The 120,648-nt window shown below is 40.7% G+C and overlaps 6 protein-coding genes across 9 annotated transcripts; 2 read left to right on the top strand and 4 right to left on the bottom strand.

Annotated features, from left to right (window-relative positions):
* The first annotated feature begins 4,373 nt into the window (after nt 1–4,373).
* tnnt1 (troponin T type 1 (skeletal, slow)) lies at nt 4,374–18,766 on the top strand. Of its 3 annotated transcripts, none has more exons than XM_049561162.1 (11): nt 4,377–4,390; nt 8,548–8,568; nt 8,904–8,925; nt 9,053–9,113; nt 11,233–11,349; nt 11,677–11,754; nt 12,966–13,079; nt 13,191–13,300; nt 14,267–14,357; nt 18,372–18,412; nt 18,533–18,766. In XM_049561162.1, exons 5-11 carry the CDS (start codon nt 11,251–11,253, stop codon nt 18,576–18,578), a joined length of 579 nt encoding a protein of 192 aa, XP_049417119.1. In that variant the 5' UTR covers nt 4,377–4,390; nt 8,548–8,568; nt 8,904–8,925; nt 9,053–9,113; nt 11,233–11,250; the 3' UTR covers nt 18,579–18,766. The 3 variants fall into 3 exon arrangements, with proteins under 3 accessions (XP_049417118.1, XP_049417119.1, XP_049417120.1); XM_049561163.1 differs by lacking the exon at nt 8,548–8,568 and adding an exon at nt 6,607–6,627; XM_049561161.1 differs by lacking the exon at nt 8,548–8,568 and having other exon boundaries at nt 4,374–4,390.
* An 802-nt stretch (nt 18,767–19,568) lies between these two features.
* Nucleotides 19,569–37,877, bottom strand: syt5a (synaptotagmin Va). Its single transcript, XM_049561121.1, has 9 exons — nt 37,779–37,877; nt 29,276–29,439; nt 26,785–26,966; nt 25,949–26,035; nt 25,640–25,807; nt 25,341–25,508; nt 25,113–25,230; nt 23,079–23,212; nt 19,569–22,986 (listed from the first exon to the last, which is right to left on the bottom strand). Exons 2-9 carry the CDS (start codon nt 29,430–29,432, stop codon nt 22,777–22,779), a joined length of 1,224 nt encoding a protein of 407 aa, XP_049417078.1. The 5' UTR covers nt 29,433–29,439; nt 37,779–37,877; the 3' UTR covers nt 19,569–22,776.
* Nucleotides 37,878–46,207: 8,330 nt separating this feature from the next.
* LOC125879326 (ferritin, middle subunit) lies at nt 46,208–49,044 on the bottom strand. The gene is made up of 4 exons (XM_049561164.1): nt 48,727–49,044; nt 47,252–47,398; nt 46,759–46,884; nt 46,208–46,654 (listed from the first exon to the last, which is right to left on the bottom strand). Exons 1-4 carry the CDS (start codon nt 48,826–48,828, stop codon nt 46,499–46,501), a joined length of 531 nt encoding a protein of 176 aa, XP_049417121.1. The 5' UTR covers nt 48,829–49,044; the 3' UTR covers nt 46,208–46,498.
* A 5,046-nt stretch (nt 49,045–54,090) lies between these two features.
* Nucleotides 54,091–81,883, bottom strand: aldh16a1 (aldehyde dehydrogenase 16 family, member A1). The gene is made up of 17 exons (XM_049561051.1): nt 81,589–81,883; nt 77,609–77,708; nt 76,715–76,841; nt 76,484–76,641; nt 74,603–74,680; nt 74,302–74,489; nt 74,028–74,186; nt 73,774–73,932; nt 73,276–73,432; nt 71,559–71,634; nt 71,126–71,231; nt 70,839–70,972; nt 69,673–69,843; nt 60,610–60,814; nt 60,334–60,519; nt 57,482–57,607; nt 54,091–57,369 (listed from the first exon to the last, which is right to left on the bottom strand). The coding sequence occupies exons 1-17, from the start codon at nt 81,676–81,678 to the stop codon at nt 57,202–57,204; spliced, it is 2,388 nt and encodes a 795-aa protein (XP_049417008.1). The 5' UTR covers nt 81,679–81,883; the 3' UTR covers nt 54,091–57,201.
* LOC125879291 (citron Rho-interacting kinase-like) lies at nt 66,205–69,655 on the bottom strand. Its single transcript, XM_049561086.1, has 2 exons — nt 68,001–69,655; nt 66,205–67,913 (listed from the first exon to the last, which is right to left on the bottom strand). Exon 2 carries the CDS (start codon nt 67,863–67,865, stop codon nt 66,318–66,320), a length of 1,548 nt encoding a protein of 515 aa, XP_049417043.1. The 5' UTR covers nt 67,866–67,913; nt 68,001–69,655; the 3' UTR covers nt 66,205–66,317.
* A 1,181-nt stretch (nt 81,884–83,064) lies between the features above and the next one.
* On the top strand, nt 83,065–116,425 carry LOC125879286 (histone acetyltransferase KAT7-like). Of its 2 annotated transcripts, none has more exons than XM_049561061.1 (15): nt 83,065–83,268; nt 86,033–86,177; nt 92,927–93,151; nt 96,703–96,984; nt 97,067–97,149; nt 97,598–97,684; nt 99,754–99,852; nt 99,959–100,048; nt 101,931–102,122; nt 102,526–102,615; nt 103,654–103,794; nt 104,026–104,119; nt 104,402–104,548; nt 108,312–108,418; nt 108,593–116,425. In XM_049561061.1, the coding sequence occupies exons 1-15, from the start codon at nt 83,254–83,256 to the stop codon at nt 108,689–108,691; spliced, it is 1,896 nt and encodes a 631-aa protein (XP_049417018.1). In that variant the 5' UTR covers nt 83,065–83,253; the 3' UTR covers nt 108,692–116,425. The 2 variants fall into 2 exon arrangements, with proteins under 2 accessions (XP_049417018.1, XP_049417017.1); XM_049561060.1 differs by having other exon boundaries at nt 99,959–100,069.
* Nucleotides 116,426–120,648: the final 4,223 nt, after the last annotated feature.

Here is a 120,648-nt window from a genome sequence, read left to right as displayed (position 1 = left end):
CGTGATTAATCACAGGAGAATAGAGGCTGTGGTCACCTGTGATTTAGAGATGATGACTCACTCACGTACTTATGAACAGCCGGGCCTCCAAGCCTGCGTTTACCAACACCTGATATGGCTTTAAATCAGCACATTCTCACTCTGACCTCGTTACATATCAACATTTGGCTGTGGACTTCCATATACGACATGCAAGGTACCCTGGGTGTGTTGGTCGCTGACGTTCTTGGACACCGTGTCAAATTCTCTTCTTTCAAGATACACTTCCATTTTCACAGGAAATTTAGGGTTTACATACAGTCTCTTTCAAAATAAACGCACTATGACGGCACAACACTGTGAATTGACATGGTTAGGTTTAGGAAAAAAGAACAGGGTTTGGCTGTAGATTCTTACGGGAAGGGAACACTGGCCTCCTGGGTCAAAGTTGTTGGACCCATCCACCACCCCTCCTACCCGCCTCACTTGAACTTCTGCGGCCTTAACTTTTGTTGTTGTCCAGCAGCCTTTCTCCATGACGTAAACAAGTGGCAACTGGCCGTGTACCACGCTGACGTGAAAGGACAGCTTTTTCATCAGGGTCTGACGCCGTAAGTCAATGCCTAAGCCAACACTTTTAGACGACTTCAGAGTGATACCGGGTTGTTAAATATGTTTAATCCAGGCAGTCAGTATCTTTTCTTTATATAATAATTACCGGCCAGGTGTAAACTTCATCGGATCATGCGGTTGCCTCTGTGTGTATAGGTGTGTGAGAGTTTTCTATCTGTCCACAGCTAATCTTGCAAACTACTGGACCAATAAGCCTAATATTTTGTGTAGACATTTATAACTATGCTCAGGGACACCGGTTTTAAAATCACTGCATTGACTCCCCCGTGTGTTTTAAATGTCTTAACGGTCTTGGGCCATCTTATTTAGCTGACCTGCTTTTATCATATCAACCCTCGCGGATCCCGAGGTCCTCCGGCACCGGCCTTTTAATCGTTCCAAAAGTCAGAACAAAAACCCACGGGGAGGCTGCATTCAGCCATTATGGCCCTCACTTATGGAACAGCCTGCCGCAGAACATCAGGTCTGCACAGACTGTTGATGTTTTTAAAAGGAGGCTCAAGACTCACCTCTTTATTCTTCTATTATATGTTATTTTAATCTCTAATGCTTTTAAATTATTTATTTTTAAATCTTTATACATTTTATTATTATATTTCTAAATCTTCATTTTAAATTTAAATTTAATTAATTCATTTATTTATTATTATTAATTTTTTAATCTTGCATTAATGCATTTTATCATTATTTTATCTCATACTTGTTTTATCTTATCATATTGGCTTTTAGTCTTATAGTTTTTAGTTTTTAGCTCCAGTGTTTCCTCATGGGGGGCCTCCGCACTGAGAGGTGTGTCCGGTCTGCCCGCGGGGACATCATCCTGGGGATCCCTTAGGTCTGGAGGACTGGGAGGCTCTGCACCATGTGTGGAGTCTACCCTGGTCTATCTGGGTCGGGGTGGTCTCTGCGGCGGCGCTCCCTGTGGCCGTCGGCTATGGCGCCTCTCAGTGTGGATGAGCTCCCCATACAGAAGGTAGTTTTTCCTCACCTGGTTCCTCAGTGCCCAGCCATGTTACTATACTGACTATATTGACTGAGTGCGTGTGTGTGTGTGTGTGTGTGTGTGTGTGTGTTTATATGCGGGGGTGGGAGGGGCGGGTTTTCAAAATGTATGTAGTGTTTTTGTTGTATGTTTATATTTTGTGAAGCACTTTATGCTACATTTTTAATGTATGAAAAGTGCTATATAAATAAAGTTTTATTTGATTTAATTTGTGGTTTAAGGGACTAACAATCATTGAAAAACCTGTTTTATTGACTGTTTTATTCCGTCACTGACTGCTGACACCTTACTCCTCTCCTCTCCTCTCCAAGTTTTCTGGAAATCGGCTAAAACAACAAATCTTAGCGTCAGTTTAAGGCCAAGTTTTGGCCTTTGTCGTGGCTCAAACACTGACATCTATCAAAAAGTTCAGTCTCATTTTGAACAGGGCTCTAGCTAACGTTAGCTACATAAATGTGAGCTTAAAGCCGCAGCCGTGGGTTAGCAGAATGCTAAAGTATTAGCAACGTTTTCTGGTCGATATTGACGTATGTTTTATAAAGTTTATTGTCAGACACTTTTTTTTGGATCAGTTAATCTTTCTTTGTTTAGGTTGCTTTGCAGTGAATGCAGTTGCTGCCAATGCAGGATCAATAGAATTAGGAACTCCCAATAGGAGCACTCTCTCTCTGAAATGACCTGTGATTGGTCGTGATTTTTTAAAGCCTGAAAACAGAGACAAGAGGAGGTGCAGAAGTCTAGTCTTCTCCCAGAACACTTTAATCATAATATGCTCAAATTTTTATGGGAGTTTTGCACAATGCTGCCAAAATTAAACTGCCTGCCTCAGCTTTAAATGACTAATCGGTTCATCACTTCTTCAAACTGTGATCATGCCTGACGATTTTTCAACCACGTACGCAATTTGCCCAGTTAATCTAAAAACTTAATTATTACAGTATTTTATTATTTTGTTATTGATTTTTTTCTCCTCCTGACAGGGTTCTTGTACATGTTCATATTCTGCTGAATGTTCTTGATCTCACTGTCATGTGAGTGAAGCATCATCTCTCACTGCGGAGATAAAATTGGTTTGGTGTTGAAAAGATTATACAAAAGATGTTAAGAGCAAGAAATTGAAAAGGTCGCGACTGTGATTAAGTGTTCATCTTTCCTTGTTGACCTTCCAGCAGCCATCCTTTCATGTCAGCATGCTGCACAGCTGGTCACCGTTGTTTAATGGCATCCGGCAGCATCACGGGGGAAACATGGTGGGACAACAATATGAGTTAAGGTGGCGGAAGTCTGTGTAGGGTAGGTGGGAGGGGTGGTGGTTGGGTCCAAAAACCATGGACTTTCACCTGGGAGGCCAGTGTTTACTTCCTGTGAGATTGTAAAGTCAAACCCTGTTCTTTGGGTTTTTCCTAAACGTAACCACGTGTGTTTGTTGTTGAAGTGAAAAAAACATCAATTTGAGGCGTTATAGCGACATAGTGCGTTTATATTTCCTGACAAAACAGAAGTGTATTTTGAAAACAGACAATGTATGTAACAGGCTGAAGTTAACACGGCATCCCAGAACATCAACAACCAACACACCCAGGGTACCTTGGACGTCCTATGTGGACGTGGAAAGTCCATGACCAAACACTGATATGTGACGAGGTCGGAGTGAGGATGAGTTGCTCAAAGATCACAGCAATTGTTCCCTCTCTTCTTCATATCTGTGTTAGTTTCACTCGTTACGATTGTTACCAGTCCATTAAATGCCTGTTATCAATTGGTATCACCACCATGATAATGCTTTAGACGAGGCAACATTGCATTCCATGTCGGGTTAGTTAATTTAGTCTGTTGAGAGTTCCACCTGCGTGCTACCAATTGGGCACTTGAAAGAAAATGGCGGCAGGTAAAGACAAAGTTTATCAGCTGAAGTGCAAGCAAGCATTTTATTTATCCTGGAAACAGGAGTTTTATGTGGTTGCATTAACCTCCTGAGACCTGAACTTTTGTTTGCTGTGCATTTTTAATTTTTCCTAGCTATTTGGAATCAGTAGGACTCAATAAATATAAAAAACCCAGCACTGTCAATGATAATTAAGTCCCAAATGTCCTCACACTAGACAATAATAACTCTCAGTGTCTTCCAGTTTTCTAATTAACAGCGTCTGAACTTGTCATTGTTGCTAAAATTGGGCAAATTTGTTGCCATATCAAACTACAGACATTAGTTTCAACCATAAAATGTGATCAGGTTTTGGATCTTGTCCGCTTTTATGTCAGGATTGACTTAGCAGAGATGGCTGCCATCCTGTGTTTAGATGGATTATGTATTGTGCTCTTACTACCACTATATGGCACAAAAAAGTGTCCACGAACGAGGACAACAGGTCTAAGTTAAGAAGAATGAAGTATAAGGTCAAGTAAACCCAAAATGTGATGTCCTCATATGTGGACACAGGGTCTCAGGAGGTTAAAGGATGTGGGGGAAACTCCAACTATGTATTTTACAAGTTGCCGCAAGTTTTGAGAGCGAGGCAAACAAAATGGGGTCAATTTTTAAAGGTACGTCAAGTTTCTGAAAAATGTTGCTAGAGTGCCATGATGAGAGCCAACAGCATCTCGCTGAAGAACAGCAGCTAAAGAACGCTGCCGACAACCCCATTTTTGATTACCAGTAATATTAATTTAAGGTAAGGCTGTACTAACTCTGACCTGTCACCTTCCTCTTTATCCTGCTTTCCCATTGGCTGACGCTGTGCTGGTTGGTGGTATCAGAGCACCATGAGTACCAAGGTAAGGCGACAGTCACATCATTCACACGTTTACATACCTTTTATGACCAGCCCTAAAACCCAGTGCAGGTGAAAGATGTATCTTATTCTAGATAAAGAAAAGAACCTGAGGCATATTTTATTTTAAATCACACCTGGACCACTATGGGACAATCTCAATATACCTTTTACCTTCACAGTATTTTAATACCAAATGTAAGTGATGAATTAAATTGCCTTTACTTGTTAACTACTGTTTCACACTAATGATAAAACCATGAGGGTAGTTTCATTACCTCAGTGTTGTAAACATTTCACTGCTTTTCTCTGATGTTGCAGCCAGTGTTTTAAAGGTATAAACATCTGATATGTGATATTTCTATAGTCCTTTCTGCTTTAGAAGAAGTGTCTCATTCTATTTTGAATTATTTTCAAAGGATTTAAATCTGCAATTAACTTTTTTTAAATACTAACAGTGAATCAAATGATCTTATGTAATGTAAAACATTTCTTGTGGTGATGAACCCACAGAGAGTTAGGCTGTCAACCAACTGCAATTCTCCTCAATAACACTGGGTGTTTTAGCTTCTTTTAGCTCACTGTTTTGATTTTGATAAACTCTACTTTCATGTTAGGAACAGACAAAGTTAGCATCAAAGTTAGCAACAGACAAATTAGCAACAACAAAGTTAGTGACAGACAAATGTAGCAACAAAGTTAGCATCACACAAATGATCAACTTACAAAGTTAGCGACAAAGTTAGCAATGCACTAAGTTAACATCAAACAAAGTTAGTGACAAATGTAGCGACAAAGTTAGCTAGAGACAAATTAGCAACTTACAAAGTTAGCAACAGACAAACTAGCATCAAACAAAGTTAGTGACAGACAGATGTAGCGACAAAGTTAGCTAGACAAATTAGCAACTTACAAAGATAGTGACAGACAAAGTCAGTATCAAACACATCGACAGACAAAGTTTGCGACAAAGTTAAAACCAGAGCACACGCAAGGGTAAAATATATCTACAAATAATTGACTTGCAGTGGCTTTCTATACATTCAGGACCATTAAGTTCTTGGTTTTGAAGGAGAGAAGGTGTGCCAGATGGCTAGATTGTGAGTCTTTGGCCGTAACATTGAGGTTCAACCAATGAGATAAACTTTACCTCTGAGAAATGTTTCTATCAGTAAAACTCATTCTGCATGTACAAAATTATCCAGACGTGCATTGTGAATACGTGCATATGATTATGAGTGCTCGCAGAATGTTCCACAAAACTACGTTTCCCACAGCCAATGGTGTGGCTCTCATTGCATGATGGGAAATTAAGTTTAAAAGCAATAATTAAACATTTTGTGAAATATGCTTCTTAGAGAGAGTTATACAGAAAGATTGATCCCACTCTCATGACTGGGTGCTTTCACACCTGCCCTGTTTGATTTGGTTCAGTCGAACTCAGGTTCGTTTGCCCCTTTTGATTCAGACCAAAGGAGACGACTCTAGGTCTGAAAGCAGCCTACATTGTAAATATGAAGCCACAGCTAGTAGCTGGTTAGCGTAGCACAAATGCTGTAAACAGAGGAACACAGCTTGCTAGCTACCAGCACCTAAATTAATGAGCTTTAGCTGCTGATAGACAGAAGTTTTCACCTTTGGACAGAGCCAGGCCAGCTGTTTCCAGTCTTTGTGCTAAGCTAAGCTAACCAGCTGCTGGCGATTGCCTCATATTAGGCCTGACTGTAGGAGTGGCTTCAATCTTCTGATCTAACTCTCAGCAAGAAGACGAATCAGCATATTTTCCAAAATGTCTAACTATTTCTTTAAGCTTGCTGCCTGAGCAGTATCTGATATTAACTTGGGACTTCTTTTGATCATTCCCCCTCTTCCCTTCTTTTCTCCACATGTTTTTTTCTCTATCTTTGATTTGTCACTTTGTTTTTGATTTTTTATTTTTTCATTTTTGCCTTTCGATCATGTGGCGTGTAATTCCCTCCTTCCTTCCTTTGGTTCTTTACATCTTCATGTCTTCTTGATGTATTTCATTCTCATCTCAACTCTCTTTGCTACCTTCCTCCTTTCCCTCTTTTCGTTCCTACATTTTCACTTGTTTTTTCCTGTTTTGCATTCCTCATGTACTTCTTCGCCCATCATTATTGACTCTTACGTTGCTCCATGTGTTATTTTTGTCACCCTCCTTCCATCTTTCATCCCGTCTTCATGTGGCTGGTCCATCAGATCAAGACGCCCAGGAGGAAGGTGAGAAATAGTAGATGTGTGGTTCCCTAAAGGTTCCCAAAAAGGCCCCTCAGTCCTGATTTTTTCCCTCTTCTCAGCACTACGATGGCAAACAACGATGTTCATGTTTTACCTCAAATAATGAGCTAACATATTAAAATGATCAAAGTTGGGGACAGAAAAGGGAGCAGCAAACTGGTGAAGAGTGGTGCATTAAATATGAATAAGAAACAAACATATTTCTCAGGAATGGCCAAAATAAATCTAAAACAGGGGTCAATACTGGACTTACATCCATGACATGACCAGAAACACATCTCCAATAAATACTAATGTTGCTCTGTGTCTGCTTGCTGATATTTGGCGACACTTGTTCATGATCTCTAAATGTAAGATATAAATATTATAGTCAACTGTTGTGCAGCTTTGTTTTAAGATCATGTTTCAACTTTAAACGTTCAGTACAATTTTGACCCATTTCCACAGCTGCAACCGCGGTCAGTATTCTGACGTGTGATTATGCATATGCTCAGACGTGAGTTTTAGTTCTTATAATACTTTCCAGAAGATTTAATCCTCAGTGATTAAAGTTGTATCATGTTTTAGAGCACACGCAAGGGTAAAATATATCTACAAATAATTGACTTGCAGTGGTTTTCTATGCATTCAGGACCATTAAGTTTGCCGTCTTGAAGGAGAGAAGGTGTGCCAGATGGCTAGATTGTGATTCTTTGGCCGTAACATTGTGATTCAACCAAAATTTATATAAATAAATAAAAATAAAAATATAAATATATATATATGTAATTAATATATATTAATATATTAATTTATAAATAAATATATAAATTTCACCTCAAAGAAATGTTTCAATCTGTAATTCTCCAATCTGCATGTACAAAAGTATTCATACGTGCATTATGAATACGTGCAAATGATTGAGTGCTTGCAGAATGTTCCATAAAACTATGTTTCCCACAGCCAATGGTGTGGCTCTCGTTGCATGATGGGAAATGAAGTTTCAAAGCAATAGTTAAACATCTTGTGAAATATGCTTCTCAGAGAGAGCTACACCTGAAGATTGATACCACTCTCATGACTTAGTGTGCTTTCACACCTGCCCTGTTTAGTTCGGTTTAATCGAACTCAAGTTGGTTCGCCCCCTCAGGGCGGTTCGTTTGGGCAGGTGTGAATGCAGCAGTTGCACTTGGGTAGCAACCAAACAACCGGACTGAGACCTTCTTGAAGAGGTTCGTTTGCGGTGAGATAATATGCCAAAGTCAATCTGAACCTCCTGTACTGCCTTAATATGCACATTCAGCACATCCAATGCATCAAAACATTGTTTTCTAGTTGGAGCCGCGTTTGCCTCGTTTTCAAACTGTATGCTTTGACTAAAATGAACAATGACAGCAATATAGTCCACGATGAGCAGCGCTAAAATCAACCTGCGTAGTTGTCCCTCCATTGTGACATTAGAAAGTGTCACATTTATCTTGCAAGTGTACTCTTCTTCAACGTTTGCTTTACTTCCTGGATTTTTCCCACATGGAAATTCTGACCAATCAAGAGCAGCTTTCTCACACAAGGCATTTGATCTGGTCCTCTTGTAAATGCTGCCGTGAGAACACCAACCAACTCTAGGCAATTATACAACTTTGGAACAACATGAGTCCCTGATTCAGACCAAAGGAGACCACTCTAGGGCTGACAGCAGACTAAATTATAAATACAAAGCCATGGCTAGCAGCTGGTTAACGTTCCTTCCATACTCCCATCCTTTCTTCCTTGCTCCCTCTCCTCCTCTTTACTTTTTTCTATTCCCTTGCATTCCTCATGTACTTCTTCGCCCATCATTATTGACTCTTACGTTGCTCCATGTGTTATTTTTGTCACCCTCCTTCCATCTTTCATTCTGTCTTCATGTGGCTGGTCCATCAGATCAAGACGCCCAGGAGGAAGGTGAGAAATAGTAGATGTGTGGTTCCCTGAAGGTTCCCAAAAAGGCCCTGCAGTCCTGATTTTTTCCCTCATCTCAGCACCCCGTTGGCAAATGAAGACGTTTATGTTTTACCTCAAATAATGAGCTAACATATTAAAATGATCGACAGCCACTGGACTCGACTTTTAACAGCAAAGCTTACACGTCCTCAGTCCCACGCTTGCTGTGCTTTCAGTCACATTAATAGCTTCATTAATGACCTGAAGATTTGTCCTTTCACGTGTTTGGGGGAAACATTTTTACCAATATGATCATTTATATATTTTTTACTTGTCTTTCTCTTTTTCATCATTAGAGGAGGAGCGCCCCAAACCCAAGTATGTTCTTCCTTTTTTATCATGTTTGCATCCAGTAGTTATTTTTGTCTGTGTAAAAAATACTTTTCTTAATGTTATTTTTGATATTTCTAAATATTCTCTCAAAATTCTTCCTTTTGTTCTTCAGACCTCTGGTGCCTCAGCTGGCCCCTCCAAAGATTCCTGAGGGTGAGAGGGTGGATTTTGATGTGAGTCAGATCCGTTTAATTTTTTAACTTTTTATTTACTTTGCAGCTGCATCATAAATATAATCAAAACCACGACTGATAATGTTGTAGCTTGATAAAATACAGCTCAGTTATAAACCGAACAAAGTATTAATTCGAGATATCTATTTTGTTAGTTTGCCTGGTTCCGCTCATATCAGAGCGATTGAACACAAAGTGTTTTACACAGAGTAGTTTCTTCCTGCTCCATGGTCAGATCTGGTGTTCCACAGGGAACACTACTTGGACCACTTTTGTTTTGTGTCTGCCATTTGGTCACATATTCAAAAAAAATAGGACTGTCATATTCTGGTTGGTCCATTTGTTGGTCAATATGCTTTTAACTGACCAAATTCTCATTGGCCAATCAGTCACTGTGTTAATGTAATAAGGCCATGTGTATGCCAAAGCCTTTCTTTTCCCAGCTTGAGAGGGCAGCTGTTGATGTTCAGCGCCTCTATGATGGTTGTTCTTTGTGGTATTTGTCCTGTCCCTTCTACACTGTGATTGGACTGCTAATGGCAGAGACAAGTTTTATTTCATGTTACTAAGTCCCCCAAAAGACACTGCAGTTCAAGGCTGGATTACATATACCGATCTGACATAACATGAAAACACTGACAGGTGAAGCGAATTACATCGACCATTTCATTACAATGCAATGTTTTGCTGGGAAACCTTTGGTCCTGGCATTCATGTGGAGCCCCTTTAGGCACTCCACCCACCTAAACATTGTCATAGACCAAGTACCCCTACTGATTGCAACGGTAGCTCTTCAGCAAGGCAGTGCATCATACCAAACCGCAAAAACTGCTCAGGAATGGTCCAAGGAACACGACAAGGAGCTCAACGCATCAGTCTAGCTTTCAAATTCCCCAGATCCCAATCTGATCACGCATTTGTGGGACAAACCGGTGCCCCGGAGGTCCTTTGTCCGGGCCTCGACAGGTCAAAGCCAAGTCCGATCTACGGTGGGGCCTCTGACCTGTCGAGGCAAGGAGACAGGACCTCTGTGGGTGTCCTGTGTTGTCTGGCACCAAGGCATGGTCAAAGGATTCTTTGAGTCCTGTGGGTTGGGAGGTAAGGTACCAGCATGCCCAATGGACATTTGATCGGATTGGGATCTGGGGGAATTGGAGGCCAGGTTGACGCCTTGAGCTCTCAGTCATGTCCCTCAGGCCATTACATTTGTGTACAGTCATTTCTGGTACATTGAGAGCAAGTCTACTGGAGTCAAATTCCTCGTATGTATACACGTACTTGGCGAATAAAGCTGATACTGATTCTGATTCCTGAGCAGTTTTTATGGGGTGGCATGGTTCATTGTGCTGCCTGGGGGGGGGGGGCACACTGCGATCAGGGAGTGCAGTTGCCATGAGGGGTTGTATTGGTCTTATTGGTGTTCGGGTGGTGCGTGTCAAGTGGCATCCACATGAATGCCAGGACCAGGAGCATTACAGAGATATAAAACGTTAGTAATCTTATGTTGAATATGACATCGTCAACCCAAGAGTTACCTTTTATAGTGTCCAGCATGTCAGATTTTTGTCATCAGTCCTGACTCGGTGTATTTCCAGATAATATTACAGTAGACATCACATTTAATTTACACCTGAGGCCTTTTGCTTGCATGAACACAGGGTTAACTTGCTCTGGGCAAGTGTTAATGTCGAGTTCTGTGACAGGAAAAATATGCCACCAGGTAGAATTCACTCAGTGTGCTGGGGCTCTAAGAAATCTAGAGATAATGTGCAGATTTTTTTTACACCATCCATGAATCAGTTGGTTGAGGAGATGGTACAATTTCAGTTGACCAATCTTTTTTGGTTGGTTGCAGCCCTATTAAAATACCACATGGATTATCATTGCTATGCTGACGACGCACAAATCTATCTTCCTGTAACGCCCACTCCCCTCTAACGCAGAAGAAGCAGGTCTTTGCACAAATAGCATTGCTAATAATTTCTATCCAAGAACTTAAATTAATTACAGGAACTGGGAGGCAATTAATTCTGTAAACACACATGAATCCAAAGGGTGTATCAGTAGTGAAATAATCAGACCCATTTGAGCCATAAATTCCCATTTTTTTCCCAACCAGGACATCCACAGGAAGCGTATGGAGAAGGACTTACTGGAGCTGCATACTCTGATTGACGTCCATTTTGAGCAGAGAAAGAAGGACGAGGAGGAGCTCATCGGCCTCAAGGAACGAATCGTAAGTTCTCTCTGATACTTTCTGGTGAATGTGGAAATATGAATGGAACATTAAAGACATGATCAAGTGGAAACAGAAACTGAACAGCGACAGGAGAACATGGTTTTACTGCCGTGTCAAAAGTCCGATTGTTTCTTCACAGCAGTGGCAGAAAGTTTACGTTGTTCCTAAATAATTAAATGTATTTGTCAGTTATCTTTGAAAGAGATAAGAAATGAGGTGATACAAAATTCCCTCTGTAATGTGGTCTATTTTTTTAATCCAAATGTTGCTACATGTTTAATATATTGGATAATTTCATGGTTTCTTTGCTTTGGTGTCCTTCAGGAGCGCCGTCGGTCAGAGAGAGCAGAGATCCAGAGGGTTCGAGCAGAGAAGGAGAAGGACAGGCAGAACAGGATTGCGGTAACACACACACGCATTTATTACTCTGTCCACACTGTGATATACACTCACTGAGCCACTTTATTAGGTACACCTTGCTGGTACCAGGTTGGATCCCCTTTTTAATTCTTGGTGTCACAGACTCAACAAGGTGCTGAAACATTCCTCAGAGATGTTGGTCCATATTGACATGATGACATCACACAGTTGATCCATGATGAGAATCTCCCGTTCCAGCACATCCCAAAGGTGCTCTACTGGACTGAGATCTGGTGACTGTGGAGGCCATTGGAGTACAGTGAACTCATTGTCATGTTTGAGATGATGTGAGCTTTGTGACATGGTGCGTTATCCTGCTGGAAGTAGCCATCAGAAGATGGGTACACTGTGGTCATAAAGGGATGGACACGCTCAGCAACAATACTCAGGTAGGCTGTGGTGTTTAAACCATGCTCAGTTGGTACTAAGAAAATCTCCCCCACACCATTACACCACCAGTAGCAGCAGCAGCCTGAAGCGTTGATACAAGGCAGGATGGATCCATGCTTCCATCTGAATGTGGTTTTTCCAATCTTCTATTGTCCAGTTTTGGTGAGAAAACCCGTGTGAATTGTAGCCTCAGTTTCCTGTTGTTAGCTGACAGGAGTGGCACCTGGTGTGGTCTTCTGCTGCTGTAGCCCATCTGCTTCAAGGTTGGACAAGGTGTTGTTGCTTCAGAGATGCTCTTCTGCACACCTTGGTTGGAACCAGTGCTTATTTGACTTCCTGTTGCCTTTCTATCATCTTGAACCAGTCTGGCCATTCTCCTCTGACCTCTGGCATCAACAAGGCATTTTGGCTCACTGGATATTTTCTCTGTTTGGGACCATCCTCTGTAAACCCTAGAGATGGTTGTGCTGAAAATCCCAGTAAATACTCAGACCAGCCCGTCTGGCACCAACAACCATGCCACGTTCAAAGTCACTTCAATCACCTTTCTTCATCATTCTGATGCTCCGTTTGAACTTCAGCAGCTCGTCTTCATGACTAAATGTTAATGAGCTGCTGACACCTGATTGGCTGATTAGCTATTGCGTTAACGAGCAGTTGAACAGGTGTACCTAATAAAGTGGCTGGTGAGTGTGTAAGTAAAAGGCATAACAATCTGCTCAGTACAACACAGCGTAAAATCTCCCCTTCAGTTCAGCATGTAACATTGCTCCTTCATCACCTCATTCTTCTTCATCTGGCAGGAGGAGCGTCACAGGAAAGAGGAGGAGGAAGCCAAGAGGAAGGCTGATGACGACCTCAAGAAGAAGAAAGTGCTGTCTGGCATGGGAGCGAACTTTGGAGGCTTCCTGGCGAAGGTCAGACAGCTGCTGTTACTCTCAGCAGAGATCATAATGATGATGATAATGATGATGATGATGATGATGATGATGATTATACAGAGGATGACTGTGTGTGTTGTGTCCCAGGCTGAGTCGAGGAAAGGCAAGCGTATGACAGGCAGAGAGATCAAGAAGAAGACGCTGATGGACAGACGGCAACCACTAGGCATCGACAACATGAGGGAGGACGCCCTCAAGTGAGTCTCGTCTACCTGTTCTTCAGAAAGCTTCGCCACAGGCATAGAAACACAGAGTAGCTGTCATGAGCGTACCTTCTGAGATTTCAGCCCGCTGTTCCTTGGCTCAGTGGGTTCACCCTGAACGACAGTCAGGAGCATCTGCTCTCTGAAGTTAACCTGGCGTTTATACACAACTGTGCAAACAACAGAATAATTAATTCACATATCTCACATCATAAACTGAGTATGAACAACCTGGAACATGATTTAACTAATTCATTTATAGATTTAACTAATTAGGCTTAGTGTGGCGTCAGAGGCAAAGTCCGTCCCCCTCCATACCAGGCTATACTGTATTTGTGTACCATAGAGGATCAGCAACGCAACAAAAGTAGGCTACTGGTCGAGATACAAGTGTCATAGAGAGGAGAGAGTGAAACACCATAACCTCCTGTTATTAACTCTGGGGTCGGGGTTGTGTGGGGAGCTCTCCGCGGTGCTGAACGGCTCCCGGCGGGCGTATTTCTGCCTTGATGGTGCACCGCGACCGGCTCTGGGTCAGCTGGGAAAGGCTTGAGGCGGAGCAGGCTCACGGCTTATGTGTTTGTCACTTTCTTTTTCATTTTAACCCACACCATGATCTTTTCCTGACCCTAACCAAGTGGTTTTTGTGCCTAAACCTAACCAGACCTTAACCACAGGGCATCATGATGATTTCGGAACAATGGGTTTAATATGGTCGGACCAATGGGCAGTTCCCATTTTGCTGGACAAGATTGGTACAACGAACCTGCATAAACTGCAACTACTCTGACTCCCAAAATCATCTTGTTTTTAAAAGATCTTTAAATCATTTCAAACAACACCCAGTAGCCAATCATATTACCCGATTATAAACTAAACAACCTGACTTAGTAGCAGTTGCAGCTAAATTAACAAATAAAAGCTAAAATGATTTCAAGCTTTTGTCTTTGTGTTTCCAAGGCAACGAGCACAGGAGATGTGGAACGTGATCTACCAGCTGGAGTCTGAGAAGTTTGATTACATGGAGCACATGAAGCACCAGAAATATGAGGTACGGTTTGTTTTGCTATGGAAGCTAACGTTAGCTAATGTGCTAAAACGTTAGCGTTCCAGAGAAATCCAATATCCCTCTTAATCCCTCCCCAGTTTCTGATGAGGTGGCAGGGCCGGACTGGGACAAAAATTCAGGCCGGGAGTCATGCATCCACCCAGGCCACCCAATCCACACATTACATGCTCACACACGTGAACGTGCACACGGACACACATATGGGCTAAGTAATCACCAAAGCTCATTATTCCAGACTGACAGTCACACAACAACTCCATTAAACACAACTGTAACAGCAACAATACTCACAGTCCTCCAGTCCAGTGCTTTCCTCTTCCCTACCCTCACCAGATGTGCCCCTCAATAAACCAGGACTATATGAATGGGTATTATGCTGAACTAAACAACATGACTGTATTATTTTGTCAGCAAATCATTTTGATGTCATCACATATTCAATGCTACAGTAAAACAAGTAAAAATATAAGTCAGCAGCAACTTCAACTTATCTGATCTTATTTCAGCAACATTAGATAGATACTGAAAACTTCTGAACTTAGACAGGTAAGAGTCTGTCCTTAAGAGGGGTCCCCAGACTGTTTCATTTTTGACCCAGGAAGACCTACCAAATATTTTGTGCAGTGTGCAAAGGTGTGCAAAGGTGTGCAAAGGTGAAATAAGTAAAATGTTTCTGTGTATTGGTCAGTAGTCATCAATATAGTATTCCCTTTTTCAGTCTTCAAAGATACTGCAGTGATCAAATGAAAGACAAAGGCAGGTCAAAATCTTAGTGAGATTTTCATTTAAACAATAAAACAATCACACAGTTCTGTTTCAATTTGTGTTTCAAAGTTACAGCTGTAACCTACATGCACATTATAATATAGAAAATAAAGTGCTGTGACTTTTATTTAAAATCAAATAAACATAGCTTTAGCTAAACATAGCCTTAAAATAGTATCATGTATGCATCTTTTTCTCCATAAAAAGTGTTTAGTGTGGCGCCTGGACCTCTGCTGTTACCCACTCATGGGTTGGGACCCAAAACATCACTGCCTTAGAAGGTCAGCAGGTTGTGCATTTCAGCCATGTAACCCTACATGCAAATGAAAATACAGAAAATAGTGTTGTGACTGTTGTGACTTTGTGAAATAGAATATTATATTATATTATATATATATATATTATATATATTATATTATGAATGTGTTCAAATAAGAATGTAATCGTTTAACTATTAAAATCGTTTTGCGTTTAACTACCTAGAATAAGCCTTGGCTTTAATTCATACATTCATACACCTGGCCGCTTGCTTCCCACTTTTACACAATGAACCTTAAACCAAACATAGCCTTAAAGATAGCCAGACACACACATACACACACACACACACACACACACACCATGGTTACTGTTGCCATGGTCACACACACCGTAGTTACTGTTGCCATGGTCACACACCGTAGTTACTGTTGCCATGGTCACACACACCATAGTTACTGTTGCCATGGTCACACACACCGTAGTTACTGTTGCCATGGTCACACACCATAGTTACTGTTGCCATGGTCACACACACCATAGTTACTGCTGCCATGGTCACACACCGTAGTTACTGCTGCCATGGTCACACACACACCATGGTTACTGCTGCCATGGTCACACACACCATAGTTACTGCTGCCATGGTCACACACACCATAGTTACTGCTGCCATGGTCACACACACACCATGGTTACTGTTGCCATGGTCACACACACCATAGTTACTGTTGCCATGGTCACACACACCGTAGTTACTGTTGCCATGGTCAGACACCGTAGTTACTGTTGCCATGGTCACACACCATAGTTACTGTTGCCATGGTCACACACCATAGTTACTGTTGCCATGGTCACACACACTGTAGTTACTGTTGCCATGGTCATACACCGTAGTTACTGTTGCCATGGTCACACACACCGTAGTTACTGTTGCCATGGTCACACACCGTAGTTACTGTTGCCATGGTCACACACACCGTAGTTACTGTTGCCATGGTCATACACACCATAGTTACTGTTGCCATGGTCACACACACCGAAGTTACTGTTGACATTTTCACACACCGTAGTCACTGTTGCCATGGTCACACACACCGTAGTTACTGTTGCCATGGTCACACACACCGTAGTTACTGTTGCCATGGTCACACACCGTAGTTACTGTTGCCATGGTCACACACCATGGTTACTGTTGCCATGGTCACACACACCGTAGTTACTGTTGCCATGGTCACACACCGTAGTTACTGTTGCCATGGTCACACACACCGTAGTTACTGTTGCCATGGTCACACACCGTAGTTACTGTTGCCATGGTCACACACACCGTAGTTACTGTTGCCATGGTCATACACACCATAGTTACTGTTGCCATGGTCACACACACCGAAGTTACTGTTGACATTTTCACACACCGTAGTCACTGTTGCCATGGTCACACACTGTAGTTACTGTTGCCATGGTCACACACACCATAGTTACTGCTGCGATGGTCACACACCGTAGTTACTGCTGCCATGGTCACACACACCGTAGTTACTGTTGCCATGGTCACACACACACCATGGTTACTGTTGCCATGGTCACACACACCATAGTTACTGTTGCCATGGTCACACACCGTAGTTACTGTTGCCATGGTCACACACCATAGTTACTGTTGCCATGGTCACACACCGTAGTTACTGTTGCCATGGTCACACACACCGTAGTTACTGTTGCCATGGTCATACACACCATAGTTACTGTTGCCATGGTCACACACCGTAGTTACTGTTGCCATGGTCACACACACCGTAGTTACTGTTGCCATGGTCATACACACCATAGTTACTGTTGCCATGGTCATACACACCATAGTTACTGTTGCCATGGTCACACACACCGAAGTTACTGTTGACATTTTCACACACCGTAGTCACTGTTGCCATGGTCACACACTGTAGTTACTGTTGCCATGGTCACACACCGTAGTTACTGTTGCCATGGTCACACACCGTAGTTACTGTTGCCATGGTCATACACCGTAGTTACTGTTGCCATGGTCACACACCATAGTTACTGTTGCCATGGTCACACACACCGTAGTTACTGTTGCCATGGTCATACACACCATAGTTACTGTTGCCATGGTCACACACCGTAGTTACTGTTGCCATGGTCACACACACCATAGTTACTGTTGCCATGGTCACACACACCGTAGTTACTGTTGCCATGGTCACACACCATAGTTACTGTTGCCATGGTCACACACACCATGGTTACTGTTGCTATGGTCACATACCATAGTTACTGTTGGTCCATGGTCTCTCTCACACACACAGACACACACACACACACACACACAGACACAGACACACACCAGACACACACACACACGGGGGGGGGGGGGGCTCTGAACATATCTGTAAGTTTATGACATTTGGCTGCCTCCTCCTCAATGGCGCTGAGCTGAGCTGCAGAGCTCCTACTGCACAGTCTGCACACACAGGCACATGTACACACCCTCTGCTCTCTGCTCCACCTGACTCTCCACAACCAAGCTGCTCTCACTTTACAGGCGCACTGATTTGGGGGCGGGCGGAAAGCGAAACAAACCAATCACGTCTTGAATCTAAAAAACCTTTTTGACCAATCGTTGTGACAAATGCTGACAAGCACCTATCATTTCTGCCAGCCGGCACGGCCACCTGCGCTGCACAGCGCACCTTAAAAAAAAAAAAAAAAAAAAAAAAAAAAGACAGGCAGGCCAGAGCAGACCACTTGTGGGCCAGGCCACTGGGGAACTTCCCGGGCCTGTGAGGTAGACATGATAACCCTTAATACACATAATGTTATTCATCCCTACAGCAGGAAATACTTTTTCCCTAACCTGATATGAAGTGTGCGCTGCACATGAAATCCAGATCTTTCTCATCACGAGTTTTAATTTTGTATCTCTGAGTTTTGTTTGTTTCCCTCCTGCAGATCATCGTGCTGCTGAACAGAATCCAACACGCTCAGAAATTGTGAGTCTTTATTTTTATACTAAATGTGATCGACTATGAATCTGCTGTTCATCTGTTTCTCCAGTCCTTGTTACATCCTTCCTTACTTCCCTCCTCTTTCCTCCTCTCTCCTTCCTACAGTAAAAAGATCCATGGCAAAGGGAAGGTGGGCGGTCGCTGGAAATAAAGGAGAGAAAACCTCCAAAAAACACGATGATGATAAGAAGTGGAGGCAGTATATGAACAGAGGAATCACATATTTCCTCTCCATGGTTTCTTAGTGCCAGAGCCGCTCTGTTGGCGTTTCCTGTGTGTGTGACAGATATTGACTCTTTCTTGATAAGATGTATTGATAATAAAATGACATGCACTCAGTTTGGAGTTGTCACTGTTACATTGTTATTGGATTATTTTGAAGTTGTGAACTTACAACCTTAAAAGCAAGGTCAACTAAATATTTTTTTTGTCTTAAAGTTGTCCCTAACGCAGTTGTCAGTCATGTCAGTCACTGCCTGTGAGCTGCAATCAAACTGTCAGACAGCGCTGATTCTGCTTTGATATGAATGTCGGGTTCACACTACATGATATCAGCCCAATTATAGTCCAATGTGCCGTCGTATAACGTCAGCTTGGTTAACGACAGCGAGTGTTGTCCATGATTCGAGCCAACACTGTATTCTCGTGTGGTGTTAGACATTGTCTTGACATTGAATTTTGGTCACCTGATGTCACAACCTACATTCAACCAAATATCAGTGTCTGGGTGTGCTCACATTTATTTCTCAGATAACTTAAGATCCAGACGTTAGGAGGTTTTTACCAGGAGCCAAATTATCCACAGACGTCTCTTCCTCTCCAAACAAACAGACCAGCTGATTGAAACTGGTAAAAACACTGAATGTTTCATATTAAAAATCTGTTTTTCCAACACCGCCTGTCATGGAGGGGCCGCTTATTGTGGTGGCCAAAATGCAAAAACGTGAAAATGCAAATGTCTCTATTTTGAGCCAGTGTTTGGTTTGTCCGTTCTGGGCTACTGTAGAAACATGGCGGTGTTAGTAGACGAGGACCTGCTCCTTCTGTAAATATAAACAGCTCATTCTAACGTAACAAAAACACAACCGTTCTTCAGGTGATTATACACTGAAGAAAACATACTTATTATATTATATTCCATTTCTGCTAATATGTCCCTCTGAATCCTTCACACTGGAGCTCTAATGTAACGTCCACATCAGATAGAAAAATGGGCAAACGTGTGAAATAATGACAAATTAGACCTCATTTTTAAACATAATTTATTGTGCTTTCAGTGTCGTTGGTGAACACGGTGTGTTTTCTGTTTCTTCTTCTCTCCAATCTGTGGTAATTATGTTTCCTGTCCGACCCCTCTAATTCCTGCCTCACATGTTTGGCTCACTGCGTGAGACAAGGACTAAAGAGGACACACTGTTAATCTGGTCTTTCACTCACTGCATCAAATCAGCACACACACACTGACACACACTGACACACACACACACACAAACACACAAACACACACTGACCTCGGTGAAATCAGATGTATCAGTGAGCGTTACGCTCCCTTTGGACAGTGAGGACCTCAGTTTGTCCACAAAAAGCCTCCATGTTAATTACTGGATTAGTGGGACAAACAGTAACAGTGATCAGAGGCTGAAGGATTAGTTACTCTCCGAAAATTACAGTCAGTGGTTCAGTTCCTCTGACGACTCGTGTCACAGCACCACTGATTGTATTAAAACCCCGCCTGGAGCAGCAGGAATATTGTATGGTTTAGAGTTTTCAGTTGAAAATGGTGCATCCAACTGGTTCTACTGGTGTGTGTGTGTACGTGTGTGTGACTTTGTGCTTGTGTGCAAAGAAGGGATATCATGTTCGCACATGAGGGTATTATAGCGTGTGTGTGTTCACATGTAAATCCATCCATCCGTCGAACCATCTGTCATCGTTTGGAAACGCTTTATTCATTCAGCTATTATTTACAATCACTTTGTGTGTATTGAAAGTGAAACCTCAAACAGTTTTACATTATCTTATGATATAACACACACACACACACACACACACACACACACACACACACACACACACACACACACACACACCACAGTCCAGTCACCAGAGTGAAATGTTGGCACTCTACATTTCTGCAAACCACAGATACGTTGCATTTGTCTGTTTCATATGTGTCACATGAATGTTTCTGAAGTGACGTAGTTCAGATTACATGTGTGTGAGCTGAGTGTCTCATCAGGAGGTGGAGGAGCTGGTGGATGCAGACATGTCCAGGTGTGTTTTGTGCCTAAACCTAACCACATGTTAACCACAGTGTTGCCACAACATAAAATTCTAGAATCTAGAATTACCGCCCCGTGGTTGTCTGACTCTGATTAGTATCTGAGCAAATGTCTCCCCTTCTGTTCCTGAGATATGACATTAAAACATGATGATGTCACAGTCAAGCTGACCTTTGACCTTTTGACCTTCATTATTTTATCCTGTTAGACATTTGTGTCAAGTTTGGTCACAATTAGTGAATGAGTTCTTGAGTTATGGCCAAAAGCATGTTTCGTGAGGTCACAGTAAGTTTGACGTTTGACCACCAAATTCTTAGCAGTTCATTGCTGAGTCCAAGTGGGCGTTTGTGCCAAATTTGAAGAAATTTCCTGAAGGTGTTCTTGAGATATCACATTCACGAGAATGCAACAGACAAGATCACAGTGACCTTTAGTTACCAAAATGTACTTTGTTCGTTGTTGAGTCCAAGTAGACGTTTGTGCCAAATTTGAAGAAAATCCCTGAAGGTGTTCTTGAGATATCACGTTCATGAGAATGGGACAGATGGACGGACGGACATATTGCCTCCAGCTATGGCATATACAACATAAAGACACATAAAGCTCAACATATCTGCTCCACATGAAGCACACAAATGTGACGTATCGGTGGTTTGGTCACATGGTGACTGGGCTGAACATCAGTGTTCACACTCACCAGACAAACAGCATCAACACTCACTCAAACACAAGCACAGAAGGAGCCACAGAGACACAGAGCGAAACATGAAACTAAATCATTTCACAGGAAAATCAAGTTTAAATTGTTTGGAAGAAAAAGAGAGAGATCAGGTTTGACAAGAGGAAACATAAAGAAAAAACATACAGACAAAGACACACTGCAGCTCTGCAGCAGCAGGTTCAAGTTACTCCAACACGAAGAATAGATTTTATACTTTTCATACAACAGTATCAAAATTACTGTGAAAACACGACAGTTGATCTGTGCTGGAGAAAAAGATCCTTTTAACCTCGAGACAGTCAGGACACTGATTACATGAGAGGGAGATGACCACCTTGTCTGCAAGATAAAGGTGGTCAATGAAATACATATTAAAGGAGCACTCTGCCATTTTTCACACAAAGTTAAGTTTACTCCTCAGGAGGAGATCGACTGACTCAGCCCATGAAAACAGTTAATAATGTCTCCTGTGAATGTAGAGGAGGTTTTTACGCCCCCCTCTTTTTAAAAAAAAATCTGTAAGTGTTGCATTTACACAAAGTTGTAAAACTTTATGTAACTGCAACACTGATTCGCTGGAGTACCTCTTTAATGTATTTAAAGGTGATTTATTTGTTTAGAAAGTCAAATGAATTTAAAGCTGGAGTGCGGAACTTTTGTATATCGATAAACGTCCATTACATCAAAGACCTGGCCGCAGGAGTACGCACAATGCTCACTGAAGGATAAATACAATAAATAAACAGTAGACTGATTACAAAGGAAGGTTACTGTAAGGTGGTGATGGGGTGGTTGCTTGGCAACAAAAAAGACGCAGCAAGTGGTTTTTAATAGTGGCATCAAAACAAAAAGGCAGGCAGTGGAGTGCGCCTTGCAACCTGCAGAACACTAACTGTGTGATCAGGGCCTAATTATTATTGCCAGTGTTAGCTTTTGAATTGCCGGAAAGACGTAGACGCACGGCAGGAAATGCTAAGAGGCATCCAAGAAAAGTTTCAGGAGTGGATGATCCAGATAACAAATTAAACTTTTAAGGAAGGATTGAACGCAACAAAGCTGTGAAGTGAGCGATCCTGCAGGGATAGATGATAAACACACAGCGACAATATTTGTGTAATAACCCTCACTGCCAGAGGGGGGAGACAAAAGTTCCACACTGCAGTTTTAAACAACAGAAAAGCACACATGCAGTAATATAAATAGACCCCCAAATGAAATACAGAAATTATGTAGATAAATATAAATAAAAGTTAGAGGTCATTTCATTAAACCAACAGCTGTTTGGCTTCAGATGAACGATACCCCTTCTATGCAGATGATGGTGTGCTGTGTATGTGTGAGTGTGTTTAGCGGATGGGGGCCTTCAGAGCAGCGTCCACCTCCTCCTCTGGCAGCAGCGTGTGCCACTGGGCCACCGGACGCCTGGGATTGGCCAACATGTCTGACCAGTGGCGCAGCCCGACGCCTGAGGCGCCGTAGCCAATCCAGCACTTGCCGATGGGGTCGTTGCTGCCCAGCTTGTCGTAGTCGTACACAGTGATCAGCACCTGGACTTTCTGTAGAGACAGCGGAGGAGGAGAAGCTACCGTTAGACCAGATTCTCCTGTGTGTTTATATTTCAGTCAGGCTGATAGGTGGAGGAACAAACCTGGATCTGAGAGAAGGGGATCTCGAAGCTGAAGCTCTCATTGAAGTATGGATTCAGAGTGTTCTGTTTGACCGACGTCTTCTTCTTCTTCAGTCGCTTCCCGTTGTGCTGCAGCACCACCTTTACAAAGGGATCTGAAAGAGAGAGGTCGTGTTTGATATTCTCATTGTGCGTCATTTTAAAGGACAGAGTCATAAAATTCTGTCATAATCTGGTATTACTTGCCATTTTAAATTTAGCTCCACCTGGCAGATAAACATTACAAGTATTACATGCATGTTCTTCATCCTTAACCACATTACTCCTCTTTTTTTTCTATCTGTTGGGCTCCAGGTCTTCGGTAACATTAGTAATCAACAGGAAATTTTCAACGCTTCAGTTGTGGAGCTGCTGCTGCTGAACATGACTTCTCAATTTTTTACTATCTAAAATGGATCAAATCTTATTTCAGTGAAGCTTTACATTGAAATAAATGGTGGTTGCCACTGCTGCATTGTCTGTGTTTGACCAAATAACATACATTTTCTTCACTCTCGTACAATTGTAGTTCTTAGAATACCTATTCTAGGAACTTTTTTAGGTCCTATTTCAGAGTAGATACTCCCTTATATTGGCCTTCTAAGAACTATGACAGTTCCTAGTTGTTAAAGTGAGGACACAATGAAAATGAGCGTTCTTAGACTCAATACCAAAACACCCCTTGGTCCTACCACTTAGTTCTTACCCCTCTGTTTTGTGCGGGAATGTCTTAGGGTAGATTTTTCCCAGTTGTTGTTGGAATAGAAAGGAAAGTGTCAGGGCTACATGGCCCTCCAAACAGAGGTTTTTCGGAGGCACACTCCAAACCGAGTGTTATAAGAGATCACTGGAAAGATGACGGCAAAAAAATAAAGCAATAAAAGAAACCCACAATGGATTTAAAAATTAGGATATAATGCTGGCGAGGACGGCCATCATGGTGAAATGGGTCAGGGACAACCCTCTCTCTGTTTCTTCATGGAAATCTGAGGTCTCTGAGGTTGTGACTCTGGAAAAACAGGACATTATATTTGTGGAAGGACTTATCTTTTGTCTGCAGAAGTGGAAGGAACTGTTGCTGTCTCTTGGTCTTAAATGTAATCTGGACTTACATGGATAAACAGTGGATAAATGTCTGAATTGGGGACACACACAATAATTACTTTAATTCATCTTATTGTGCCTCCTATTTTGCAAATGCAATTTGTTATTTTCTTTGGGCCAGTCTTGTAATGCTATGTAGCGTAATGATTTGTAAGCTTGATTCTTGGGAAAAAATGTATTTTTTAAAAAAAAATACAATAACCCTTCTTTTTTCTTAGTTTCATGTTGTTTTAATGTATTATGCTCCCATTTTTTTTATAACAAGCGTAACAAAAGAAATTGCTAGTATGCTGTTGTCTCAGTAGCTCACTAACTAGCTAGCTAACGTTAAATTATTGCTTATTTGTCCCTGACAGTTCTGCATTTAACATATTTCCATGCCACCTGTTTGAGCGCATATGAGGCCTAAAATTTAACCAAAACCAGCAGAGACGTTGCTGCACTTGTTGCCGCAGACTGGCAGGGTGGGAGCACTGGTTGCTAACATTAGCCTACTTAGCGGTGCTAGTGGCCTGTTAATGAAGCAGCGTTCTTTTTTATTTGATTACTTGTTTGATTTATTGATAATGTAAAACTTAAGAACAACAAACAAATGTTCTGACAACTGTGTAGGCCACCCAAGAGAAATCACCACTGTGGAATTCACAATGTCCGGCAACAATTGCCGCGTCTGTCTACGTAAACATTACCATCGACAACTACTGATGACCTATCAGGATCTTGAAGGATTAGTAAATGAACTGAATGAAATAACCTAGATGATTAGTTTAATGCTGACTACCTGCAGCACACAGCGCATACGGTCCGTCTGAAATCAGTTGCAGAGATTAAATTTTTCAACGCACTTTCTGATCTGAACTTTCTGAATGGCAACAAGGCGTTGGGTCTTTGAGCATGTATTTGTGTGTTTACCTGACAGTCCTCCGACGTCCATCTTCTTCAGGTTCTTAGCCTCCATGATGTTAACCGTTAGCTTACCAGCCGTGGGGACGTAACGAAGGGAAATGCAGATGTCACCGAGCTTCTCTTGCTGTCAGGGACATAACGTGTACAGGGGTGAGTCGTCCTTCTGCACAGTTCTGTCTTTGCTTGCCTTAAATTCAATATATGCTTCAGTCGACGTCCAAAGAAGTCTCTTACCTCCTCTTTCTCTCCTCCAACCAGATCCCTCCACTCATGTAACGGCTGTCCGAGGTCTACGCTGTTCATGGGAATCTTGATCTCGCCGATGACGTCATGTTTGCCAAATCGATCAAAGTCAAACACCTGCAGCACCAGAGTCTGACCGCCCAGCTCATTGTAGGGGATCTGGAGAGGGATGGGATTAAAAAAAGGTTAACTCAAACATGCTTTAGATGCTTTGATGTTTATGAAGGACAGTTCCTAATAATATGATCAAACAATCTGATGTTCAACATGGTCTCCAGTATCGATCACACCTTAAAGGTGAAGGTCTCATTGAAGACAGGACAGAGGTTCTTGCGCTGGACTTTGGTCTCAAACTTCTTCTTCTTGTCCGGCAGCATGTAGACTTTGACGTAAGGATCTGAGGTCCCTCCCATGTCCATGGCTGCCAGGTCCTGAGCCTGAAGGATGCCGACTATCAGCTAGAAGAAGAAGGAAGGAAAGAAGTCAGAAAAAGAAGCTAGCTTTTCAGAATAAAAGCATCATGTTTGCTGAGTCCGTCTGTCGTTGGTTGGATCCTGGTGTGTGTGTGTGTGTGTGTGTGTGTGTGTGTGTGTGTGTACCTGGTTATCAGTAAAGTTGTAGTCCAGTGTGAACTCCAGTTTTCCAAAGTTCTCCTTCTCCTCTTCTTCCTTCCCTTCTTCTCCCTCCTGGAAAACACACGGCATGGTTAGCCGTTAACAGACAGCTCACACACTTTGTGGAGCCTGCAGCACATCACAGGATCTTGAACACAGAGCACTGTGATTCCTGCTCTGAGGCACATATGTTTAGTTTCAGGAGTGAAAGTGACACGACACAGAGTCAAGGTTTTAAATATTTTGCAGAGGCCTCTCTTTGTCTCTTTGCAGCTGTTGATCTTGAGCCTCCTTCTAGTCGGCACGTTTAAATATCAGTGACATTTTGCAGGTGAAAGCCAGGTGGGCCCCCTGACACTTTGGGCCCCGGGGCCTGTGCCTTGCAGAGTGACGCTGCCACGACAAGCACATGTTCCCAAGTTTTTCAGGGTGCGACGGCTGCACCCCAAGCAAACCCCCAAGAGTTTAGAAACCTTAAAGGGTCTTTATAGAACCATTTATTCTAAGAGCGTGCGTCCTCAGTTACATATTTCGTATTCTTTTCTTGCCGAGAGTTAGATTAGAGAATGGATACAGTCATATCTGTATATCTTATCTGACTCTCTGCAAGCATAGTCTCCAAACTGTAGACCTCGTACTCACCATGATTTTCTTCAGTTTACACTATTAAACTTTAATTAAATTATTCACATCTTCAGCTGTTAATTTTAGATTATCTGATTAAGTGAAACTATACAAACTCTGCTTCCTGAGGTAAATCTGTGTAGTTGTAAATATTCAGCCACACTGGGAGCAGAACTATTGTGTGTCCTGATCCTCACCTTCTTTTCATCTCCTTCCTCTCCTTCCTTCTCCTTCTTCCTGCGTCCTCGTCCTGCCTTTCTCTCACGGGTCTTCTTCGGCTTCTTGCCTTTGTTGAAGCACTTCTTGTAGATGCAGAATCCCATGCAGGCCACGAGGGCGAGGACCACGACCACGATGGCTCCCACTGCCCACATGGGCACTGGAGAGAGGAGGCAGAGGAAGGAGAGAGGAAGGTTGGTGCTGATGGGAAACAGCAGTGACACTGCCGGGTGACGGGTTAAATTCTTACTTCTGTGTCCACCCGTTGGCAGTGTCACTGTGTCAGAGTACATATATATATATATATATATATATATTTTTTTTTTTTTTTTTTTTAAACTGGTGAAGTTGTCTCCATAATACTTTCACAATTCTACACTCCTGTGTTGAACCTTTCTTGCAGGAGGCATTAAACCTCAACCGTCAGTACAGAGCTGTTTTTGTTTTCCGCAGCAGGCTTTACACGTGTTTTTCTTTCAAACAGTGAATGAATGAATGAACAAATGTTATTAAACAAGAGATGAACTTACGCTTGAGTTTATGATCTTGGAGAGCAGAGCAGAGTGGTCACATGAAGAAATGAGAGAGAGGACAGAATGAAGACATGAAAAACATGAGATGACAGGATGGTGAGACGATGCTATGTGGGTAATAGACTGATGTGTGTGTCAGTGGGTCTAAAAATAATACAGCCTATTAAGTCTAATTGAGCATTCATTAATATGTTTTACCACAAGGTGGCGACTCTGCAGGGCACTATTAATAATTATCTGGTACTTAAATTTTGCAGAGCTGGCAGTGAGAGCAAACAAATCTGTCCACGCACTACTACATTCTCTATTTTATTCAATTTAGTTTTTTGGATTTGGCATCCATAGCTAACCAGCCACTGCTATCCAGGTTCAGCAACATTTGGATTCATAGAAGGAATTTCCATAGACTTCTTTTCTCAAAGGCTCAAGGAGCCACTGGACAGGGGCTAAAGAGCCACATGTGGCTCTGGAGCCACAGGTTGCCAACCCCTGCTCTATTCAATCAGTACAGTCTCGAGGTGGACACCCAAGGTTAGTGTCACAAATTCAGAATCTGACAAAATGTCTGCCCTTCTGTTCCAGTTAGTTTTTTAAACATTTCAATTTGTACAGTGTCGTGGGCCTGAAGAAATTCTGACATTCTCCAATTATAACAATGTGAAACCTACAAAAACCCTGAGAAACATCCACCTGCAGAGCCACAAAGCCGCCATTTTAGACGTGCGCATGGGCACGGGTATATTTTAGATCATTGTTGTAAAAATTATGCAATTGTATTCGCATTTGTTTGTTCTGCAAAATTTCAACGAGGAGGTGTCAGGCAGTAGATTTATTATGCACATTTTAATTGCTGAAATGTTAAAATATATTTATACTAGTCCGTACCCATTGAGTACAGCATACCATACCATGACTTAGTCATACCAAACATTAGAAACAACACCAACATTGGTCCACAGGGGGAGCCACAGTGATCGGTCACATTTTAGCCATTTTGAAGCATTTTTCTGTTGTTATAGCGCCACCCAGTTGCCAATTAGAGTTAAATTTCTCCAGTCACCTTGAGGCGTCCTGTTCTACATATCTACCAAGTTTAGTAAAAATCCATATGGCGGTTAGGCCTAGATAAGAAATGAGCTCTCTAGCGCCCCCATTTTGTTTGATGGGCTCAATAATGGAGGGGTCCCCTCAGATTATGTGTGGTCATATGCCTACAAAGTTGCGTGGTGATGGGTGAAACCCTTGAGATGTTCTACACCTTTATGTGATGAGCCACGCCCTCCGCAATATTCATTGCCTTATAGAAGCTCAGTTTTAGGAAGTTTTCCAACTTTTGCCAAGAGGGAACTTTAGATATTGGTCCCTAGATTATGTTCACCCAGTTTCATGCAGATCGCTCAAACTTCCTAGGAAGAGATCCATTTGAAGTGTTTTTCAAAAAATTCAAAATGGCGGAAAATCTATATAAGCGGAAGATATGAGTTCTTGAGGCAAATGTGTTCCTCATGAGGAGAGGCATCTCTGTGCAAAGTTTCATGTCTCTACGACATACGGGGCATGAGATATGCCCATTCAAAGTTTGACATTTCAATGGGTTGCTATAGCGCCCCCCTTTGGCCAATTGATGTAATATTGCTTCATTGGCATCCTCCCATGACCCTCTACCACTGTGCCAAATTTCACATGGATTGACCAAGTCAGTGAGGAGAAAAACATGGAACACACACACACACACACACACACACACACACACACACACACACACAGAGTTTTCATCATTATATAGTCAGATATATTCATATGTTTTCAGGGTCCAACCTGTTTTAGTCTTTGAGAACACATGAAGTCAAACTTAACGTGGTGTGCACGTGCATCAACAGATATGGGTTTAAGTATTTTGTGTACATTTTGTTTGTGTACTTGTGTGTGTTCTCACTCGGCAGGTGTGTGAGCTCATTGAAGAACTTGTTCTTCATGCTGGAGAACTGGTGGTTGGAGTGGTGCGACGGTGGTGGTGGAGGTTCCCTCTCCCTCTCCCCCTCCTCCTCCGCCGCCCTGCGGAGCCGTCCCCCGGCCACGCTGACCAATCGCATCGCTGCTCTGCGAAATCAAAGGAGAGCAGACGACAAACAAAATCAATTTAAAGACATTTAAACCACCTTAAAACACTGAGGCTCCAGAGCAGCGACACATTTCCTCTCCTCAGATGTGTCCTTCGTTCAAACTTGATGCTGTTTGACCTTTCACCTGGTTTTAATCTCTTTAATCCTCTCACTCGCTTCGACCTCTCGTCATTCATTCACTCTTCAGTCTCAAACACCTCACAGAGACACAACTGTCTCCATCAGTTACAAATGAGTTTGTTTCATTAAGGTTTTACTGAAGGAGAAGTAGAATCATGAGGTGAAAAAATACTAAGATCCTTTAGTTAAACCACAGAGTAAAAATACTCCATCAAATACGACTCTTTCATTTGAACAAATTTAACATTCATGCAGCATCTAAATCTCATCACTTGCTGACACAGTGGCGCTAATTTGTAAATGCAACACAACTTCACAGGCTGGCTTATAAGCAAACTCTCTATCCAACAATCACTCACTAGTCGGATCGCTTTTCAGCTAACGTTAACAGCCAGAGGAGCAGCGTTGGCAGATGGGAAATGTTGAAGTTTCGTACCAGAGGATAAAAAATATTCATATTTTGAGGAAAATGATCGAACAGGAGTGCACATGTGCACATCTATTTTTTTTTACCCCAAAAATTGAGATGAAATGTAATTTTTTTTTTCACGACAGTAGTTTCTCTAACACGACATATGACTACAAATCATAAAGAAATTATAATATTTCTTTTTTAAAAGATATTTCCTGGGGCTTATTGCCTTTATTTGTTGGAATCGAACCCGCGGCCACTGTGGTGAGGAGACAGCTTTTGTTCGTGAGGTGCCAGCTCTACCAGATGAGCCAGTGGGCGCCACCGTTAATGATATTTCTGTTCTAAATAAACACAAAAATGGCATTTTCAGCCTTTCTTCCTCTCCTTCATCCTTTCTCCACTTGTCCTCCTCTTCCTATGTTCACCCCTGCTTCCCTTGTTGCCTCCTTCCTCCTCTCTTCCCTTTCCTTCCTCCTCTCTTCCCATCTGCAGCTCATTGCTTGCACATAATAATCTGGCTGACTTAATGACATTAAGGCTGGTGAGTGCACACACATATAGACATGCATGTACCCTCATCACTGGCCCTCGCAGACCACGTCCACAGGGGACATTTTGACTGCTCATAGCAGGAGAGGCACACAGGAGAGGAACAACACCAGGACCCTTAAAACTGAAGCAGCTAAATGGAATAACGTTCAGATAGAGAGCTGAGTATACCTGCAGCCAAATCCCTGCCTGTGGCCCCGGGCAGGAGAGGTAAAATAAAACAATATATGTCAGTGTCTGCTCATCATGACAGTCTTGTTAAAGAGTTCAGGCTGTCAGTGGCTGCACTCACACTGACATCCAAACACACATACAGATGCCCCGCCCACAGTAGACGTCCCTCTGTCGCTGCACAGCCATGTAACAAGATTAATTGCCAAAGGTAATCCAAAAATCCCTCGGCTTAAACAAATTAAGGACAGTTTGCCTCTCTGCGTCTCCACCCCTTCCTCCGCCCATCGTCTCTCTGTCACTCCTCCCTTGTGTCTGTTATCCATCCTCCCTGCTGACAGCTGGAGTTCAGACACACACATACAGACGTACGTACACATCATATTTCTATAACGAGATGTGATTCAGGGGCCAGCTGTGTTACATTAACCCTTTAATCTCCCCAGACTGCAGAACAGAGCATTAGATAGATAGATAGATAGATAGATAGATAGATAGATAGATAGATAGATAGATAGATAGATAGGCAGACAGACAGACAGACAGACAGACAGACGGGTGTCCTAATGGATGGATGGATGGATGGATGGATGGATGGGTGGGTAGGTAGGTAGATGGATGGATGGATGGATGATGGATGGATGGATTGATGGGTGGGTGGGTGGATGGATGGATGGATGATGGATGGATGGATGGATGGATGGATGGATGGATGGATGGGTGGGTAGGTAGGAGGATGGATGGATGGATGGATGGATGGATGGATGGATGGATGGATGGATGGGTAGGTGGTTGGGTGGGTGGGTGGATGGATGGATGGATGATGGATGGGTGGGTAGGTAGGTAGGTAGATGGATGGATGGATGGATGGATGGATGGATGGATGGATGGATGGGTGGGTAGGTAGGAGGATGGATGGATGGATGGATGGATGGATGGATGGATGGGTAGGTGGTTGGGTGGGTGGGTGGATGGATGGATGGATGATGGATGGGTGGGTAGGTAGGTAGGTAGATGGATGGATGGATGGATGGATGGATGGATGATGGATGGGTGGATGGATGGGTGGGTGGGTGGGTGGATGATGGATGGATGGATGGATGGATGGATGGATGGATGGGTGGGTGGGTGGGTGGATGGATGAATGGATGGATGGATGGATGGATGATGGGTGGATGGATGGGTGGGTGGATGGGTGGATGATGGATGGGTGGATGGGTGGATGGATGGATGATGGATGGGTGGATGGGTGGGTGGATGAAACATGGGGGTGGGCAGGAGTTGTGGTGCATGGGTCCAACAACCACAGACTTTCACCCTGGAGGTCGATGTTCTATCCAAGACGATGTATAGTTTCATATCAGTATAATATCAGTACAGTTCCCTCCCCTGATGGTTGCAGTGATCAGTCAGTGATTGTTTCTCATTATGTAGCTTCTTTTTCTTTATGCCGCATTGTTGGGAAAATCTGACTGATATGTTCGCATTAGGAGTCAAATATTGTTTACTCAAATCAGTGATTACCCACTGTTGTCCACCCAAATCTGTCTGAGTGCAAAAGCCCCTGTATCTTCCTTACTTGGATACTAAAACTCAATTTAAAACCCATCATGAGATTTATCAGGTTTCTGAAGCAGCAGCAAAATAAAATACAATTTATGAATAGAAAGAAAAGCTGATGGGACCTCAATCATATCCGAGGTAAATGAAAGTGACAGAATATTTGATGATATCAGTCTAAGCCTAAAAGCACCCACTGAATTCTGCCAGGACTGTTTGTTGCATAATGACATTTGAGTTGAGAACACCCCGAAATCAGGATGATGACCACAGTCGTTATCTGGGTCACTGCAGATTTAGGCTGGACCGCTGCCAGAGTCTGACGTCAGTGAGTCAGAAACCTGGACAGGTTGATGTAGGAACACTGTCTCTGTCTGGATATTTCAGGAGCTGAAGTCATGATGCTGATAGGAGAAAACTTACAACAAATACATAACCTCACCTCCTGGTTCATTGTGCAGGAAACTAGAGGTAAGACCACTGAAATGCAGTGAGGCCGCCCGGGGTAAATACACTGCTCCACAGATAGAAACTAAATTAGAAGAATTTTTAGATTCTAAAAAGCAAAACAGCTGACGACAAAAAGATCTATAGACGTCTCATCAACAGAGACATGGTTAGTCAAAATATGACAACAGCTTTTTAACACACTGCAGGAAAGAACAATGTCTGACACACTGAACAAAACTCACTTCATGAACAATCAAACGTCCGTCACTGTGCAACTAAAACCACCAACGCTGGTGATGTAATGGCACAAAGAGCTCTGTATGAAAATCACACGCTACAAACAGATCTGTGAGGGAGTCAGAGGACAAAAGGAACACGTGACAGTCTTTTATTTTATCTTCCAACCTTGAAGGCTTCAGGGGTTCAAATATAAGACGTGAGGCTACACAAGGCGGGACGGTCACACCGTTATTCTGCCTCGTGTTCTTTAAGGTACCAGAGTTGTCTCGCCTTTAAGCCGGTAATGGAGGTACAAACAGCGCCAAATAAACACATCCTCACTCCGACATCGTCACATATCTTTCCACGTCCACATATGGCGTCCAAGGTACCCTGGGTGTGTTGGTTGTTGACGTTCTGGGACGCCGTGTCAACTTCAGCCTGTTACATGCATTGTCTGTTTTCAAAATACACTTCTGTTTTCACAGGAAATGTACAGTTTGATACAGTCTCTTTCAAAATAAAAGTACAAACTACAATCGACGTGGTTGGGTTTAGGAAAAAAGAACAGGGTTTGGCATCACAATCTTACAGGAAGTGAACATCGGCCTCACGGGTGAAAGTTGGTGGTTGTTGGACCCGTCCACCACCCCTCCCACCCAACCTACTCAGATTTCTGCCACCTTAACTTTCCTTGTTGTCTCACCGCATTTCCCCCTGACGCAGTCGGGTGCCATTAAACAATAGTGGCACCTGGCCACGTATCATGCTACAATGGAGTATTAGGGCCACATTGAAGAAAAAAAATTGCAGATTTCAAGAATAAAGTCGTAACATTACAAATTTTTTCTCGTAATGTTACGAGAATAAAGTCGTAACTGAGAAAAAATCATAATATTACGAGAATAAAGTCATAGTTTTTCAGGAAATAACCAACAACAAACAGAATGGGTTAGAGGAGGAACCTGCTTGTGGCAGCTGCTCTTTGTCTCAGGTGTGTTGCCTCGACACACACATTTATATTACGAGTTTGTTTGTGTAATATTACGACTTTTTCTCAGAACGACTTTATTCTCGTAATATTACGACTTTATTCTCGAAATATTATGACTTTTTCTCTGGGCAACTTTATTCTAGTAATTTGTGACTTTTTCTTAGGACGACTTTATTCTTGTAATATTACGACTTTATTCTCGTAATATTACGACCATATCTCGTAATATTATGACTTTTTCGTAGGACAACTTTATTCTTGTAATATTACGGCTTTATTGTCGAAATCTCCGATTTTTTTTTTTCAATATGGCCCTAATACTCCATCAAATCATGCTGACATGATAGGATGTTTTTTTTGTCGGTGGCTGACACCTAAAGTCACTGACCAAGTGCCAGATTTCAATGACTTCGGAGTGAGACCGGGTTGTTTCAACAAATGTGACACAAAGTTTTTTCATAAACTTTACCAACTGTGGCTTTAATGCTATAAATAAAAACTGATTTTAAAAAGTTATTAAAATTTGACTATTTTAAATTCCCAGATTTTTTTCTTAAGGTTTAGAGCTCAGAGATCATTCAATCAACAAAAGGTGTTTTTTAAAAAAAAAGCTAAATACCAAAAATTAACTAGTGTCAGTTTGTCAGATGTGCTGCTTTATATGGAAAACTCTGCGTGTCTTTGACTGAGAGTTGTACAAAAAGACTTGTCATTGCCATTTTCACCTTTTCATGTCATTTCACGAACCAAACTATTAATAATGAATCAATAGAAATAATCAACAGATTAATCAATAATAAAAACATAACAGCTGCAGCCCTAATTTGACAGTTTTTATACTAATGCATGCTGCAGTTTGATTTACTGTGATCAGATGTTGAAATATGTTTCTGAAATACACTGAGTTGAGTCTTAACCAGATCTTATATTGCTGTGTCTTTTAAAGGCTCTGTGCTGATCTGATCTGTGTTCAGACAGATTTGACAGCCGGTGGAAGGATTTTGTCTAAAAGCTCACAGCTCACAGCTGAACCTGAGGCTCCATTAGGCCCCTGACACTCTGCACCACTACTGCTGGTGTTTGCATGCACAGGTTTGTCACTTTGGCATCACTGACAACTTGAAAACAAAAATACTTTTACTGTGATATTGCTGACTTTGCTGTAGTGTTGTGAGACACATTTCTACATTAGAAAGGTTGAAAAGGGCAAAAATTGAAATAATAAGCTTTTATTTTGTTGTTGTTTAATTTCCAGCTGAAAAGGCATCTTTCTCTTTCTCTTTTTAAATCTATTCTAATACTTTGGTTTAAATCATCTGCTCTTTTCTTTTCTAATTTGTAAAGCACTCTGAGCTGCACTTAGTCAGCGGATTTAAGTTCATTTTTTTCACTTCTGTGAACCCGGTCTCACTCTGAAGTTGTCCAAAACCTGCGCTTGGTCAGTGACTTGTGGTGTTAGACACTGACGAAAAAAGTCGTTCTTTGACTTCAGCATGATACATGGTGGCCAGCAGCGTCAGGGAAATATGCAACGCGACAAGAATGAAAGTTAAGGCGGGTGGGAGGGATGGACAACCACCACCTTTCACCTGGGAAGCCAGTGTTTGCTTCTCATGAGATTGTAAAGCCAAACCCTGTTCTTTTTCCCAAACGTAACCACATGTGTGTTTGTTGTTAAAGGAAAAAGAAAAACATCAGATCGTGGTGTTGTACCAACGTAGTGCTTTTATTTTGAAAGAGACTGTATGTAAACTGTACATTTCCTGTGAAAACAGAAGTGTATTTTGGAAACAGACAATGCATGTAACAGGCTGAAGTTGACACGGCGTCCCAGAACGTCAACAACCAACACACCCAGGGTACCTTGGACGTCATATGTGGACGTGGAAAGTCCATGACCAAACGTGGACATGTGACGAGGTCACAGTGAGGATGTGAAGAGTGACATCACTCTCATGTTTGTACCGTAGCTGGAACCAGCAGCTGGTTAGCTTAGCTTAGCTTGAAGACTGAGAACAGGGGGAAACAGCTTGCCTGGCCTTTGTTGAAAGTAAACAAAATCCAGCTACAAACACATGAAAGGCCACTAATAATACGTTATACCTAATACAAAAACGTGACTGTAAAAACATCAGTTTGCTATTTTACAGTAGAGTATATCCCCGACTATACACAGAGTCACTGTGATGTTGCGCTAACATCAATCACTTCACTTCACTCCCCTTTTCTGTTGTCACTTTCAGCCGTAACTGTAACTTTCAAAGACACATAGTTAAACACCAGTGGTCCCACCCATCTGACGTTTCTGCTGAAGTTATTTTACCTACTGTTTTGCTTTTTTATCATCTTTGATAAACCAAATTTACCAGCGCAGAAGCTAAACAATGTCCTGCTGTGAATGGTGGTCGCAGCAAAACATATTTTAGCCACCTCAAAAATCACTATCAGTTTGAGTGTTTGTTATATTTAGGAAATTTTCTCCGCTTAACCTCACACACTAACTGATGGAGGCAACGGTTGACCAGCAACTTCAGTGTTCTGAGAAGTAAATTACAGTTCTTGTTAGTGGAGTCTGGTGGCTTTAATATAACAGCTTCAACTCCCTGTTGAAAAAGTGGTTAAAATATTCTAAATATAACATGCACTTAAAATGATACTGATTTTTTTAGGCACCTAAATGCGAGCCAACTGAGGCAGCATTAGCCCAGCGCCATTTCATTTAGTGTATATAACGTGAGGGTTTTCTCCACGGAAGTTCTTGTAAACAAACATTGTTATTGGATTTATTTTTTGGCTCAAGTGACGAGGAAGACTCTAGCTGTGCCCGGCCAGGAATACTTGTAAACAGAGCCAGGCTAGCTATCTCCTACAGTTTAAAGTCCATTCCCCAAAATGTCAAACTTTTCCTTCAAGCTTCCTTGTTCCTTTACAGAGGTTGGAAATGGACTGATTTAAAAGGATAATGTGATTTTATTTGCATGCACTGAAACCTTGGTAGAAAGGAGCATTTGTTCATTTTGAACCATTTATTCAGTGTTTCTACAAACATGCCTGTGATGCAGAATTCGACCTGCGGTGATGTGTGTCAGGGCACGCTGCTTGGATAGTGTTCTTCATAAAGTTAGGATGATTGCAGTTAAGATATAAACCTTTTACTGTTCACTGTAGATCTGCAGCTTTGTGCTGAGAGCCTCGGGCGCCAAGAAACTCCATCTGCATCACAGACTGCAAATAATCATCCAGTGTGGACTGAAGCTGCAGGATTTAAAGGTTATAACACCAGATACAACCTCAGAAACTTCACACAGGCTGAAGAGGGAAGCGTCAGTATTGTGTAGATGTATTGCGGGTGAGTGCACGTGAACACAGACTCTGCAAATAGACGTGCATTAGCCTCCAATAATCCACTTAAACTAATCTTTGCCAGGTTTGGAAAACATCTTCCACTGTGAGTAAAATCAAATGTTTTCACCGTGAGATTCAGCAAAAGACAAAGAATGACAAAAACATATGACGTCAAAGTTATCGTATAAAATCCAGTGAATGAACATTAACCCTTTGCTCCCTGTGAGTGGATTCTTTGCAGATTTACCGCACGACTGAAATACATGGAAACAGATAAAGTCAGGGAAACAAATTGCAGATAAAATTAGTTATTAAAGAAAACATTTGTTTCTCCAGCCAGTTAAAAGCAATAGTTTGTTTCCATTCATTATAAATTAAGTAATTTAGGTTTTTTTGCCTGTTTGTCTGGATTAAAACATTTTAAACACATTTGAACAAACTAATAACTGCAAAATAAACAATAATACAAAGTATAAAACAGAGTATAACCCACCTTGTATGGTGTCGGTCCTTTTTGGGTCTTTGGCTCTTGTTTTTATTTATTTTCCTGCATCCAAATGTCCCTCAGATAAATCCTCTGCCGACTGATGAGGAGCGCTGCACACAGCTCCCCTCTCTCTGTCTCCCCCTCCCCCCTCTGTGTTAATCTCACAATATCCCTCACTGCCAACTACTTACTGTCCACCTCCACTGCTGAAACACAGTCACTCTTTAGCAGACACGTCATCAGGTAAAACTGGCTTTACATCTTGTTACTTCACACTCACCTGACATTTTTTTACTTCAGATTTGTAAACTCACTAAAATGTGAAGGTGTCTGTGTTTGACAGTGTACAACCAGCGCTCTCCCCCTCCCTCATCTGCTGACACAGTGAAGACACACTGTGTTGTTGTTTGTTAAAAACACACATAGGGATGAACTCACACTGCTGAGTGGTTCAAACTGTTTCATTTATATTCCAGAAAATAAACTGAATTTAAAAAAAAAAAAAAAAAAGCACAAGTTGAAATCTTCTGTGATTGAAGCTCATGGAAACTGAAAGTCTTTCAAAGGAATTGTAGTCTTTTAGTTAAGTTACACTGAAATCCTGGACAGCAAGCAACCAATCAGAGGTGTCAGTCAGAGGCGACCTGCAGCCCGACACTTTGGGTACGAGTTTAGAAAAGGTCATGACCTTTGAAGAAAAGTCATCGGCAGCACAGCCTGAGGGGATACAACTATATGATACACACACACACACACACACACACACACACACACACACACACACACACACACTAACTAACCGTTTTAGAAACCAAAGAGCCAAACCTTTTGTGGCCGACTATACTGTGACATTTTGATTTTTTTAAATGACATATTGAACAATTATGTTAACATTTATGATACAATACTATCACTTTTTAAAATATTTTTTTATGAAATACTATACTTTTTCACTTACTATAGTATGGCCTTTTCACTGACTTTTTTGTGATACCAAACAATGCTGTTTTCCTTTTTACATATTATACTGAGACTTTTTAATGATTTTTTATGGCATACTTTGAAATTTATATTGATTTTTTTTTTACATAAAATACTAATACTGTTTCCTGATTTTTTTTGAAACATACAATACTATAACATTTTTATGAGTTTTTTTTATGTACTATATGATTGCTTTTTAATGATTTAATTTTTTTTACATCAGAAAAAAATATGACTCTTTTTCTGACATTTAAAAAAACAAACTGTACCATGATATTTTAATTATTTAGATAAAAAAAAAAATACTATAATATGACTTTTTCAAACAATATTTCTTGGCATAATATATCATTACTTGTTTTGAAAATACTATACTGTGACTTTGATATGATGTTAAAGTTTTTTGACCAGCGCCACTACATTTTTGTTTTTGTTTTTTTACTATACTTTGACCTTTTTACCTTACTTTCACTTTTTTGTTTTTTACAATTAATACCAGGACTTCTCTTCTTCTTCTCTTCTATATATACTATTCTATGACTTTCTGAAAGAAAATGAATATGGCATACTTCCTTTAAGACTCTTAATGTGTAACATGTCCTATTGCTGCACATCACTAACTCCTCCTCTCCAGAGCTTGTGTGCCTCCTTCTCTCACAGGTTCTCTCAGATGGCGGTTACGCCTGGATGATGGGTTGTGTCTGTGTTGCTGCTCTGGTCCTGCTTCAACTTTTTCCTGCTCCACTGTGAGGGTCCAAGGACGAATGCTGTCCTGTGAGGCAAACTGTGATTTGTGATGTTGGATTATACAAATAAAATTGAATTGAACTGAAACTGTCTTTGTCATACTATGCTGTCATGGATATAATTGAATATAAAAGCATGTGAATGTCATCATATATAATTAAAAGTGATTGTATGAATGTATGATTCATTCATGGTAATGTTTAGGTATGTCCAGAGGCCTCAGTGCCCGTCACTGTCTGCAGGGAGGCATGTGAAGAGGCTCCAGGGTGTCTGAAGGTGAAGGTACTAAGAGATGAGGACTTTGTAGATGTTCAGACTCGAATCATTAAACAGATCTGTATGATGTGTAAAATACACTCTATGAGGCTGAATCATTGTTCTGTTACTTTAAATGTTTGGTGCGGCTGTATGCGTACATGTTGAACCAAGATCTTCTCTGACATCAGATTTGTACTGTATTAACGATACACCCAAGTAATATGGACTGTGACTCTTCCTGCTTATTTTGTTATTCATCAATCAATCAATCAATCAATTTTATTTATAAAGCCCAATATCACAAATCACAATTTGCCTCACAGGGCTTTACAGCATACGACATCCCTCTGTCCTTATGACCCTCACAGCTGATCAGGAAAAACTCCCCAAAAAACCCTTTAACGGGGAAAAAACAGTAGAAACCTCAGGAAGAGCAACTGAGGAGGGATCCCTCTTCCAGGACGGACAGACGTGCAATAGATGTCGTACAGAACAGATCAACATGATAAATTAACAGTAATCCACATGACACAGAGAGAGAGAGAGAGAGAGAGAGAGAGAGAGAGAGAGAGAGAGAGAGAGAGAGAGAGAGTGAGGTAATGGATTATACAACAACATTATTGAAAGTAATAATATTATAGTTATAGTTCTGGCTACTGTGGTACAATATGTTGAAAGTATGTATTAATACCTGGCAGTATACATGTGTGACAATAGTCATATGTGTATAATAACAGAAGAAGTATGACTAATGACTAATGATGGCAGCAGCAGCAGCAGGAGGCATCTGGCAGGACCACGGCAGCAGCACAACCACACACGTCACGCTGTCCAGGCACCGCTGTGATATGAGTTAATCTGAGAGACAGTGGAGCACAAAGGCTCCGGAGAAGAAGCCGAGTTAGTGACATCCAGAATGGCCGAGTTAGCAAGATGCAGTAATAGAATACGAGAGAGAGAGAGAGAAGGAGAGAAGGGAAGGTTGACTGAGAAGATGTTTCCAGATCACTACACTGTGACTGTTTCATGACATCCTATGACATACTATACTATGACATTTTCATGACATTTTGGACATCATACTATACTATGACATTTTGATGACATTTTGGACATCATACTATACTATGACATTTTGATGACATTTTGGACATCATACTATACTATGACATTTTGGACATCATACTATACTATGACATTTTGATGACATTTTGGACATCATACTATACTATGACATTTTCATGACATTTTGGACATCATACTATACTATGACATTTTGATGACATTTTGGACATCATACTATACTATGACATTTTGGACATCATACTATACTATGACATTTTGATGACATTTTGGACATCATACTATACTATGACATTTTGATGACATTTTGGACGACATATTATACTATGACATTTTGGACATCATACTATACTATGACATTTTGATGACATTTTGGACATCATACTATACTATGACATTTTCATGACATTTTGGACATCATACTATACTATGACATTTTCATGACATTTTGGACGACATATTATACTATGACATTTTGGACATCATACTATACTATGACATTTTGATGACATTTTGGACATCATACTATACTATGACATTTTGATGACATTTTGGACGACATATTATACTATGACATTTTGGACATCATACTATACTATGACATTTTGATGACATTTTGGACATCATACTATACTATGACATTTTCATGACATTTTGGACATCATACTATACTATGACATTTTGATGACATTTTGGACGACATATTATACGATGACATTTTGGACATCATACTATACTATGACATTTTGATGACATTTTGGACATCATACTATACTATGACATCATGTGTCTCTTAGACCCCATCCCAACTAGGTTACTTAAGGAGGTCTTACCTATAGTTAACACTCATATATTAGACATGATCAATATATCCTTATTAACAGGCTATGTACCACAGTCTTTTAAGGTAGCTGTAATTAAACCTCTACTAAAAAAGCCCACCCTGGATCCAGAGGTGTTAGCCAACTATAGACCAATATCTAATCTTCCCTTTATGTCAAAGATCCTTGAGAAAGTAGTCGCAGACCAGCTGTGTGATTTTCTCCAGGATAATAATTTATTTGAGGAATTTCAGTCAGGATTTAGAGTGCATCATAGCACTGAGACAGCACTAGTTAAAATTACAAATGACCTTCTGATTGCTTCAGACAAAGGACTCGTCTCTGTACTTGTTTTATTAGATCTTAGTGCGGCGTTTGACACAATTGACCATCAAATTCTGCTGCAGAGACTGGATCACTTAATTGGCTTAAAAGGTTCAGCACTAAGCTGGTTTAAATCTTATTTATCTGATCGTTTTCAATTTGTTGACGTTAGAATGAACCATCCTTACGCATACTAAAGTTTGTTTTGGAGTTCCGCAAGGTTCTGTGCTCGGACCAATCCTGTTTACTCTATATATGCTTCCGTTAGGTAACATCATTAGAAATCACTCTATAAATTTCCATTGTTATGCGGATGATACACAGTTGTATTTATCAATGAAGCCAGAAGAAAGCAATCAATTAACTAAACTCCATAATTGCCTTAAAGACATAAAAACTTGGATGAGCACCAATTTCCTGATGTTAAATTCAGACAAAACTGAAGTTATTGTTCTTGGCCCCAAACAACTCAGAGACTCTTTATCTGATGACATAGTTTCTCTAGATGGCATTGCTCTGGCCCCTGCCACTACCGTAAGAAACCTCGGAGTAACATTTGATCAAGATTTGTCTTTTAATTCTCATTTAAAACAAACCTCACGGACTGCATTTTTTCATCTGCGTAATATTGCGAAAATTAGGCCTATCCTGACCCGAAAAGATGCAGAAAAATTGGTCCACGCTTTTGTTACCTCAAGGCTGGATTATTGTAACTCTCTATTATCAGGTAGCTCTAGTAAGTCCTTAAAAACTCTCCAGCTAATTCAGAATGCAGCAGCACGTGTACTAACAGGAACTAAGAAACGCGATCATATCTCTCCTGTTTTAGCTTCTCTGCACTGGCTCCCTGTAAAATCCAGAATTGAATTTAAAATCCTACTGTTAACTTATAAAGCTCTAAATGGTCAAGCTCCATCATATCTTAGAGAGCTCATAGTGCCATATTATCCCACCAGAACACTGCGCTCTGAGAACGCAGGGTTACTCGTGGTCCCTAAAGTCTCCAAAAGTAGATCAGGAGCCAGAGCCTTCAGCTATCAGGCTCCTCTCCTGTGGAATCATCTTCCTGTTACGGTCCGGGAGGCAGACACCGTCTCCACATTTAAGACTAGACTTAAGACTTTCCTCTTTGATAAAGCTTATAGTTAGGGCTGGCTCAGGCTTGTCCTGTACCAGCCCTTAGTTAGGCTGACTTAGGCCTAGTCTGCCGGAGGACCCCCCTATAATACACCGGGCCCCTTCTCTCCTTCTCTCTCTCTCTCTCTCTCTCTCTCGTATCCTATTACTGCATCTTGCTAACTCGGCCATTCTGGATGTCACTAACTCGGCTTCTTCTCCGGAGCCTTTGTGCTCCACTGTCTCTCAGATTAACTCATATCACAGCGGTGCCTGGACAGCGTGACGTGTGTGGTTGTGCTGCTGCCGTGGTCCTGCCAGATGCCTCCTGCTGCTGCTGCCATCATTAGTCATTAGTCATACTTCTTCTGTTATTATACACATATGACTATTGTCACACATGTATACTGCCAGGTATTAATACATACTTTCAACATATTGTACCGCAGTAGCCAGAACTATAACTATAATATTATTACTTCCATTAATGTTGTTGTAAGATACTGTCATTACCTGCATATCTCTCTCTCTCTCTCTCTCTCTCTCTGTCTCATTGTGTCATATGGATTACTGTTAATTTATCATGTTGATCTGTTCTGTACGACATCTATTGCACGTCTGTCCGTCCTGGAAGAGGGATCCCTCCTCAGTTGCTCTTCCTGAGGTTTCTACCGTTTTTTTTCCCCGTTAAAGGGTTTTTTTTGGGGAGTTTTTCCTGATCAGCTGTGAGGGTCTTAAGGACAGAGGGATGTCGTATGCTGTAAAGCCCTGTGAGGCATGTGATTTGTGATATTGGGCTTTATAAATAAAATTGATTGATTGATTGATTGATTGATTGACATTTTGATGACATTTTGGACGACATATTATACTATGACATTTTGGACATCATACTATACTATGACATTTTCATGACATTTTGGACATCATACTATACTATGACATTTTGATGACATTTTGGACATCATACTATACTATGACATTTTGATGACATTTTGGACGACATATTATACTATGACATTTTGATGACATTTTGGACGACATATTATACTATGACATTTTGGACATCATACTATACTATGACATTTTGATGACATTTTGGACATCATACTATACTATGACATTTTCATGACATTTTGGACATCATACTATACTATGACATTTTGGACGACATATTATACTATGACATTTTGGACATCATACTATACTATGACATTTTGATGACATTTTGGACATCATACTATACTATGACATTTTGGACATCATACTATACTATGACATTTTGATGACATTTTGGACATCATACTATACTATGACATTTTGATGACATTTTGGACGACATATTATACTATGACATTTTGATGACATTTTGGACGACATATTATACTATGACATTTTGGACATCATACTATACTATGACATTTTGATGACATTTTGGACATCATACTATACTATGACATTTTGATGACATTTTGGACATCATACTATACTATGACATTTTCATGACATTTTGGACATCATACTATACTATGACATTTTGGACGACATATTATACTATGACATTTTGGACATCATACTATACTATGACATTTTGATGACATTTTGGACATCATACTATACTATGACATTTTGGACATCATACTATACTATGACATTTTGATGACATTTTGGACATCATACTATACTATGACATTTTGATGACATTTTGGACGACATATTATACTATGACATTTTGATGACATTTTGGACGACATATTATACTATGACATTTTGGACATCATACTATACTATGACATTTTGATGACATTTTGGACATCATACTATACTATGACATTTTCATGACATTTTGGACATCATACTATACTATGACATTTTGATGACATTTTGGACGACATATTATACTATGACATTTTGGACATCATACTATACTATGACATTTTGATGACATTTTGGACATCATACTATACTATGACATTTTCATGACATTTTGGACATCATACTATACTATGACATTTTGATGACATTTTGGACGACATATTATACTATGACATTTTCGACATCATACTATGAGATGATAAAAAAAATGATCACTTTTAAATGATGTTTTCAGTGATTCAGTATCCTATTACCTTTATTTTTTGTTGACATGCTTTAACATCTTTCTTTTATTTACCCACTATGCTTTGACTTTCTCATGAGAATACTTTGACATACAATACTGATGTTTTTCCGTCAGTTTTTTACAGCACTGTATTTTATGAATTGTCATTTTGTTCTGACATAGTTTAGTTTGTTGTTTTAAAAATATTTTTACAAATTATATTCTGACCTTTTTCCAAATTAAATTTTGTACTTTGACTTTTGACATACTATAGTATTCCTTTTTTCTTTCAACATTTAATTCTATGACATGTTTTGACTTTTCTGATTGTCACTCTTTCCACTTTCACCCAGAAATGCCTTTCTGTCAGAAAGCCCTCTGGAAAACGTCTCAGTAGCTACTTCAGGTGGCAGTGATTGAGTGCAGTTCCGAGGATCTCCAGAAGATGGCCACAGTGCATCCCAATGCAATACGCTCTGCACCACTGAACATGTTTGCATATAAATATATATACACAGAATGTTGACTACCATTAATGATAATAGTTCAATCATTCTATTTATTGTTATCTTTATGCTCTAAAATCAGATGGTGAGTATTCTGTACAGATTGAGAAGTCTTTTTAGGCAACTGTGTGCTTTGTGATGTCAGGGTATATACATAAAGTTGACTTGAATTTCATGTCTCCATAGTCTGGTAGTGACAGTACATTTACTGTGTTCTGCTATAGTGTTCTTACCTCAAGTGTTAACATTTTTATGCTACTTTAGACTTTAACTCCACATTCATTTATGATTTTCCCTTCTCATTAACTTAAAGATTTAGATTAATGATATAAAATATAATCAGTAAGTTAATTATGAGGTATTACACAAGACTTTGACCTGTGAGCACAAATGTACAAGCTAACCAGCTCTGACTGGATTCACTGTGTCAATATTACCCACATCTTTTGGGTCGATATGAACAGGTCATGTGACAGACGCAGACAGACACCAGAGTCCAGCTCAAAATGTTTATTCAGATTAAGAACAGATCAGAAACATTTAGTCACAATTACAAATGTCACACCAATGGAGGCTTACCAGTTATGAGTGTAAAGCCATAACCTGATAGATACCCATCTCTCTACATGACATTTAAACAGCGACACCACCAGAACATCCAAGAACTTATCAACGTTACAGGTGAAGCAGATTAGATATAAAATCACACTCAGTGAATTCGCAGCTGGAGCAGAAAGGTGACGTTTAGATTAAAGCCACTGCGTTGTTAACAATTTCATGTGGCGTTTAGCTGCTGCCCCCCAGGGTGTGCTTGTCGAACAGGTACTCCGCCATCTTGTTGTTGTGGGCGTCCATGCGGGACAGGTTGGTGATGTAATCGCCCAGCTTCTTGATGGCCTCCACCTGCTCATTCAGGTAGTGGGTCTCCAGGAAGTCACACAGCTGAGGACAGGAGGAGAGAACGGTTACCATTAATGAATCCAGCATCAGAGGAGTGTGTCGCTAACCCAGGACACCTTCAGTATCAACAGACTCTTCATACTTACATGAGGGTCGACATGATCAGAAGCCAGCTTGTGGAGATCCAGCAGAGCCTGGTTGACGTTCTTCTCCAGCTGCAGGGCGCACTGCATGGCCTCCAGCCCGCTCCCCCACTCATCACGGTCCGGTTTCTACGCAAGAAAAAACACAACACAACATTCAATTATAGCGGACTGAAGGGTCATTACATTAAGCCTCGTGAACACAGAGCACAATGATCTGAGTCAACAGTGTCTGCACCTGCATCACTGCACCCTCAACAAGCTCAGAGGATTAACTCTGGCATTTCACACTTTATTACTGAGCAAATTATTTAATTCAGGCCCGATTTAGACACGCATGATGCTGAGACGACTGATCATCATACAGAGTGGATCCTAAACTGCACAGTTGGCAACAAGTGTTGCAACACAGCATGTTAATCCTAAAATATCTGTACGTGCACAGACAGGGTGTGGCGAGACACACAACAGGACCAGTTCTTTAGCCTGCACTGACCTTGACGTCCTGGAGGAAGATGCGTCCTCCTCTCTTGTTCTGGAAGGACAGCAGCTTCTCGGCGTGCTCCCTCTCCTCGTCGCTGTTCTCCTTGAAGAAGTGGGAGAAGCCTTTCAGGGCCACATCGTCACGGGAGAAGTAGTAGGCCTGAGAGGGACGAGAGGGGAAGAGGACAGAGGTTAAAAACAGTGATTATGAGACCTGTCATTATTTGACAAACAGTAGTTATGCAGCCAGGTGTTGGTCAGGCAGGTGAGTCACGACTCTGGGAAGTCTGGTCAGTTTAGACGCAGAGCAGCACTCAGTTTGAGGAGCGTGAGTGTAAAAAAAAAAACAAAAAAAAACAAGCAATAAAAGAGCACTGTAAGCATGACACAGCACTTTCTGATCATCGAGGTGGGCTGGGCTATAACACTCCTTTTATGGCCGACTGCCAATCAGTTACAAACAACTGACAAACATACCACGACTGGAAATGCACATCCTCTTTCAGTTAAATATTAGATTTTTAAAAAGTAAAACAAAGTTAAAAAAAACAACTAATTGTGCCCCGCTGTTGTGCAATAATGGTTATGATATGGTATTTTTGGCAAAATTTTAAATGTAGAATAAAGTGATTTTGGTGGATCACAGTTTTAAGCTCAGATGTGGTGATGTTTTTTTCCTGAGAAGTGTTCGTCATGATGTGTCCAAAAACATCGGAAATTTAAATATCTAATAATTATTCCCATTTTGCAATTTCTGGCTTTGATAAGTGAAGGCTTTTGAATGTCTTCTTTACAACTTTCATTAAAAAAGTAATGCTATAGTATGTCAAAATATTTTTTAAAAAAAATCATAGTATACTATGTAAAAACAATAAAAATGTCAGTGTTGTATATCAACAAAATCCATAAAAAAGTAATATAGTACATTAAAAAAAACAAAGTGTAGTACATAAAACAATTTTAAAAAGAAAGTGACAGTATAGTAGCTCAAAAAACAAAACAAAAAAAACGTTTGTCATAGTAAATTATGCTCAAAAAACCCCCAAAGAAATAATAGTATAGTATGTCACAAAAAAAATCATTGAGTCATAGTGAGTAAAAAATAATAAAACAAAATACAGCCATTTAAATGTCTATGCCCCTCCCCTAAGACAAGATAATATACACAAGTCCCTTCCTACTAGTGCTTAAAAAATCTAACAAACCTCCCCCTTTATGCATTTATTATTATTATTATTATTATTATTATTATTATTATTATTATTATTATAATAATAATAATAATAATAATAATAACCATATACAGAGAAAATAAAATCACTTTAAAGTTATATTTCTTCCATTTTCTTCCATTCTTCCATTTTACATTTAGTCTGTCAGTGAGCCAGTGTGGGCGGAGAGTAAACAACCATGACACTGCACAGCAGACACGTTTCATTAGCACATATTAATACGAGCTATTTAAAAATAAAAACATATATTAATTACCATGGAGGTGTAGGTGTAGGAGGCGAACAGCTCCATGTTCACCATCCGGTTGACGGCGGCCTCGCAGTCGCGGTGGTAGTTCTGACGCACCTGGGACTCCATTTTGGCTGGCGTTTGTTTTTCTTAACAAAAACGGTACAAAAATAGAGCTTTAGTCGACTTGGTCAGTAGTGTTCAAGCAGCGAAGGTTCTTCGTGTCCGGAAAGTATCTTAGTTTAGAGATAAAAAGCGGGACGAAAGAAGAAGCTCCGTTCAAACACTGTTGAAGCAAGAACTCCTCACTGTTTTCTCCCCGATCTGAAATGGCTGCCTGCCGCTTCCTGTATTTATACCAAACCGGCCAGCAGCCCTCGTGACAGACGTTACGTAGTTCTATTTCAGCCAATCAGAGAGCTCGGACAGCACATGACTGCGCAAAGGGGAAATATGACCCAAAGAATGAGTCTGCACTTTTATTCCTTATTCATGAAAATCTAGATTAAAGTTCAGATGATTTATTGTGACCTGCTGCATGACGAAGCAGTTTTTACAATATCAAAATCCAATAAACTGCCTTATTTTTCATTTTAAATTCAAACAGAATAAGTTTAAGCACATTTACACAAACAGGATGAAAAAATAGTATCTATAATGCCCTTACTGTTAATGCATTAACTAGGCAACAGTACACCGAATTAAAAGTGTTTATCTCAAAACTGTCCATTTTTTTCTTTTGGGCACACTATACCATTGATTTTTTAAATCATTTTCTTGCACATATAATAACATGACATGTTTATAAATGGTTTTGACAGACTGCACAATGACTTTTTAGTGTTTTTTTCCACATACTATGCTATGGCTTTTTAAGTTTTCTTTTCTTTTCTTTTTTTTTTTTTTTTTAGAAATACTATATTGTTATTTTTTTGTGATTTTTTTTTTGACATACCCTATATTTTTTATTAATTTTTTGACATTCTATTCTTAAACTTTTAATGATTTTTTTTTAAATACTAGCCTATGCTATGATTTTTATTTTTTTGATACATTATACAATGAATTTGTTTTTAACATACTGTAGTATTATTTTATGAGTTATTATAAATATGTATAATATATAAATATTACATTTTATAATTTTTTTTAAATACTACACCAACTTTTTTCTTATTTTTTATGACATAATATTTTTTTGAATTTCTATGAATTATTTGAGATACTATACTATGACTTATTTATTTATTTATTTACTTTTTTAAAAAAAAAAAAAAAAACACTATACTATGACTTTTTAAAATTACTTTAGGACATACTACACTGACTTTTTATAATTTTTTGACACACTTTCCTATAACCTTTTATGACACACTATAAGATTACATTTTATGGAACTTTCAAAAAATACTATGTCTATTTTATTATGTTTCATGACATACTATACTTTGACTTTTTATGATTTATTTGGGCACTGCCGTAATACTTGTTTTCATAAACTGTTTTGACATACTCCATGATTTATTTATTTATTTTTTGGGGGATTCAAATGTTTTTATGACATACTATGGTGTTTCTTTTTTAAAGATATTTTTTGTGGCTATTGCCTTTATTCGACAGGACAGCTGTAGCATGAAAGGGGGGAGAGGGAGAAGGGGGATGACATGAAGCAGGGGGCCATGGGCAGGAAGTGGGCCCGTGGCTGCCACGGCAGGGACTCAGCCCCTGCACATGGGACCTGCTCTACCAGGTGAGCCAGTGGGGCCCCACTATTTTTTTAATGGAGTTTCATGGAGTCTGTTACACTGCAAAATAACTTCCATTGATCTCTTCCTTTACAGTTTAATTTGTTTCTCTGCAGTTTTAGGGTCTGTTGGAGTTACAGTGCTCTCAGAGCTCTGGTCTGGTCTATTTACCCCTAAAGCTGACCTTGCATATCGGCCTGAACTCCCTGTACAACCTACAGAACATGGTTAGTGTAGTTGTAGTCACACAGCTGCTGTAAAATGAGCTCGTTTTACCTCAAATGCACCACGACGCCTAAAAACTGCTGATAGTGTCTTTAACCAAGGTGGTTCTTACTGCATTACTCCACACCACAGCAGCGTTACGAAACAACACTGAGTCTGAAAAGCCTGTGAAGTCTTATCAGAGCTGAAACAAAACAGGAGCCAAGAAACTGTGATCAAAGTGGCTTTTTAATCATTAAACAGTGCTGAGAGAAACTGCTGTCCTGCTGCAATTCGACTTTTATCATGAAACAAAAAGGGTCTATAAAAGTAAAACTGATGGTGAGAAGCAATTAACGAGCAGCCAAACTGAACCCATCTGGATCTAAAATGAACTCAGACTGAGATTTGTGTTGAGGTTCGTCCTGACGTAACCTTGATCATTATGCTTCAGTGTCCCTGCCCTGCCTTTGACCTTAATGTGAAGTACAAGACAGTATCATTTCTGCTTTTATGAGGTCATAATAAAGTGATAGAGCGCTGAGAGTCGGTAGTTTTCCCCTCACATGGTGCCAGGGATGAGTGGACTTTAACAGACCTCTCAGTCTGGGTGGATGCTACGCTTATCTCAAGGACACTGCCTCTATTTACATGACTCCATGTTTTCATCACACCACCTCCTGATACTTTATTGTCCAGTGATTACATTTAATCCAACCTGAACTGTTTTAACTCTGCTGCTGGAGGGAACCTGTGATGTGACATTTTTCTCCACCAGAATAAAGGTATAGTAGTCATGTGTCAGCTGAAACTACAGTCCTGTAATAATAATGATATTCTGCTGGTTAACGAGAGCTGACGTGTGAACACTGAGCTGCTAAACTTCATCATCTCACAGAGCAGTTGTGTCCTCTAGCTTTAGTGTCTCATGAAGCACACAATAACTGATGGCTCCATAATGAGGAAGAGAAATATCTCACACTTAGGCAGGATATTTTAAATAATATTTTCATGGTAGGCTATATACTACGACTTTTTATGATGTGCTATACTATGATTTTTTAAGATTTTTTGGACATACTATACCATGATGTTTTTTGTATTCATTTTATGTTTTATATTTTTTCATATTAATTTTTTTGTCACAAAATACTTTTTTTTATGAATTTCTTTTAAAATTTGTAACATATTACTTTTTTAATGAAATTTTGCTGACACATTACACTTTTTTTTACTTGCTATCATATGACTGCATTAATTAATTTTTTGTATGACATACTTTCGTAAAACTTTATATGTATATATATTTTTTGACGTACTCACTGTTGTTTTTTTACAACTTTTTTATGAACTGTAGTAAGATTTTTTTCATGGATTTCTTTTAAATGTTATGCTATACTAATACTTTTTAACAAAATTTTGCTTCTTTGACTTTACTTTTTAATCAATTTTAAATGTAATGTCAAGTTTAAATGTAATTGTGCTATGAAATATAACACTATGACTTGTTATTTTTCATATTTTATGACTTCCATGACTTTTTTTTAAATTAAAACATTATGACATTATGATTTTTTTGAGACACTACACTGACTTTGATTTTTTTATACACTATTCTGATTTCTTAACCTTTTTTTTAATACTGACTTTATTTATGATTTTTTTTTTTAAAAATACTATACTAAGACTTGTTATCAGTCAAATTCGAAGGCATATTACACAGAACTTTTAATATTTTTAAATATACTATACTGATTTCTTTAATCAATTTTTTATGACGTACCATAAAATTTTATGATTTTTTTTACACAATGACTGACTTTTTTATTTTTCTTAATTTCTTAATATACAAAAAACTTTTATGTCACAAAATACTGACTTTTTCCTTAATCTCTTTTATATCTTATAATATACTAATACTTCTTTAAATGTCATTTTGTTACGACATATAACATTTCATAGACTATTGTGAGGGATATTCTCCTCTCTGAAGAAGTGACAGACTCGGTGTGAGGAATCAAGTCTCTTTAATCCATGCAGCATGGAGAGAGGCCCCAAGTGTTTTCTGACAACCCTCAGAATGTACAGACTTTTATACAAAGCAAAGCTCTGACCCCAGGTTGCATCCACCAGCTGCACTTGTAAATGAGAGTGCTGCCCCTAATAGAAGGTTTAGCAAAACAGGAAACTTCCCCCTAAGAAATAATAATAATGATAATAATAATATAATAATACTGAATTTATCATTTTTTAAAAAACTGTCATACTATACTAAGACTTATCATCAGTACAATTTAAAGTCATATTACACTGAATTTTTAATGATTTTTTTTAATATACTATACTATGATTTCTTTAATCATTTTTTTTTTTGACATACTAGAACATTTTTGATTTTTTTTTTTTTTTTACATATCCTATACTATGACTTTTTATTTTCCTGACATACTATACCATGACTTAATGAATCTATTTATAGATTGACTTTTTAAATTAATTTTTGTCACAAAATGCCATGACTTTTTCCTAAATTTCTTTTGTTATACTATACTTTTCATAAATGTAATTTTGTTGACATATAATGCTGACTTTCAAAATGTTTTTCATATAATATACTGTCTTTTAAAATTAAAACATTTTTATGACACTTGATTTTTTGACTGATTGTTTTAAAAAATGTTTTACTATACTAAGATTTGTTATCAGTAAAATTTAAAGGCATATTACACTGAATGTTTTAATGATTTTTGACATACTACACTATAACATTATGATTTTAATGACATAGTATAGTGGGATTTATCTGCTGCCAGATCTACTGTCAGTGCACACTTTGTCCTAGAGTCTGAGAGAAGCACCTCTAAGCTGCTGTATATTTACTGTATTGGCCATAAACCAGGGAACAATAAACTGAATCTATAAAACTTGTCATTACAGCACGACGTCTGTGCGTCTGAACCCAGTTTACAGCCCACATGTTCAGCCTTGACTCAGCGTCTCTCATTGTCTCTCTGTGTTATGGACCATGATTAGGCAGTCCTGTAAAACCATGCTAACAGGTTCAGCTGAGGATTGTGCCAAGTCATTGTTGTGACTCAGCATTCCACAGTTTCAGGGGGCCGAGTCTCGTGACCAAGCAAACTCGAGAGGAGAAGTTAACCTCAGTGCTCTGCTGGCTGGAACCAGTTTGAGAAATAAAAAGGAAGATGAAACTTTAAATAAGGAACCAGCGACTGGACGAGATTCACTGAGATCTGTACGTTTGGGCCAAAGTGTGTCCGGTCCCATAACGGTCTCTGTGCTGGACGGACACTGGACTCAACAGCAGAGTCATGTGTTCATATTTTACATGTTAGTGACGTGTTTCCTGGACAGACATCAGTCAGCTGACCAACAGGCCGACGCTGCTCTCCATAAAAACAAAGACAACAGAGTGTATAAATTCATTTAATTATATTCTTTTAATTATGGCTTTAGTTTTTCTCCACACACACACAGACTGGAAAAACTTTTATTAACAATGTGAACTTGGACATGGAAACAAACGACATTTCATTGGGAATGTTTGCACCAACTGAACCTGTGTGGCGAACAGGCACAGTGTTACTGTACAGTAATAAAGATACACAGCACAGTGTATTTGTGTGTTCAGACTGCGATGACACAACGTTGAACATGTTTGCTCTGTCATCAACAGAACTTGAAGGCAGATCAGGCTTGAAGCTGTAGACTGAAACAGGATGGGTTGTAGAAAACTTTCACTACAACTGAGACATTTGATTCAAACTATTTACAGAGGCTCTGAGAGACGAGCGAGACAAAGAAACTACGGTGATCATTTTCTAAGTCTGATCTAAATTGTTTTCTCTGCTGTGTTTCTGACTGAAGAACAGGTGAAAATAAAGGTTTTAGAAGGACATTTTTAAAAGTTCCTTAATTCTTTATTCCATCTGTTAAACAGTTGGTTTTGTCCTCGTCATTTTTCTACTTTTTTTTTAATTTGTGAAAAGAGGTGAAAAATGTGAATTTGTTTTTGTAAGGATCAAAAAAACAAATAAAAATAAATATATATATTTAAAAAAATTCCCCACCAGTTGACCAGTAAAAACAAAGGAACTCTGAAAGATTATCTTGGCAAAACATTTTTTCTCCACCTGGCAAAAATTCTTCACAGATGAAAAAAACTGATGGGAAAAAAAAAAAAACTAAATTTTTTTTTTTTACAGAATTTCTAAAAAAAAAAAAATGATCCTGTGAAAAACTTTGTGTTCCCTGCACCTGGTTTTACAAATGGAAAAAAAAGAATTATGAAATTTCAGGCAAAACTATTTTTTCCACCTGTTTCACAGAAAAAAGAAGAAATTAAGGAATTTAGACAAATAATTCTGTCAAAGCTTTTTTCTCCACCAGTTTTACAGATGAAAAAAGAAGGAACTTCAAAAGATCATAAAAAGATTTTTTTTTCCTACTTAAGGAATTCAGAAAAATGATCCTGGAAAAACATTTTCTCCCCCATCAGACAATTATTTTACACCTGATTGAGAGATGAAAAAAAAAATTAAGGAATTTAGAAAAATTACCCCGACAATACGAATACTAGATATGGGATTTTTGCAATATGGAATTTATAAAAATGTTTCTGGAAAACCTGTTTCTCCCCTCCAGGCATTTTTTTTGCACAGGTTTCAAAAAAAAAAAAAAGAACAAGGAAATGACAAGATTTAGGGAAATGATCCTGGCACCTGGCAATTTTTTCCCCAACCAAAAAAAAAAAGGGAATTTTGACAAAAAGGATCCCGGAAAACCTTTTTCCCCACAAGGTTTCACAAAAAAGGAAAAAAGTTTTTGACCAACTGGATCTGGACGAGTCATTTGAATTTGATGAGCGCCCGTATTTATTTGAACACGGAGTACACGGACGCAGAGCTCATTGAAACTGAAGAGCGGACGAGGAGAGAGAGGGAGCAGCAACAGGCAGAGGAACATGTCTGAATCCAGCTAAAGGTAAACACAGACGTTCATTTCTCCTTTCCGTTATGTTGTCAGATAATTATACTAACAATCCGAGCCTATCTGTGTGAAAAAAATGCACTTTTAGTGGACGTATTTTGACGTTGTTTGACACTGTCTGAGTGCCCTATTATTTAATATAGCGCGCGCTCACGGGCTGCAGGCAGGTCAGCCCTAGCTTCATACTGGAGACATGTCACATATTGAACATCCTATCACTCATTTAGACAAAAGGAGATCGGAAAATAGGACCCAGGTTGAAAAAACATTAGTTCCCCTTTAAGGAATTTAGAAAAATGATCCTGGCAAAGTTTTTTTTAATCTGGCAAATAATATTTTTCCACCTGATTCAAAGATTGTCTTTATCATTTTATCCAGCCAAAACCTTTTCTCACCTGTTTTTAAGTCATTAAAACAGAAAATTATTTTGTTCACTAGAATTTTTTTCTCCACTCGCCCTCAGGGCTTCCGTATATATTCTACCATGTGTCTCACATACTTGCTGTCACTTCCAAATATCTGGTCCAAGTCTGCCTGTATAAAACAAACACTGACCTCGGAGTCGAGGTACTTGAACTAAACGAAGCAGACGTTGGTGACTGACAGAGAGAAGATGCAGAGCAGCAGAAGACAGAGGTAGAAAGTCATCAGGTGTTCATGAAGAGTCTGTGCTGTAGCATCGACCCAACAGCAGACAGCACATCACAAGTGTTGTTGAGATGCACTGTCTGAACAGTGACTGAAGATATTTGGCAAAGCAGTTCGTAATGTGTCTCCTGCCTCGACCTCAATCTTAAATCTGTTAATATATTTAATCTCGTTATCTCATTTGGCTCACTGACTCATAACCTGCTACATAAACCCCAGTTGTTTGACTCGAAGCCGTCATGTCCTGCTGCCCCTGAACGCACCTTTGTTCATGATCTGATTCTAAACATATTTCACTTTCACTTTATTTCAAAGCTGCATGTTCCTCGTCGGGGCCGATGAAACCCTTAAAAAGCTTTTGGACTATAACTGAAATATGTCCGGCTGTATCTCACACCATCATATCAACATGTCCTCGTCTATAACATCGCAGTTAACTTCACTCTCTTCGATTTTTCTACGTTGGCTGATTGGCGCCACATTTCTTAAGACTATAAACTTACAGTAGATCCAAAAAGACTTGATATTAAATCGTGAAACCAAAAGGAGCGTTCCTTATTGATCATTCACGTAAGTGGGGAAATGCATTCAATTCTGGGGGCGGCAGGCTGGAGACAGGACAGTGGTGTGAAGTGCCATGGGGCGCCACGTCTAGGCACGCCTGGTGTGAGGTTGTACGTAGAAAACAGGAGGTGTGTTTTTTGACACTTGTCACTCACCGCAGGTGTGTCTTGGCCTTGAGTGAGGCATGTGGGGTTTAGCTAACAGTCAGTTACTGGGGGGCGTCTTATGATTTCATGGTCACGCTTCATTCTTAATCCTTCCTGTTAAACACAGATCCTTCAGGTCACAGTTCTACTCTACAGCTGATACCTGACCCTCCATCTTTGTCTGCTTATGCAGTGGGAATCCAGACACTCTTCCACTGGACGGCGTTCCTCCACATCTCCTCCAGGAGTGAGGGACGACACTGAGTCCAGTCCGTCCCTCCAGCTTCCTTCTGACAGGTCAGACGGAGGGTCTTCAGAGGGCTGCTGCAGGTGTGCTGGAGGTACTGACAGCCCTGCGGCAGAGTGTCAGAGAGCACGAGTGAAGACGATGATGATGATGATATATGGGTGTGATGTGGGTGTTTTAGGTGAACACTGGTGTATGTGTCGGTGTTGAGGCCTCACCTCAGCACTGCCCCAGTACCAGATGGCCCTGATGACGCTGTGATTGGCCAGAGCGGCTGTCAGCTGGTCTCTACTTCCTGTGATGACATTTACCAATCCTGCTGGCAGGTCTGAAGACTGAAGCACCTGAGGAGGAAAATCACTGTTTACAGACACATGTACGTCACCTGATGTCAGACAGAACCGTCAACTCGTTACACTCCGTGACCATTTTCAATTTGCGTCCACTTTAACTAATTTCCATGGCGGAGGAAGAATCGATTTTCCCCAACGAATCACCAGAGAACGACATATCTGCCTGAATCTGATCTCATTTTAACTCCACGCTGATGCAAAGCCATGTGAACACACGTGTCTTATTGGTCGACATCAGTTGTCTTGTGCTGCGTTCAGACGCCTTTCACAAGTATTTAAACCTTTGAACTCTCCCTGAGCAAACTGGTGCCATTTCATTCTTTTTCTTTTTATATTACTGCAAGACAAAACTAAACACACACATAACAACAAAAACAGTAAATATCAAAGTGAATACAGGTCAGTAAATTAACTGTTGTCAGGGGACAAGGTTGTGTTGGTGGTCATGTGTGTGTGTGCGTGCTACACTCTAAAGGTCTGACAGGTGAAAGGATGCGGAAGAGGGGAAAACAAGAAAAGATAAATTACAAAAAAGAAAATAAATAACCAAATAAAGAAAAAAAAATCAAATAATAATAATAAAAAAATAAAGGTGAGGAAGTATATGAAATCTAATCCTTACCTTGTTACCATCAATACCAATAATTAAAATAAATAATAATAAAGTCAGGGTCCCCGTCTGCTGACAGCGAGGCAGCACCAAGGCATCATTAGAAAACTGAACATGCAGGATCAACCAGGTTATTGTTGCATCTTATGGTTATTGATATTAAGTTTGGGCTCAGATTTTATATTGTTATCACTACGTTTTTCATATTGTTTTGTCTACAAATTATTTCTGTTTAATATAATAATTATTAATATTATTGCAGGTGGGTTGTGTTTTTTTATTTTGACACTAATTGGTGTGATTTCTTTCAAAAATATGAAAAAAGTCAGTGAGCAACTTGATACGAAACGTCCCACAATTTTAAAAATAAAATAATAGATGTAGAAGATTATTTTTTAAAAAGCTAGGAAAACAAGTGGCAACCTCCGGGGATGACGAGTGAAGCCAATGCGGAAGTGCCAAAAACTGCAGTTCGTTGAATGGCCACTTGAGGCAGGCTCCAAGAGCGAGTCAATCCCCATAGACCTCCATGTTAAAATGCTCAACTTTACAGCAGAAATAAACATGTTTACAGCCTGGTACAAAAAACAGTTTTAGTCTCTTGAGCTAATTTCCCCTCTCATGACAACTGTATGGGGGGTGAATTTTTTTATAACTCATCCGTTTAAATTTTATTAAGACTTTGAGTGACAGATGGCGCCATCACGGGTGGCTAACTAGCCGCTGGCTGTCTGCTAGGCGTCATCTCAGCTAATTCACAAGTCACTGAACCTGACCTCTCAGCCGTGTTTGTGCCTTTTGGATATTTTGTTTCGTGAGGGAGCTGGCACCAAGCGGGAGCAGCCAACACCACAGGGCTAGCCAAAGTAGCGTAGCTTGTTAGCCTAGTGGCTTGTTAGCCTTAGCTAACTTAGAAGCTTTGAGCGAGGTGGGTGTGTTTAAGCAACCAGGCTTCATTTGGCTTGCCTCTTTGCCCATTTTTGATTGGCCGGGAGTTGGGCGGAGTCAGGCACTGCCAAGATGGCGACGGCTAGAGCCGCCTACTTTGAGCTTCAAACCCGCTCCTCAGAAACTAATGGCTGACGTCACGATGACTATGTCCGTATTTTTATACAGTCTATGTAGGAAAAACTATATTTATAATAATAATAATAATAATAATAAATAATATGTTAAAGAATTATTATAATTGTATGCTCTCTTTCCAGGTCATTTCCTTGTTTGTTTGTTTTTTTACACTCTTTTTTCAAGTTTGCTCCTTCAGTACGACACGTACAAGAGATACTCTGCTAACAACTGACTGGAAAGATCCCGTTGCATAAAACTGCAGAGCCATCATTAATTGTAACGGGCTGGAGGAGCACAGCTTTGGAAAGCTGAGTGATCCAACCCCAGTCAGTCACAATCACAGATTCACTTCTGGTAAAATAAAAAGTGCAAAATGAGGCACTCATCATTAAGAGTGTCCATCAGATTCTCCCAGTCGTGAACAGTCTTCTCAGGATGCCTTAATTTGACATTTATCTCCAGAAACTCAACCATGTTGCAGTGAAGATGGAGTCAGAGGTACTTTATGTTTTTGTCTTTACTTTGGTTACTAAGGTTCTTTAAGCGATCCCTTAAGTATGAGACCACGATAAGGAGAAAAACTTAAATCCTTCAATAAACATTTCAAGGAAACCTTAACTCTCAGAAATCTGTATCTTGACTGGAAACATATCGACATATCGTACGTAGTCGTTACATCGCCCAGCCCTACGACCGACTGGTGGTGCGTCCTGTGACCCAGCCTCTGTTTTAGGGTCTCATATGCCCACACAGATCTCTGTTTATCTGCGCCTGACAAACAATGTGCAAGTATCCTACTTTTACAAAATTTACAAAAAACAAACAAACAAACAAACAAACAAAAAACAGTAGATTGATTACATAGAGGGTTTAGGCTGAGGAGGTGATGGTGTGGTTGCCTGGCAACAACAACAAGGCACAGCAAGTGTTTTCCTTTTTTTTTTTTTAACTGGTGGCATTTAATTAAAGAAAAACAAAAGGCAGAGCGCCTCTCGTTTTGAAACCTGCAAACGCTCCCTGTGACCAGGCGAACATTTACCTGAATGAAAGCCAAGGCTGGAAGTGGATACTTCTGACTGGGGACCATGACGACGGCGTTGCCATTGGCGATGGCTGCCCCAAGAAGTGTCACCATAGAGAGGAGGGGATTCCTGTCAGGGAGGACGACCCCCACGACTCCCAGGGCTTCAGGGAGGGAGAGAGCAGAGCCGGACTGTGGCAGAGGCTGAAGAGGAGGAGGGACACGACGAGATGTTGACGCAGTGCAGAGATCAAAAGTTTTCAAATAAACTTTTTATATTAAAAAAAGGCTCACTGGAGTTCCTCCTTGGACTTTGTCACAGTAAGCCGCCCAATCACTGAGCCTGTTGATGCTGAGCTCCACCTCCTGATCAGCCTCGTCCATTGAGAGACCAGTCTGAGTGTTGATTGATGCGGCTATGTCCCGCCTCTTTGCCTCCAGGCCCTTAGCCAGAGAGTGGAGCGACTGAGCGCGTGCAGACGGTGTCTTTTTCATCCAGCTAGAGGAAGGAAAGATATCAAAGAGACACGTCAGTTTTTTTCAATGTGGACTCTGTTTTCTCATGTTTTAGTGTCTAAGTGACGAATGGGAACAACAAGTTTTGAAACTGGTTCAATATTGAGAGAGAGCGCTGCAGCCAGCAGCAGTGAAACATGCTGCAATGTAACTACTGGGACAATTATGCAACGTCAATTTGTGTCCACTACAGCAGGATTTGGACTTGTGTGGCAGCTCTATGGAAACCCTATGCACGTGGCCTACGCTGTTTATAGCAGCATTTATACTTGTGTGGTGGTGTGTCTGTGTCGCTCTGCAGTTACACCTCCAAAACACTAGTCAGTGGTGGGTTTCTGTGAAGTGCTGTAAAGTTTAGTTGATTCAAAACACACATTAAACACACATTAAACATGGCTTAACAGAGACAGTTTCAAACAAAAATCAGCTTCACTATAACTCGCAGCATTCACAGACAAACACTTGTCTTTATCTGGACACATTTTCCCCACAAATACAACATGCTAACGTTTTTCATTCGCATTAATTGATTTAACTGAAGAAATTACGACCCATACAGATAAAAGGAGGTTTGCCATTGGAATCTTCATCCACTTAAAAAAGGCTTTTGACACAATGGATCATGGTGTTTTGTTAAAGAAGATGGAGATATATGGCATTAGGGGAACTGTACTGATCTGGCTGAGAAGCTATCTAGAAAATAGGCGACAGTTTGTCCAAATTAGGGTTGGGATACGGATCTGGTTCTTTTTTGGAACCGGGTCCAAAGTTCCGGTTCCGGAACCGGTTCCATCACATCTGGAGTAACGGTTCCTAGATTGTAAAAAAAAAAAAAAAAAACCAACAACATCACGTGCATTTCCATTAGAGTGCGGCACGGACCGCATATTTCTGTCCAAACCCGACCGAGCCCGACATTATTTAATGACCAAAGTACTGAGTTTGTGTCACACAGTTGTTATGGTTACAGGGTATTTAACAGGCCGGGCGTGTGCCGTGGGTGCTCAGCGGCGAGGGAGACCTCCATGTTTGAGATGGGAGCGGGCGGCGGGAGGTCCGAGGTTTCCAGAGAGGGGAGCGGTAGAAACAAACAGCCAATGTGTGTGTGTGTTCTGTTCAGGTGTTGTCACGTAAATAACAGTGCCCAAGCATGAATGCATATAAGTATTTTTTTATTACATTGCTGTGGTTAATTTGAGGTAATAGTGTTATTGTAGAAATCAGAGAATCACTTTTTGTTGTTATATATTCTCAGGGAGATGATACAAGCTCTAAATCTGAAATACACACTACACACAAATGTGTATTTTCATCTAATTGTACTGTGCAACAGTTAGAATAAAGTTTTTGTATTTGTATGATTGCATTTGTGTTTATTATATACTTGTTTAAGTATAGCAAGTATAATGAATATAACGTAGGAATCGGTAATAGGAATTGGTAAGGAATCTGAATCGTTAAAATTCTAACAAGTCCCAACCCTAGTCCAAATTGACAATTTTAATTCCACTGGAAGAGACATCAAGTGCGGTGTACCTCAAGGGTCAATATTAGGGCCAATTCTCTTCATTATGTACATGAATGATATTTGTATAGTTTGTACTTCTTGCTGATGATACTAACTTTATCTGTTCTGGTGAGGATTTGCAGCAGCTTTTAGAAAATATCACACATGAAATGAACATATTAAAGAATTGTTTTGATATAAACAAATTGTCACTAAATTTGGACAAAACAAAACTTCTGTTATTTGGAAGACGTAAAACTGACATTCAAATAATAATAGATAATGTAATTATTGGAAGAGTGGACCATACTACATTTCTAGGTGTGACAATTGATGAAAGAATCTGCTGGAAACCCCATTTAAGTTATGTAGGTTCCAAGATGGCAAAGAGTGTGGGTGTTATGAGGAGAACTAGGTGCTTACTGAACCAACAATCCTTGCTTATTTTATATTATTCTCTTGTATTACCATATTTGAGTTACTGTGTGGAAGTCTGGGGTAATACTAACCTGCTCCCTCTGTACATACTACAACAAAGAGCCATAAGATCAGTTCACAGTGTGAGGTACAACGATCACACTAATCCATTGTTTTTGAAGTCATCCACACTGAAATGATCAGACCTGGTAAAATTCAAAACTACACAAATAATCTTCTTCTGGGCATAATTCAAAATTTGTTTCATGAGAGGGAGGGTAATAAAAAGTATCATCTAAGAGGAAAACTCAAATTACAACAACAAAGTGTCAGAACCACTCTAAAAGTATGTGTATTTCTGTTTGCAGGGTAATTCTATGGAATGGTTTAGATGAAGAGGTTAAACTCAGTAAAAATGTTCATTAATTCAAAAGGAAGTTTAGAAAAGGAGTGTTTGAAATGTATAGCAGGGAGGAGGAGGAGGAGGAGGAAGAGGAGGAGGAGGAGGAGGAGGAGGAGGAGGAGGAGGAAAATGACGTAAACTGATGAGATGATTGTGGGGAAGAGGGGATTCAGAGAGTGACTAAGTGTGTTTTCGTTGTATTGGCTCTATTTGTGCTGTCTGGGGGTCGGACTAGATAAGCTTTGCTTCTTCCATCCCTTTTAAAACTGTGTTGTTGTTTGTGGTTGTTACATTGTTTGTTATCAGTGGTGTCCTGTGGATTTGTTGTGTTGTATGTGTTGTATTATTTTGTTTGGTTTGAAATGAATGAATAAACTAAACTAAACTTTAGCACAAGCCTATGGCATTTTACATTGTATAAATTAGCCTAGCAGCTAGCAGAGATTTCCTCTGCTCATATGAAGCCAGGATAAATCACACACAAGACTTAAAATGCTATTTTTGTGGAGACTTTATTGTCTTCACAATTTATTGTTTCTTATCTGTGAAATTAAAGTAAATCAAAGCTTTGTTTCCACTGAGGGAAATGGTTTCAGCTCACAGAGACAGACAGGTCTGCCTGTAGTATAGTATAAACACTCACAATAGCGTAGTCTATGTGTGTAGTCTGCAGCATGGAGCTGACACACAAGTATAAATCCTGCTTAAGCCTGTGGGCTGTCTGCTCCCAGATCACAAACTAAATCAACATTGTGGCTCATTTGGAAACTTGTTTTCATATTACAAACACAGTTCACTGAAATATGTTTCTAAAAAAAATTTGATGTTAAAAATAAGCTGTGCAGTTGCTGAATCTCTCATTTAAAAGTTTTTTGAGAGTTCCCAGAGGTGACGAGTTGCGCTGGACACCCTTGATTTGATAACGTAGCCTAGAATGTAATGCAGATGCCTCGTCTCTCAAAACGCAACACTGCGCTACAAGAACGGGAGTGATGGTTAAAAACTGAAACAGTATGCGTTTCCTGAAGGACAACCACACTGAGCATGTGCTGAACCTTTAATGGTGCGTATGTACCGACAGGTGTAATCAAACTCTGTTGATATACTGTTTGTGTGTCACTCAGCAAATTTGTCAAGTTGAACTTTAACTGGTAATAAACCAGTTCAATAAACACAAAGAGCCCACTGGGTTGTGAAATAGCTGCTGCTTATCTGGATTGTACAGGTGTGTGTCCTTTGTCAAAGTCTGAATAAATCACATTTCACCTATAAAAGTTTGATTCGACCATAAATTACAGATTTAAAGATCTATGTAGCATCAAGAGTAGGTTTTACATTTGACTAGTCAAAGTGTTTCTGCCTGAGTCATCGTCTTGTTTTCCTCATGGGAAAAAGGTCATTGACGGAAAACTATTGGCCTTGATACGGTGCTTGTTGAGGTTGCGAAACAACCACAGACGCAACCTGCCACCATGTTACTGAAAGCTGGCACAGAAAAGGAAGTAGCGCCCGACCTTGTGTTTTCCAGGTGGTTAAAGACGCAGCATGTGTACGGCCCCTTATAGTTAGATAAAGGTCCATTTTTAAAGTCATCATTTTTTCTTATAAATACAGTAATAATAAACTCTATTGATATTGATATTATAAATAAAGTAATAATAAACTCTATTGATATTGATATTATAAATAAAGTAATAATAAATTCTATTGATATTGATATTATAAATAAAGTAATAATAAACTCTATTGATATTGATATTATAAATAAAGTAATAATAAATTCTATTGATATTGATATTATAAATAAAGTAATAATAAATTTTATTGATATTGATATTATAAATAAAGTAATAATAAATTTTATTGATATTGATATTATAAATACAGTAATAATAAACTATTGATATTGATATTATAAATATAGTAAAAATAAACCCTATTGATATTATAAATATAGTAATAATAAACTCTATTGATATTGCACCTTTCCAAACACAGTTCCAAAGTGCTGCACAATAAAACACAGGGGGAATGAAATGAAAATGAATTCTCTGAAACACTGATCAGTTTCATTGATCAGTTTCAGAGGTGTTTAAACCATAACTTCAACAGATACCAGTTCTTACACTTTTTACCTTCCATAATGTCATAACATTGTATTTATGCAGTTTGTTTTCATTCAAAGACACAGAAACATTGAACTCCAATTTGATGTCATTTTATTAGGACTAATGATGGTATAGTCTAATATGATTGACATTGGCGGGAAAAACCTGAGTACCAGGAGAAAACCCATGAGTAGATAATAACAATCTACAGAAGCTGTCAGTGCTATATCGTAGGCAAATGGATTTGCCTGTGTCCCTTTGCCTACGATATAGCACTTATGAGTACCATTACCTGGAGGACACAGACATCTCTGGGAGGCAATTGTTGCCCAGCTCAGGCTGAGCTGGGCAACAATTGCCTCCTCCTCTACCTCCTTCTTCTCGTCTGCTCTAGTTTGTTCTAACCTCTAGAGCATTTTTTTTTCCCAATGTGATGAACATTGGCGGGAAAAACCTGAGTACCAGGAAAAAACCCGAGGAGATGTAATCATCTCTGTCAGTGCTATATCGTAGGCAAATGGATTTGCCTGTGTCCCTTTGCCTACGATATAGCACTTATGAGTACCATTACCTTGATGACTGGGACACAGACATCTCTGGGAGGCAATTGTTGCCCAGCTCAGGCTGAGCTGGGCAACAATTGCCTCCTCCTCTACCTCCTCCTTGTTGTCTACTCTAGTTTGTTCTTCTTTCTAGAGCATTTTTTTTTCCCAATGTGATGAACATTGGCGGGAAAAACCTGAGTACCAGGAAAAAACCCGAGGAGATGTAATCATCTCTGTCAGTGCTATATCGTAGGCAAATGGATTTGCCTGTGTCCCTTTGCCTACGATATAGCACTTATGAGTACCATTACCTTGATGACACAGACATCTCTGGGAGGCAATTTTTGCCCAGCTCAGGCTGAGCTGGGCAACAATTGCCTCCTCCTCTACCTCCTTCTTCTCGTCTGCTCTTATTAGAGCATTTTTTTTTAAAAATGTGATTGACACTGACGGGCGAACCTGAGCACCAGGAGAAAACCCCACATAAATGGAAGAAGCTATGGGAGCTACTGATGCCCAGCCTGAGCTGAACAATCAGCAGCCTCCATTTCTTCCTCCATCTTCTCAGCTCCTCTTGCTTTTGCTGCCTTCTGCTGCATTTTGTTCTTCATCTTCTGCAGCTGGGTCTCTCTGTCGTCTGAAGACCTCCTTGGAAACAGCAAGAAGCGTTTCCTCTTCTTATTGACATACAAGCAGAGGTCTTCCAGTTCCACCTTCTCATCCATCAGCTGTTTGACTTGTGCCTGATGTTTCTCAGCAAGCTCCTCCCAGGCTCTCTGGCTCTGGAGGAGTTCATCATCTTTACGGGTGAGCTCCTCTGTTTTCTCCGAGAGCTTTTCGATGAGACCGTTGTTGTCCTCGGTGAGACGCAGGATCTCAGCGTCTTTCTGTTGGATCTCTGCCTCGACCTTGACTCTAACTTGAGTCTGCTGTGACTCCCAGCTCTGTTGACTTTCTTCAGCCTCTTTGTAGAAGTTGTCCTTGACAGTCTGGAGTGTCTCCTCCCAGGCTCTCTGGCTCTGGAGGAGTTCATCATCTTTACGGGTGAGCTCCTCTGTTTTCTCCGAGAGCTGTTCGATGAGACCGTTGTTGTCCTTGGTGAGACGCAGGATCTCAGCGTCTTTCTGTTGGATCTCTGCCTCGACCTTGACTCTAACTTGAGTCTGCTGTGACTCCCAGCTCTGTTGACTTTCTTCAGCCTCTTTGTAGAAGTTGTCCTTGACAGTCTGGAGTGTCTCCTCCCAGGCTCTCTGGCTCTGGAGGAGTTCAGCAGCTCTGGAGGTCAGCTCTTGTGCTGTCTCTGCAAGTTTGTTAGCGAGACAGCTGTTGTCCTCGGTGAGACGCAGGATCTCAAGGTCTCTCTGATGGATTTGCTCTTCCATCAGAGAGGCCTTGATGGTGAATTCATTCACCTGCGTTTCACATCTTCTGGTGTTTTCCTCCATTTTCTCAGTCAGAGCCTCATATTTAGCCTGCCAGGCTTCCTCGCTCTGCTGGAGAGCAGCATCTTTGCTGGTCATCGCTGTGTGTGCGTCTGCCAGCGTCAGAAGGAGACTCTGTTTCTCCTCACGGATTTTCTGGAGTTCAGCGCCCATCTGATGGATCTGTTTTTCCATCTGGGCTTCCTTCTGCTGATACTCACTCCGTACCTGGCTCTCGACCTCCTGCCTCAAAACCTGCTTGATATGGTTTGATGCAGTTTGTCTTTCAGCCTCATACTTTGCGACCATCTCCTCAAACTGCTGCTTGCTGTTCTTCTCTTGGCGTTGGAGAGACAACGTGAGGTCGTAGTTCTGTGTTTCCAGCTCACAGACTCTCTCAGCGCTTTTTTTGAACTCAGAGCTGAACCCCCTGTCTCTGGCCTCGAGCAGCTCCTCCAGACGCTTGATCTGGTCCTTCTTCTTCTTGATGATGTGGCATAACTTCTGGTTTTCCTCATCAACAAGGTCTCCCCAAGAGGCATTGTTGTGCTGATGGTGGTGATGTTGTGGAGGTCTACGACGGCCCGCAGCATCACCAGCTGGTCTCTGTCTGTTGTTTGTTCTTCTGTCCATCGTTATGTGTATTGATGGCCAACAGACTGCTTGACTCAGAAATACTCACTGTGTGTGTAAAATCGTCTGTGTAATAGACTCAGTACGCGACACGAGTGTGTGACTGAAATTATGTGATATCCTGGGGCTACTTACCAATTTCAATTCCTTTGATCTTTTGATGTGTTCCGTGCGCCGAAGTGTCACAAAGGAGTTGGAACCCTGATGGCCCCGCCCCCCCATGGAATTTAAAAGTGGGCGGGGCTATTCCAGGGAGGGCCCGCCCCCCATCCACTCCACATAGAATTTAAAAGTGGGCGGGGCTATTCCAGAGAGGGTTCCCACAGGTCCTGACAGTTCTTTCAAGTTTTTTTAATTTGAGTGGAAAGAAATTAAGGTCTTGAAAGGTTTATAAAAATAAACACAAACAGACATTTGGTTATTGAAAGTGCTTGAATTCATATATTTGTGCAAAAATGCAAATTGTAGTTGTTTTAATGCTGTCAGCCATCACTGTGACACATTGATAATCGTTGTCTGTGAGCTCCTGTAAAGCTGCTAGTCCTCATTATAAAAGTTCCCAGATGTTGTTTTTGAGGCTAAACGCCAACAAAATGGACTGAAGCTGAATATTTTGTTCAATAAAAGCATGATATCCATCTTGTTTTAATAACTTTTGAATTTTGGACTTAACAATAATTTGGAGTTAAATGTTTTTGGAAACAATCCTACACAGCCTCGACTGGAATCCAATTACAATGTATTACAACCCTGACTCCAAAAAAATAAAAAACAAAAACAAATAAATAAAAACAAAATGCAATAATTCCACAATCGTCCTTGACCAAGGTTCAGTTAAATATGGTAAAATGAAATATATTTAATGTTTAAATTTCGACTCTGATGTGTTGAATGCTCATATACTCCATTATTATTATTATTATCATTTAGTTATGTTTTTGTGCTCATTTTAAACAGCGTCACGACTTCTTTGGAATCAGGATTGTACTGATAATATTAGTGTGACGTGATGTTGAACTGCAACTGTGCAGAAATACTGGGTTGAAACAGCATGAATAGGTTTGGGAAAAAAAATACAAAAAAGCTGTGCAGGATCTGAATGCTGATTCAGAATTCAAATGTCAACAGTATAAATGAAGCTTTGAAGCTTCTAACTGTTCCTCACAGCCCTGAAATGTTGCTGATCTGTTGCTTTTCTATTACTTAATTATTACTTAGTTTATTATGTGCGGCACGGTGGTGCAGTGTTTAACACTGTCGCCTCAAAGCAAGTGAGTCCCTGGTTCAAACCTCGGGGTGGGGGAGCCCTTCAGTGTGCAGAGTGTTGCATGTTCTCCCTGTGTCAGCGTGGGTTTCCTCCAGGTGCTCCAACTTCCTCCCACAGTCCAAAGACATGCAGGTTAATTGGTGACTCTAAATTGTCCGTAGGTGTGAATGTGAGCGTGAATGGTTGTCTGTCTCTATGTGTCAGCCCTGTGATAGTCTGGCGACCTGTCCAGGGTGAACCCTGCCTCTCACCCAGTGTCAGCTGGGATAGGCTCCAGCACCTGTGACCCCTAACAGGATAAGTGGTTACAGAGAATGAATCAATGATGATTTTATCATTATCCTTTGTTGCAACTGTTTTTAAAAAAGGCACAGACAGTCAAGGCTACCAAACACACATCCAAACACAGACAGAATTGCAAAAGTGTGTCTCCTATCAGCTCAGTCCATGTCTGACCTGGACACGTGTCCAAAACACACAGGCACCTGTCTGTGTTCTTTGGCCCAGTTTGCATTTGTTTGTGTGTGTCAAAGCTCTCACCCAGGCTGGACTTTGGCAGCAGCCTCCACAGCATTGCGGACGTCCTTCCGACCTCCATCTGGACAGTAGGCTAACACGCTGCCGCCCCCTGGTGACTGCACCGCCACACTGCAGCCAGACACTGATTTACATGCTTTACCAGCAACAAACTGCAGGTAGGACTTCGGAGCACTGAGGGGGGAGGACGGAGGGAGAGGTATGTGGCAGACGTGCAAAATCCCATTTATCCTGCACAGCATGCTGTTATTTAAGTACTTACAGTTCATACACAATGTGCTTATAACTTTTTTTTCTTTGACCTTCATTTGGCCAGGAGTAAAAGACTCACTGAGACCTTTTTTAATGAGGTCAAGACAAGCAGCAGCACAAATAATACAGCTGCAGACAAAAGACAAACATTAAACAATTTAAAATGAGAAAAACTCACAGACATATAGATTAATTTGGAGCGGATCATGTGAAGGTCATATATTCTAATCCTCACTTCCTGTGGGCTACAGCAACACTAAACCCCTGAGCTTGCCTGAGAAGGACTAAATGCACAAAGCTGCTATTTTGAAATATCCCATGGAGAGAGACTCTCACTGCAGCCTGTTCTATTTTGTTGTGAAAATGTGGGCGTGCAGCCTCGTTCTGTGGACGATAAACCAGGTGCAGACTTCCATCTGTGTCACCGCTGATGAGGAAATACAGCGAGTGCTGGACGGAGCAGTGAGTGACAACAACCCCGCCCACATTTAAGAGGACTGTCTGAACAGACCGAGGGTCTAGGTACCATGTCTGAAGGCTTACTGCTGGTTCCAAAGGGACTGGACTGAAAGGGTTTGGTGGAGACGTGGCGTTAGTCTACGAGTGGAGGAGGCAGACCATCCAACTTGAATTTACAGACAGCGATGGTGATTAAAGATTTGTCATAAATCTCAGTGCTCTATGGGTAACAGTATCCAGGGTGTGTAGACGTAAGATCACCACAGTCCAGCACAGACATAAAGGTGGCAGCAACAAGTCTCCTTTTGGTCTCAAAGGAAGAGCAACACTTGTTTCAAAAATAAAAATTCAATTCAAACTTCAGTTTTTTTCTGATGTGAGGCTTTAAAGACAATCATAAATCAAATTCCAAGATACTTGTAAGACTTCATCTCAGAAAAAAGTATTAAAAAACCCACCTGGCAGCGTCACAGTCTTCAGGAATGATTGCTGGAGACGCTGCTGTTCCAAACTTTGAGTAGTCCATAGAGATGGGCGAGGAGCGAGGAAGAGGAGGAGAGGACGAGGACGGACGTAGGAACTGGTACAGACCCTGTAAGAGAGCAGAGAGGACATCAACATTCAGGACAAGACTGATATGTTTGTGTCTGGTGTGTACAGACCGCCAAAATAAAAGTGGTAAAGGGCCGAGTCCAAACTGGGACTGAAACCTCAAATTAAGGGTGTGATAATCTGTGAAACCCACCTCTTGTCCTCCGTCAGTGCAGGTGCCGCTGTCTTTGTGACCAGAGACAGGCAGACAGGGGTCGGACACAGAGTGGGAATTCACCCACACAGAGCCAACTGACAGACTGAGGACAGAAGAAGAAGAGGGAAACATGAGTTGGAGTAAAAGATCCTTCAGAGCAGACGTTTTCCAAAAGCACAGGTGTAAATAATAACATGAACAATGGCTCCATTACATAGTCGTCCCTGTAAACCATGTCACTGACTGTGTTTACACCAACAAAATGTTCAGTTACACAAAAAAAGACAATATTCCTACTCAATGTGTCATAGTGAATATCTAAACTAAATATGCTGTATAAATGATCAGCATCTAAATCAGACATGGATTTTGAATAATAGCAGATAAAAGATCAAATAGAAGATAAAAAGAAGTGTGTGAGTGTGTGAACCTCTTGGCTGTCTCCAGAGCCAGTGTGAGGTCTTCAGTCCAGATGGAGGCTGCCTGACCATGAGGGCTGTGGTTTCCTGTGAAGAACACACACTGTTAAGCAGGATTTATACTTCTGCAAAGAATCGACAGTGTCCCCCACGCCGTAGCTTGATGTGTACTTATCCAGAAATGTAACTCCACGTTGCAGCGACGCAGACCTCCTGTCTGTCTCTGTAAGCTGAAACCATTTCCCTCAGTGGAAACAAAGCTTTGATTTACTTTAATTTCACAGATAAGAAACAGTAAATTGTGAAGACAATAAAGCCTCCACTAAAATAGCATTTTAAGTCTTGTGTGTGATTTATCCTGGCTTCATATGAGCAGAGGAAATTTCTGCTAGCTGCTAGGCTAATTTATACAATGTAAAATGCCATAGGCTTGTGCTAATAATGTTAGCATGTTGTATTTGTTTGGAAAACGTGTCTAGTATAAGACAGTTGTTTTGTCAGTGAACCTTGTGAGCTGTAATGGAGCTGAATTTTGTAACGTTACGTTTGTTAAATGTTGCTGTTGTCCCTGGCTTAATATGAGCAGAGGAAAAGTTTGCTAGCTGCTAGGCTAATTTATACAATGTAAAATGCCATAGGCTTGTGCTAATAATGTTAGCATGTTGTATTTGTTTGGAAAACATGTTTAGTATAAGACAGTTGTTTTGTCAGTGAACCTTGTGAGCTGTAATGGAGCTGAATTTTGTAACGTTACCTTTGTTAAATGTTGCTGTTGTCCCTGGCTTCATATGAGGAGAGGAAAAGTCAGCTAGCTGCTAGGCTAATTTATACAATGTAAAATGCCATAGGCTTGTGCTAATAATGTTAGCATGTTGTATTTGTGGGGAAAATGTGTCCAGATAAAGACAAGTGTTTGTCTGTGAATGCTGCGAGTTATAGTGAAGCTGATTTGTGTTTGAAACTGTCTCTATTAAGCCATGTTTAATGTGTGTTTAATGTGTGTTTAATGTGTGCTTAATGTTTGTTTTGAATCAACTAAACTTTACAGCACTTCACGGAAACCCTGCTGCCGACTAGTGTTTTGAAGGTGTAACTGCAGAGTGACACAGACACCACTGCACAAGTATAAATGCCCACAATGATGTAGGCTCTGCATCGAGCTGGCACACAACTATAAATCCACCATTACTGTGGTACTTGTGGAAACTGAGTGTTAGTGTGACTTTGGTGTTTTAAAAAGGGCCGTTTGGATTCAACTAAGTCACACAATAACACAAACTAACGGACTGATCAAGGCAGTGACAGACCAGCAGCTCCTGTGTTCAGCAAGTTAAAATGACTGTTTTTCTCCATGGAGTTTGACTCTTGGTTCAGTTCCCTGTCAGGGTGGGCTGTTTGGGAAGTACTGAGGATACAACTGGATAAATGAGACTTAGATTACACCGCACAAGATGTGTGGGTTTTGAATGGATGTTTTGATGTAGTTTAGCTGCTGTTAAATGTGGACCCCTATGACTTCACTACATCAAGAGTTTTTTCCCTTTTTCACCTCGAAGGCTTTCAAGATCTAGAATTACCACCCCGCGGTAATACCGTTATCTTCATGAATACAACATAAGATGGGGTCAGTAGTCAATTTACAAACTGTCATTTGGGGGTTGAAGTATTCCTTTAACTGTCAAAAACTTTTCACTCATTCATCTCCATCACTTTCAGAGGCTATCTTACCGAGCGTCACTGCCTCTGTGTTGCTTCTGAAGGTCATGAGCGGCAGCAGCGGTCCAGGAGGAGGGCTGACCACGAATGGAGAGGAGGGGGCTGCCCTGCAGAGCACTGTGGGAGGGTACTGAGCACCTGAGGGGGGGGCAGCGCAGGACTGAACTAACTGGGGACCAGAGAGAGAAAAATAACTGGTTTTTATTTACCAAGTTAGAAACTTAAACACCTGTTCCTTACCGCTCCCTCAGTTTCCTACACCTTGGTGTCGGCATACATTCAAATAATATAAGTCCAGTTAGTTTGCATCACCTCAGTTCTGCTCTACTCTCAGTCAGAGTCCTGCACCTGATGGGTAACGCCCAAAAAAGCTGTGCGACAGGCAAAACCACGTATATGCATAAATTCACGGGTTTCTCACAAATGGACCTGTGCAGGGCTCTGCTCTCAGTAACTCGTCTGGTGCGTCGCTGCAGCTCAACACAGCTGATGTTTGCGTGTCTGACTCACCATCGCCCCCTGATGCTGAGCGTCCTGTACTGCAACGTCCACCAGGAGCCTGGCCCCATCACTGTGCAGGGACACACACTTCATCCCGGCCATACGGAGCCTGAGACGAGCCACGACACTGTCCAGCACGCTCTCCTGCACACACAGCACCCAGTGGACCTGAGGGGGGAGAGGAGGAGATGATTGGTAAAGAATCGCGGTGGTCGTGGACACACTCTGTCCTTCTATAGACGAAACTCATTGATGTTAATCACCTCTCGTTTCCTCTTGAACACCGCCTCCATCACTCCGTCCACTGCGCTGTCAATGTCAGCTGACTCAAAGATGATGAAGGGACAGCTAGCGCCGATGTAGGGCGAGATAGAAACGGGAACGCCCATCCCTGCTGTGGCCGTACACAGCGTCACCCCGTCCTGAAACAGACGTGAGGAGGCCGTGCTGTAATGATTCAGGAGTTCTAGGAACATTTAAAACAGCTTTGAAAGCTTCAGATGTGACGTTACTCTCTTCTGGTTTTCTCACACACACCTGCTTGTTGCCGCTGTAGGTGACGTAGCTGATGCTGGAGTTCTGGGCCACTTTGGCGCCCAACGACAGGTCACTTCCTGTTAAAACATTAAGAGCTCCGGCAGGAAGTCCTGCTCCTGTAAAAAGCTGTGCCAACAGGAGCGCTGGAGGGGCGCTGCTCCGACCAGGGACAACAATGACAGAGTTCCCTAAAAGAAGGCACGACTCAGTTATAATTCACAACAAAAACTGACAAAAAAACTAACAAAAAATAATGAGCTGCAGTGATCAGCTAATTAGTAGTTAATTAATTAATAGTTACCCATGGCCAGTGCTGGCAGGACTTTGAGCATGAGGGAGTAGAGAGAGCAGTCATCAGAGACGACCACGGCCACCACACCTGGAAAACAGGAAAAACAAACAAATGAACAAAAACTATTGAAAATTAACGATGTGTACGTGTAGGACCTGCTCCTGGATCAACATCGCAATCAACCAATCACAGCCCTCTGACATCATCAGTGTGCTGTTCCTGTGCTTCTTTCAAAATTCCTTTGTGCTTCTTCAGAGCTAAGCTAGTTTCCCAAAATTAAGTTCATACAACTGAATAAAATCTTCAGTAACACCTAACAAAATCCTTACATGCTACTGCAGGGTTAGCTAGTTAGCTTGCTAACTCTGTATGCTACGCTAATGAGTAAACTTGCCAATAGACTAGAATATCAGTGAGGTAGCTTGCTATTTAGGCACGCTATGCTAACAAGTAAACTCGCCAATAGGTTAGAATAGTGTTTACAACTATTAAGGATAATATAATTTTTCAGTCGGAAAAACCTGCAATCATCACAATTTAACAGCCTATCCAGTTAGAAAGCTAACTCACTAATATTCTGGTTGACTGGCAAGTTTACTCATTAGCATGGCCTACCTAGTACACAAGCTAACTCGCTAACATTCTAGTCTACTGACAAGTCTGCTCGTTAGCATGGCCTACCTAGTTAGCAAGCTAGCTCGCTAACATTCTAGTCTATTGGCAAGTTTACTCGTTGGCATGGCCTGCAATGTTAGCAAACTAACTCTCTAACATTCTATTTTATTGGCAAGTAAAGCCTACCTGGTTAGCAAGCTAACACGCTCATATTCTAGTCTATTGACAAGGTGCCCAATTAGCACCTTAACAACTTAACAAACTAACTTGCCAAAATTCTTGTCTACTGGCCAGTTTACTCGTTAGCATGGCCTAACTACTTAGCATGCTAACTCCTTAATATCTAGTCTACTGGCAACTTAACTTGCTAGCATGACTTACCTACTTAGCAAGCTAACTCGCTAGTATTATAGTCTATTGGCAAGTTTACTTGTTAGCATATCCTACCTACTTAGCAAGATAACTTGCTAATATGCTAGTCTATTGACAGTTTTGCTCATTAGCAGTTACCTAGCTAGCGAGATAACTTGCTAATATTCAAGTCCATTCGCAAGTTTACTCATTAGCATAGCTACCTAGTTACCAAGCTAAATCGCTAATATTCTAGTCTATTGGCAAGGTTACGTGTTAGCATGGCCTATCTACTTAGCATACTAAATCGTCAATATTCTAGTCTATTGGCAAGGTTACTTGTTAGCATGACCTACCTACTTAGCATGCTAGCTCCCTAATATTCTAGTCTGCTGGCAAGTTTACTCGTTAGCATAGCTACCTAGTTACCAAGCTAAATCGCTAATATTCTAGTCTATTGGCAAGGTTAATTGCTAGCACAGCCTACCTACTTAACAAACAACCACTAATATTCTACACTATTGGCAAGTTTACTTGTTAGCATAGCCTACCTATTTAGCAAGCTAACTTGCTTATAGTCTATTCTATTGGCAAGTAAAGCCTACCTAGTTACCAAGCTAAATCGCTAATATTCTAGTCTCTTGGCAAGTTCTCTTGTTAGCATGGCCTACCTACTTAGCAAGCTAACTGGCTTCTATTCTATTGGCAAGTAAAGCCTACCTAGTTAGCAAGCTAACTCGCTAACATCCTAGTCTATTGGCAGGTTTACTTGTTAGCATAGCCTGTATCTAGCCACTGAATATTGTGCCACTTGCTGATGTCTTCGAAGGGCTGCAGGCTGGACTCAAACTCAGTTACCATTTGTCAGATTTTTGATCTTTGGTGGTTAACGTTGCTCGACAAGCTACACACAGTTAACCTCACCCAGTGGTGTCCAGTCAGTGATGAGCGTGTCTCTGAGCTGAGCCCAGCCGCTGTAGTACTGCAGCAGTCTGACGAGGGCGGAGGGCGAGCAGGCGGCGTCACACAGCTCACACAGCTCCGACACACACTGACCATGCTGCCCGAGGACACTCACCAACCTGTTGATGGAGGACAGGATGTTAGGGCAGTGGACAAGACAGTCAGTGCTGAGCTTCCTGAGGTTTATCGTACCTGAGCAGCACTTTGGCTCTCTGGTAGCAGCTCAGGCTGCTCCACGCCTTGTAGCTATTAACAGCAGAGGAGGCGCACTGGGAAACGTCTTCCTCCACAGCGCACGCTGTGCTGCACACGTTAACACCTGGAGACCAGAGGAGGAAAAACATGCATGTGGTCAGTTTATACAGAAGCCCTGAGAGGCAGGTGGAAAAATTCTGGTGATCAATTTCTTAAGTCTGATCTCAATTTTTTCCTGTGTTTGGACAGGATCATTTTTCTAGATTCCTTAATTTTTCTTAATCTTTAAAAAAAAAACATGGAAATTTTTTTGTAGGGCCAGTTTTTCTAGGTCCCTTAATTTTTTTTAACATGTGAAACAGCTGGGAAAAAAGGTGTGTCAGGACATTTTTTCTAGATTCTTTAACTTTTGGAAAATCTGTAAACAGGTGGGAAAAAAATTGTCAGGACAATTTTTTTCAGGTTCCTTAATTTTTCTTTTTATTTGTAAAACAAGTTGGAAAAACATTTTGTCAAGATTATTTTTCGAGGGTCATTAATTTGTTTTTGAAGTTGTGAAACAAGTGGAGAAAAAAAATTATAGGGACAATTTTTTAGTTTCTTTTTTTTATCTGTAAAACAGGTGGGAAAATAAAGTTTTGTGAAGATTATTTTTCTAGGTTTCTTAATGTATTTTTTTTAAAATCCGTGAAACAGGTGGAATTTTTTTTTCTGTCAGGACATTTTTTCTAGTTTCCTTAACTTTTTAAAATCTGTAAAACAGGTGGAAAAAAGTTTTGTTAAGATCGTGTTTCTAGGTTCCTTTTTTATTTTTTTTAAAATCTGTAAAATGCAGAGAAAAACGTTTTGTCTGGATTATTTTTCTAGGTTTCTAGGTCGAGCTGTTTTTACCTTTAGAATCAGTCAGGGAGCAACTCTGTCTGTCAGCTGGACGGACAAACTTCCCATCAATGAACAGACCCAGAGAACGGGAATGATGCTGTAGCCAGGCCTGGAGGAGGACAGAGTGACAGTCAGTGTTCACTTATCAATCAGATCTCGACTCCTGATTAAATAAAAATATATATGAACATACTCTGATGTCTGCAGTGCAACCTCTCTCATCTGAGTGTAGATGCATGTTGGATGAGCTTAGGTGCTCTGGCTCTTACACACTCATACTCATGTTATGAAAGAAACATCTTTCTTCCAAAAATAAACTTTTCATGTGTGAGAGAACGGGAATATTTCCTCACAGCTGCAGAAAAGCAAAAATCTGCCCAGCTGACTTTAGAAGAACTGTATTAATGTAATAATAATAACAATAATACATTAGTTATATGACGCTTTTCTGGTGTGTTTGAGGGATTTCTTGAATGTTGAGAGTGGAGCAGGATTTATAATTGTGCAGCAGCTCTATGCAGAGCCTACGCTGTTGTGAGCATTTATACTTGTGTCACTCTGCAGTTACACCTCCAAAACACTAGGGGGCGGTGGAGGTTTCTGTGAAGTGCTGTAAAGTTTAGTTGATTCAAAACACACATTAAACACTCATTAAACATGGTTTAATAGAGACAGTTTCAAACACAAATCAGCTTCACTATAACTCGCAGCATTCACAGACAAACACTTGTCTTTATCTGGACACATTTTCCTCACAAATACAACATGCTAACGTTATTAGCACAAGCCTATGGCATTTTACATTGTATAAATTAGCCTAGCAGCTAGCAGACTTTTCCTCTGCTCACATGAACATTACATTGAACATTGAATATTATACAAAAGGTAACGTTACAAAATTCAGCTCCATTACAGCTCACAAGGTTCACTGACAAAACAACTGTCTTATACTAAACACGTTTTCCAAACAAATACAACATGCTAACGTTATTAGCACAAGCCTATGGCATTTTACATTGTATAAATTAGCCTAGCAGCTAGCAGAGATTTCCTCTGCTCATATGAAGCCAGGATAAATCACACACAAGACTTAAAATGCTATTTTTGTGGAGGCTTTATTGTCTTCACTATTTATTGTTTCTTATCTGTCAGGAGGAAGAGAGCAGCCGAGCAAGCTTTCAAATTCTACTCCACATTATAGTGTGCTAATATCATAATAAATAATGAACACTTCCTGTCATAATGCCTCTAACTGGGGCCCGTCTGACACTGACGTACCTGAGAGACACCCAAACCTATGCTCACGTTTTATTGGTCAGGATGATGCCACCTCAGCTGGACAGTGACTGATAAAAGACGAGAGCGTGTCAACTATTTACAGACAGAGGACCAAAGTACAGAGGCGAATCTCTCTGTGAACCACTGAGCTCATTTCCAGTTAGCTGCACAGATCAAACTACAGCTGGTGTCACGTTATAATAATTCCCCACAGATACATTCTTCTTTGATGACCTGAATTCAGTGTGTTGTTATAAAGACAAACAGCAGAGACGAGATCAGACATGTCACCAACAAATCATCTGACCAGCTCCTGCATTTAACACCTGCTCTCACAGTGGAGGGATGGAACTGAGTACAATTACTCAAGTACTGTACTTAAGTACAAATTAGAGCTACTTTGCTTGAGTATTTTCTTTTCATTACACTTTCTGCTTCGACTCAACTACACGTCAGTAAGGCTGCAACTAACAGTTATTTTCACTGTTGAATAATCTGTCAATTTTCTAGGTTAATTGATAAGTTGATTGGTCAGAAAATGTCAGAAAATTATTTTAGAAAATATCCATCAGTGTTTCCCAAAGCCCGAGATGACGTCCTCAAACATCATGTTTGTCCTCAACCCAGAAATATTCAGTTTACTGTCACACAGGAGGAAAGAAACCAGAAAATAATCACGTTTAAGACTCTGGATTTAGAATTTTGAGTTTTCTTTTTCTTAAAAAATTCCTCAAACCGATAAATCAATTATGATATTAGTTGGTGAGTAATTTAGTAGTTGACAGCTCATCAATAAATTGTTGCCGCTCTACATTTCTAAGGGAAATATTTCACCTTTTTGCTTCACCACATTTATCTGACAGCTTTAGTTACTTTACAAATTAAGATTTTCACACTCAAAACACACAGAAAGCTTCTCATATATATATATATATATATATACACATATATATATATGTATTTGTCCTCTTTAGCTGGTTTCACCTGAGCTGTCTTTGTTTTCTAGATGTGTCTGTGTGTGGGAATTGTGTTGGAATTCAATAAAAAAGTTTTGTTATAAATTAAGCGACTACACAGTTTATACAACTGAAATGATTGGTAGATAAATCGATTATTTTTAAGTAATTAAAGACATTTATTAAGAAATGAAAGATTTTTTTTGTAAAAATTTTTTAAGGAAAGATGACAAACATGGCTCCAGCAAGGGCTGGCTCAATTTTCAGATTTTCACTACACGGTTAGCGTGGCCAAAAAAAAAAAAAAAAAATCACGATGACAGATGTCACAAAATGCATTGGAAAAAAATTAATTAAAAAACGATCAGTGAAATTCATATTTTAACTTCATTTATGGCGCATTTTGTCTCTTTTTGGGGGCAAAGATAACTATAACTGTACAAAACTGTAGCCAACAAATATTATATTATATTATATATATATATATATATATATTATCATATGTGTCTTATTGAAATACTATCAGTATTTCACAGTAACAGACAATAAAGATACAGTGTGACACCCCTGGTTGAATCTTTGTGAGGATCTGCTGCTCTTTCTTTCAATTGTTTAAATCTATTTAAAATAATTTTGAGTTTGTTTCAGTTTTCTTTGAGACTTTTCTGCACTGAGTATTTTTTTCTTTTAATACTTTTGGTGCATTTTCCTAATCATACTTACACACTTTTACTTGCAGGGCTTTTACTTGTAAGAATATTTTGGCTACACTATAATGTGATTTTTAATGACTTTTTTGACCAATTATACAATGACTTTTTATAAATTTCGACATTCTAAACTTTGATTTTTTTTACATTCAATACCATTACGTTTTACATTCTTCATACTGTAGTATTACTTTTTGTGAATTGTTTTGACATATTATAGTATTACATTTTATCATTTTTTTGGACAATGTATACTATGACTTTTTTGGATTCATTTTTTATGACTTTAAAATGATTTTTTGACCAAATTTACAATGACTTTTTATGAATTATGACATTCTATACATTGATTTTTTTTAAATGACTTTTTTGACATACAATACTATTATTTTTTAAAAAAATATTTCATACTGCAGTATTACTTTTTTATGAATTGTTTTGACATACCTATGTTTTTTAAAATATACTGTAAGTATTATATATATATATATATTTTTGTTTACATATTATATGATGCCTTTTTCTAATTATTTTTTTTATGGTATAATATAATAATAAGACTTTATGATTATTTTTTCCAACTATAGAATGACTTTTTAAGATTTTTTTTTGACATGTTACACTATAACTTTATTAAGATGTTTCCCCCCCACCCCTCGTATTTGTTCAGCACTTTCACTTCAGTAAAGAATCTGAACACTTCCTCCATCACTGTGTTGACACCAGAGAGTCAAGATGTCAGGTTAGACTGTGGGGGACGGAGGACACTCAGCTGATGACACTTCAGTCAAAATGGAGACATGTGTCCAAACATCTGACATTTCATAACTAAGTGCTGTACAGTCTAAAGTCACGTGTTTGTCCTGTGAGTTACAGTCAACTGACAGTTAATGAACTTCACATGGGTGACATACTTGAGCAGGAACATGCTAACCTCAGTGAGCAGTGAAACATGCTAACATCTGTCAGGACGCAGTTTAACATCAGTTTCACTCCAACGACAGACGTTCAGTCTCCTGCTGTGACTCAAGCTTGATAAGTTTACCTGTGCAGTGGCGCTGCTGGAAGCTGCTGCAGGTCCGGACTCCATGCTTTGAAAAATGTCGTGCACAGTCTTGATGGTGCTGCCAGCCATAATAGTTACAAGTCACACCGGAAGTGTTGTGTCTTCGTTTCTGGGTTGCGTTAATGAAGAATATTTACTTTGTTAACTTTGTAAAGGTGGTACTTGAAATTAAGGAAGATAAAAGGACGACTGATGTCCCACTCCACGTCAAACACAGCGTGCTAGCTTCCCTCCCACTAACTCGAGACCTGCGCTGTGGCGGCGGACGTGCAGATCTGACATACACGGAGCGAGAGGCTTCACCCATGCGTACTTCCGGTGTTGTGTCTCGGGGTTCATTTAATGAACTGTATTTAGGCAAACAACGTGATGTTTACGGTTTTTACAACTAACAACAGCCATTTTAGATATAAATTTAATTCCGTCGAAACAACTATTGGATTTTAGCACGTGGTTCCGAATTAAATTGTAATAATTCGTATTTATAATATATGTGGCTCCGCGCAGAGCTAGAGGCTTCACCCCTACGTACTTCCGGTATTGTGTCCTTTATGTACGGGTCGAATTATTAGACAGGATTTAAACACAACGTCATGTTTACGGGTTTTGTAAGCGACCCATAGCCTTATTATAATTTTGGATATATTTTTAATTTCGTTAAAACACTTATTGGGTTTAAGCAAGTGGTTCTTCGCGGAGCGAGATGTCTCACTCTTGCTTACTTCCGGTATTGTGTCCGGGTTCACAGGGTTCATTTATAAGACTGGATTTAAACAAGTAACGTAATGTTTACGGATTTTATAAGATAACGACAGCAGTTTTAGATGTGTTTTAAATTTTGTTAAAACACTAATGGGCTTTTAACATGTTTCCACGCGGAGCGAGAGGATTTACTCCGGTATCTTCCGGTGTTGTGTCAGGTTTCGTAGGGTTCCTTTATTTACACACATTTACTGGATTTTTGCTTTGTTTTGATTTTTGTAAGATATCGGACGCTAGCAATTTTAAATATGTATTAAATTTAGCTAAAACACGAGTTGGGTTTAGGTAGGTGGTTCCGCGGGAGCGAGAGTCTTCACTACTACTTACTTCCGGTATTGTGTCAGTGACCGCGGGTTCATATTAAAAAACATGGCTCATTAATTAGACTGGATTTAAGCAAACAACGCAATGCTTGCGGTTTGTGTACGCTACCAACAGCGACTTTAAATGCCTATTTTTATTTTGTTCATCGGGTTCTAGCAGGTGGCACCAGTCTGTGCTACTTGCAACATGTTTTAACTAACATAGTTATCACCCTGAACAGCTTATTGAATAACATCTTAGAGACTAACGAGTATTTATTTTTTTTAGGAGGGTAAGACATTTTACAGTCCGCATGAGCGCACTGAAATGTGTTCAGTATGTTGACTCAAGGTTCCGCCACCACTGTAGATTCCACACGGAGCCATTTTGCGAACGGACCTCGAGTTTGCGCTGTACTCTCAAGGAAGTGCGGAAAAATTGGTGCGCCTTTTCAGCTGAGTTGGCTCATATCAAAAGCTGGCGATCTGTTGTTCTTATCAATAATAAACCTGGAGATACATTGTCTGTGAAGCAGGAAGTAATAATCTGACAGAGGCGACGTACGGCGCAGGTTTGAAGATGCCTCGGAGAAAGGTAAGACACTCAGCCGTTGGAGCGGACACACAACAACATAACGTCATAGCTAATGTTAGCCCGAAATCTAACTGTGTGGGGAAACCCTCCGGCCACCTGTGAGCTGACATGAGATCCTACAAGACCCCGTTAATAAGTTGTAGCTTTTAATTGAATATGGATGTTTGTAGAGTCACTCATCTGAGCTCGTGTTTCGTGTTGATGCTAAAGGCTATGCTAGCTAATGTTTATGCTGAGTTGCAGGAACGTGTTGTTGTTGTTGTTGTTTATTAGTTGTCGCTTCTTCGGAACACAGTGAGAAAAGCTTTGAAAATTTGGGCTGTGTAAATTCGGTCACATGTCCAGCAGCTGGCGGCGCGCACAGAGACGCTGACCTCCGGTAATGTCGGTAACTAACGTTAGCCGTAACTGTTGAAAGGGAACAGGCTGTTCTTTGAGTGCGAGGATGGAGCGAGGCGTCCGCACCAAAACAACGCTGTGATTGGACAGAATCTGGGCAGCGGTTACGTTCATTGGTCTGACTCTCTCAAACCCCGCCTCCTCTTTAATCTAATTGGTCGTATGTTAATGAGGTGCTTGGCTTCTTGTTGTGAAGTTGTCAGAAACACTAACGTTCAATGAGCTGTGATGTCCGCGCTGTAGCGTAGAGGAGTTTCTGGTATTGTTTACCGCTGCCTTTAATACCTTTGAAATCTATTTTTTATTGATTAAAAAAAGTAGTTTATTTTTATTAATATTAACAGAGTTGTGCTATTAAACAATAGTACTATTAAAATGTATTGAATTCATTTTTATTAGTATTAAAAGGCAGTAGTAAACTTTATTGAAAGTATTATTAAAAAGTGTAGTTCGTATTTATTCATATTGAAAGACAATAATAGTACTATTAAACTGCAATACTACTGGAAATGTATTGAAAAGTATTATAAAAATGTAGTTCATTTTTTATTAATATTAAAAGACAGAATTACTCTTAAAAGTTATTGAAAAGTATTTTTAAAATATAGTTAATTTCTATTCAAATAAAAGACAGTTATACTTTTACTCTCAAAAATTATTTAAATAAATATTAAATTAGTAGTTTATTTTTAAAAACATTGAAGAGCAGAAGTACTCTTGAAAAGTATTTTAAAAAATGTTGATAATTTTTGTTTTTATGAAAAGACAGTTGTGCTCAGAAATATATTTGACAATATTATTAAAATGTTGTTCTTTTTTTTACATTAAAAGACAATGGTAATATTAAACAATAGTACTATTAAAATGTATTGAAAATTACTAAATGTAATTCATTTTTATTAATATTAAAAGAGTAGAACTCTTAAACTTTATTGAAAGTATTATTAAAAAGGGTAGTTCGTATATATTCATATTTACGACAATAGTACTTTTAAACTGAAATACTATTGGAAATGTATTGAACAGTATTATAAAAATGTTTATTTTTCATATATTAAAGGACAGAGGTAGTCTTATAATTTATTGAGAGGTATTATAAAAAAAGTTGTTTATTTTTACTAATATTAAAAATCCAGTGGTACTATTATAATTGACTGAAAAGTACTAAAAAAATCATTCATTTTTAATAATATTAAAGGCAAGTAGCATAATGGTGATGTCATGTCTTCACGTCATTTTGCACATTAATAGGTCATAAAGCACTATATGTTGTACATTGGTATATGAATATTGTATTGTAATTATTTTTCTCTTTTTTTGTATTTACTGTACCTTTTTTAATTTATATTTGTCGTATAGTGAAGGCTAATTTTGATTAATGGTGTAGTTCTCCTGATTTCTATTTCTTGGGTAAACCTGTGTAAATTATATGTGACATATGGAGAAATTACAAATAAATATGATTGTGGCCTAAATATTAAGTGCAGTGACTACACTACAGAGAAATATAGGTCAGGTCATAGTTTATTATAGCCTAAAGTCACAAAGCATGCCTTAAAGGGCTGTACAGATCATTTCAGTTCCGTTTAAATTTTATATTAATTTTTATATTATTTTATATATAAAGTCCAATATTTCCCTCAGTGGGCTGTACAACATATGACTTCTTTCTTTATTTAATTCTTAATCAGCAGCCCTATAATATCACATCTGAGCTGTTGTCTCAGAGGGTGGAGGGGCCTCACAGCGTTTTATTTGCTCAATGCAAATGACATGTTGGCTCCTGCTAGGGTCCTCCTGCCCAACCCCCACCCGCCGGGTCTCTGCGGGGTGAGTCCCGGTGCGCCTCCGTTATCAGCATCGCCCCGTTCACTGCGTGTGCAGACAGATACAGACACAGGCAGGGACACTGAGAGAACAGACAGTGATGGGACCTGTTCTTATTTCATTTGTCTTAACTGAGCAGTTGGGGTCACCATGGTAACAGTCTTAAGACAGTTAATTGGCTTCATATTGGGACCTCACGCGGAGGCTGCACTCGGGTGTTGTCGTATGGTGCTCGGTACCAGATGCAGTCGGTGTTATTCGGGGTGAACCGGAGGTGATGTGATGAGGCTTATTTAGAGTATTTATTAAGACGTGCATCGCGTTAGGAGGCAGGAGGCAGGAGGGGAGCAGAGCCGGAGGAGATGTGGAGGAGGTGATGCTCCTCCCCCAGCATGGGATCTTTGTTGAATTATCCACTGGTAAAAAAACAAACAAAAATCTCTAATGATCAGTTTAATAATAATATTTCTCTGTTTCCTGTGATAATAATGTCGTGACAGTCCAGGTTTAATGACGCAGATTTCCGGTAACTTTTCAGAGGACCGCCGGCAGCAGCTCGGACGGGACGGAGGACTCGGACTTTTCCGCCGACCTCGAGCACACCGAAGCTGCAGAGAGCGTGCACAGGCGCAGCAGCACGCGCCTGACCCGCGCGTCACTGCGACTCAGCCGCAGCTCACAAGGTAAATAAACATTACGAGTTTATGAAACATAATCCATTATAGGAGGAATTGATTCACACAGATGAATTATGTCACCTGGAGAAGAACAAAATAAAGTTTGGGATGAGAAGATTAAGAAACACCAGGAGGGACACTTAGAGCACAGACAGAAACACACAGGAAATACAGTGTGTGTTTAACATAGGTGTCCTACATGCAACATTTCACTTCTCTCATAACAGCTCTTACAGTTTGGTATGTCATACATTTATAGTATTGAAGGACTGTATTGACTAATAATAATAACTATTACCTTTATTTACATAAAATAAACATATAAAATGACATTTAAAACAGTTTAAAACATGAATTAACTGATTCATAAAATCATAGTTGTGAAACTATAAATAATAAAATCAAGTAAGATCTTAACACAGTTGCAGCAGCATGAAGCGTAAATAGAACGAGTTTCAGACCTGTGTGAGGAAAGTCAGAGCGAGTTAAAGGAGCTATATGTAAGAAATCTAAAGCAAACAGTCGTAAAATCCTCCTAATATGTCACAGAGACTAAGGAGTAATGTTCATATAACATACTGATCTCACCGACAACAATAGTACGGCCAGAATATTCGCATTTAAAAAACATTTTTACGGTCCGCAAATCATGTTTATGTTTTGAATTTGTGTTTTGGCCTGTTGCGCCACCCACCGCCGTCTACCAGTCACACAGTCAGTAGAGTCTCAGCATCAGGTACAGTTACGACTGAGCTACAGCAGCACGGAAAGCAGCATTAGCAGTGTCCCAGTACATAGCATTAGCAGTCTCCTCAGCTGTATCCCAGCAGCAGCGTTAGCAGCAGAGAAGCCAGACTTGCTCAAACGGTCCGCTGGAAAACCGAAGATCAAGGACGCAGTGACGCGGCCCTGCCACGGCAGCCGCCCGTGGGCAAACAAATCAGTCTCCAGCGTGCTGCTGTCCAGCAACCTCGAATCTGTAGGGGAGAGGGGGCGACTCGCGGCAGTATTTTGAATTTGAGTGCAGTAACCGCTTTGGCCACATTCTTACATACAGCGCCTTTAAAGTCTAAAGTGAACAGATACATTTTCAGCTTCTTTTAAAAACATTTAGCGAGCAGTTTCTCTCACATTGAGAGTGGGTTGTACCTGACATAAATTCACATGTGGGTGAAGATTTGTCACACAGCTGTAGAAGACACACAGCTACAAAGTGTTCGCCCTCCATGGACATAATTATACGCATCCATCCATACACATATTACACACATACATGTACACATATATACGCATGAATCCACAAATAATTAAATCTCAAAATAATAAACAAGCTCTCTAAACAGGGTCATCTAAAGCCCTTTTAAACAGGAGTTGTGCAAATTTGCAGGAAAGCCCAGTCAGTCTTCTTTCAGCATTGGCAGTATAAAAGCAAAATCGGGGAGTGCAGCAAAATGCCGCCTACCTACTTTTGTTTATACAGAATGTGCCTTTTTCGGGGCAATGGGGGGCGTGAGCAAGTAACAAAACGTGTAGCTCAGCGTGTGACTTAAACAGTGACGTGGGAGGGAAGCCTCGGCTGGTCAGTCCTTCGGCGATTCTGTCAGGTTTGTGTTTCCCTCTTGCTACTAGCTGCTCGCTAATTCCTGCTATCAGCTGTTTCCTGTTTATCCACCGCCAGTGGCTCGCACGTGCGGCGTCATCAACAGCTCCTCCCACAAGTCATCAACAGCCCCTCCCACAAGTCATCAACAGCTCCTCCCACAAGTCATCAACAGCCCCTCTCGTTGCAGAAGGCCGCCTCAGTCTGTTTAAACCAAAAAGGTTCCACCAATATGTCTACCCTACGAGGAGGAAAATTGGGCACCTCAGATCAATTCACCAATCTGGCTCTGTGTGTCTAAACACTCGCAGCTTGCCGGCAAAACGGCCCAACATTCAGCGAAAATCTGGCAGTGTAAAAGGGGCTTTAAACTGATGTCCATCTCCTTTTGAAAACAGGGAGTTTTAGTTGTAGCTGAGCTGTCGTGTGTTCCATCATGTAAACCTGTTTGACTTTTTGCAGTTATTGAATAGTAATGGGAGGGTTGAGCTTCATCCAATTAGTAGATATTGTTTTTCTTGCAGTCATCACTAACATATGCAGGATACAACACTTGCTTGTGGTAAACCAGTGATCAGGCAGTGCATCCAGTAAAAGTAACAACAGGTCCAAGGGAATGTCCAGATCCTGGATTCTCTCCATTTCTCCTTTAAGGTTTTTCCAGAATGTCTGTATTTTTAGGCAGTCCCAAAATATGTGAGTATGGTCAGCGACCAGACACCAACAGATTTGTCCACGCACTATTAAATTCTCTGTTTTCCCCTGAGACTTTTTCCCCTTCTGGATTTGGAGTCCACAGCTAAGAAGGAGACATACTTCATTAAACCTCAAGGGGAAATCCAATTCTTTACACTCTGTTGTCATACACACACATGACCCATATATGCATCAAATGTAGAGATGTCAGAGTGAGGGCACTGTCCGTGGAGCAGTGCCTGAGCAGTTGGGGGTTCGGTGCCTTGCTCAAGCGCACCTTGACAGAGCCCAGCAGGCAAGCTGGCACCTGTACAGCACCATACTAGAACTAGCAACCCTCTGGTTCCCAACCCCAGTCCCTATGGACTGAGCTACTGCCGCCCCCATCGCTCAGCCAGAAGACTCAAGACGGCTGTAGCCATTGGTAGTGATGATTTCAGCAGGGGTGGGAATCACCAGAGGCCCCATGATACGATATTATCACGTTACATAAGTCACGATACGACATTATTGTGATTTTAAATGTGTTGAGATAAAATATTTTGTGATTTATTGCAATTTATTGCCTTTTTTCAGTGACAAATTATGTCCCAGACCACAGACATATGACGCACATCTTAGTTGAGGAAAAAAAAATCAGTAACTTTTTCATTTCCATATAATTTTTATAATAATTTTCTGTCACAGCCACAGGGAGTCGCTGGAGAGGAGCTACAGAGCTGCATGTTGTTTGGAGCTGCAGGTTGCCCACCTCTTCTTTAAGGGATCACTTATCTTAAGAATAACCTTAGTGTAATTACATCAGTGTATTTCAGAACTTTAGGAGGACCCTCCCCAGTGTCTGTGACCTCGAAGTAGACTTTAGAAAGTTAGAAAGTACCATCTTCCTTTTAGTAATAATTAAACCTATTTGTTATAGTACAGATTGTTTTCTTCTCTTCAGCCACAGTTAATTTAGGTGGTAATGTTCGTCTTTTCATACATATTTAATCAAACATATTAGTTATCCAGCCACACATTTCTACATTCGAAAAAAATTGATTTATGTGTGTCATTGATTTGAATGAGGATGTTTTCATGCAGGGACCACAGAGAGATGTGTGCCCCCCCACCCCCACCACTGCAGTGTCTATTATATATGGGCAGCCGTAAAGCATGAATGGGTTCAGACAGGCCGAGCTCCCCCACCACAGACACACAAACAAACTCCACTCCCACCCCCTGTGTGACCTCTTTCTGCTGTAGCTGCCAGAGGGTGGGGGGTTACAGCAGAGAAAAAAAAGGTGACACTGTTTCCTCTGCGTTTTGTTACTGAGAGAAGTTGGCTGCTCCGTCCTCGTCCCCTCGGAGGCTCCGAAACACAACAGAGGCTAAATTTCTCCAAACAGAAGCAGGTTCAGAGGTTCAGTCTTCTTTTCTTGTGGCTGGATTAGTTTCTTCACAACCACCGAGGATATTCACAACAAGTAACTCTGTTTTCTTCTTAATATTTTAGTTTGGAGTCGCTCCGTTTCAGACGGCTCAGGTTTAACAAATCCGTCTAGACTTTGGGAAACTCTTAATGCAGTTCAGTAGATAGTTAAATTTTTGATTTAGCCAAGTTTCCATGTAGACATCAACGTAAAAATAATTATTTTTATTATTGTTTAATCTGATTAATCTTTGCTGATGTCATCTGTTCATCTAAAAGCTAAAGATACCAGTGTTGGGCTGGTTGACTGTCGGCTGTTGTCTTTGCATTGTGTTCATGAGCAACTTTTTGGCTGAGATGCAACAGTCAGCTTTCATTGTTGCTAGTTCTTTGAGTTCGGTTTGGTGTGTCTGGGCCTTTAAAACCCATTTCCACCAAGCAGTACGGTATGGTTCAGTTCAGTACGCTTTTTTCCATTTCCACTACGAAAAGTTGTGGATGGTCAGCGCACACCAGTGGAAGTTATTATTTTATGAAGTGCTAACGTTAGAAACTTCCAGTGCGCATGCCCAAGGAGCAAAATTAGAAAGTATACAAAAGTTGAAATCTGCAGCTCAGAAAGTTAAAGCTCTACTCTGATTTATCAACTGGTAGTACCTGTATAATTGGGAACAGAAATAATATACTGTGCATTCTACTTTGCAAATATGATGTATATTTGTTTTAGTGAATGACCTGCATAATAATATTTCTTTGAAGAATATAAGTATATAATGGATATTTTTGGAGGAGATTTATTATAATTTGTACATCTGCTTATTTTATTTTATTTTATTTATATTTTTTATTTATTTATTTGTATTTTTATTTTTATTTTTATTTGTAGTTGTTGTACTATATTCTGTGTTACCCATTGGACATGTGGTTTAGGGTTTAGAATGAGATAGATAGCAGCTTTAGATCATAGGGTTTAAGCTCAGGTGGATAACAACAGATAAAGGCAACGGATGTTGCTGATGATGCTGTTGAAAGATGGACTAATTGATTTATTTATGGATTTAATGGATATATTCTATGTGTATATTGCAACTATGCTGTACAATATTCTGTTATGGCCAGTCCACTTGAAAATAAAATAAAATAAAAAATTGGTCCAAAAAAAAAAAAAAGAAAAGAAAAGTTGTGGATGGTCCCAATGGAACAGTTCCATACGTTACCAATTTTTGGTCCCCCTTCTGTTGGGTTACTGACATCATCTATTCATCTGAAACCTAAAGATACCAGTGTTGGGCTGGTTGGCCGCTGGCTGTAGTCTTTGTGGTGTGTTCATGAGCAAGTTTTTGACCAAGACGCAGGTTCGATGCGTCTGGGCCTTTAAACAGTCCACTGAACCTAACAGACCAGTTTTTAGTGGACGTCACAGTTACGTTACAGTAGTTGCGTGAGCATACTGGTGGCAGAGAAAAACAGCCGACATCAGAGAGAAACAGTCGACATCAGAGAAAAACAGCCGACATCAGAGAGAAACAGCCGACATCAGAGAGAAACAGCCGACATCAGAGAAAAACAGCCGACATCAGAGAGAAACAGTCGACATCAGAGAGAAACAGTCGACATCAGAGAAAAACAGCCGACATCAGAGAGAAACAGCCGACATACCTGGAATAAAAATGTCTTCTTGTGTCCTTGGATGTCAGAACAGGAATACAGATTGAGATAACCTTCATTTTTATTGAAAACCGTTGCAGAGGATGCCGTAGTAGAAAATAAAGTTTTGTTTCCAGTTAATTCTAATCTCAATATTCAGGATACAATCGCTGCTGGACGCTCAGCAGAGGAGTATGTGTTTGGTTTACATGAGTAGAATTACTGACATGGTGAAAGATAATTCATCATCAGGAACTGTAAAAACTCACATCTGTCAAACATGGATTCGTCTTATTGTCCCTAGTTAAAACTCGTGGAGACGTCCACATATAATCTAATGTAATGTGGAAGTAACAGACAATTTTTCAGCTAGCTAGCTAACGCTCTCTGTTTATTAACTCCTTGATCATAACAGAATAGTGACTTTCACCTTTGCTCATTTTAGAAAGGACGCCACAAGAAAACAGGTTCTTTGTTTAGATGAATAAACGGACACTGGGTCGTTGTTTGTTTATAGCTGTCGGCGATCAGCCACAGGTAGCACGCTAGCTACATTAGCTACATCGCTAATGTGAGGGTGCCTTTCACTTTATCCGCCTGGATGCAGGTGGGATTCAAATGCACATAATAGGCTTCCTTGCAGTGTCCTTTGTAAAGTGAGCAGTGGTGAACCTGAAGCGTTAATAAGCAGACAGCGTTAGCTAGCCAGCGCGCTAGCACTTTGATAAGTTGTCCTTCCACATTAACTTCCACAACTATTACTCAGGGACAATAAGACAATCCATTTTTGACAAACGTGAGTTTTTCTAATTCTTGTTTTTATTCATCTTTCACTACATGAATAATTAAGTAATTTCAATAAGCCGAACACACACTCCTCTACTGATCAGCAGTGATTAGCCTAAATATCGAGGTTCTAATTAACTGGAGACAAAACTTTTTTCCCACTACTCTTGGATCATAAACTCGTGGATATAAAAATGAGTCAAGAATATAAACATTATAGTGCTTTTTACATTTTATTTGGCGCTCACACCAACACCGCTACTCTCCCTTTCTGCCACTAGTTCAGCTCCGCCCACAAAATACATCATCACTGTTTACAAACACAAAAAGGGTCTATACCATCTTTCCTTCTTTGTACTTAAACTTACCTGTCAGCAAAATGTAGATTAACCTTACTGATTCTGATAACCATATTCATACGTACCTCTGTACAGGATCACTAATCTATATGTTTATCTGCATTTTTTGTATAAGAAAAAGGTGATTAGTCCAAATCAGTCTTAAATTTGGTCAAAAATAATCTTTAAAAAGGTGTTTAAAGCATTAAATTGAGGTGTTTTATACAGTGTTTTAAAAACCAAATTGGAAATTTTAAAGTAATCTCCTCTCTTCTAGATAACTGCAGCTCAGCACGGAGCAGCTCTCCTGCAGCCACAGGTCCTGACGAAGGCCAGGATTCAGCAGCAGAGTCAGCAGCAGCAGCAGCAACAGCAGTGGCAGCGTCCGTCTTCTCCTCCGGGCGCAGGATCACACGCAGCCAACAGGGGGCGACAAACACCACAGCCAAAAAATACCCACTGCGTCAGAGCAGGTCGTCCGGCTCAGACACTGAGGCGAACGGTGAGGACAGTTTCCTGTTTGTCTGAGACGTTAGAGCCTTGCGTTACATTGAAGGGTGATTTTGCTGTTTTTCTTGCACCTCCTCTGGCAGCAGGAGGAAGAAATCATAAATTAATTTGTTATAAGAGAGCAGAAACAGGCACAGTAGGAGGAAGAGGAGATGAGAAGATGGAAAAAAGCGATGAGAGCATCAGGGGACAGAGGGAAGGAGGGAGAGTAAAAGTAAAGACTGATGAGATGGCAGAGATGAAATGGAAGCTGAATGTGAGGAAGAGGAGGAGGAGGAGGAGGAGGAGCATCTCCGCGTGCTTCATTCATTCATTCATCGTGGTGCCATTCAGCCGATGACATGAGGCCTCTCTGTGATCACAGTGTGTCCCTGATTATAAAGAAGACAAATATGTCTCGGTACACATCCTGGACACTGGGACGAGCACGAAGATGCAGCATCTGTTGTCTAATTTCAGTCTCTGCAGGAGCAGGTGATCTGTTTCCAGTAAAGCAGATATATCTGCGTTTTGATTGTTCGGTTGTTCAGTTTAATCTCTTAGTGTCTCAACACTGAGCCGTATCATCAAACAATCTGAAGAGTGATGTCACGATACACAGTTAAACACAATTTATGAATTTGCATCATGTCTTTGCCACATGAACCAGGTTTTTGTTTGTTTATTTACACAATGCAAAATAGAAAGATGAAAAAGTCAGAGCAAAACTCTAACAACTTAAAACAGAAGGTTTAACCAAAGACTTACTGTAGAACAACTATTGTTGTTCACAAATTTGAATATTAGATTCCAGTTTACAAAAATTAAGTAATTAAAAACCTCATGGGCCCTAAAATTGACCCTGTGGAACACCAGATTTAATGTAACAAGAGCTAATTCCTGGATAGGAGACAAATTGAGCCCTGACTGTACTTTTTGCCAGCGGCAGAGTTTCCATTTTAAGAGAACACAGATGGACCGGCGCTTTAAGAAAGCTGGAGAAATTCTAGGGAATTCTTATTATCATTAGCAATCAATCAAATATTGGCACTTATAACACAACACAAGTTCTCACTAATTGGAATAGTGAAGATGTGATAATGCAGTAGTCAAATAGTCCTTATAGGAAAACGAATCAGTATTGTGATCACAGTATTTAACAGCAGATACCTCTTTGTGTCTTTGTTTGCTGCTCTACCTGCAGGGTTTCTCAGGAAATATGTTTTAGGGTGTCACACAAAGTTAAATTGTTAAGCACTGGGAGAAATTAGAGTCAACAAAAACCTGCTTGACATCTTAAATAGTCCGATTTGAGTGGAGAAATAGGAAAGGAAATGAGCTGTGATGTGTCCCATTCTTCTGCCAGCCGCTCTGAGCTCAAACACTGCTCCTCTGCCGCAGTAACATCAGTCTTTACTATTGGATTTCTCACCTGGCAGCTGCTGTTGGAAGGTGTTAACTGCATCTGCATGTGGTCACATTTGCAGCCTACAGAGAGTTCTCTTGAGATAGATTTTTGGCAATAGAGACGGAGAAGTGTTAAAACATTTGCATGACTGTTTAGGACAGATACAGATTTTTAATCAGTGACATTTTTTCTGTGAGTGCTGCTGCTGTCGTCCAAACCACAGTACTTATATTTATTCCACCACTTGCTGCGCTGCGTGAAAGCCATAATATTCAGTCTGTGTTATTTGTGCTGGGACAACTTTCTTTGTGGGAGAAATAGTTCAGCTTCCTCATAACTGAGCCAAGCATTTAAAATTAGATCGTCAGGGTACATGTTAACCTCCTCTGCTCCAGCCCTCCCTACCACAGACCCATTTTTGTCTTTTTTAGGGGGGACAGGGGATCTTTAGGGGGACGCAGGAGGTCATCAGTTTATGCCACATAAAAGTGGTGTACATCATCTTAAAGCCAGAACCTGGACATACATTTGTGATGCAGCTCAGCTCTGTGTTTCAAGTTTGTTTAGTGATAAGTCTGTAGTAAACATTGTGTTTTGGTAAGGCACCTATTTAGAAAGTTTAGAGTGTATAGGGGGTTAGAAGAGCATGGTGGAAGAATATGCCGGCCACTCCCTTTATGATTTATGTCTCCTAAGTTGTTGCAGCTATTTTTGGGTTGATATTACTCGTAACGCATATTTAGTGCTAGATTTAAGCAGTTTTGAACACTTGAGAATTAATAAAAGTGGTTAAAAATCCCTTCAAAACTGAGACCAAGAAACCAAGGCATTGAGGAACACCACAGAAAAATCCATGCTGTGATTTGGAAACAAAAACTTTTGACATTTGGAGATTTCTGTAAGAACTGCATTTTTCAGTGATTGTAGGGTGAGCACTTCTGCTCTGGAAACAACTGAGAAACCCCCTTACTGTCGAGATGCCTTTGAAAACCAAACATCCTCTGAATATTCAAGGTCTTCAGTTTGTGATTGTAAAGTTTCATGAGGCTGTGATTATCCTAGAGGTCACTATAGGTCATTTTATACAGTGAGGTCAAGTTTCAAAAATGGTCTCACTACACTGAAATGGCTGCTATGGGCACTAACATCATCACACATGAATAAAATTGGGCTCATTGAATCCACCGGAGTCTCAGCTTTCCAGTAAAACACAATTTGTGCAATTCAAAGACAGTTGAGGGACCCCAGTGTGCAGAAATGTTTCAATACAATGGGCGAAATTAACATATTTGTACTGCTTGAGAAAAACCACGTGGTTTTTGCCTAAAACTGCACGGGGCTAGCATGTAGCAGACATGTCTGTAAAGGGAAGACTCGTGTGTCCCCGCAGAACCCATTGTCATTCAGATGTCATGAGGTGAGAGGTCAAGGGACCCCGATGAAAATGTCCATCAGCGTAACTTTGGAGCGTTATATCGTCCTGAGACCCTGTGTCACATTTTAGGTTTACTTGACCTTATACTTCATTCTGCTTAACTCAGACCTGTTGTCCTCGTCCGTGGACACTTTTTTGTGCCATCTAGTGGTAGTAAGATCACAATACACTAATTCATGTAAAAACAAGATGGCAGCCATCTCTGCCAAGTCAGTCTGCAGCCGACCCTGATTCCTAACACAAAAGTGGACAAAGTCCAAAACCTGATCACGTGTTATGGTTGAAACTTTTGTTTTTATGTTTAATAATGTTTGTAGTTTGATACGGCAACACATTTGACAAATTTTAGCAACAGTGAATTAGGAAGTACTGAAGACATTGGGACATAATTATCATTGATAATGTTGAGTTTTTTATACTTATCAGGTGCTACTGATCCCAAATTGCTAGGAAAAATTAAAAATGCATACGAAACAAAAGTCCAGGTCTCAGGAGTATATAACCCCCTTCCAAAAGCTTGCATGGCACTGAAGACAATAATGTCGACTGAGGAGGCTGCCGTCGTAGCAGAGAGGAAGTGTTTTATTATTTCTAAGTGAACAGTCATATGAAAATAAGAAATGTGTGCACATTGTGACCATGGATTCATGCAGTGGTTATGAGTTCATTCCCAGTGTTTTTGCAGTCCCCCTCATTCTCTTTGTCCTGATTGGCTCAGCAGACCTGAAGCAGGGTGCAGACCGGGACGAGACGCCTCCCCGGACTCCGACAGGTAACGCCCCGTCCTCAGAGTCAGACATCGAGGTGTCCAGCCCCGGCAACGACCTCGTGTCTTCCAGCAACGATATTGTTGTTTCACAAGAGGAGGACGAGCGATTGGCCAAAGAGCTGTCACTCAAAGAGGCCGCCGCCCACGACCTCTCCCACCGGCCCAAACGACGGCGCTTCCACGAGAGCTACAACTTCAACATGAAGTGCCCCACACCGGGGTGCAACTCTTTGGGTGAGAGCTGCGACATTTTTCATTGGATCAGATGTCGTGTACACCGACCCTTAACTCTCTGTCTCTTCTCTTCTTCTCTCAGGTCATCTAACGGGGAGGCATGAGAGACATTTCTCCATATCAGGATGTCCTCTGTACCACAATCTGTCTGCTGATGAATGCAAGGTACACACACATAAACACACAGATACATCAGCAGGGATTCCAGAGTAAGAAGTGAGTGTGAAACCATGAATGCCACAGAGGAACAAACATTTCCCACAGGATATATCATGTGTGTTCTGTCACCTTACAGTTTATTCTGTTGTGTTTTTCTGATAAGATCTGCCACATTGGAGTAAAAACATGTTGCATTTTTGCTTCAGTTGCTGCTCTGTCGCTTTTATGACATTCCTCATTAGTAAAAACCAAGTTTCCACTGTGGGAACATCTCAGCCATCGCACTGCGACCAAGTGTCCAGTGGATGAAACTGAAGGAAACCAACAGACTCAAATTGAAGTTGTCAAGCTGCGAAGCCTCCAGGAACACGGAGGTGGCTGCTGCAGTGTTTTTCCTGCTGTGGGGGTGGTGGTTGTGAGTCGCTGGTGGCAGACGGTGTTGATGTTTTGTTAGGGCAAGGCATCGACGCGCGACAAACAGGCTGAGGAGAGGACGCTGTCACACCGCCAGGATGAGAACAGACACTCCACAAGAAACCAGGTAACACACGAGCGCACGTACAGTTCATCAGACAAGCCTAACGCATGCTGACACACACTCACACCTAAAACAGACACACATGTACACATACATACTTATATACTGTCTGTGTAAGGGTACAGAACATATTTGACTAAACTGAGCAAGTGAGTCCAGGTGAAAGCTGTGACGCTTCCTCAGTTTCACCTGTCTGATCACGTCACCATGAACTGAAGGTGTGTTTGTGCATCACTCTCAAAGCAGCTCAGGTTAGAGTTCACACTGTGAGTCTCAGTGTAGCAGGACCAGAGGCAAAGTGATGACGGGCTGCTGTAGGTTGAGTCACGGCGAGTGTGAAAGGACTCTTCCTGCTCTGATGTCATTAATAAGGTTATTGATCAACAGAGAAATGATCAGAGTTGACCCTGAAAGACTGATTTCCATCCGTTGGCCGGATGTTAAAAGGAACCCTGAAACAGAACATCACATATCTTAGAAAATTCATACACACAGGGTAAGTAACGTGACAGTATAACACATGGTAGTTTTCTGGAAGTTCTGCTTATGTCAGAAGAAAAGAAAACACACAGGACATGAATAAGAGAAGATCGAACAGTACTGTGTCTAAAACATTAACATTTTTGCATCTAATATTCCAGCTCAGGATGTTCGAAACACTTTATTTGTCTCTGGGACAATTCACAGACGCACCTAGTGTAGTAAACATGATTTTAAAAAGTGTGTAAAAATGCAAGGAAAGCTGTACACAGTATGATATAAGTATGATATGCAAAAATAAGATCATACATAATATAGATATTATGGAGATAACTGAGACCCCTACAAATCTAAAGCTATTCAAATCAAACCCAACTCACAGGCTTTTACACAAGATCTAGAGCAGGAGTTCCCGACTGGTCCAGACACAGGATCCAGATTTCTCCGTCGTCATTACTTCAAGGTCCACACAGTTTAATATATTCAGCATCATACTTGAGTTTGGCCATGTTGTTGAGCTAGTTTGCTGTTTCTGTTAAGTAGCTGTCTGTTAGTCACTCGCTCTACAGCAGGAAACAGGACTTCAAAATGAAAGCTCTGTGCTAGAAATCCACTGTACGCAAAATTAAGTGTGTTTTTTACAAACTTGACAAGTTTTAGAGTCACTCGTGGTTCCTTCAGAATCGACCCGCAACCCACTTTTGGACTGTGACCCACCTCTCGGAAACCACTGATCAAGAAGACAGGTTAAAGTGACACTGATGTCATTATATGTGGTTCAGGTGTCATGCATGCCCGTTTTAAGAAGGACACGCTCACGGATTTTGTCACATTGAACCTACAGGAGTGGTTAAGCAATGCTGTAATGTGGCTTATTTCATTAGTATGTTAGCAAGCAGGTTTCTGTCCATGCAACCATGAGTGTGGATCCATGTATCACCAGCATATGGCTGGATCTCTTCAGACAGAAGCAAATAATTTATATACCGAATATTTAAAAGTGGCCCCAGTACAGATCCCTGTGGGACACCAGTACAGTTGTTAAAAGTGGTGGGTGCTATCGTAGATTTTTGGAGCCAGAAGTGACCATATTTGGAGAAGAGGATGGAGATAACCCTAACACCAGCTGTTAGCTTGATTAGCATGGTACATTTACAGCTGTGTTTAACTGTGATGACGCTAATTTTTGCTTGTAAAGAACCATTAAAACAAAATGCACTAACCAAAAAACTGAATATCCGACTCCTCAGACGGTCTTTTAGTACAACCCAACGAGGAACAGGGCTATTTTAGGCGACCAAAGATTACAATTAAGTTTCATGAATTGGAAACACTGAAATAGTGACAGCTATGGCTACGCCTATACTGTGTGAATCTGGGGTTATGCCATGGTTACGTTGGTGCCATGGTTGTAATGATCATTGTAATGTTTTCGTTACATCAAGCATCAATTAAATATCAGTACTGGGATTATTTGGAATTGAAAAACTCAGCAAGAGATTATTTCTTTCTATATTGTCCTCCCAGAAGGAGTTAAAATGAAAGTGCACGCTCTTCTGTGTCTAAGAGTTTCTGTCTCTGTGTGGTCTCAGGCTCCTACCGAGCGCCAGCTGCGGTACAAGGAGAAGGTGACGGAGCTGAGGAGGAAGAGGAACTCTGGTCTCAATAAAGAGCAGAAGGACAAGTACATGGTGAGTGGATGAGGAGTGAATGTGTGTGCCGTACTCCTCCTTACACCTCTCCCCTCCACATCCTTCCTGTTTTAATCCCTGTTCTTCCCTCTGTCTTTACCTCCAGGAGCACCGTCAGAGCCACGGAGCAAGCAGGGAGCCGCTGCTGGAGAACATCACCAGCGACTACGACCTCGAGCTGTTCAGGAAAGCGCAGGCACGTGCCTCGGAGGACCTTGTAAGAGAGAAAACTCATCGTCACCTCCCTCCCTTACTCTTTCCTCCTTCCCTTTGTTTTTTGTCTGCCCCCCCCCCTCCCTTTCTGCATTATTCCTCTTCTTCTCTGTTTCAGTCAGAAAACCCTCCTCTGCAGCCACAAGAGGAGTCTGAGATATTTTTGGTAGTTTGGAGAATCACTTCCTGTTACTCTCTGTTTGTTTCTTCCTCTGCTCTGTTGATTTGTGACCCACTCAGATGAGAAGGCATCAATATTTTCATAACCAGGCTCACTTTAAACAGTCACATCGATGGTTTCGTACATTTTAGTCAGTTAGCTACAAATGGCGCGTACAGTTTTCCAGAACAATCTAGATTAACTGCAGGTTTTGACAGGTTGCGAGAGATCGATAATCCATCAGTTAGCTTTTTTTTCACGCTTTATTTATCAAAGTAATGTTATTATTGCATCGTAAATTTCAACGCCCCTGACTCAAGGCCTTAAATTATTTGATTATTATTACTTCAATATACAATATTGTCAAGACAATAACTAAAGACGACACAATGCTGTTACTGTAGTCAGATTTTCCCGGTTAGGATCCTTTCAGTGTTCATCGTTCAGGATGTTTTTAACAGAAGCCGAATTATCAGCAGAGGTCTCTTCCTCTCCAAAACAAATGCACCTGGTGATTTATACTGCTAAAAACATTGAATAAAGCAGTTTCATGTCAAAAATCAGTGTTTTTCCAATGCAGTTCGGCACATCCCTGAGGGGCTGCCGGTCCAGTACCTGCTAATGTGTACTCACTTGTTTTCCCTGGTAACATAAGATCCAGACGTTCAAGAGGTTTTAACCGGAAGCTGAATTATCTGCAGAGGTCTCTTCATCTCTAAAACAAACACACCCGGTGATTTAAAACAATAAAAATACTGAATAAAGCAGTTTCATGTTAAAAATCTGTGTTTTTTCAATGCTGTTTGGCACAACAGGGGCTGGAGCCAAGCTTTTGCTAACATTTGCTCAGCTTGTTTCTCTGATGACTTCAGATCCAGACGTGTGATGACTAAAATCCTTCATCTGGTTAAAATACATAGTTAAAAACAACATATCTAAATAGTGTATATTGTAAAAAATTTAGCATAAAACTGCATAAAAAGGCAATTTATGACATCATCTGGCAGACAACCACAACCCCAACTCAGGGTATATGACGCTACTGAAATGCGACGGCGACCAAATGACACATTAGGTGTCCTTGATTAAAATGACAGATTTCTCTGGATCTGTTGGAGATTATCTGTTGGAATACTGTGACTACACAACTCAACAAAAAATATTATATTCATTTGGTTGTTTTCAGACATTTTAATGCGAAAAAGTTAGATATTATATCGTTAAATGATCTTAGACTCACTTGTCCCTGATGCAAGGCCTTAAATTATTTATTAATTATTATTATTAAAGTATTAAATTCAGGTTCAGAGATTTTTAAAATATCATGTTATTAAAAGTGCAATATTGTCACTCACATCCTCTGTTTGCTGCTGAAAAGGTCCGTAAGGTCCCTGCAGACACCACGTAAACTTGTACATTTCTTTCGAACCTTCAGATAAAGCCTTTTCCTGTTTGTTCCCCATTCTGATCTTTCTTCTTACATCTTTTTATTGGTTCATTTTTTGTGGCTGGTTGCCTCCACTGAGGTTTTCCTTTGTATGATCTTTGCCTCACCCAATCCTCTGCCCTGAATAATTGGAATCTTTCCTCTTTCTCCTCTCTCCCCTCCGCCTGCTCGCCTGCCCTCTCTTCTCGTTCCTCTTTGTACCTTTTCTCTTCCTATCCTTGTCTCCCTCTCTGCTCCTTCCTGTCGTGGCCTGTGCAGGAGAAGCTCCGTCTGGCCGGCCAGGTGTCGGAGGGCAGCAACATGATAAAGACCATCGTGTTCGGCCGCTACGAGCTGGACACGTGGTACCACTCTCCATACCCGGAGGAATACGCCCGGCTGGGGAGGCTCTACATGTGCGAGTTCTGCCTCAAGTATATGAAGAGCCAGACCATCCTGCGCAGGCACATGGTGAGGCAGTGTCATCTACAGAAGTTTATTCTCATGTACCTTCTGTTATCAGTCCCACAATGCAATGTGTCACATTTTAGATGCAAAAACTGTTGTTGTGTGATACAAGAGCACGCCTGTAAGTGATGACGCAAAATTATGATAACCAACAAATATTCACGAAAGAAAACTTAAAGGTAACTTTGGTATTTTTCAACCTGCACTCTATTGAACTTTGCCCCTCTGATGCAGTGGATCCAGTGTTGTTGGGACGATGGCAGCGGGTTGAAGAGGGGGAGAGACCACTGCCCGAAGACAGAACTGCACAACACAACCGTGTTGTGGCTTTGGTCTCTGTTTTAGAGCCAGTACGTCCCTGATATAAACTAACCTGAGCTTTGTCTTTTCTCTCTGTTGCATGAAGGCCAAGTGTGTGTGGAAGCATCCTCCAGGTGATGAGATCTACAGGAAGGGGAACATCTCTGTCTTTGAGGTGGATGGGAAGAAGAACAAGGTAAGAGAGCACATGCAGCTCCTCCTGACCCTCCCCCCTAGAGGGTCGAGGAATCACTGAGCCTCAGGCAAGAACATATGAACATGTTAGTGTGAGTGAAATGTTCCTGCAGTGAATTCATCACAGTGGGACTAACACACCCAGATCATGTGACTCCTGCATGTATACAGTCAATCAGACCCAAACTGGCCGAGGCGCTCTGAGCATGCTCCACAGTTTCCGCCCCGGGCTTTGACCCGGAAGTCCAATAGCATTAAATGTGTAAGAGAAGAAGAAGCCGGTAACAACATGGAGAAATCTACATCCAGAGCCGTGACTTTTTGGACGGACCAAATGTACAGAGCTGTAAAGTTGTCCACCATGGTAGCAGTTAGCTGCTAGCTAACCGTAGCTAACTTGTTTGTCCATTGTTTGGTCTGTGACGTAATAGGTCAACAGGAAAAAGGTCCAATACTAACAAGCTGAAAGGGGGCATATCTCCACCTATCGTAGAGGAGTCGCACATACTTGGCTCAATAAATGGATTCCCCTCCCGTGCTTGTATACTGGGACAAGGACAGTAGGCCAGTTAGATGTCCTCGTCCAGCTGGGGCTGTAGAAACACTTCACTGTGACTGGAAACACACTGACTATGAGTAGTTGTATTCTGGATTAACAGTAATACAGCCCTCAAATTCCTTTGACATTTCCCATTGCATAAATTAGTCTAGCAGCTAGCTGATTTTTTCTCTGCTCATATGAAGCCAGGATCAATCACATACAGAAATTAACAGGGGGTCTGTGTCGCCATGGCTTTGTTAGCACTTATTCCTCTGGAAAGCGCAATGGCTGTTGGGGAAACACCAACCCTTATGTCATCAATCACTCTGACCAAGGGTCTAAACATCACTCACTCACTCACAGACAGCCTTGCACGCTGCGGTCCAGTCAAAATAGCACTTCTGGTTGGTTTTCTGCAGTGACTCCTGCACCTCACGAGATGGAGACCTGTCTGTGTTTCCTGTTAGCTTTGATAAACTGTAACGCTCTTCCTCACAGATTTACTGTCAGAACTTGTGTCTGCTGGCGAAGCTCTTCCTGGACCACAAGACTCTGTACTACGATGTCGAACCTTTCCTCTTCTACGTCATGACCGAAGCCGACAACACAGGGTGCCATCTAGTCGGGTACTTCTCCAAGGTAACGTGTGGGCATGTTACAAAGTCCTCTTGCTCTCAGATGGATTACTTGTCCAAAAATGTTTCCCAGATAAGAGATGTTAGCATGAGTGAAAATGCGAAGCCCAAAGATCAGACTAGTTAAGGAACAGTGAAAATAACTTAAATTCTAAAAATATTATTACTGATAGCAGCCCTGAACAAAACGTGCCGCTCAGCCCGTCTTGTTTACAGATTTATTCTCCGCTTGCAGGAGAAGAACTCGTTCCTGAACTACAACGTGTCCTGCATCCTCACCATGCCACAGTACATGAGGCAGGGCTACGGCAAGATGCTCATAGACTTCAGTGAGTGCAGATCAGTGTGTGTGTGTGTGTGTGTGTGTGTGTGTGTTTGTCTCGTAAACTTAACACTGGCCGAGGGATTCTGCACAGCACAGTAGCAGCAGATTTAAGAGGCTGTCTGAAGCTCTTGCCCTTCGGAGGAAAAAAACCTTCCACACTATTTGTGTATTACAGTCATTAATTTCTTACTTTCCTGTATCCCTGTTTTCATTTTCCCAGCAGGAGAAGAAACTGTTCAAGGAGGAGTGTAGCTAACACACAACTCTGTCTGATCTGTCCTTTAAGGTTACCTGTTGTCTAAGGTGGAGGAGAAGGTGGGCTCACCTGAGCGCCCCCTGTCTGACCTGGGCCTTATCAGCTACCGCAGTTACTGGAAGGAGGTGCTGCTGCGCTACCTGAACAACTTTCAGGGCAAAGAGATCTCCATCAAAGGTCAGAGCTCGACCACCCTCTCAGACATGCTGGTGTGAGGAAGAGTAGGCAGGGGTGCAGCCAGACCTTACAGTCATCGTCATTCATCAGAGGACAAACTAATAAATAGACGGTGTAACATAAGGGAGAAATCTGAAAGCGTCAAACAGGCCAACAAGAAACTGTGTGTGTGTGTGTGTGTGTGTGTGTGTGTGTGTGTGTGTGTTTTAATATGTGCATGCATGCATTCATGTGAGTTGGACTTTGTGAATGGACCAGAGAGCACTGAGGTCACTTCAGCTCAGTGTTCAGGTGAGAAATGCTGGTGGACGCACACACGACTTAAACTGGAGCAAAACTGGGTCACCCAAACACATCCAGAGGACTGAGGGAACTTCCTGCTCAGTGTCGGGGCTCGACAGCAATATTCAGACATTTGTTGTTTTTTTTTTTTTTTGGGTAGATTTTTTGGTGTGGCATCTGCAGTGATGTGGATGCTGCACCAGACTGTCGTGGTGAAGAGGGAGCTGAGTAAGAAGGCAAAGCTTTTGATTTACTGGTCCATCTATGTCCCAACCCTCACCTATGGTCATGAGCTCTGGGTAGTGACCGAAAGAATGAGATCACAAATGTAATTTCCTCTGTAGGGTGTCTGGGCTCAGCCTTAAGGTGCGGACACACCAAACCGACATCAAAGAACTAGCGTCGACGAAAGCCAACTGTTGCGTCGTCTACGTTGCCTCACGTCGCCCTGTGTCAGCTGCATTTGAACACACTACACGGACTACATCCGACGGCCAAGTAGCACGTACGTTCTGCGCCTGCGTGAGAGAGAGCGGAGTGAGAGAGTGGTACATCCTGTCAGCCGAGGGGTTTCCTATCTGTGCAGCCGAGCACCGCAGCACCTCCACGGACTATTAACCTCGGGGAATGTCTGAGATTTTTGCAGATTTTCTGACTTTATAATCTCAGAGAATATCCAAGTTTTTCTAGTAAATTTAAAACTTTAATCTTGGAAACTCAGAGTTTCAGAGTCCCCTGCGGCTGAGGCACAATGTTGCACTTAGTTTAAATTAGTTACTGTTCCCAAAAACTGTTTCACTGCAATTTAAAACTCCTTTTGTCAGTCAGTGAACACATCAGATAAAAGATTGTCTGCGGGGTCGGACAGCAGCCACGACAAAACAGCAGATAGTTCAGTAACACTCTGTTCCCTTCGCTCCAAGCCTCTTTTGTCCTCCTCTCTCTTTGTTCATAATTTCTGCATGTCATTTTGAATTTAGGAAGATCTTTTCAGCTCACGCAGAGAAATATAAATACCTCTCCTCAGTCGTTTCAGTCTACATTGAAAATGTGTTCTCACTGTCCTGCCACGATGCGACCGCTCTGCCTCTGCCGTGTGCTCGTAGAGATTAACAAACATTGTCGTCATTCAGGGGCCTTTTGATGAAACTCCACCGCTGTGTTTGCACGTTTCATAAAGAGCTCTGAATGTGGTCTCACTTTAGCTAATGTTTCATAATGCTGAGTGGATTTTCAGTCTCGAGCCTGAACAATGATAAAGATGTTTGTTTAGCAAAACAAAATTCTCTCTGTGATTTCTTTTTAAATTATTTGATGTCGTTGTGAAGAAAATGGAACTTCACAGAGAAATTATCCATGCTGGAAGTCACTGAGTGTGTTCACTATTCTGAAATCTAAAACATAAAAAGTTCATTTTTACTGACCTCGGAGGAAAGCTGTCGAAGTCATCTTTGATTAAAAAAATAACTTAGCATTAAGCATATAAATAATTCATGAGGTCAGACTTCACTGCTGTGTCATTGTGACTGTAAATCCATCAACATCTTAGAGCCCAGTGTTTGTTTTTAATCATCACCCCATGCTAGTTTTTAATGACACTGATGGCTGGACTCTGAGAGGCGATATGCGTCAGCCCACCACTTTGGTCCAAAGTAAAATATCTCGCAAACTATCAGAAGGCCATTAAATTTCAATTTTTCACATTAACGTCCCACTCAGGATGAACTGATGTGAGTTTGGTGATGTCTTAACTTTACATCTACTCTTGGCAAGAAAGCAAAAACAGCATATTTCCAAAAACATCAAGCTATTTTTTTAACATTGTCACTAGCCCCTTTTACACTGCTAGATTTTCGGTGAATGTTGGGCCGTTTTGCAGGCAAGCTGCGAGCGTTTAGACACACAGAGCTGGATTGGCGAGTTGATCCAAGGTGCCCAATTTTCCGCCTCGTAGGGTAGACATATTGGTGGAACCCTTTTAGTTTAAACAGACCGAGGCGGCCTTCTGCAACGCTGTTGATGACTTGTGGGAGGGGCTGTTGATGACGCCGCACGAAGGACTGACCAGCCGCGGCTTCCCTCCCACGTCACTGTTTACGTCACACGCTGAGCTACACGTTTTGTTACTTGCTCACGCCCCCCATTGCCCCGAAAAAGGCACATTCTGTATAAACAAAAGTAGGTAGGCGGCATTTTGCTGCACTCCCCGATTTTGTTTTTATACTGCCAATGCTGAAAGAAGACTGATTGGGCTTTCCTGCAAATTTGCACAATTCCTATCTAAAAAGGGCTACTGTGAGCCTGTTAGCATGCTGGTGTTAGCATTTAACTCAGGAGCCTCATTTGCACTGCATGGTTCAACTCGGCTTGACTCACCTTTTTGGTACCAGGTCCTTTTCTTGATTTTGTTTTCCATTGCAGGTCGTACCTCCCTCAGAGTGGGAGGAATTCTCAACTGACCTGCATAGCGATGCCACATGAAATTGCCTTGAAGTCATCTTAAGTGCTCACAGGATCTTTTAATAGGCAACCAAACAGAGGAATGTCTGAACTTCATCAATCGTGTGGCGTAGTGTACAAAAAAAAATTGTGTTTGCTAGTCGTGAAAAAAAAAAAAAAAGTGAAACTCTGCTGAGAGCTGCACCCTGCCAAAATAAATCCAAACCTATATGACTGGACCATGTGTGAGTTTACTTTGAAAGGACAGACACAGGAAGTGTCCTCGTCAGGTTAGTTTCCAGGGCTGGTACCTGCGGTTATTCCACAGGCTAGTTAATAACATGTCGGGCAGGAAATCCAAAGTGTGGGATCATTTTGAGAAGGTGAAGGACGAACCCAAGGTGATATGTAAACTCATCTTCATTGGTCGACTACAAACATGACGTATCATGTGAAACATGGAAGTAGCTACATGCCCATTAGCCCACAGCGTCATTAACAGGCGGCTCGCTCAGTGTGTGACGTGCACTTGGAGATAAAATATAGGCCTATATTAATGAAGGTTCATTAGTACGGTTTGTATTTCTCTGTAATGTAGCACAGTGTTAACAATGTTACTGATACTATTCTTTCTCACACCTTCAACTCAAACCACCAAAATATATCATTTCATCATTACATTCATATCAGAAACATGCAGGAGACTAGTCCACTGGGAAAACTCTCAGTCGGGTGGAGCCCTAGTCGCTAATGACAGTAGCTTGGATATTTAAAACTGGTTGTTTTGTGCAGGATGTCTTGTGTCAGTGGTCTGCTGTGTTTTAATTCTACCTTCTAGTATCGGCTCCACTCGCTTGGAGCCTCAGTCGAGGTGTATCTAAAAGAAAACAGGCACTATCAACTACTGCTGCTAAAGGAAGACCAAAATAGAGCAAGTTAAGTTTAGTAGAGTTGTGCCATATCGTTCAGTGGAAAGGTAACATTAGTCTCTTTCCTGATCCCATCGCTCTGACCTCCTCTTGTCTCACCTTTGTGTTCACAGAGATCAGTCAGGAGACGGCAGTGAACCCAGTGGATATTGTCAGCACACTGCAATCTCTCCAGATGCTCAAATACTGGAAGGGAAAGCACCTGGTTTTAAAGAGACAGGTAGGAAACAAGACAAGTCCGACTTCCTTACATGCTTTTCTGTCTGGTAGAAAACTTCGTCCAGCTGGCAGCTGATTGTTCGTCGCTTTTTAAGTTCAAAACTTGTCGCAGATTCAGACATACGTACAAACTCCACATTAGTGCAGCCAGCTGAGGTGTGTTTTCTCTCTGCAGGACCTCATCGACGACTGGAAGGCCAAGGAGATCAAACGTGGTAACGGCAAGACCATTGACCCCAAAGCCTTAAAATGGACACCGCCTAAAGGGACGTAGAGGAGCTTCCTTTCACACTCCAAACCCAACACACACACAGACAGATCCTCCGTGTACACTGGCATGCTCACAGACCCTGAGCCTAAACCCTCACACACACACACACACACACACACACACACTCCTGTACGAAACGCTTTCAGCAGCTACAGCACAGTCAGCTACTTACAGAGTCAGCCGTTACTCTGGGTTCATCAGCCACCGAACACTGGCAAATGTGCAGGAATCTGGAGCTCATACATGAATGAATAATCAGAAATATTTTACCACCTGGCTGTGTGAGGTCAGTTTGTGAGATCTGGCTCTGTGAAATGTGACCAAGCTGCAGTCAGTTTCCATCTGAAATATTAAAAGAAACAAGTAAATCTCTAATTGGTAATTAGTGGTAGTGTTAAGAAGCAGTGTTGCAGCTTCAGATGTCTTTCAAAGTTAACTGCGGTGTTTTTCACCAGCTGGATGTTTCTGTGGCTTAGTGACGAACGAGAACTAGAAGAGAATCAATGCATCATTTATATTTAGATTTTATATTTTTGGTTTCAAGCTCTCACTAAGACACTAAATGTCCGACAGACAGTATGACTACAACGTTAAATAACAAGCTTACGCAGCAGCCGGTGATGTCTGTCTACGCAGGATCCCTGCTGATACTTCCTCGACCTCATTTATTATCTGGAAAGTGAAAGTAATTGTGCGTTATAAGTGCACCTTCTCGCAGACACCTGATTAACACAGAACACCAGACACGCCCGCTAATCCAATCTGCGGCAGGCGGATCTGAACCTGCGCTGACCGAACGCAGGTCAGCAGCTCGTTGACTCATGCAATGAATTTTGTCAGACACAGACCAGCTGGCTGTGATTAAACAGGACGAAAATACATGACGTTTCTAGGAGTACGAGTCCCGACCTCTATTTATCATTCAGGTCACATGACTACACACAGTTCTCAAACAGACCGGGGAAGGCTTGATGATTTCTGTTAGAGCCGCACAAACATCAGAACAGGAATGAAATAGTATCTTGTTTTAACTTCTGTCCCTTCACACTAGGGCTGCACAGTATGAGAAAAATATAACGTTGAATACCACAATAACAATGTTACTTGCAATAAATAAATAGATTGTAAAGTGTACTCAGTTTCTGCTGATTTCAGTACAGTACGAAAATAAAACAAATTGCTTGTTGAATTAAAGGAACACTTCACCCCTGAAATGATCATTTGCATATCAGTTACTCACCCCGTGTTGAGCTGGATTCATGAAAAAAACAGTGTTTTTCTTGCACACCTCCACTGTGAACAGAGAATCCAGAAACAGAGAAAATTCTCACTGTATTGAAGTCATTGGGGTCCACATTTAACAACAGCAGAACTATATCCAAACATCTGTTTACAACTCTCACACAATTGGTGCAGTGTAATTATGCTCAGTACTTCACTAACGCATGCATTGCATTGCATGCTGTTGTTAAACGTGGACCCCAGTTAATTCAATTAAAAAAAACAGGTTTTTGATTCTCTGCTCACTGTAGAGGCACGAGAGAAACGTTTTCTATGTGAATTCAATGTAACACGAGATGAGTAATTGATATACAAATGATCATTTGGGGGGTGAAGTGCTCCTTTAAAAAAATTAAAAGACGTTAAATCTAACATGCTTTTATCGAAGAAATTGAACATTGAACTGAACTCAAAAGACACCACTAAAAAATAAGAATGGGATTTTCAACTGATACCCTATCAACTAAAAAGAAATCAGAGTGCAGTATCGCAGCCTTTCAGTGTGTTTATGCCATGACAATAAATGTATATCCTGCAGCCCTACTTCACACACTGTGGTACTTAATTGTGTTCAGAGTGGGCATCAGATGCAGAGTGATGTTGCTTTACGTCATGCATCCCATCAACTTAAGATTTTACAACTCTGTCTTTAAAAAAAAAATAAGTGTAGACATATGAAATGAAGAGTTACTGTCAGATGGTCTGAGGTCAGATGTGTTTGTGTCACAAACATTCAACAGAGCAGAGCGTACAAACTGACGCTGACGGCGGCTGATTGAACCCAGAGCTCATCAATAACTCAGCGTCTCTCTCATGCAACAAACACACACCTCGTGTCCGTTATATAACCCGTCACACCCATTAGTCAGGAAGCTATAGCTGCCATTGGCCGCGTTCGTACCGTGTTGTGTCCCCAGGATGTGACCCGTACGTGGTGTCTTCCCTTCTTTCTTTTTTTTAACCTTATATCTTAGTGCCGGCTGTGTTGTTTCATGATATGTTCTCAGTGTTGGAGCTCACAAACACGTCCTCTCTGTGTTCTCTGTGGTGGTTTTGTTAATGTTCTCAATGATATTTTATACTTTCTCTACCTCTAAGGTTTACCACTGTATAAAAGCTACAACGGCCCATTTTAAGCTTCGTTATTTTCCTTTTTTTATTCTCTGTGTTAACATGTGAAACTAAAGCAAGTGTTTGTTTTTTTTAACTAGATTTTTAAAAAATATATATGCTATTTATATTCTTAAAATGATATGTTAACTGCGTAGAACGTGAAAGACAAGGTCTGGTAGAATGGAATGTCAACTCTAGGACGGGCTTCCTTGTGAATATGAATATTTATCCTGAAATTGTACGTAGGTTCAAATGTGTGTAGAAGCTCTTGGAAGGTACCAACAAAGACAATGTGTACGTTTACATGCATACTAATATTCCACTTTTATTCCAAATTTGACAATAGTCCAAATTTAATACGGCTCATGTTAAAAACATTCTGTTCAGGCTGATTTATGCTTGGGCGCGTGACATTTTTGACGAGTGTCGCTCAACAGAAATTAAACAGTCACAAGACGTTTTCCATTTATGCTTCGGCAAAAGGTTTCAGACATCTCCATGGTAACCAGAGACGCCCTGCTTTTGTTCACGGTCGTTGTCCAGTAAAGAGTATTCTGCACAGACGGCTGATTAAATCACACAAATGTCCCACTGTACATGTGTTTTAGTCTCATTAACTTGACATTCATTGATTGATCAGCTCCCAGTCTGTCTGTGAGCCAATATATACAAACACCATTGATTTTCCTGTGTCGCTAACATGTGAAATATTTAGATTCAGTAAATGTCTGCTGTGTGTCAGCCTGGTGAAGGCAGTTCTGACGGCTTCTATGGACAGAGACGCTGAATGTTGGTCGGATTCGGTGTGTGGCGACAACAGTGCCACTACTACTATGAGGGGGGGAATAAAATCAATAGTTAATATATATACACTCACTGTTGATTCCCTTCAGTGGTGCTGACATTAAAAATATTTGGGTTCAGTAAATAACTGTTGTCAGTCAGCCTGGTGAGGGCTGTTTGTTGACCACAAGTGTCTTGCAAATGTGTCAGGTTTGCAAACAGCACACTTTATTTTAAAGTACAGTGAATTTCCGGCATAGAGCTTTTGTTTTGAAGTGCTGTTTCCTGCTGTAGACTGAATGACTAACGGATAGCTACTTAAAAGAGACAGCACACGAGCCAAACGCAAGTGAGACACTGAATATATTTGACTGTGTGGACCGTTAGCTAATGATCAAGGGGAAATCTGGACCCCGTGCCTGGACCAGTTGGGAACCACTGGTGTAAAGCACACAAATGTCCCGCTATATATTTGTTTTTATCTTATTAACATTTATATATTTCCCCCTCACTTGCTATGAAGAGAGGGGGAAATAAAATGAATAAATTAATACATACAAACGCCATTAATTTCTTGCCCTGGTGCAGACATGAACAATATTTAGGTGCAGTAAATGTCTGCTGTCAGTCAGCCTGGTGAAGGCAGATTGGGCAGCAGAGGGCTGCTTCTGTGGACAGAGACGCTGAATGCACATTGCGCAACAAAATATAACGATGTCCGCGTCACAAGAAAATACTCCATGTGCACAACATGAGAGAAAAGTGTCAAGCCGTCCGTCGAGTGACACTCTTCAAAAGTGTCACACACCCGAGCATTAATTAGGCTTTATTCTGGATGCAGCATTTCTGATTACGATAGGTGTCAATATTATCCAGGTTTTAGGAGCATTCTTTGGGCATATAGAGCATTTGTAAGTTTTGCAGTTTGCAACACAAAGCCTCTCGTCTGTTTACTATATATTTACTGTAGGGTCGAGATACATGCCCAAAAAAAAGCCCACATCTCGGGTCAGAAGGAGAAACACACCCACTTTTAAACATTATGAAAGACTTGGTTAGCAACAGGGTTTTGGATATGTGCACGTATTGTAACGCAGACCATTTCAAGGAGGAGGTTGAAGGAATAGACGAGGAAAACTTTAAAGAATTCCAGGCACAAACAGCCGTTCTACTTTTCCATATTTCGACGTGACAAGTGACACATTAGGACATGTTAATCAGAGTATGCACAGCTGCATGTAAACAGGAATATCAGTGTAATATTCATTTTCATTACCCATGCAGACGGCTTCACAGGACTATTGTCTTTTTGGGGGATAAGGGTAAAAAACTGAATATTTTGTGCATGTAAACGTCAGTGGCAGAAGTCATTTACATTTCAGACGTTTATCTCCCGTCATCAAAAGTGACATCATTGAATCAAAACACGTCACTTCTGCACGTTGTCACTACCTGTTACTGACATAACTGCTGCTGCAACATGTTTGGAAAATAATCTGTGTGTGTGAGACCGGTGAGCTCGGTCCCATCAGCAGCATCTCTGTATCATTAGCTGTTCTTTACAGCCCTCTGTGTATGATTGAACACATTTTATTTCATTGACAATCTAAATATTTATTGATCTGCATCAACTTTTTAATTTTGGAACCAGCTTTTAAGGTTTGCTAAAGGAGCAGTTTGACATTTTGGGAAATATTAACTCTCTCAAGAAGAGTTGGATGAGAAGGTTGATATCAGTCTGCTCATCTTTTGCAACAAAGCACATCAAGTTCATAGACTGCGCAAAAATAATGTAAGGAAGCCACCAGGATGTCGAGGAAGCCTCGAGTTTGGTGTTAAAGTTTGGCAACTTTTACTATGGAAACCAAAACTGTTTTTTGTACCAGGCTGTAAACATGTTTATTTCAGCCTCAAGTGGCCATCAGAGGAACTGCAGTTTTCAGCCCGGAGGTCGCTGCTTGATATTTCCCAACAATGTGGAGCTGCTCCTTTAAACGTTGTGCATAAGCTCAGACAGCAGTTGGCTGTGAAATCGGAGGTGTGTGGCCAACGATGTCAGATTGAATCATCTTTCTGTTTTTTTGTTTTGTAGCTTTTGTGACACAGTTTCATGTGAGGAGACCACAGCCGACAGTTACACGAGCTTCTCTTCTTTCACAGTGTAACAAATGTTGTCTTTCTGTTTTGCTTTGTGTTTTTATGGTGTTTCCTCTCAACCATCTGTGGATTCATGTGTTTGTTTCATGTGTTAACCCTGTGGTTGATTTTTTTGTCCTCATTCGGGTCTTACATGCAGACTTTAAATCAATACAAACAGGCCATGCGTTTCAACCGACTACATTTATCCTTTTAGCACCTGTTCTCAATACACATCTCTGAGTGAGTGTAGGGAGCCGAGTGTTTCGCCAATTCTTAAGTGCATTTACGGCAAAGTGCACTTTGAAAGGAAGAATCCATCCTAAAACACACCTCTTAACGATGATGATGATGATGATGTTCGATACGTGACAGGGACAGTTTTTTATTCCTTCAGTTATATGATGGAGTGTTTAAGATAATCCAAGGTTTTTGTTTGGGTTCCTAAAAACTTTAGTGCCGCCATTTTGTACTGATATTTAACAAACACTCCATCATGAGCAGAGAACATATTTTATATCTCACAGTTGCAAAAATCTGAATTAATTTGTTTTTTTACTTGAAAAGGCTCTGCATTCAAATAACTCCCTGAGTGTTGATGCTGAATGTGCATGCCTCCTCGGTGAACAGAGAATCCAAAAAGGACGAGCACTCTTCATTAACTGAAGTAAACAGGGGCCGCGTTTAACAGCAAAACTATGTCAAAACTCTCACACAACTCATGCACTTTGATCCAAGTCTCATTTATCCAGCTGTATGCTCAGGACTTTCCAAAACAAACAGCGTGTCTTGACAGGGAACTGAAACTGAAACCTGTCTCTCTTCAGAGACAAACTCTGAGTCTGACGAAAACAGTAATTTTACCTCACTGAACACGGAGCTGCTCGTTTGTCACTGTTTCTGTCAGTCGGTACGTTTCCAGTCACAGTGAAGTGTTTCTACAGTCCCGGCTGGACGAGGACATCTAACTGGTCTACTGTCCTTGTCCCAGTATACAAGCACGGGAGGGGAATCCATTTATTGAGCCAAGTATGTGCGACTCCTCTACGATAGGTGGAGATATGCCCCCTTTTCAGCTTGTTAGTATTGGACCTTTTTCCTGTTGACCTATTACGTCACAGACCAAACAATGGACAAACAAGTTAGCTACGGTTAGCTAGCAGCTAACTGCTACCATGGTGGACAACTTTACAGCTCTGTACATTTGGTCCGTCCAAAAAGTCACGGCTCTGGATGTAGATTTCTCCATGTTGTTACCGGCTTCTTCTTCTCTTACACATTTAATGCTGTTGGACTTCCGGGTCAAAGCCCGGGGCGGAAACTGTGGAGCATGCTCAGAGCGCCTCGGCCAGTTTGGGTCTGATTGACTGTATACATGCAGGAGTCACATGATCTGGGTGTGTTAGTCCCACTGTGACACATTCACTGCAGGACCATTTCACTCACACTGACAAATAAATGACACAGATTTGTTACTGAGCTGAAACTGAAACTGATCAATGCCAGACTCCATTGAGAAAAACAATTTTACCTCACTGAATACCGAAGCTGCTGGTTCATTGCTGCTAACATCAGTGAGTGTGTTTTTGTTATTGTGTGACTTTGGCGTGTTAGAGCGTTAGTTCAGATTTACTGAATCTCACACGATTAAACAGACAAACTAACTGATTGAGGCAGCGCTACACAAGCAGATCCCGTGTTCAGTGATGTAAAAGTAGTGTTTTTGTCAATGGAGTCTGGCTCTAACGAGAGCATCGATAAGTTTCACTTTCTGATCAGTTCCCTGTTGAAAAGGGCTGACTGAGGTTACGACTGGATTAATGAGACTTGGCTTATACTGCACATGTTGTGTGAGAGTTTGTGAACACACGTGGACTCCTATGACTTCATCATGACTTTCATCAGTTTTTGGATTCTTCGTTCACTGTGGAGGCGAGAAAAACAAAGTTTCCATCATAAATCAACGAAACACAGGGTGAGTTACTAATACACCAAAAATTATTTGGGGTGTGAAGTATTTCTTTAAATGTTAAATTACAACACCACAAATGATCATATTAAAGAAAGTCTTCCCTTTAAGACAAGCCTTTTTTTTTAATTTAGAAACCTCTCTGTCTAGATGTCTGTTTTTATTTTTCATCCTGTTGTCGTGCAGTTTTTCTGTGTGCCAGTGGCAGCTATAGACAGGCAGCTTATTAACACATCTGAAAAGGGTCCCAGTTATATCCCATCACCTTCCATAGGCCACCAGTGAGCTGTTGTAGTACTGCAGCACTTGAACGCACCCTGCTACCTGTTTTAAACTACGCACTCAAAGCAGCGACACACAAACCGTAGCGTGGCATCGATATGTAGCTCAGTCGTGCTTTTGTACTTGCTTCTCCCCCTTCCTTCCTCCTCAATAAATGCAAACGGTGAAACAAAGGCTGAGTGTGGTCAGTTTGTGTGTTTGCTGGTTCCCACGGCAACAGAGTTGTTTGGGTCCGGTCAGTTGGTAGTATACAAGGAATGTACGGACATAACAGCAAACAAAGGAGGCGTTGTTCTGCCTCTACGTCAGATCTGTTCACGATGAGAAGACAAACCACTCAGAATGAGTGTCAGTGGTGACGTGTTAGTGGATGGATGACATGATGTGTATCTACAGTTGAGACTTTTAGCAGCTCTCCTGGTGATTTTGTTCCATACATTTCAAAAATGTTACCACTATCTAGTAAAGTGGTAACTTTTCTTTAACCTGTCAGATTTGTGTCAATAATACCTTGCAAAGTCAGCAGTGCAAGTGCAGCAAACATTTCAGTCCTCGACTGTCATCAGTGCTGCTGACATGTGCTTCACAGAACAGATATAGACACAGACAGATTCCTACCAGGTGTGATCGATCAATCAGCAGCTGCCACTAATCAGATGAGATCAACTCTGAGGAGCAGGAGCCTGACCACCAAATCACAATCACCTGTCTAAAGAGTATTATACACATCACAACATCCTCAAACATCAATGTATACAAATGTACAAAAAATACTATACACAGAAAAAAGTCAATGAAATAAAATAAACATATTTTATTTAAATAAATAAATAATAATATAATGAAATAATAATAAATAAATACATGAAAAAAATATATACAAAAAGAGTTGAAAAAACAACTATACACAAAAAAAATCAATAAAATAAAAAATTTAAAAAAATAAATAATAAAATAATAATGAATAAATATATAAAATATATGAAAAAAATGACAAAATAAAAAAAGAGTTGATCTCATCTAATTAGTGGCAGCAGCTGACTGATCACGCCTGATAGGAATCTGTCACCTGCGTTTTTGTGCACGGATGTTCTCAGTAAATTGACTTTTTTTGTATTGATCTCAGTCTGTGAACATTTTTTTGTGGCTGTCCAGCCCAGTTGTACTGGTGTGCAGGGATCTCTTCTGCCGTCCTTCATCAATAATACCTCAAATTACAGCAGAGAAAATCAAATATGACAACATTTTGACCAAATACCTCGTTATAGATATTGCTACAATATTCTAGAGTTCGCTATTAGTGCTTTCACAAAATACTTACAGTGAGATTTTTGAAAAATAAGTATCGTAAGTAAGAAAATGACTTAAATGCAGCTTTTCAAACCAGGAAAAGACACAAAACAATATCTGAGAGCTGAGTCAGTATTTGTGGTGCTTATCTGACAGCAGGAGTCACTTTCGTCAGTATCTCACACTTAAACTTACATTAAAGTGTCTTTTAGCTACTTTAAACAAATCATCTGAGGTCATACCAAGAATTTTTTGATTCGGACCGCTGCAGATAATTCGGCTCCCGGTAAAAAACCTCTGAAGGAACACTGAAAGAATTCTAACCAGGAGACGTGTCAGAGAAACACTGATTTGTAATGACTGCTTTATTCAGTGTTTTTACCGGTTAAATCACCTGATCCGGTGTTTTGGAGAAGAGAAGACCTCTGTTGACTCTAACAATGAACACTGAAGGAATTCTAACCGGGAGAAGTTTCAGATAAACACTGATTTTAAGGGTAAAACAGCTTTTATCACTGTTGTCACCAGTTTAAATCAGCTGGTCTGTTTGTTCTGGAGAGACCTCTGTGGATAATGATGAATATTTAAGGAATTCTAACTGGGAGAAGTTTCAGCTGGTTGCAATCTGCAACCTTCACCACTTTAAATCCCCTTAAATCTGAAACGCTGAGCCTGTAACTTTCCAGCTCAGCAGCATCACTCTTCAACACAGAACAAAGACACACTCAGCTTATGTCATCAGCTTTAATGGATTTTGCGTGAAATAAGCAAACTCTCGTAAAAGACATGAGCCTTACATGTACATAGATTATATATAATATGACTTATTGATAACAATATACAGTGGATTACAGCGTTGGATAGGTGGTGATTTGCAGCAGCTTAAAACAATTCCAGTTAACTGGTGTGTCGGCCGTCTGTCCTGATCCGACTGTGTGACGCTCTGTGTCCTGTTGATCAACAACAGGACTGACTGATACAGGACGTTAAGGTTGAATCTGAACTTTGACTACTTTTTGTTTCTTCTTTCCTCCTTAGTAAGAGTCAGATGTCCATTCCTCCTCAACATCTGGAAGACAAAAAGATAAAAATATTTGGAGATTTCTCGAGCAGACGTTTCACATCCAATGAGGAAAATACAGTTTTGACACTTTCAAGCACAAAATGAAAAACACCACAAGATTAATTCAAAATGGCGGCACACACAGGTGCAGCAGCTCCTCCTTGGTCCAGTATTATTCTCACTGGATGTGCTGCCACTTGGTGACATCATTAGAGAACACAATGTTTGTTTCCATAGTTGCGCAGATGACACGCAACTGTACATCTCTGCTGAGCCAAACGATGCTGCAGCCATAAACTCTGCAGCTCGGCTATGAACCACATCAGGCCAGTCTGAGCTGCTCCGCACTGACTTCCTGTTTCATGCAGAATTGATTTTAAGCTCCTCCTCCTTGTATACAAAGCCCTGCATGGGCTGGGACTGAGCTACATCACTAAATCCCTTGTTAACGATTTGCCTCCAAGAACACTGCGATCATCTGCTGCTGGTTTATTGGAAGACGATCAGGGATGCAGCCTTTGTCAGTGACGCCCCAAAGCTACTGAATACACAGATATCAGAGAAGCTGCTCGCTGAATATTTTTAAAAGAAAGCTAAAATCATATCTGTTCAATTTAGACTTTAACTCGCTCTGACTTTCCTGATCAACCCAGTTTCACTCCGAAGTCTGGCGCTTGGGACACACTGCTTGGGCAGTGACTTGCAGCGTCAGACGCCGACAATAAAAGCCATCCTTTAACGTTGGTGTGATACACGGACGGCTGCCGTTATAGTTTTTTTTTTTAAGATATTTTTTGGGGCATTTTTAGCCTTTATTTGACAGGACAGACAAGCATGAAAGGGAGAGAGAGAGGGAGTGACATGCAGCAAAGGGCCACAGGCTGGAGTTGAACCCGGGCCGCTGCGGCAACAGCCTTGTACACGGGGCGCCTGCTCTACCACTAAGCCACCGACACCCCGCTGCCGTTATAGTTTAACAGTACTCGGCGGCATCAGAGGGAAACGCCCTCCCTAGTGTCGTGGTTAGAGCACTCGTTTTCCATGCGGAAGGTCGAATCCTGCTGGAGTCGACATCAGCAAAGGCATGCGGTCACAAGAGGCTCCCACCACTGAATCAAACGGGATCAGATTCGTTAAGGAGTAAATCCGGAATCTGAGCCAAGTCCTCAAACAAGGGCGCAACTCAAGCCCGTTGTAGACGGAGGTTCCAGACATAAAAATGGATTAATTCCATGTGTGTACTTTGTGCTGCATTTCTTGTATGAACGGTGCTGTATAAATAAAGTTAATTATTAACGGAGCTTTTATTTGTTTTTAATATAATCTGAAACAAATTTTCGTTGTTATCCAGAACATCATTTTGTTGTTTTATCAGTTTATTACCGTGCAACATTTATTCCTCTGCAGGTACCTATTTGTATTCTATGAGTATTTGCAATGCACTTTAATGTTGTCCTGTCCATACTGAATGTTGTGTTTGCTACATGTTCTTTACTGCACCTGGATTTGTGTGTGACAACACTTCGGCTGCTGTTTATTGTGAATAACAATAATAAATTGAATTGAATAAAAACTTAGAGGAGAAATCATAAAAGAGAAAAACTTTCCTGCCCACATTATTCAGCATAAACATCAGAGGTGGTTGAAAACAAGCATGAGATTACACATTTCTTACACCAGAGTATTGTTGTATCATTGCATTAAGAAGTTTGCATTACCTCCACCTAAACTTCTCCTGCCCATGAGTCCAACAAACATCTCCCCTTTATTTCCTGGTGGAGACAAACACAGATCTCCATGAGGGTCATTAGAAACCAAATGATCTTTAACTGGTTGAATAATCATGATAATAATAATAATAATGATGATAATAAAAAGTAAGACAACAGTGGTGTCGTCCTCGTGGTGTAATTAAACTCACTTTTCTTGCCCAGCCTCACAGGTTGAGATACTCCTGAAAAATAAAGCAGGGGTGAAATGTTGTAGTCATATTTGAATAGTACGAAAGCGAAACCGCGAGCTTCAGCAGCAACATTAGAACAA

Source organism: Epinephelus fuscoguttatus, linkage group LG19, assembly GCF_011397635.1.
Source record: "Epinephelus fuscoguttatus linkage group LG19, E.fuscoguttatus.final_Chr_v1".
Taxonomy (NCBI): domain Eukaryota; kingdom Metazoa; phylum Chordata; class Actinopteri; order Perciformes; family Serranidae; genus Epinephelus; species Epinephelus fuscoguttatus.
Note: the sequence above shows the minus strand (reverse complement) of the source record. Positions and strands in the feature narration are given on the sequence as shown.

What these genes read in the sequence shown, in the direction of transcription:
- tnnt1 (XM_049561161.1), top strand. Translation starts at nt 11,251, where the DNA reads ATGGAGAAGGACTTACTGGAGCTGCATACTCTGATTGACGTCCATTTT. An exon ending in ACAGGCAGAACAGGATTGCG is followed by an intron (nt 11,755 to 12,965) that starts GTAACACACACA and finishes TTCATCTGGCAG; the next exon opens with GAGGAGCGTCACAGGAAAGA. An exon ending in ATCCAACACGCTCAGAAATT is followed by an intron (nt 18,413 to 18,532) that starts GTGAGTCTTTAT and finishes TCCTTCCTACAG; the next exon opens with TAAAAAGATCCATGGCAAAG.
- syt5a (XM_049561121.1), bottom strand. Translation starts at nt 29,432, where the DNA reads ATGCGATTGGTCAGCGTGGCCGGGGGACGGCTCCGCAGGGCGGCGGAG. An exon ending in TGAGCTCACACACCTGCCGA is followed by an intron (nt 26,967 to 29,275) that starts GTGAGAACACAC and finishes TCCTCTCTCCAG; the next exon opens with TGCCCATGTGGGCAGTGGGA. An exon ending in GGACGTCGGAGGACTGTCAG is followed by an intron (nt 23,213 to 25,112) that starts GTAAACACACAA and finishes TCTCTCTTTCAG; the next exon opens with ATCCCTTTGTAAAGGTGGTG.
- LOC125879326 (XM_049561164.1), bottom strand. Translation starts at nt 48,828, where the DNA reads ATGGAGTCCCAGGTGCGTCAGAACTACCACCGCGACTGCGAGGCCGCC. An exon ending in TCTTCCTCCAGGACGTCAAG is followed by an intron (nt 46,885 to 47,251) that starts GTCAGTGCAGGC and finishes TTTCTTGCGTAG; the next exon opens with AAACCGGACCGTGATGAGTG. An exon ending in CTGATCATGTCGACCCTCAT is followed by an intron (nt 46,655 to 46,758) that starts GTAAGTATGAAG and finishes TCCTGTCCTCAG; the next exon opens with CTGTGTGACTTCCTGGAGAC.
- LOC125879291 (XM_049561086.1), bottom strand. Translation starts at nt 67,865, where the DNA reads ATGGACAGAAGAACAAACAACAGACAGAGACCAGCTGGTGATGCTGCG.
- aldh16a1 (XM_049561051.1), bottom strand. Translation starts at nt 81,678, where the DNA reads ATGGCTGGCAGCACCATCAAGACTGTGCACGACATTTTTCAAAGCATG. An exon ending in CACAGAGGCAGTGACGCTCG is followed by an intron (nt 71,635 to 73,275) that starts GTAAGATAGCCT and finishes TGTTCTTCACAG; the next exon opens with GAAACCACAGCCCTCATGGT. An exon ending in GCTGCCAAAGTCCAGCCTGG is followed by an intron (nt 60,815 to 69,672) that starts GTGAGAGCTTTG and finishes TCCTTCCTCTAG; the next exon opens with CTGGATGAAAAAGACACCGT.
- LOC125879286 (XM_049561060.1), top strand. An exon ending in TGTCTGCTGATGAATGCAAG is followed by an intron (nt 97,150 to 97,597) that starts GTACACACACAT and finishes ATGTTTTGTTAG; the next exon opens with GGCAAGGCATCGACGCGCGA. An exon ending in GACACTCCACAAGAAACCAG is followed by an intron (nt 97,685 to 99,753) that starts GTAACACACGAG and finishes GTGTGGTCTCAG; the next exon opens with GCTCCTACCGAGCGCCAGCT.